Genomic DNA, 112,585 nt, shown 5'->3' on the forward strand with positions numbered 1-112,585 from the left:
TATTATTATTGTTGTTGTTGTTTTGTTGTTGTTGTTACAGATAAGGGTTCAGTGTAGAACCCTTTTTAGTTTCTTCTTTTTGTGCAGATAGTTTCTTCAATTAACTTTGCGGACTGGAAGAAGAAATTATGTGCACAGTTCTGATGTTTAGCTTTTGATCTTTCCAATAACCTGCCGAATGTGGAAAAGTGTATTACTACCGATGGGATATTAGATACGCGTTATGGCACTCAGCTTGAATCCAAGGACGGTTTTTGCGAGCCGTTGTAAAATATTCTTTTCTAATACACAAGTGTCCCTGACAAGAAACATTGTGGATGTTGGTTAAACGCCATTTAAAGTATTTGATATTTGTTCGCCATACACCGAACACAGTCAACGTGCGATTTCCATACAAGCTGGCAACCTACGCTCTACTGATGACAGATACGCGTGTGCTGTCACTACGGTATTAAGCAGTGCGGCATGCTAAGAGTGCTTTTACTCAGTTTCAGTTAAGTAATTTTTTAAAATGACAAGATTTAAAAAAAACATTGATGCTATTACCAATTCCTTGTACCTGGAATTATAAATAGTACCGAACACGTAAACTACTTTTTTCACTTGTGTGAACAAGTTTTTTTTTTTTTTTTTTTTGTAAAGATATACAGTAAACTGTCCCACACAGGATATACTGTACAGAACCGACCATCAGCCACAGTCCGTTGCGCCGAGCTCGTTCGCTGCAGGAGGAAGAGCTCCATAAAAGTCTAAATCATTTACGAGCTTACGCTCATGGCTCCGTTCCCGATGCGTTTAAAACTGGAACGGTAACGCATCGCCGAATACCGTTTCTATTTTATAATCCTATGCTACGGGCTGGGAAACAGTCATATACATTAGGGAGACAAATGCGAAAGTCTTTTCATCATTTTACGAAGAAAAACAGCAGAATCTCAATACTGTACTGCGATGTTTGGTTAAGTTACACATGCTGTAAGAGCACGGCATTCCTCGAAGCCTGCCTTATGAGTCATACATAGAGGTAATTGGTTGAACAACTGTCCTTGAGAAGGATCAGAGCAATTCTTCTTGGAAAGCAGATACAGGGTTATTTATGAGTGATCCCAATGAGAAATAAACTATTCATCTAAACTGTTTATTCACTGAAAAAACTATTCAAACTCTTTATTTGCTTGATGTAACACATCCATTGTCATGTAATAAGCATTATTTAATAAAACATACAATACTAGCAAACACTAGAAAGCTGGTTTGTTGTGTTGTTGGTGTCCCCAGAAAATATTAGCATCAGTAGCTAGCTGGACATCCACCACTGGGCACAACTAGATTAATATCCAGAGCGTTTCAGGTTCAAATCCCAGCTGGGACAATGCTATAGTCTCCTTAAAATGAAAATTTAATACGATTATCATTAGGTAAATGTTCAGTGCAACAGGTTTGGATACTCTCATGAATGAGGCATTATTTATTGATTTAGAAGATGCTTTTATCTGTGGGGACTTACAAGGCATTATTAATGACTGGAGAATTCTAATATGAAATACACAAGTATAATATGACCTATAGCACAAACCTAGAAAACAGGCAATATAAAACCATCTCATCCAATTTAAACATCTCCCTATATATCTCCATTGAGGTGAACTCGTTAGAACTGCGTTATGTGTAATGTAGCAAGAGGTAATGAAGCTGTTGCTGCCTGGTGATCCCTTTTATCTTATCATAGATTTTGTCCTAAGGGGGGACTGGACAGTGGCCTTCTTTCAGTCATGGGAATCAGAGACAGGACAGACCCTCCAAATCCACTACTCCAGCTCTCAGAATGCTACTGAACTGAACAGCAGTAGCTGAGATTCCTTTGAAGGTTTTTGGCTTAAGATACAGCCCACATGGAATGTGTATGGCCATCATGATTTTGGCCCAGTGTTTCAAACTTGAGCTGAATGTTCCCAATGTTATGGTACAGCTGGTAAAAGACGTGAACAGAGTAGCATCTCTGTTACACCACTCTCAACCTCAGCAAGGAGGAGGTGGCCACTTCAACAGTAGACGTGGCTGAGTATTACATGGCAAATTCCCTTTCCCCTTTTTACTGTTTCAGAATATCATCAGCTTCATACAGCATGTTTGACTGTGACAGTCATTTTATTCTTCTCCCTGGGACTGTGATTGGAATCTGTGCAAATAGTTATAATCACCTCTTTACCAGAAATAACTCTCCTAATTGGATAACAGTGAATATCCTGGAGAGCTCCATTTATCCTACTGCACCACCCAGTTGATAAGTCCAAATGTGTTTTTCTGTTTACCCCAAGCCAAAGCAATGCTTATACTGTGGGACTTAGACTGCATAAAGTATAACTTTGCATATAGTTTATTCATGTATGGAAAAAGGCTGTGTAGCTAGACAGGGTAAGTGCTCACCAAAAGGGTACGTTGCACTCTCTATATCCCCACCACTTCACACACACATGAGACTTGAACTAAACATCCTCTGTTTATAACTTAATCTCCAAAACCATTCTGAACTAGAATCTTTTCAGTTGTGTGAGATTTCCCCACCTAACCTTGCTTGTCTGTATGAACTACACAGGCCAAATCCCACAGGCCACAAACTATGAACTCATGAACTGTAGAGCAGTTTTATGCTTTTTAATTTGCCATTTCTAACAATACAGTCATTAAACTTGAAATAGTGCATGTTTGGTAATAATCTCACTGGTAATAATCTCACAGTGCACAGCTCACATTTGATGCACTGCATGATACTGTCAGATAAAATCTTAAATATAATTAAGAAGCATTGTTATTATTATTATTATTTCTTACACAGGGATTCTGTGGTGAGACATTTATATCTGTTAAGAACTGATCCTCATCCATCATCACTATTCATTTGATTGCTTTGCCCAGGGCACTTCATATTTTAGGAAGGTGTGATTTAAAATTAATTCCCAGTAGATGGTAGAGCAGGTGTTTGGAAACAGGAGCATATCCAATGCCCTTTTCAGTTTAAAATGATGAATAAATGAATAGTGATGGTAAAAAACGATGTTCTAAATTAATGCATATTCATTATAGGCAATTTGATGTTCACACAATCAGACATGTTATGATATAATTCCAAAAAAAAAGATTTGAAACCAGAAAGTCAGAAATGCCATCCACACCCTTTGATACAATAAAAACACCAAGTAATCTTGAGAGAAAGCTAATATTCAGTAATAAAAAGCAAAGCTTCTAAGATTTGTCCTGCACTATATCAGAATGATATTGTTATATAGTGCTGGAGGAGCGTTTTTTTAATTTTTTTTTTTAATTGAATAGCACTTTCCCTTGAACTAATTTAAGCAGATCCATCAGGGAAAGACCATACTGAAAGTGATGATATAAAGTAAAAATATAACCCTTAAATCTGTTTTTGTGAATGTTAAGAAGAAAATGAAAAGAAGCAGGCTTCAGTATTAGCCACAGATTCACAATTTTTTTCTTCTAAATTTCCATAGTGCATCATGTCAAAATCATGTCAAAGAGTTGTGACTGAGTTGGAAAACACATTGTCAAGATATGTATCAATCAGTTTGCCTCGTGATTATCTTTTAGTGCTGGCCAGGATTTGCATCACTGTTGCAGAGCTCTTTTTCTCAACTGTTGATTATTGCCCACAAAGTTACACTTGGGAACTATGGAAGATACCCACAGTCTGTTGCTCTCCCAATAAAATGAATCAAACCCTGAGGTTGAGGTCTTAAAATGATAGTTACACAACCCTTTGTGGCATTCTCAGACAGGAGAGTATAGGTTAAATGGTTCTGCTAATGCACACATTAATTAAATCCAGTGTCTTCTGTAAAAGGAACAGTCCAGACAGCAGCAGAAATTAATGTCAGTTTTTATGATTATAGCTGGTAGAATGCTTAATTGAACTCATCTACTCACTACAAACACAAGGCTTACAGAAAAAGACATTTAGCACATTATTCCTAAGGGTCCAGTTCTCTGGAATCTTGGCTCAAGAAAGAATATGATGAGCTCCTGCACAAATAGTAAATAGAACTTGCAACAGCAAATATCAGAGGTTTTATATTTGCTATTTGGTTGCTGAGGGAAAGGTGTGGCCAGAGGAGAACTTCCATCAGAGCTGAGATTTGTGCCCTTAGGCATTTCTGTACTTGTGATAAATGAGGGAGAGAAGGTGCTGGCTGCCATCTCCTGCCCCTGCTGCCTCCCTTTGAGTTTGACATGCTACAGCCTGCTTCTTGCTAGAGAATTTCTTTTCTTAGCAGCTTAACCCCTGCATTCTATGGCAGGAAAGGTGACGGAGGGAAGGGCAGAAAGACAGAGATGCAGATCCTTGAAGTTCTTTCCACATGGAGTGAAGTAACAGAGTGGAGACAGGCGTGGACTGCCACAGAAAATAATTCAGACTGTTCACAAGAGTCCCATGATTACAAATTTCCAAAATAATTGCTTGTATCTGTATTTTCTCATTTCAAATATGATTTCATTGATTTATGTTGCCAGTTATGTCAGCTCAGAGACACAAACCCAAAATAAGTAAATAAACTATGTGACAAAAGGAAAGAAAAAATGTTACTTATTTCAAAGGCTAGATTTCTTTAGATGTTCACAGGTATTTAAATAGAGATAAACATAGAATGCAACATCAATTACAGCCAACACCAATGGCTTTTGATAGATATATTTGTTAATGGATCACCATGAAATTTTATATACTATACACATACAGTGAATTTGCTAAGGATTTGAGTTGAGTTGTTCACAGGATGACATAATCAAGTACACTTATTCCCCTTTTCAATAACTCATACAATCCCTGCTATCTGTGGTAGACAGGATTTTCCTTTTTCCTGGGTAATTCTAAAGAAATCCATGCAAATGGATCCATATGTGGGTAGCTGTCTGGTATTTTCCCCCTGTAAGGAAATCCAGTTGGTCAGCAGCATATTCTAAATGCGATAACCAGTGGCGTGGTTAGGTCTGATCATTAGGATTATAACCCTGAATATTTTAAGCCTAGCCCCAAATATTTTCGTCCTCAAAAGGAGATGTTTTTAGCAAAACACCAGACAGACTGTGTAACAGAGCGGAACTTGACTTGCAGCGTCCGAAGGTGTGATAATATTTATTTATTATAAAGGTAGATATAACCTCCCCAACCTACCGATGCCGATCTCCCTAGACTAGCCCCAGGCAAACTTGACTTAGCCCTGGATCTTTTCAATAGCTAGAAACACCCCTGGCAATAAATAAATTTTTGCTGCTGCCAGGAATGACAGTGTGTGTGTGTGTGTGTGTGTGTGTGTGTGTTTATGTACAGTAAATTTCCCTTGCACAATTGAAACTACATCAGGTGACAAAGGGTGCATATCAGTGCACAGACAGAACAGCAGGGTCAAATAGCAAAATGAACATTTTTTTTTTGGGGGGGGGGGGGGGGGGGGTGCACTTTTTGCACTATTTCACCCAGAAGAAAGGGGTATTAGAGGGTGAATATGCCCACTCTTCAGTCCTTTCCCTGCAGAGCCAGTGAAATGAGGTACACAATGAAATCCCTCATGACTATTTCACTGATACAAACTTAATACATGATATTCTTGGTTTTATCTAACATGCTGTATCCATTATTCAATCACCTTATAGTATTTAGCAGGGGCACCAAGCCCACGTTATTAACCTGTCAAGACTGACTGGTGCAGCCATTTAATAAGGTGATGACAGCAAGATCAAGATTTCCTTTATGTAGTGTAAAACCCTAGGAAGGTTGAAATGGACAGATTTGTGTCTTTCAGAATTATGTAGGTTAGAACTCAGCTCAGTACAGTGCTGCTGTTTTGGTTGGAGTCAACATTTGAATTTACTGGCAGTACTGTATGTGTTGTTGAAATATTGTGGCAACACTGTTCAGTGAATAACAGGGAACTTCGAAAAAAAGAGATACAGAATACTGCCAAATATGCTGCAATAGCTGTTTTCAAAATATGTAGTGAACTCAATCCTTTATGCAGGACATTCTGCCCCTATTCTATATTTCCATCTGTCTTTAATTCAATAATATCGACCATACCATAAAATAACTTACAGTATGTACTATATATGAAAGATAATTGCTGTAGTCTAATATAGCAATGTAGACATGACATATTAAGAGTATAACAGTACTGAAACATATAAAAAGCTGGAACTGTATAAATGGGTTCTGTAAATATGAGGTTTGGGATACTGGAATCAACTGGTTCACAGTTAGTGTGGGGCAAAAATCAGATATTTTTTTCACATGGATGGCTAACTTACATTTCCGGACCAGACAAATAATTGTTTTTTCTAAGTTATAAAGAAAGGCACATTTCTCAAGTTTCCTGAACAGCCCTTGAGCTGTCAAAAAGCAGACAGTGAGACCTTTTTCATATTCAGGCTCACCACCATGACTGTTTTCTTCAGTGTTTGAGAAAGATGTTGAAATCTTCTCAAAGAGGGCCTTGAACCATCTGTGCTTTGTAGATAACCATTCACATTCATTGTAAAATTGTTCAAATCCCCTCTGAAAATGATCAAGTGGACAGGCCAGTTTCCTGTAGAATTGTGCAGGATGGCAGATTGGCTTGTTTATTCCTTAGTTAGCAGGGTTTCCGCTAGGATTTTTTCTTGCCAACACAAATATAATGTAATCTAGGTTGATGGAAGAATGACAACGACCTCAAATCAGTTTGACTATTTAATGAACAGTAAAGATTAACCCTTTCGCACATAATTTATTTTTTATGCTATGTAGTGCACCTGTTACATTACATTATTCATTATGTTTTCATTAGCATTATTAAGCCTCTCATAGTTTTCAGTTAGCATTTGCTATTTTTTTAACTTTAAATCACTGTTTCCTCAAAGCTAAAATTAGCTAGAATTTTAGCTAGTGTTCTAATCGCACCAGTTTTAGCATATGCGCTAAACAGCTAATCACACTGGTGCGACCGTACACACGAAAGGGTTAAGCAAAACAAACAGTAACAATTGAGCATAACCTCAACATTAGCAGCTAAAACATAGGCTATTACAAAACATCTGTAACCTGTAACATCTGTAGTCTGTGTAAAAAAGGGCTAGGCGTACATGACGTCAAATGTAGCCTATAGGCTACCAGGTAACATTTTATTTCCTTCTTTTTTTCATTATGGCAAAGTCCTCTGCTGCCGACTTGAAATCAAACATGTCCAATGTGTCTTTGCAGCTTGCAATGTGCATAAGCCACATTACTCTCTCCTCCTCCAGACATTGCTTCAAAGTTGAATAGTAGTGGACCTAGTAGCAAGTATCACGCAATAAAAGAGCGACCCCTTTAGGGAAAAAAGGGATAGGGATAGGGATAGGCCTTTAGGGATAGCCCTCATTATAGCTATGTTTTGTATGAGCATTATTACCGAACATTTTGACCGGCAAGTTTTTAATTTATCAGTTTTTTATAAATTTTACCAGGCAAAAACCGGTAATTACCAGATAACAGAAGTTGGTATAGTAGATGGAGTCTAGTAGGTCTACAGTTTCATGACCCCCATGGGCAAGCCACAACACGTACGTCAAAATTTCATAAAATGTTTTATTGCATTAGACTAATAAAAGTCTAATTATTAGACTAATAAAAAATAAAACAAACATAGTAAAATATGTGCTAAACATAACAGCAAAAGCACTTCAATTTATGAGCATTATTTGCTGTTAAGCTGAAAAAGACTATAAATCCAAAATTATTTATTCCCGTTTGCATCGATGTGAATGGAGTCACTTTATCTAAAGGGCCTCTGTGAGCCCAAGCTATTTGGTTGGCAGAGGTAAATGTGAGCTAGTTTGCTCTGAAATGCAAATTAACTAATGTCAACTAACTAGCTAGCTTTAACTTGCTAGTTCTGAAGTGGACAAAAATAGGTAAGTGGCTCATGTAAAGCATAAGGCTACCACTTCTTTGGGTATTAAGTAGCTATTTTCTTTTCAGTTTCAAATCAACGGCCATCATTTGGATAACTTTTTACCACGACCGTTGTGTATTTCCTCTGTGGCACAATATTATCTAACACAAATGAAACCTGCCCATTAACAATGGCACTGAGCATTTGTGTATAAGTAAGATTGCTGTTTTTTTTTTCCATTGCAATGAATATGTTGGAGAGAGTGTCATAAAAGAAAATTGCAACAGGGCCTTGGCAAAGCCAAGCAGTCAACGTTAACGTTAACGTTAATCCCATGCCCAGCCCGTCTTACTGCGCTTTCCCTGGACAGGGTTTATTACCAGTGCCAAGTTTGTCACCACTTTGTCATAAAACACAGCATTATGGGATCCTTACAGGACTGTTGGTAACCACCATGGGAAAGAAAATATAACTCTGCTCCTCATCACTTATACTCCCAGCTACTATAACATACCAGGGTGTCTTCTATGTCCTATATAAATACCCCCTCATCTTTTGACAGCCATCAGAAAAGTTAATGAAATCCTAATCACTTGATAACTGAAAAGTTCTGAACATTTACTTTCACATTTCACTTAATTGCTGAATTTATGATAATAATGAAAATTTGTCTATGCCTTTAAACAAAAGACATTTAAAGATTAGTTTTGCATTAAAGTTACAATGATGTTACCCCAAATGACAAAATAAGTTTAAATTGTTTTGAAGTGTGAAAATAGGGTTCCATCCTCTAAGGGGTGCTAGTTGTTTCAAAGCTATGATGAGGTCATAAGTCTTCTTTAATTAAGGCTCCTGGGTCTTGGAGAACTGGTCTGACTAACACACTGTATGTTCATCATATCTGGGGGTTTTTTTCCTGCGGTGAAGGGGGAACTGAAATTAATGTCATTTTGCCAACCTCTTCCATATAATTTACAAATAAAACAGAAAAAATGAGTTTGTGATACAATCAATACAATGTCAATTTCTTGCTTGAGATCAGCTAGAGAAGAGATTGTTGCCATGGTCAGACACATAATTAGTACATGGATGAGAAGCAAAAAACATCATGTCTGAAACAGCTATGACAAGAGTGCGTTATTGGCAAGCCAGATTACTCAGCCTGTCTGCAATGCATTATTTCTACTCACTGGGATCAATCATTTTATGGGTGGTTCAGCAAAGCACAGCTGTGTGATTCTGATACATCAGCTAGCTGTGAGAGAAATTTAGAAATATTTTAATTTCAGTTTTTATTTATCAAACAGGTAAACGTGTTAAAATATTGCAAAATATTCTCTAAAAATTAAACATTTCCCTGGTTGATTCTTTTCTAGGTGAATCCCCCCAGGGGGAGGAATACTTAATTGCCTGTGAGAAGTCTTGTGTTTTTTTGTCTAACAACAAACCTGTTTTGTTTTTTTGTTTGATTTTTTTTGCAAGGGTCTTTTTGTGGGCATCACATAATTGGGCTCCTAGCCCTGTGAGTGTTGATACCCTTGGCCCAGATGATGATGGTTGTTCTTCACACTAGATGTTATCACTGCAAACGTTGTCAGAAGTAAAAACAGATTTAAATATGCCATTGTGAACGTGACTATGTCAGAGCCTCAATATCGGATCATCAATAATTAATGGATTTTGTGTTCTGGAGCTGCGTAATCAACTAGAGGAATGCAAACATGTTAATGCTGAACAACGTTGCCAGTTTTCATGATAAATAAGTGTTTACAACTCACGTCTGCAGCTCTGCCTCTGTAGATATACACAGTTCTCCTCTTGGAAGGACTGCTTCTCTGAGCTATCTCTGAACTTCAGTTCACCTCAGATGAATCAGAGGCTTTGAACTGTTCGGATGTCTGTTTCCTTACATGGAACTAAAGCGCACAGAAGAAAGTGTCACTATTGTTAAACATACGTTGACAGACACATACATCGCATCATACATAGCAACACACACCAACATCAACAGAAATGTGAGAATGAAATAATTTGTTACAATCTGAAACCCCACCACGACTATTATACATTGCTTTTATACTGAGAGAAAATATGAAGGCACTGTTCTTTCCTTAGTTACACAAATGAAGTGTGTGTTTTAGCCAATTATTCCCATGAGCACCACATTTCAGTATTGAAACCCAGTCAAAACATGGTATCATATGCCTTGCTTCATTTCATTGTAAAGATATGGTATTCGTTAGATAGGAAACATCTTAGAATGGAAGTCCCAAGCAGAATGTTTACATTTATGGTGGCCCAAATTCTTTTTTTTAGTTTTGGTAACAGTAAATTGTATGGTTATAGTATTCCTCAAATTCCTTCAAATTAAATTATTTGTGAGGAAATGAAAGCAAAGCCACTTGTTATAGAAAATCTAACCTTCCCTTCAACCTTCCCTTTTAACTTCAAATCAAGTTTTACATCAATGTGTGACCAGAACTTACATCAGAAGTGTGTGGGACATGAGGCATACCAGAGGTTATTCAGCCACACTCCACTGGGGCAAGGTCCAACCAAAGGATATTGATAAAAACACTGCATTTAGTGTGCCTATGTGTGAGTGTGGAATGCCCTCTCAATGGGTTAAAGAATAGAAAACACCAGAAAATAAGAATATGGTTAGGCTGAATCATGGTTTTTTCATTATATGGTCCATAAAGCCTTCCTGTAATTCACACACCACCAGCTGAAAATAAAGAGAATTTCTGGTGTATAGCATTAGGCCCTCGGAAGTCATTGGGCTTGTATTAAAGTGTCTGCACTGGCACGCACTGAGTATACAGTTACCTCCTATCACTCGCACAGAGGGATTCACATCTTGCAGAGGCTTGTCATTCCTCATTCAGATTTGACTTTCCTCCATTTAACAGGGCAAGAGGGACACAAGGCTTGTCTCCCCTCTTTCAAAGTCTCTCCTGTCATTCAGTGGGCCTCTCCTTGTGGCAAAAAGAGTGAGAAATTGATAAATGGGTGATTTCTTTAGACGGCATGTAATTATCTGTGCAATATATCGCACTTCCATGCCATTGCTCTCCTAGCAGAACTCCACTGGGAAAACATGACTAGTCTTGTATTTGTGAACAAATTCTTCCTTTTTTCCAAGCATGAACTTTATATTCAAATTAGCAAAAGCCCCCTAGGCTACTGAGGGAAACAAACCAGAAAAATCCAGCTGTCAAATTCTGATTTATTGGAGACAGGCCACTAATGTCAGGTTATACTCTGGAGTTGATAAGCTGAAAGTAGGGGGTATGGTGATTTTTGGCCAAAAAGGTTTTGGCATTGACAACACCATTTATCAGTTTAACTATCCTGATTATCCAAATAATTTATTATTATTTATTTATTATTATTATTATTATTATTGGTCGCAACATTGTAAGACTAATGCAATTGTGACAGAGTCAAAGGATTGGATGACTTTTAAACTACTTTTCACTCCTGTCCACCTTAATTGATGTGTAGTGAGCATTCTGGTTCTTTATGGTTGTGCTGAATCACCCAGCTGGGCATGTGAAAATTTACTGGTGGATGAGGTGAGGTTTCGTCTTTTGGAAATCTGTCAAAAACAAAGCAAAATTACAAGACCTACATTGCACAATTTCAGAATTTGTCTCTTGTCATACTTTGCAAGGGTTTCATAAACAGCGAAAAATCAAAACATACTCATCACATAACAAAAAGTCCCAAGCTTTCATGTTGCTAATGTCCAAGGTAATTCTCAAAGTGAAGAAAGTGAAAGCTGAACAATAACTAAACTTATTGGTTTGTTTAAATTTTTTTCATGAGGATTACCACCCAAAATACCTTCTTCATCATTAATTAGCAATGTAAGCAAGATATTCAACTAAAGTCAGTCAGCTTCAGCAGAGTTTTATAACAAGGTTTTAATATGATAGAAAGACACTTGAGAATGTCAGACATCTCTCTTTCTGTCTCGCTCACACACAGAAACACACACACACACATCAGATAATATAGTTGTGAGGGTAACTGGACATGGAATACAGGAGTCCTTCACCACAGTGATGAGGTGAAGATCATGAGTGAGTGCCTTAGCTTGAAGGAGGCCTCAGTCAAAGCCTAGCTGAGGTGGAATAACCAATATACTCACTGACTGTACCATCTCCATGGCAACAGGCCAGCTGATTGATAGGGTGAGACTGGACCATAGGCATCCTGTCCATTCACTACAGGCCAGGTCATTCCAGTCCTACTGTAGAGTGCAGCAGTCTACTGATGTTGCATGCCAAATGGGCATTTAAGAGTCTCTCCTTTGATGTTCCAGCTGTGTTACTGAGTTAAGGGGACCTGGAGATGAGAGAGGAGGTGATGGAGAAGTTTGTGAATCCATAAGTCATTGATGGCACATAATAGAATAGTCTCACATCTGTTTTGAGGTTCATGAAGCTTCCTTCACTCTAACCCCTGTAATGTAACATTGGCAGGACTGCTATTAATGATGAAATCAGAATGGCGTGAACTATTGGCATGTCAGAAAATGTTCACCATATGTCCTTCAGGACCCCATTTCAGATCAGTAGATATGGGATTACAAAGCCACAGCCACAAAATTATGTTAAAAGCTTAAAAAACTACACAGAGGTATTGTATATATATATTTTTTTTTTTTTTTGGCTTTTTGATTTTGTTTTGCAGTACCTCAGTCATTGTTTTGAAAATGATCTAATTTTGCTCACCCTATATGTTCAGCCTTTCTGTAGGCAAACACCTGACGAGCTGTGGAACCATGGCTTAATGCTTTTTTTCAGAAAAGTATCCAAAACCCAGGTTTGTATTATGAAGTGGTATCATTCCAATATTAAGTAAAAAATATTATCAGAGCCATAAGGGAAACAAACTGGGAAAACTGCTATTCAGCATGTCTCAGATATGTTGCAAAATGGTGTAAACCAAAGAAAAAAGGGTAAGGAATTACTGATATTGGGAACTGTAGTACCTACTATAGTACCTAATATGATTTGAACAAATCCCTTGATTATGGTTTACAGTATGTAGATTTGTTTTATGTTCTTTTAGGAAGGCTTCTTAGCTAACTAAATAAATGAAAAAAATAAACTAGATAATAAGGGAAAAAAACACATGAAATTGAATGTTCTCATTTATCCATTTTCTCACTGACATACCTGCAGTTTCCTATAGCTTTGGGCCACCTTTAGATTAGGATACAGTGCGACATTATATTTCTGCAGCGGACATAAACTATGGCAGAATGCAAAGGGGAGGTGAGTAGAAAGGTTAGGACCTATGGCCATGAAGGTGATCCAAGACTGTCACACCCCACCAAATAGGTACACTTCCAACTGGAAATGAGGTGACAGCAAAGACAAATTCATAGCACCTAAAGATTTCTGGAACCACCAGCTTTTCCCCCACCTCAGTATCCAAATGAATATAAGACTTGCTGGTAGGTAAGTTTTTGGACTAGTTTTAAAAATTGAGATTGTGCCCAATTCCCAAACATAATTAGGCAGGCTATTTGACAACAGTGGAACACTGTGTGAAAAAGTATGGGAAAATATAGGAACTTTTTGGTTCTTGTTAGGATTCTGGTGGCAGCATTTTGAACGAGCTGAAAGAGGAGCTCAAGCATCCAGAAAAAAAGAATAATTCAGTAGTCTAAATGAGAGGTGATAAATGTGTGAACTAGCTTTTCTCTATCTCTCATGGACAGAAAAGGTCTAATTCTGGCAATATTTCATGGTGGGGAAAAAGCCATTCTTGAAAGAATGCTTTCTGCTCATAAGAATGTTAGGTAAGAGCATTCACTTGCTCAGGGATTCCAGTATGAGAGACTTGGTGCATTGGGCTTGTTAGCAGTGGATTACTACCTTCTTTCATTCACAGGCTGCCAGAAGACCTCCAGGGTCACCAGGTGAGAAAGGGGAAATGGTAACAAATCAATCAATCAGTAAATTAAAATTGCTCAAAGCCCTGTTATGGTGGCAGTCATGTGTGGCAGAGTAGGGGTTAAAAATGAGAAGCATGACCTTTCAAGCTTTGTCAAGGGGTCACTACTGGCACGATGTTCCTGACATTCTTATGTACATAAATGATGGTGTGATTAGGGGAAAAGGGGGCCATCTCCCCATTTAAGGGAAGGGGAGTATCTTTAAATGTGATGTAGGTTTTGTTTGACAGAGCCCTTGAAAGGAATCTCCTGATTGATTTGGTGTGTAAACATGAGAACTCTCCCTTTTCTCCTTCCCTTTAAAAGATAAACTTAGTTCTCTGGAGGTTTTGATAGGAAACAGTGGGGTAACACTAGTCACCCACATCGGTGACAAGGACTTTAATGTTAGGGGAAGAGTTCATTAAATACCTACAAAGACTACAGTCTTTTAATGTTGTTCCATAGCACAGAATTTTACCAAAGAGAATACCCACAGCAGTGGCTGTGAACAGTAATGGACTGTGATATTTTTCCAGAAATAATGTTAATGTCATATACAACTATCAGTGAGTACATGTTAGAACAGTTGACAATTACCAGGTAAAAAATTACCAATCTATAAAAGGAACACTGTCTCAAGGGTATTGCACCAGAAATTACCGTATAGACAACAAAAGTACATAAATAGTGCCACCCATTTAGCCAGTTGGACAATGTTGTGGTTATTCTGATAAATATTGGGGACAAAATCCATGGAACACATGAATTTGTAGTGAGCAAAAGGTCTTCAGTTACAAACCATGGTTCAGTATTTGACCTGCGATATATTGCATAGATAGTGTCATGGTAGTTTATATGGCACGTTGAACAATATTGTAGCTATACTATGTATAGTATGATGTAAGTCCTAATGTTTGTTTGTATCTTAGCACTCACCTTAGTCTACATCCTCCCAAAATAGTCACCATTTTCCCCAAGTATGGTACAAAGAAATCTGACTTGAAAAAGCCACCCACGGTGAAAGTGTATCTAAATTAGTCCAAACCATATAATATACAGGTGGTGTGGGGAATTGCAAATCGTTCACTGAAAGTATAGTGGGTGCACCATAAAACATGATCTAAGGTGCATTTGACTTTTACAACCAGACAGATGTGCCTTCAGTTGTCAGTTATGTATTTACAAGGCAAACTTCATCCAGGCGGGGATTCATTTTCTCTTCCTGATCCAAGAACCAGATTCAGTTTGGAATGATTATTGTCACATTACTGTGCTGTGAGGCTTTTTGTAACTGCACACATGTATTTGGCTAGTGATGTGCAATATAATGAAATGAAAGCTTAATAGCATGCTTTGTACAGCCAACTTAGGAATGTGTGTGCTCAAGACATGTTCAGTTCTGCTAATTCTTAATTTGTATTCATTTAATTTGTTGCTTCTCCGGATGTTGTGCAGATTGCTCAAGCAGGTGGTTGATATGCCCTTTCTAGGCATTACTTTTGTCTTTGATCACTAAAAAGACTGGGGGCTCATTCCCTTTGCGCAGTTTCTTTCATTAAGCTTCAGCTCACAATGTTTGCACACATCAAGTGTGATGCTTAAAGCATGTTGGCAGTATAAATGAAGCTGCCGGTATTTGCTCTCCAATTACACAAATTGAAGTGCCAGCGTGTTGACAGCGCCAAGACATGTCTTTGGCATAGAAGGATGCTCTTCTTCAGGCACTGTGTTGCACAGTGTGAGGTGCTGGACCCTGCTTAAGTACAGTGCAGAAAGTGAAAGGCCACATGTATACATATAACATGAGCTCAGCTAGTGTTTCTGTGTAATTCAAATATGGATTAATATTGAGAAGAAATTAGTCAGCACCTTTTTAAGAGCAAAGAGAACCAAACTCATTTTAACATAAATAGATATTACCTTTGAGAAGTTCATTTTTGCTATTTGTTTTCATCTCACACACAGAAATCTGATGGCGATTTCTCCAACTGCTGAGCACAGGCAGCCCCATCATACACAAACAGGCATACACACACTCATTCACACAAAAAGCGTTGTTATTCAAAGGTAAAGAGAAAGGACTTTTACATGAGCAATACATGCTAAACAAAATCAAGCAAATTTACTTACATCCCAGTTTTCAATTTCCAGGGTAATGTATAAAATAAAATATTCCTCTACAAAATAAGAATCATTGAAGCTGGGAACAAGCTTGTTTTGGAATTTTTTTATCCATGTATGACTGTGCGAGTATGGTGTGAATATGTTTGTGCAGGTTTCACTTGTATTTGTCCATGGTGTGTATCTTTGTGTTGGTGTTTTTATGCATTTTTGTGTGCATGTAAATAACTTTCAATGGTTTGTACTCAGCACATGATCATCGCCTCTTCATTTTATGAGTCAGACTGTTCTTTGTGTCTGGCTCTTTGGTTCTGACATTTTATTTGCACTCTGGCTGTGAGGAAAGCCTGAAGGCCCAACAATAAGTATTTCTCTTTTAGGGTTACGGCTTGTTGAGACTAATGAATCCAAGCAGCCTACATTCTGTGAGTTGTGAATGTGTCCTCCAGATGTCGTCCCTTTGCTATTTAGAGAATCTGGGTCCTGGTTGAGTAAATGAACCCACTGAGAGCCCTGGAGGAAATGTTGTTTGTACTTCTTTTACAGTGCTCAACTTTTATATGTCTAATAAAACTAAAGTACTGTGATGTAAAGTCTTACTAAATCTACAAGTTCCTACCTTAAAAAATGAACCAAAAGTTCAATCAGGTTGCTGAATGGAGGCTCCACAGGATACTCCTCAGGTTTATGATAGTCTAATTCTTCTCATCAAAACTCTAGATGAGCTATCAATAATATTAGGATCTGAGAGCAGTTCTGCAGGAATAAATGAAAAAAAAAGAAAAATGGTGTAAACCAAAGAAAGAATTTTCTATTTTCAGGGAAGACCAGAAAGGCAAGGATTTGCAGGGAAATCTGGCAGCATGGGACCTGAGATAAGCAATAGTGCATTAAAATGGTAGTACTACCACATGATCTTCCATTAAAGAATCATAAAATGAAAGGCTGACATACTGTTGCCATATATGAAAAAAACCTTTTGTAATAGAGGCCAGAGTCTTAAATATCAAGGATAAATTTTTACTTCAGATTGCTTTCCTTAATTCTTCTTATCAGTCCTTGTTTTTAGAAGACATTTCCTCATTGTGAATTTCAGTCTATCATCCATGCGCTATTGTCCATACTGTTCCAGTGCTTTCTGATCATTTTTATTGTTAATATTATTCACACTGTCAGTATTTAATAACAAAGTGGTTCAAAAGTTTACATAAAATCCAACCTTGCTGCTAACAGCAGGGATGTGAACACTAACAGTCTTGGGTTGAGTATCAGACCCTCCAGTGACTTCGTCAGACATCTGAAGGTCAGACATCTGTGTGTGACTCATGGTGTTAATCAGTCAAGTTCAAGAGATCCCATCTTCCTGTGTGGGATCCTGTTTCGTGGTGAAGAGGGGTGGCTGGGTGGAGGGTAAAGTCATCCACAGCATTCGTTGAGACACATAGGAGTGTGTTGATTATGTGATTCACATACTGTAATAAACACCCTGGGCTCTTCTTTGACAGTATACATGTAGTCTACCTTTCAGGTTATATCAATCAACTGCTGTCTGCTATGTGTGCTTCATCAACTTCCACTAATTCCAGGGTTACCGGAAGTTTTCTCCAGAGTTTCACTGGAGATAAGGTAGGGACATATGTTGTATACAAATGCATAGAGCTGTAGTGTGAGACAATAAAATGACATAAAGGAAAGCTTTTGAGCTGCTTCTAGCTAATGCCTTGTGAAGGCTGATTTTTAGTAATAGGTTTTCTTTGAGTATATTCATTTAATCTAATATTGTTGTATTATTTTTTCCTCCAGTGGGATCACAGAGGAGAGCAAAACAATAATAATAATTCATTCATTCCTTTACCATAAACTATTTGTTCATGTTTGTGTAATGATGATGACATTTAAGACATGCATTTTCCATTGATGTATTACCTTATTTTTAATGACAGGGTGAAAAAGGACATGATGGCATGCAGGGGAAAGATGGTCCAATGATACAATATCTCTCCCTGGCAAAGCAGCATATGGTGCAATCAGAAGGCCTTTGACTACTTGTTTAACAAGGGCCTCAGCAGTCAAACAGTCAAAAATACAGCCTTCACAATTAAAACATATTCATGTGTCTCTCCCCCCCCAAGCCTGTATGTAGATTATGGGGTATGAATGGCGGTGGATGTGAGGCAGTCATGTACTCCACATTTTAGACTAAATTAGTGTTGCCTCTTAGTGGAAATTAGCAAGGTGGAGATAAGTGTAAAATATGATTAATATGAAACAGTGTTTCCAGTCGCAGTGTGTTTCTTTCTTTGCCTCTCTATGACTTGTTTTCCTCTCCCTTCCTCCTGACCTCACTCAGTCTTGTTCTTCTCTTTGTCTCCCTCTCTGTCTTCCACTCTTTTTTCCTTGCTCTTCTTTCTCTCCCTCTCTATCCCCCCTTTGCCTCTTTCTGTATCTCTCTTACTCTGTTCTCTCATTCTCTCTCTGTCTGTGTAGGGGGAACCTGAGTCTGTTGTTCTTCCAGGGTGTAAAGGAGACAATGGGCCAGGGGTAAGGGAAAAGAGGGCTTTGGTATAATCCACTTCACCCCAATCCCCCCATTCCTGTTCCCTCTCCAGAGGTCCCTCATGCACGCTACATGAGACGCTTCTCTGGAAATGTGCTGCTTTCATGGCCAAATTCTATTTGGCAGTAGAAGTGCGCAGACACTTGACTGGGAAAACTAAACAGAGACTGTGTGATACAGTCTGAGACCAATTTTAACCATGAGGAAACCATATTATCCGTTTAAATGATTACATATTAATGACATTAAATATTATCCAGTGTTATTTACAATATTTTGTCAGAAAAGCAAAGCAGATTAAAACACTTGGAGGAATGGAGGCATATCCCATGATTTTCTTGTATTTTTTGAGAGCATGGAAATTCTCGCTGAAGCACTGCATTGGCCATATCCCTTCTAAACTGAGTGAAGTTCCACATTCCTCTTATTATTATTTTCACACTGGCAACGCTAAAACCTACCAACTGATGGCTGTTTTCTCTACATTAACCAAGCATAAAGGCACCAAAATGTGCATGCCATCAGCAGGTCAACGCTCTGTGCGAACATAATTAAAGAAGTGAGCTCTCTCAGAGTTGAATGTGAAACACGACATTTTCCAAAATTTGCATCCAGGAGCTCAGACAGTCTGCCTGAGTCAGAACATGTCGAGGCAATAAAGTATTTACATTGTTTTCTAAATTAAAATTTTAATTTTCTAATTAATTTTACTGAACAAACCCATGGCATTTTTTATCCTCATACAACACAACCTGCTACGGTGCAGTGGTTCCTCTGAAATACCATGTAAATTTAAGTACTACTGATGAATTTACTCCAATGTAAATTCACAGATTGGTTATTTTGTCGGTTACTGTACTTTGCCCTCTTTGACGCTGAATGACAGGTGATCTAACTGTGGACCTCTGGTGGTCAGCCAGCACAAAGCAGCCACAACAGTACTAAGAGAAGGCTGTACATTTACGGCATAACTCCATACGCTGAATTCTACACATGTGTAGACTAAACACCGACATTGAATGCAAACAAAAATCCAATATACTGTGTGAGGTGGCATGTAAACATGCATTGACAGCATTGCATTAAGCATTTTTGTGTGCATATGTGGCCAATTTAGCCATTAACACAAACTGTCATGCACATCTAAAGGACAAACAGCCTCGGTCCACTTTCTCCACTAGAAGTCCCTTTGGAATGTCTCTAATGTACCCTTTGGCTCACAAAATTGAAAACACTGTGGCAAAGAAATATGAGGTTTTTTTGTACCGGTCTAGTTTGGCCTAGGGGCAAAAGATATCAATGATGAACCAGTAAATAGCATACTTTGGCTAAGTGAAGATCTTGGTGTTCATAAATCAGTTAAAAACAGAATCACTCACTCTGTGGTCATAAAGTTTAAATCTTTCAATTCTGGCACAGAAAAACGGGATGTTCATGTATATGCTGTCCCTTTGCTTGAGGTTTAGCACTAACATGTTATCAGCACTGACATAAGTCTGATATTGTCAATGAAAGTGTTAAACTAAACTCATACTGTTCTGTTGTCCACATGCTGGCTAGAAATAAGAGAAAATGTCTTCTCTGTGATTTTTTCTGAAAACTGCTCTTGTGATTGTTTCTGAGAGGGACTTTGGCAGGACTAGGGCTCCTAGCACAACAGTATGTAACTTTTGGTCAACATCACAAACTGGGAATAGTGGTATTTTGACTAGTAACCAGGGGTCAGGGTTTATCTAGAGACTGAGGTCCAAGAAAAGGTAGTTCGGTGTCTTGATGAAGGGGAAATCAGAGGCCACAGAGGCAGTCATTAATGAAGGCTCTTTACCGTAACTTTTGACTCAGGAGCTATGCAGTGCTGTGACGCATTCATGAGAAGATTCAGTTGTAAACAAACTGATAATGACACGGTTAAGACTGAAGAAGGCAAGGCGTTTTTTTTTTTTTCTTTTTCCCTTCAGCTATCTCAGGTGCCTGTAAGGCAACTGCAGTTAAACTCACTCAGATTTACACCACCTCCCTCCCACACATTCTTAATGATTGCGAGCTACAACAAGGCTGCAGTAACCAAGAATTACATCCGATTCTGACTGGAGGGGTGTCAGAGGAGTTCTAGAGACCTTTTCTCATCTCCCTGCTATGGCAATAAGCCAGAAGGGAGCCAAAGCAAGAGTTCTAACTTTCTCCCACACTGTAAGCCTGCTCCCTTCCCTTCCTCCCCCAGGGTAACCCAGGGCCCACTGGAGTATCGGGGCAGGAAGATCCATATGTCGCTCAGTAAGATTAGCAGTGAGTACCACTGGACAGTGGCGTGCATTGAGCTGTAGTGGTGCTTAGACAACAAAGTTCACAATTACATATGTGAGCACCAGATATGTGTGGAGTATTTGTGTGCAATGATACCCTTGCTGTATCTGAATGGCTTCTTCAGGGTCTCACTAGTGCTAAGCAATACAAAAATGATCAAGAGTTATGAGGGATCATTGAATAAGTCAGTGTTTCGAGTATTGCAGGGCAATAAAATGTGTTGGTTGAGGTGCTTGGTTTTTATGTGGAGATCTTTACATAGCTGGTTTATTTAACAGCTTTTGGGAAATATTTCCACCTCAATAAGTTACGTTAAGATGACAACATTCACTCTCATGATCTGTTTTCTTAGGAAATCACCCCACCCCCCTCTCCCACCCCATCTGCACCCCATCCCACTCTCCCCAGGTCTGTGTTTTTGCTGTATGCAGCTCTCAGATGTAAACACGTGGAGCTGATTCACATGGCGATGTCTGCCAAGTCAGCACGGAGTCTGGCCCTGCTAGGCAAAGAGCTGTAATGTGGCTGATTATGGTATGAAATCCTGTATGTTGTGGTGTTTTTAGGTGGCTTGGTCAGTAATTCCCTCTGTTGTTTGCAGTGGTTGAGAGGTCACCCGGGTCCCCCTGGAGAAGCAGACCCCGCGGGTGAGAGGGTGAGTGACCCTAATTGGACGTTTCAGTAGAAGGATGTCCTGCTTTCAGCTCTGTGCCATCAGCAGTGAGGTGGGATGAGGAGAGGCCAGTGGGGATGAAAGAGATAAAAAGCCTAGGGGAATTAATTATGACAGTCTAGCCTTTTAAGAGACATTTTGGAATCTTGTAAAAGTTTAAAAGAGAGCCCTGCTAAAGACATAATGGTGCAACAGTGACTACTGCATGCCTGAGACTAATTTGGCACAGTTTCCAGCTTTCCTCTCTAAAAACAAAGCCCTGTTCCCTTTGATTCCTCTCTCGCTCTGCTTTTATTCTGAATTTTGAAATGTGCAACTCTGAAACTAGCAATGCAAGAATCAACAATTGCACCACCACACCAATAGGTACATAATGTTTCATATGGTATCGTTGGCTAATTGTGTGGCATACAGATAGTCTGTATGGTTCTTCCTCAGGGAGGTAATGGAGTGCAAGGACAAGGACAGCCTGGATGCCCTGGCCTTCATGTTTGCATTTTCACCAATCAGCAGCCATATTTTCATCACATGATTCACATTATTGTCACTATCAGAGTTAAAACAGCAGCCTACATTCTAAACCTCTGCCTCACTCCTGCCTCCCTTCAATGTTACTCAACTCAGCAAGTTAACCCTTCTCAGCACTTCAGATGCAAGTAAATATATTGGGGATCAGATTTGCTAAACTGCTGATTTGCTTATTCAGCCGCTGGTGTAAATCAGCAGAAAGACATGGAGCTGGACATAAATAAAATTCACTTACTGGCCACTAATGATGACAAATTAGATACTTACTTTGGCCTGTGTTATGTAGAGTGAGGTTCTCTGAACTGGGGCCAGTTGTAAGTGAACAGGTCAATCTCTGGGACTAAGAAATTCCTCAGTATCGTTAGTACTGGGAAAATATGGCAACACTTTGGACAAAAGTACCTAACCTTAATCTTGAAACTGAAAGTCTGTAAAACAAAACAGCTGTGTCTTTGGTCTACATAAGAAAAGGAGCTATAAGAACAGACTGAGGTGGACATTTCCAGCATACAGTCCAGCACTGAGCATCTTTGGCTGCTCCGTATTTAGACACTTGTAATCTCATGATAAAACTGGACCCCTTGACTTATTTCAGGAGATTCTATGAATGGCCAATTAACACAACTCCCTTAATAACTGCATTATAAATAATGATTAGAGCTGGTTATGTGTAATGTAGTGTTAGGTGATGAGGGTGTTGCTGTCTGACTATCCCTTTGACCTGCTCGTAGACTGTGAATACCCCTTTCCAGCTCTAAGAATGCTACCAAACTGAACAGCATTAACTGAGCTTCCGTGGCAGGTTTTTGGCTCAGGATACAGCCCATGCGTAATAATCTTTGCTCTGAACAATGTCCAGAATATGTTTGACCATCCTGATTTTGGCCCAGTGCTTCAAACTGCAGTTGAATGTTCAAAATGATGGCACAGCTGGTGAAAGACTTGTGAACAGAGCAGTATCTCTGTCACGACAGATCTCAGCCTCAGCCACAGCAAAGAAGAGGTGGCCACTTCAACAGTAGACATGGCTGAGTATTACAGTTCCCTTTCCCCTTTTTTACTATTTCAAAATATGATCAGCTTCATACAGCATGTTTGACTGTGACAGACATTTCATTCTTCTTCCTGGGACTGTGATTGGAAATCAATTTGAATAGTTATAATCACCACTTTACTAGAAATAACTCTCCTAACTGGATAACAGTGAATATCCTATAGAGCTGTTTACCCTGCTGCCACAAGTAGATGAGAAGCCTAGATTTTTTCCTGTGTATCCCAAGCCAGAGCAATTATGTGAATTCAGTGAGAGTGCATAAAGTATGGTTAATTATTTATGGAGTAAAGCTGAGCATTTTCTTGAGTTATTCATGGTAGGTACTCAGCTCAAGGACACACTCATCATATCCCCACCACCCCAAACACACCTGAGACTAGACAACCATCTTCTGTTTAAGTCAAGCTTGTAAAACCATTCTGAACTACTCTCTTCTCAGCTGTTACATTGCTGGACTTGCTTTGTCTATATGAAATACACCATAACCCACAGGCCACAAACTGTGAACTTTTGAATCATAGAGCACAAAACAGTTTTATGCATTTTAAATTGCCATCTCTGAAAATACAGTCATTAAACCTAAAAAATGTATGCTTAGCAATAATCTCACACATTTAATTTGATTGCCTTGCCAAGAACACTTTATATTTTATGCAGTATGATGTATTAAAAAGCTATGAGGAAAAGAAGCAAGTTACTTAACCTATTTAGACTAAGTGAGAGGAGGCTTAGAGGTGATTTAATTGAGGTTTTTAAATTTATAAAAGGACTCAATAAGGTTAGCTATAATAGATTTTTTAGGGTGAGTTCAGTCTCTAAAACAAGAGGACATAAATAAAAACTAGCTAAGAGTAAGTTCCACACTGATATAAGGAAATATTATTTTACACAAAGAGTTATCAATACATGGAATAGGTTGCCAGGTCATGTAGTTGAGGCAGAGACCCTTGCTGTGTTCAAGTCTAGACTTGATGTAGTTTTGGATACTCTTTAATTAAGAAATGGCGAGCTTAGTTGGGCCGAATGGCCTGTTCTCATCATAATATGTTCTTATGTTCTTATTATTTCCCAGTGCACAGTAGGGGAGATGTTTGGAACCCTGACATTATGGGGCATGGACTCTAAAGCACAACACACTGTTCTGTTCTCAATTTTTTTGTCAAAGTTAAGAAGAAAATGCGAGGACGCAGGCTTGAACAACAGCCACAGATTCAGTTTGTTTCCTCTGAATTTCCACAGTACTCTGTAAAAATTGTGCCAGAGAGTCATGTCTGGGATGAAAACACATCTGCAATATGTGGAGCATTAAGTTTGCATTGGTTTTAGCTTTAGTTTGATGTCTTCAGTTTTAAGCAATTCATCAACAGCTATTAAAAAAACATTAAGTGAATGACCCATAGTTTAGTACTGATTATCACATTTCTTCAGCTGTGTGTTTAGGATTGGCATAGAAATATACTTTTATGTACATGTTTCTTCAGTCTTGGTTAGGACTGGAATGGAGTTTTCTAGGCTAAATGGTTTCCTCTTGGTGTTCAGGATTTGCATTAGTGGGACAGACATAGTTTTGCTCAAGGCCAGGAATTGGCAATTATCCTCCACAAAGCTGCATTTGGGGACAGCGGAATATACCCACAGCCTGTTGTCCTCCCAGTGGCATTAATCAAACCTGACACTGAGGCCTGAAGATGATAGTTTATGGCAACACTGCACTCTCTTGGGTCTCACAACTTAGCTCAGCCAGCAAGTAATGCGTACCATTGGTTATGAAGTTTCATTAGCATCAGGCAGTTAAATAATACACTCTGTGATCAGTGCATAGAATTTTTCTTGCTCTTGCTATCTGGTTGCTCATGGAAAGGTGTGGTAAAAGGAGAACTTCCATGAGAACTGAATTTGTCCCCTTAGGGCCTCAGAGCTGAGATTTGTGCCCTTAGGCATTTCTGTACTTGTGATAAATGAGGGAGAGAAGGTGCTGGCTGCCATCTCCTGCCCCTGCTGCCTCCCTTTGAGTTTGACATGTTACAGCCTGCTTCTTGCTAGAGAATTTCTTTTCTTAGTAGCTTAACCCCTGCATTCCATGGCAGAAAAGGTGACGGAGGGAAGGGCAGAAAGACAGAGATGCAGATCCTTAAAGTTCTTTCCACATGGAGTGAAGTAACAGAGTGGAGACAGGCGTGGACTGCCACAGGAGATTTCAGACTGTAATCACAAGGTCAATCAGAGTCTCTTTATTTCAGGGTTTCTCTAATCTGAAAACTGGATTTTATTGATTTATGCTACCAGTCATCACTGGTTTAGCTGTTGACAAGCTTTCTCTATAAAAAACAATCACTTCTCTTTCCCATAAATCGTACAATCTTTAGTATACAGACCTAAATGCCTTTTCCTTCATGAACCCAGGGGAAATCTAAAATAAATAATGAATTCTAAATGTGACCCCTATCAGTCTGTTTTCGATGTTTATTTTGTCTTATTAAATTTGTCTTCTTATTTTTCATGTTGTCTGGCACCAGTCCTGAGAAGTTTTGTGGATAAGGTTCCCTTGGCCCTAGAATGTGTATGTTTTGTATTACTGTTATTTATTTGGTTTTGCAAATGAGTTTTACAAGATCATTTTTACAGCTCAGTGTTTACTTAACTAAAGTTTTAGTGTCTTGGTCAAGAAGAAAGGGTTATCAGTATTTATTGAGGCTGTTCAATACTTTGCACAAGTATACAACAGCAATATCTTACCTAGGATTTCAACCTGTTACACTTTGGTCAGAGATTTGATGCACTGACCACCACATTATACCATCGCCCAGGTGTTATTTCAAGAGAAATGAACTGCAAAATGAAGGAGAAGAAAAGAACTGAAGGCTTTCCTTCAGCCAAGCTCCAATCTTTCCTTATCAATTGTGCCAAACCATTCAGTTTGTGCTGATATGTTTTCTAACACTCCTTTACATCTGTTAGGGCCTTATGAATACTGCTTTATTATTTTGTAATTTTACTCTGAGAATAAAAGAAAATCCCCTGATTTTGGATTTTATTTTTCAAAATATATGTACTGCAGCAGGAATAATAAGACTAGATGGAAAATATGACAAAATTCAATATTTTGGCATTATTTTACTCAAAGTGCTTTCAGAAGAAAGCTACAGTGTACAAAAGTAGCAACAAAAACAAATGATGATGAGCAATGATAAATAATATAGTTTTTTTTATAATTATGCTATTGTATAATGTTGTTAGTGGTTTTACTTATAATGAATTTAAAATGTTGTAATTAAACCTTAATGTATTTATTAGCGTTTTTATGTATGAATAATTTACATGAGAACTAAAAAATGCTTGCAGCACACTTTATATCACACTTTGGAAGAAGGTTCCAAAGTTTGTCTGCCTGCACTATTTGTCTACCCATGCTATTCTCCCCTGTAAGGGATTCCCTCAGTCAGCAGCATATTCCATACTCAGGAACTCTTATAAAGCAAAGAATATTTTCTGAAGTTTTAGCTGCTGCCACTAAAGTTTGTTTGGACATACTGGTGACTGCTAGGAGTAATGTCACTTAGCTAGCAAGAGCATGAGACAGTGAACATAAGGCTCGCATTATAAATTACATGACTTCAAATAGGATAGCATTTCAGAACCGTGCAGATTCACAGATCTTTATGTGTTGTATGTTAATGCATTAATTTTTATTTAAAAATGCATACGTGAGATCATGCATATAGCCTGGGAGCCAGGTAAATAAGGTGCACAATACATCCTTTATGGGTATTTCACTGATACTACATTAATACATGCTATTCTTGGTTTTATTTAACGTGCTGTGTGCATTATTCAATCAGCTATTGAAGCTATCTCTTAATTCAGAGAGTTAAACTGAGGGGAAGGGTTCAGTTAGGCAGGTGCACCATGCCTATTTTATTAACCTGTCAAGACTGACAGCTAGAGCCATTCAATGAGGTGATGACAGCAAGATCAAGATTTCCTTTATGGAGTGTAAAACCCTAGGAAGGTTGACATGGACAGATTTGTAGCTTTCAGAAGTGTGTAGGTTAGAACTCAGCTCAGTACAGTTCTGCTGTTTTGGTTGGAGTCATCATTTGAATTTACTGGCAGTGCTGTATCTATTGTTTAAATATCATCACGGCAAAGCTGTTCAGTGAATTCCAGGGAACTGAGAAGAAAGGTACAAAATACTGCCAAATGTGCTGTAACAGCTGTAGTCATTTAAGCAGGAAATTCAGCCCCTTCACTCAACCTGCATTTTACATATACTGTATACCTCACCTTTTAACATAAAATTATGTACAGCAAAATATATGAATGTAGCCATGGCTGATATTGTCTCTTATATAAGCAACACAGCTATGACATATTAAGAGTAGAATGGTATTCTAACATATAAAAAGCTGTAAAAAAAAAAAGAACCTTAGACACTGATTCTGTAAATATGAGGTTTTGATGTGAAAGCCAGAGCAGTAACAATTCACTGGATCTGTTCTTTTTTTGGATGAGAAGATGAGTGCGTGTACAGAACTCCTTCAGCCTTCATACTCCAGACACATTTGTTTCACCCTCCTGTGTTGGCGTACAGTTTTATTTTTAAGACAAATCCCTACATATACATACATGACTTTACATTTCTGGGCCAGCCAAGTAATTGTTTTTCTAAGTCATAAACAGAGCCATATATGTATCCCATATTCCCATATTTCCCCTTTTGTTCGAACAGTCCTTCAGCTGCCAAGAGATGCATATTTATTGGAAAATCATGACTGCTTTCTTCAGGGAAGAAGTCCAAATTTTGTCCAAAAGAATGCCTTGAGTTATCTGTGCTTTGAAAAAAAGCTATTCACACTCATGATTCTAAAGGTGTTATGAAGTCCCTTATGAAAATTATCGAAATGACAGATAAATATCTTGTAGGATCAAATAGGATGAGCGATTTGCTTACATATTTTCATTGTCTTTCAAGTAATTCTAGTATTCTACTGTTAGTGAGAGCTTCTCTTTTATAGCAAACAAACTGCAGCAATGTAAGGATGAAGACATTTTGTGGGAAAAAAAAAACTGTAATAACTGGAAAAATCACTGGGTCCTTTTGGCTCCCTTCCTGTCCTGCAGACAGGTGGTTTACCAATAGCTGAGAAGTAAGTGTGGACTGAGGAAGCACACTAGAGGTGAGACTGAAAGCGAGAGAGAGGGGGCAAGGGGAGGGGTGAGAACGTCTGCCCCGCCCTCACCTGCTGAGTAGAAACTGGAGAGGAGAGAGCAAACCTGGCTGGAGAGCACAATGGGAAGAGGGACCTTACATTACTTGTGATTTTTTTTTTTCCAAAAAAAATAAACGTAAGTAGTGTTTCACAGGTTTTATTTGGGGACATTTTAATGTTGTCATGATGGGTGGATCTTATTTTTCTCCTGACTGAGGGGAGGAGGGTACAAGTGTAAAATCGACAGGCAACATTTATAAAGCAGTGTGTTATGATTCCTCATTAAACATTCCATGACAGATCGACGTGTTAAGGTGTCCGGCCTGTCGTTTTCTGTACAATTGTACAATTTGTCATGTGGCCTTGTACCTCTGCTTTGCAACTTGATCTGTATGGCAGCGTCTTTAATGTACATGCAACAAAAAATTCCAAGAATGACTGTTTGGCACCCAGAGTATCCAATGTGTCATATGAAGGCCACATGTTTAATTTATGCCTGGGGTTACCTCGAAGAAACCAGTAACTCTTTAAAACAGGACTGAAAGAGGCAATGTCACCCAAATAATTATTTTTTCATGCTATCCAGGTTTTCAGTATGAATGGAAAAAAATCTATTGCTGTACTATATACAAATGTCAAAATAACTATAACTAATATACAGGACCAGTCAAACGTTGGGGCACACTTGATTAAGATAATGAGAAACATGCATTTGATCTTGAAGTAGATGCCTATGTATGAATTTCTTTCTACAAAATTTAATTTTAAAATTATTTTTTGGCTATTTTGAAGAATCTAAAATATAACATAGTTTTTATTTGTTTACAACACTTTTTGGTGACTGCATAATTCCATCGTAAAATCGTAAAAACAAAGAAAGAAAAGTGTGTCCAAACTTTAGACTGGCACTGCATTTCATATTCTTCTGATGTCATTGGGGCCTTAAAAATCATCAGATGCAGGGATATCACTTAAGATTGGAATTAGTATGTTGAAGTGAAATACCTTGATAATAGAATATTGCAAGTTTTATCAGATGCTTGCCAGAAAATGCTTACCACAGATTTTGTGCTTTGAAATAGGGTAATCTGCAATAAAGCTTCTCTCCACCCTGAAAAATTGCTTTCAACATGAACATCATCTGGGCAATAGCTCTGCTGTCTGTGATCCACTCTGCCTACTCCCTCAAGAAGAAGCATGTGGGAGAATATGGTAGGGGAGATATGTTTTTTAAGCATTTCACTACCTGCAGAATAGTAGCTGTCTGTTGAGGTAATTATCATTGCACTTATTAGGCTTTTCACCTTTAGAATGGAGTACATACAAGTTTGGAGTCTTACCCATTTGTGACCACACTTAGTTTGGTTTCTTGTCTTTAGCTTAAGAGGAGTGGTCTCTCTGGGGAGTGGAATGACCAGAAGAGACAGTGAGGTGTGATAGGGTTTCAAAAAAGACTGTTTTTAAAGCTTTCCATTGGTATTCTGTTGATGGATTTTTCTGATAAGCCTTTTGATAGGTGCATTTCTGTGTAGTCCCTGGAAACATACAGGTGTGTTATGCAGGTGTTGAGAATTCATCACTGATCAAATGAACAAAATGTAATTTCTAGCTAAAGTATTTATGTTGTATTACTACTGTTAGTTATGCTTGTTTTTACTCTATAGATAAGACAGTTAGACCTATATAATATACTAAAGCAGATATGTTTGCAATGTATCCAGTACTGTCATTTGGAAGGCCTATTATTTTTCATCTATAGTGTGAGACACCCTGTTGTGATTGGTTCTTCTTCATAATTGTCTTATTCTGCGCATTTATGTCTGTTAATTAAGAGTTATTAGGTAAAACAGTGATATAATCACTGCAACAAAGGAAATAACATGTACACTTGAATGGCTTCAAATGTTGGTACACATATTACAAACCTAATAGAAACTTTTAATAACCTTCTATGTCCTGGAGTCACTGTAGTTGCTTTATAACCTTACAGGGCAGGATCAATGACTAGATGGTATACAACTGTATAAGTTATTGAATATGAATTTCCATTGATTTTCATATAATTACAATTATTGTTAATATTTAACAGTTCAGTATGAAACTAGTTCTGTGTATGACATTAATCAGTTGGAGTTAATCAGATACTAGTACTAAAAGTACTACAACTATAAGGCTGTATAGTGCTGTTATAGGCATGACACAACACTGGTCATAACCATTAATGACAGATTTTGACATATACTATAATGCTGCCATGACATACCAGTGTAAATATTTTATCATGGCTGGTAAGAATGTATATAAAAATAATTTATCAAAAATAATTTATCAAAAATAATTTGGAAAGTGACATAAACTGCTGAGTCATTCTCGTTTTTATCATGGCAGTGACAGTATTGTGGCAGTGCCACAGTGTTGTATCAATGCACACATCAATGTGTTTGACCCCCGTAAATACTGCTTACATCTGGATGTTTTATTTTTATGTATTTTTGTTGGTACCACAGAGGTTTTCACTTTAAAACAGAATTTTCTGGTCTAAAAAATGCAATGACTGTCAAATTTTTCCAGTTTTGTCTTCCTTTGTACAATTTTCCAAACGATACAATGTGTGCGCAAAACTGAACACTGATTAGATAGTTAATAGTAGTACGGTCAACTATAAAACCACTGTTGGGGGAGGATTTCTGGAGAACTAAGGCAACTGAACAAAATGAACCTCAATTACCCTCAGCAACTTTCCATAAACAATTCCTTAGACATCCTTCAAGACCAAGCAGTCTAGCAGTCAACTTTAATTCTATGCCCAGCCTGTTTTACTGCGCTTTCCCTGGCCATGCATTATTACCAGTAACAGGCCAGGTTTGTCACCTCTTTGTTGTAAAAACACAGATTTATGGGATCCTTACAGGACTGTTGGTAACCACCATGGGAAAGAAAATATAATTCTGCTGCTCCTCACCTATTGTCCCTCCTGCCCACTACTATAAAATACCAGGGTGTCTTCTATATGTAAATACCCCTTCAGCTTTTGACAGCAATTAGAAAACTTCAGAAAATCCTAATTGCTTGATAACTGAAAAGTTGAACATTTACTTTCAAAACATATCATTTGCTGATGTTATGAGACTGAATTTGTCTGTGTGCTGTTAAAACAGAGAACATTGAAAAGGTTAGTTTTGCATTAAAGTTATGGTGATGTGCCACCAGGTGACAGACAAGTGTTCTGATTTTTCAGGGTGGTGGGAAAAGAAGACTTCATATAGAGTTTTTATTTTTTTATTCTGTATTATTATTATGTTGGTTTTTATTATTTTGACCAATGGAAAATTCCCAACCCCTGTATGTGTACCCTGGCAGAAAGTGCCTTCATTTCCTGACTCTGGTAACCGCTTTCCTTGGAAGAGCCCAGGCAGTCCCATGATTTTTCCAGAGTGCAATAACCAGTTCCTTTGAATTCCTCCAAAGCAGATGTTAAGTATGAGACAAACAAAATATGTTATTTGGCTTGATTTCTGTCCTTTCCAGCACAATAGCATAACTGATGGTGCTAATTGTGTCCTCCCTTAGATTGCCCAGTAGATGTTTACATTGTCCTGGACACCTCTGAGAGTGTGGCCCTCAGAGCCAAACCGTATGGCTCTCTTGTCGACCAGATCAAAAGTTTTGCACTGGACTTCGTGGACCAGCTCAACAACAGGTTTGTAATGCATCTTTCATCCCTCTGATCTCAATAGCTGGAAAAACAATGCTCAAACCTACCATGAGATAACACTCCAAGCGGGATTCAATCGACATGTATCCTTAACTTGATTCATGATAAATTGCAAATGCCACATTTATTACTGATGAACAGCTTGTTCTGTTTTATTGAAAAAGTTACATTTGCATTTATTTGTGGAAGTTACAGAGAAATATTTATTGAATGCCGCAGTATTATAATAATTCTGATTGTGATGCAAATGTTTCTGTCAGTTGTGACAGTTTTTATGATCAAAGTTACTGTTTCTGACTGGATAAAAGCCCTACTTTAATCAAGGCTACTGGTGCTGGAGAACTACTCTTTCAACCTGTACACTGTATGTTCATGCAATCAGATCTGAAACCATTGTCAGTTCATTTTGCCAACAGCTTCCATATCATTTACACACAAAACTTGTCATAACATTAAGAATTAACATTAAGAAATGTCAATTTTTCCTTGAGATTTGCTTGAGAAGACATCATTGCCATATTTAGTGCAAGAATGAGATGCAGAACCAGGTGCAGAGCCAAAAAAAATTGTTGGTGGATTTTAGAGCTGCTTAATTACTGAGACAGGTAAAAGCAATGATGAACAGCGTTGCCAGTTTTCATGATAATAAGTGTTTGCACCTCATGTCTGTGGCTCTGCCTCTGTGTATATATTTGTAACTGTCCTCGTGGAAGGACTAGTGCTGGGAACCATCTCTGAACTTTAGTTCACCCCACATGAATTGGAACCCTTGAACTATTAGGACGTCTGCTTCCTTACATGGAGCTAAAGCATACTGAAGCAAATTAAACATATTAACACACTCACACACAATAATTTAACAATAATTTAACAATTCACTCCAACATCAGTAGAAATACAGGAATAAAAAATTCAATGCTGTTTGAAACCCCACCACAACATATTATACATGGCTTTTGTGCTGAAAGAAAAAACACTGTAAAGCACCGTGCTCTGTGTAGTATCAAAAACATGAGTTGTGTTTGTCTTAGCAAATCATAGTGAAGCACAGGGAATTCCTTTGAACACAGTGGCTTCAGTATTGCAATCCAGTCAAAAAAATGTCCAGTCGAAATGATTTCATACACATTGTTTTAATGCATTATAAAGATATGGTATTGGTTAGATAGTAAAAGGACGTTTGAAGCAGAGCATTTGCATTTATGGTGATCCAAATCCTTGTTTTTAGTAGAGTAAGCAAGCTTATCATTGCATCATTATAGTATTCCCCAATTTGCTTTAAGTTCAAATATTTGCTAGGCGATTACAGTAAAGCTACTTGTTGAAAAAATGCTAATCGACTTTCCTCCAACAGTGCAAGAGGGACATAAGGCGTATCTCCCCTCTTTCATAGACCTTCCTGCCATTCAGTGGTCCTCTCCTTGTAGCACAAGAGTGAGAAATTGATAAATGTGGTAGGGTGATTTCTTTAGATTGCATGTTTATCTGTGTAATATATCACACTTCACAATGCCATTGCTCTCCTAGCAGAACTCCACTGGGAAAACATGACTAGTCTTGCATTTGTGAGCAAGTTCTTCCTTTTTTTCAAACATGCACTTCACATTAAGATTAGCAAAAGCCCCCTTTAGGCTACTGAGGGAGACAAACCAGAAAAATCCAGCTGTCAAATTCTGATTTATTGGAGACAGGCCACTAATTGCAGGTCACTTCTGGGGAGCTGATTACACCATTTATCAGTGTAATTATTCTGATTATGTTCTCCCAACAATTAATTATAGTTTATTAAGGTAACATTGTAAGACTAATGTAAATTTCAGAGTCAAAGGATTGTGTGACTTTTAAACTACTTTTTAATCTTATTTAGTATGTGATGAACATTGTGGTTTTTTATGGTTGCCCTAAATCACCCAGATGGGGATGTGAAAATTTATGGGTGTGAATGAGGTGAGGTTTCCTCTTTTGTAGATCTGATAAAAACAAGGCAAAATTCCATGACCTATATTACATAATTTCAGAATCAATCTCCTGTCATACTTTGTAAGGGTTTCATGAACAACACAAAAACAATATAAGCAAAATCAAAACATGCTCATCTAAAAATCTCAAAATTTCTTTAAGGTAAGAAAGTAAGGTAATTCCCAACATGAAAAAAGCAGAAGGTACTGTATGTTTATTTTTTTAAAATACTTCTCCGTGAATTGTCATGCCAGCCTTGCCTCAGCATACATGGTGGGATTACAGCTCACGACACTGTCTTAATCATTTAATTAAAGACCTGCCCCTGTAAGCAATATATTCAGCTCTAGCAAAATGTATTTGCACACCCAATGACTGACACTTGAGGATGTCGAACACTCTCTCTCTCTCTCTCTCTCTCTCTCTCTCTCTCTCTCTCTCTATCTCTCACACACAAACACACACACACAACATGCAGGTACTACCGTTGTGACCGTAACCTGACATGGAATGTAGGAGTCCTTCACTACAGTGATGAGGTGAAGATCATGAGTGAGCTCCTCAGCTTGAAAGAGGCCTCAGGAAAAACCCAGCTGAGAAAAGCTATCCAAGACATCCACTACATCGGGAAGGGGACCCACACCGACTGTGCCATCTCCGTGGCAACAGGCCAGCTGATGATGGGGTGAGTATGGACCACAGAAAATTATAAGCTTCTAGGTTTGCTACATCATTGAAGTATGTTTCTCAGATGCTTTGATGTCTAATTTTGACTCCCAGCTGAAATGTTACCCAACGCTCTGAATGTTATGGTCCGGGAGCGCATATTTTGAATTATATGGTAATATGGTCAACAGATTCCATAGTTTTGGTCCTTAACTGAAATTCAAGCAAAAGTTTTGTTTATCAGAATGTAGTTAAAATAAGAAAATATTCTGTTGTCATTTCAGTTGGCGGCAATTAAGGTGACTACAAAATGAGGGTGTAATGCCTGATGACTCTCAGTTAAGGACATCTAAGCTATACTGTGGTTAGGCCAATCATGACTCAGATTTGTTCTAACCCTTTCTCTCAGATATGATCTTGAGTTGTACTTAGAAAGACCACCATGTCTTTTTCTGTGAGGATAAGCAACTGTCACTTGCCTGTAAAACATAGCAAGATATTAGTGTTGTGTATGGGGAGATCCTGTGAAATGTGTAATGGTTTTATGTGTGTTATGATCTTTGGTCATCTTGGTAGTCAAACAGGCAGGTTTCTGTCATTATGATTTCCCCCTTGATTGAAGAAAGGGACACACAACCCTTTGAGCGGAGCTATTACAGGCATGAAATCACAAAGATGGTGTCCATATGGAGCTGCTCCACCAGACTGGCAGCTAACATCTCAATAGCTGTAGAACCATGGCTTAACTCTTTTTGGAAAAGGCTCCAAAACCCAGGATTCGGTTATGAAGAGGTATCATTCCAATGTTAAGGAAAATACTATCAGAGGGATAAGGAAAATAAACTGGCAATACTGCTCTTCACAATGTGTCAGATGTACTATGAGATGATGAAAATCAATGTTATTACAGGTCACACCAGAAAAAAAGGGAAAATAATCACTAGTATTGGGAACTATAGTACCTACTTCAATGATGAATTAATCAAATCTCTTGATTGTGGTTTACATTAAATACATTTGTTTTTTCATTCTTTTACATAGCCCTCTTAGCTAACTAAATAAATGTATAAATAAACAGCTAAGTCAGCTCTCAGAACTTGAAGTTGAACATTGTCATTTAGCCAGCCTCGCACTGACATACCTGCAGTTTCCCACAGCTTTGGACCACCTTTAGATCAGGATATATTCTAGGACAATCTGGTAAAAGGTGCTAAAACCCCATCTGCTCTAATCCTGGCTTTTGATACCCTCTTGCAGAACCTCCCCATTCCATGGAAACAAATACATGGTGGTTGTGACGGACGGCCACCCATTTGATGGCTACAAGGAGCCATGTGGTGGTATCAGCTACGCTGTGTCCGAAGCCCGAGGAATGGACATCAAAATTTTCGCCATCGCCATCACGCCCGATCATCTGGTAAGCTGAGATGGCACAGCATTACTGTGTTGCCATTCCATTCCATTAAATTTCAGTTGGAGAAAACCTTTGATGTGGTATGAACAAGATGTTTTCCATTAGCTTTTGGTTGTTGCGTTTCATAAAAATTGCATGATGAGACCAGCCAAGTCATGGACAGTAATGAAAGTAACCTTTGCTGCCATTCACATAAGGAACTGTTTTATGGTCAGTCAGGCAGGCAGATGCTGCGTGCTTGGTTGCTGTTTTGGCATCTGTTTCCGATTCACCTCAGGACAACAGACTGGGTGCCATTGCGTCGGATGTCCGCTACAGCTATAACCTTTCAGCAACCAGTGAGAACCTAGCAGTGGTCAGAAACACCATCCAAACCATCCTGTCCACCATTGTGAGTGATACAAGTCTCAGCCAAACAGCAATCTGGTGACTATTGCTACTTCAGGTTTCACAGGGAACAGCTGTTACTTTTGATTGAGGTCATTGGTGTAAAACAGGCACTGCATAGAATCTTTATTTTACAGTAGATGAACTGATGCCCATGAACAAGCATTTCATTTCATGTCATTGACAGTGACAGATAAAACTTTTTTTTATTTATCCATCTTTCTCATCCCCTCCATCTGCCTCCCAACAGTACAAGGATTCAGAGGATTTGGTGAGTAGTAGCTTTGTATGAGACAGCATAATGGTTTGCATTGCCTCAGCATTACTTTATATCATTCTTGTATTACACTGTAGAGTGATTGTGTTCTTTGTAACTGTGATTATTTTCTTTGTTGTTTTTTTTCAGTGCTGCTCATACGAATGCAAGGTAAGAGCAAGGACGTCAGTATGAGGGAATTGGTGCTTTTGGCTTATTGACAGTGGATTGCCTCCTTCTTATCACCCTTTTTTATTCACAGGCTCTCAGAGGACCTCCAGGGTCACCTGGCGAGAAAGGGGAAACGGTAACAACTGTTCAGTAAATCAATCAATCAAACAATCAAACAAAATTGCTGAAAAGCCTGTTGTGGTAGCAGTCGTGTGAGGCATATTAAGGGTTAAAATTGAGCTATGTGAGCTTTCAAGGTGATTAGGATGGGTCACTACTGGCAGGATATTCCTGACATTCTTATGTACATAAATGATGATGTGATTAGGGGAAAAAGGAGGTCATCTCCCCATTTAAGGGAAGGGGAGTGTCTTTAAATGTGATGGAGGTTTTGTTTGGTAGAGTCCTTGAAAGGAATCGCCTGTTTGATTTGGTGTATAAACATGAGAAGTCTTCCCTTTCTCCTTCCCTGTGAAAGATGAGCTTTGCTCTCTGGAGGTTTTGAGAGGAAACAGTGGGGTAACACTAGTCACCCACATTAGTGACAGGGGCTATAGTGTTAGCAGGGAGATTTCACTAAATACTCACAAAGACAACAGTCTTTCAGTGTTGTTCCACAGCATAGCATCCATAGAGTTTTACCAGACAGAATAACCACAGCAGTGGCTGTGAACAGTATTGCCCTGTGATATTTTTCCAGAAATAATTTTAATTAAGCTTTTTAATGTCATATGCAACTATTACCAAGTAAAAAATTACCAGTCCATAAAAGGAACACTCTCTCAAGGGTATTGCACCAGAAATTACCGCATAGACAACAAAAGTGCATAAATAGTGTCCTCGCAGTTTACATGTACCCCCCCTCCCCCCCAATTTAGCCAGTTGAACAATGTTGTGGTTATTGTGTTAAAAATGAAAAAAAAATCCATTGAACACATGAATTTGTAGTGAGCAAAAGGTCTTCAGTTACAAAACATGTCTCAGTATATGATCTGCAAAAAATGCCCTGATGTTTGTATCTTGGCAGTCTCCCAAACTCTTTCTTTTATAGCTGTCATGTGGAACTGCATGTGGTTCACCTTTGAAGTATAGCGAGTCCATAAACCATGTTCTAAGGTGCATTTGACTTTTGCTGTCAGAGGGATATGCCTTTAACATTACAGTTGTCAGTTTCAGATTTACAAGGCAAACATGATCCAAGGAGGGATTTGTTTTCTCTTCCTGATCTGAGAACAAGATATCAATGTGAAATGTTTATTATCATCATTACGGTGCTGTGTTGTTTTCTGTAAGTCCACACATGTATTAGGCAAGGGATGTACAATATCATGAAATGAAAGCTTTGCAGTGTGCTTTATACAGTAAACCTAGGCATGTGTATGTTCAAGGCATGTTTAAATCTGTAAATCTTTACAATGTTATTATTTTTTCTTTGCTAGCTCTGATGTTGTGGGGGTTGATTGTGCAGATGGTAGATGTGTTCTTGCCAAGAACAAGGCAATACTTTGACCACCTGAGTTTCATGTAAAAAGACTGGGGGCTCATTCCCTTTGCGCAGTTTCTTTCATTAAGCTTCAGCTCACAATGTTTGCACACCTCAAGTGTGATGCTTAAAGCATGTTGGCAGTATAAATGAAGCTGCCGGTATTTGCTCTCCAATTACACAAATTGAAGTGCCAGCGTGTTGACAGCGCCAAGACATGTCTTTGGCATAGAAGGATGCTCTTCTTCAGGCACTGTGTTGCACAGTGTGAGGTGCTGGACCCTGCTTAAGTACAGTGCAGAAAGTGAAAGGCCACATGTATACATATAACATGAGCTTATACATGTCTAATATGCCTTTCATGTTTGCCATGAAGGCTCGCCTAGATGTTATAAGCTGCATGTTACATCAACCAACCACTTTTAACCAGTATTCTTGTGTAATTCAAATAGGTTAACAGTGGAGAAAATTGCAAATTTACTCTTTACCTTTTAAGAGCAAAACATTTGGAACCAAACTCATTTAAATAGCAAACAAAAATTTTTGCTAATTGTATTTGCTTTATATAAGAAACGTGATGGTGATTTCTGCAACTGCTGAGCACTTAAGGCTCCACCAATGCACACACAGGGACACACACACACACACTCATACACACAAAAATGCTTTGTTATTTGAAGATATAGATAAAGCAGTTTTATGTGAGTAATGAGTGCCAAAAATGCATTTTTCATGCACTTTTATCTGTACCTGCTAGTTTGTACCTTGTCCGGTCAGCTGTTGAAACTTGGTCATGCTGCACTTTAGTTTTCAATTTTTCAATGTTCAGTTTGTGTCTGTGTTTGTTTGCATTTTTGTGTGCATGTAAATAATTTTCAATGGTTGGTACTCATCACATGATCATCGCTTTTCATTTTATAACTCACACTGTTCTTTGTGTCTGGCTCTCTGGCCCTGACATCTTATTTGCACTTTGTCTATAATGAAGGCCTGAAGATTGAACAATAAGCATTTCTCTTTTAAGGTTGCAGCCTGCTGGGACTAATCAATCCAAGCATGCTGTATGCTGTGTGCTGTGAATGTGCCTCCAGATTTCATAATTCTGTTATTTAGAGAATTAGGGTTGTGGTTGAGTAAATGAACCCACTGAGAGCTCTGGAGGAAAGTTGTATTTCTTCTACAGTCCTGGATCTCTAGTAATTCTAAAATAATGTAATTTAAAGTCTAAATCTCAAGTCCCTACCTTAAAAAGTGAACCAAAAAGAACCAAAGAACCATATGATCATTTAATTGTATTCATCAAAATTGTACATGAGTTGTCAATGACAACAGGAAAGATATGAGATCACTTCCCCAGGAATAAATTTTAAAAATATTCTACCTTCAGGGAACACGAGGAAGACAAGGGGTTGCTGGGAAACCTGGCAACTTGGGACCAAAGGTGAGCTTCATTAATGTAGCAGTGCTACCGCATGATCTTCCATTAAAGAATCATGAAATGAAAGAATGACATATTGTTGCCATTTAGAAAAAAAACTTAGTTCAGGCCACAGTCATCAAAAGCAAGAATTAATTTTCAGTTAAGATTCTTCACCTTAATCGCTTCATTTATTGTCAGTCTTTGCTTTTAGAAGACATTTCCTCATTGTGAATTTCAGTGTAACATCCACACATTATTGTCCATATTGTCTCAGTGCTTTTATGATCATTGTTAATATTATTCATGTTGTCAGTATTTAATAGCAAAGTGGTTCAGGAGTTTATGTAAACTCTAACCTTGTGCTAACAGCAGGGATCTGAAAACTAACAGTCCTGGGTTGGGTATGAGACCAGACTCCAGTGACTCTTTCTCATCTGAAGGTCAGACATCTGTGTGTGTGACTCATGGAGTTTATCAGTCAAGTTCAAGAGATCCCATCTTCCTGTGTGGGATCCTGTCTCATGGCTGGGCTACTACCCTGGATATAAAAATAAGATTTAACATACATAGTCATTGATTACATTTGAATTTGTTCCTGTCACAGGGTGTTGCCGGCGACCAAGGACCCCCAGGTCACAGAGGAGAAAAGGTTTTTTATTTCTCATTTATTTATCAGCATCAAGTCATATTCTCTCAACAACACTGTGGCATGGGCACATTTTCGCATTGTCTGTTTTATTGCATCGTTGTGAGGGTTACATTGATGCGGGGAAGAAGGCTGTCTGTTAGCTTGTGCGTCGCCATGTCATTTTATCACAGAATCCGTCACCATACATCTAACAAACACAGGGATTCACAGCATTCATTGAGAGACATTCATTAAGAGACATCTTTCAGCTTACTTCAGTCACCTGCTATTTGATATCTATACATGATCAACTTCCTCTGATTGCAGGGTGACCGGGGTTCCACTGGAGATAAGGTAGGGATATTTCTGATGTCTGAATACATAGGGCTATACAATGAGACAAAAAATAACACAAAGGACAGCTTTCAACTTTGGATTGTACTGTGATGGTTAATGTTTGAGGAATGACACCAATTTGATTACATCGATTTAATCTCATTTTTGACATTGTTAGGGTCCCAGAGGCCCCTCCGGACAAAAGGTTGGTGAATTGATTATTCATTCATTTGGTCATGCATTTTTAATTTCATAAATAATTCAGTCATACTATAAAATAATTAAGATATTATTAGCATGCATTTTGCATCTGATGTATTCCCTTCTTTTTAATGACAGGGCGAAAAAGGACACGATGGGGTGGATGGAAAAGATGGTCCAATGGTTCGATATTTCGCTCTCTGGCAAAGCAACACATGGTGCAATCAGCAGACCTTTGACTGCGTATTTAATGTGTGGTTCAGCAGTCAAACAACTAGCACACAATAGATTAAAATACAGCCTTCACAATTAAAACAGAATTCATGACTACCACCCCCCATCTCCCAACACACAAATGAAAATAGCACTATAACTTTATGCAACTCGTGTGGTTACATCATAAACCACATAGAAACAAAAAAGAACAATCATGGGAGACTCAGTAATCACATGCAGGCCTTGTGTCCCCTCAGCTGAAGGCATTTGTAAGAACTTTTCTTAGATTTCATATTGAACCCACACACTTAGAATCAGAGCAGAGCAGGTCTTTATTAGCGAATGCAGTGAAGCAGTGGGTGTATATGCCACAGGAGGCTAGTGTGGATGGTGGGACAGTGTGCTAATGCAGGTTGAGCTTTTCCTCTGCACTACGATTATTTTTCCTTCATTTGGACAGTTTCCCTAATAATTTTGTGTTACTGATTTACACACATTTTGCAGCATAATCAGCTGCTTGGATTCTATCACAGATAATCACCACTATTTTCAGACATGTAAAAACCCATCCTCTTTTGGTCCTTTGTGGAGTAGGGGACTTTACCCCGGATGAACGCCCATAGATGACGGCAGATGATGAGTCAGCCCTGAATTAAAGTCACCACCATGTATCTGCATGAAGGTCAAGACTCAGACAACAGAATGGTGGCTAAATCAGTTTTTTAGACAGAAGCTCTATTGACCCCTAGCAGATGCTGAAAGCTATTTCTGTTAATATCACCACAAAATTGTTTTGTGATTCAAGCTTTCTCTTCATTTAAGAATCACTTGCTTAGATGTTAACCTGTAAAACAAAGAATTAATTCAATCAGACGAAACCAGTCATACCAGGGACCAAGGTGTCTCCCTTTAAAACACCAAACATGAACAAACTACCGTGATTTTAATTTATACTCAATATACCAGGTTCACCATTCATGAATGTGAACATGACAAGCATTTTGGAATTGAGCAGTTTGTTCTTATCTGAAATCTGTTCCAATAAACAAACAAATTTCATGACTGGGGCCACTCATGCCAAATGTGCGAACGTACAGATTGGAGCAAGATGTTCTAAAACCCTGATTGATGCAACCGCGGGCAGACACCGCACGAAGCTGAATGAAACCGCATATACACGCTCGCTTGGTGATGGAGCACACTATCGATGAGCTAAAAGGCTGGTGGATGTGTAAGTGGAACAGTAAGTGGACTTTGGTCCGCTGTGTCCACTGTGTCCTGCCCATGAAAGATGGCATTCGTTCACTATCAGATTAATGGGAACGTGGGGAACCTCTGCCTGTAACACTCCAGAGAGCAGGGCTACAATTCAGATCTGAATATAATTCATGAGCATCTTTGAGCCAAGGTTTGAATACTTTGAATACTTTCTTGCATCCACTTCTGTCAGAATTGTTTACATCTCTGAATCAGAAAAAATATCTTTCTTTCCCTCTTGGCAGCATCAGCTATACCTGCAACTTGGAAGTCAGAATGTCTTTTAATGGAGTTGTTGGGGCATTTACTTATGCATATTAGTGATACCATGCACAAGCATCTAATGTAAGAGTAGGTGAGATTCATCATCATACGAACAAGGGTAAGAACGAAATTGGGTGTTTCCACACATTTCATGAATCTGGTGTGACTTTTTCACAGCAACCGTTCCTAAAAACAAAATACACACATTTCAACAAACATTTTGAGTAGCGTCCAGTTGTCATTTTGAGTAGTATCCCGTGTTTCGTTTTCTTCCTTAATTTCTCTGACTGGCTCTCCTTTGCCTTCCTCTTACCCTCACTCTTTCCCATTCTTGTTCTTCTCTTTCTCTCCCTCTCTGTCCTTCCTTTGCCTCTTTCTGTCTCTCACTCTCTCATTCTCTTTTTCTCTGTGCAGGGGGAGCCTGGATCTGTTGGCCTTCCAGGGTGTAAAGGAGATGATGGGCCAGAGGTAAGGGAGAAGAGGATTCAGTATAATCCGCCCCCACCCTGAGCCCCCCATTTCTGTTCCCTGTTCAGAGGTTCCTCCTGCTCACTGCAGGACACTTCTCTGGAAGCATACCTCTTTCATGGCCAAGTGCTGTTTGGCACTGAAGTCCAGTAGGAGTGCCAGACACCCTTGACTAGAAACACACTCAGCTGTTTGCTACAGTGTTCCCGTGAGGACACCATATTATCCATGATCCCATATTAATGCCAAGCAATACTATCCGTTGTTATTTACAAATATGTTGTCAGCAAAGTTTTTTTAATTGAATTGAATTGAGCTAAACAGATGAAAAGACTTGGAATGGAGGCGTATCCCGTGGTTTTCTTGTATTTTTTTGAGAGAATAGAAATTCTCAATCAAACGTTTCATTTGCCATATCCCTTCTAAATAAGTCCCACATTCCTCCCCTCTGCCAGCCAACTGAAGTAGTCTCTGCTACGTCTGTGTTACATGTAATGTGTCTTCAGGTCAGTCCAAGGGAAAGAGACAGAGGTAAAATGCATGACCTTGCTGATGATGTGTAACAGTGTATTTTCCTACAAAAGGGGGAACCAGGTCCTCCTGGACAGAAAGGGGACCCAGGCTCATTTGGAGCATTAGGACAAAAGGTAGACATTCACAGTGCCAGACTCCTTCTGTTAATAATGTGTTGTGTATGTCTGTGCTGCCTGCATTACCTATTGAGCAGTATTATTATTAGTAGTAGCACCAAATACTTGTCGTAGCAGAAGTAATTTCCTTGATACAGGTAGATGACCTCATCCAGAGTGACTTCAGCTTGAATGGATATTTACTAAACAGATTTAGGTTTGGTACCTTGCACAAGGCTACTGTAATTTGTAACAATTCCTAGAAACCAGAGGTCAAACTTAAAACTGTTTGCTTACATTCAGTTTCCAAAACATTCCTACAACTGCCATATTGGGTTAGTGGAACTGATTTGACTTCCTAGACCACACAATGGGGTTGCTTTCATTTTGTGTTCTATTTATTGATTTAGTGAGGCTGGCGGTCATCTTTATCTCATGGATGGTTATTGTTAATTAGTGTTGGCTTTACTTCCTGGATGGAGCAATTGTTGAATCGGTAAGATCAGTCTAACTTGCTGTAATATTTTTCACTTCCAGGGTGAAAGGGGACCACCTGGGGTAGAAGGGGCATCTGGGGTATCAGGTGCAGCTGGAGCTAAGGTAACCAATCAGTCAATTAACATAAATCAATAAATAAACAGAAAACCATACAGTGCCAGAGAAGCAAGATGCAAACAGGGGGTGACACAGGTCATATGTGCTGACCAGTCTTATTAATACCATCAGAAACTCTGGCTTCAATGATTGCATGTTACTGCCACTGTGAAATCCCAGTCTTGTGACTGCACCACACACCTATCATTCTTTCAACCACACCCTCCTCCTTTTGCGACCAATCAGCTTGAGCATGTTCTCCTGTGTGTACAACCACGGGATCACATAACTTCTGTCTTGAAGAAAGCTCTGTGACATAGCTCTGTGATGCAGGATCAGTGGGATAGGACAAAATAGGCTGGGTTTCCACTTCCACTCTGGAGCCTCTCTTGTCTCTGTGCAGGGAGACACTGGGCCGGTAGGAGCAAAGGGTAACAAGGGGGATCGAGGCGATGATGTGAGTACCTTACATGTATTACCCTACGTTATGGTATCCCCTGTTGTGATCAGCGGAGTGAGGCCTCATGAGCTACCATGTTCTGCCAGTTGCTTGATGTGTACAAGCCAATCAAAAGACTTCTCTCTGCCCAGCAAAACACTGATTTGTTCACACATGACTTGTGACAGGTATGCTCGTTTTGGGGTGCACAAAGCTTAACTCTCGCTACCCTCTCATAGTCAGATGCAATGACACAGCCACCATCCAGGAGCCCAGAAAATCAGCTCTAGTTAGAGAATGCAAAGGTAATAAAAGGTTTACACTGACTTTAATTTAAATTTTTGTAATTGTGAACATAACTGAATTAAACATACACAGATATTTACTTACAGAATTACTGAGAGTTACATATCCTCATTCATCATGACCCACTATGATGAATTGGTTTACCATGTATATTTAAGTATTACTGATGAGTGTAATCAGTAATGTAAAGTAAAAGTATGCAGATTGGTGATTTTGTCAGTCACTGTGCTGTGTCATCTTTGATCCTGAGTCTTGTGTGATCTGACTGTGGGCCTCTGGTGGTCAGCCAGCACAAATCAGAGAGAAGAACACTAAAAGCAGACTGTGCATTTACTGTATAACTCCATATGCAGGATTCTACACATGTGTAGACTAAACACACTCACTGAGAGCGCAAACAGTGTGCAAACCAATGTACTGTATGAGACAACACATAAACATTCATCCACAGCACTTCATCAAGGAGCCATTTTTGTATGCATCTGTGACAAATTTAGCCATTAAAATGAACAGGCATGCACATCTAAAGGACAAACAGCCTCGGTCCACTTCCTCCACCGGTAAAACCTCTGGAATGTCACTAATGTACCATCTGGCTCACAGAACTGACAACATTGTGGCAAACAAAGATGAGTGTCTCCATAGTTGCCTGGTTTTGACCAGGGGGCGAAGATGTCTATGGTGAACAAGTAAATGTGGTCAAAAAGTTTAATCCTTTCAAGTCTGTTACAGAAAAACAGGGGATGTTCATGTATATTCTGTCCCTTTGCTTGAGGTTTAGCACTAGCGTGTTATAAGTCTGTTATTGTCTCTGAATGTTTAAACTGAGCACATACTGTTCTGTTGTTCACATGCTAGTTAGAAATGTCTTATCTGTGATTTTTGCTGAAAATTGCTCTTGTGATTGTTTCCCAGGGGGACTTTGGCAGGACTGGGGCTTCTGGTGCAACAGTATGTAACTTTTGATCAACATCACAAACTGGGAATAGAGGTATTCTGACTGGTAACCAGAGGTCATTGTTTTATCAAGAGACTGACTTCCAAGCCAAAGGTTTTATCTTGATTGATGATCTGTATTAAACACACTTCTCCACCTTCAAAATGCTGTGCTCCTGCCCTGATCTTGTTTTAGTGTAAAACAAGTTAAATGAACTGCCTGTGAGATGTAAATTGAAAAGCAACACTGAATGACTTCCGCTGCTGCATGGCTGGTTTCTCCTGTCTTGAGTCACATGTGGTAATGGTTTGCCTATTTCACCCCCTCAGGGCGAGAAAGGGGAAAAGGGAATGAGGGGACCCCCCGGAGTCAGAGGGGTCCAGGGGGACAAGGTAAAGCTCCTCCAAATGTTCACCGACACAGAGATCCAAGGCTGAGTCTGGGCTGGTCCTAGAAGCCACAAAGACACATTTCTCCAAGCCAGTCAACTTTGTACAGTAAATAGCTTGAGCAGATGGCTGTTTGGGTTTATTCAGGCTGTTAGTGAATAAAGATGTGTAAAAGTCACTGTAATTAGATGTCTGGATGAAGGAGAAATCAAAGGCCACAGAGGCAGTCATTAATAAAGGCTCTTTACTTAACTTTTGTCCCAGTGGATATCCAGTGCTGTGATGCATGTCTGAGATAGCTTGATTGTAAACAAACTGATGATGGGAAAGTAAAGATATATATTTTTCCACACTTTTTCCTTCAGTTATCCCATGTGCCTGTACGGCAAATGCAGTTAAACTAATTCAGAGGAGCACCAGCTCCCTCCTACATATTGTTATTGGTTGAGTGCCACAATCAAGTCCCCAGTCTCCAAGCATTGTATTACCGTTCTGACTGGGAATGTCTCAGAGGAGTTCTAGAGACCTTTGCTCATATCCCTCCCATGGCTGTAAGGCACCACAAGGGAGCCAAAGAGAGAGTAATCTGTAATCCTTCCTCCAACTTCTTCTTTTTTCTCCCCTAGGGTGACCCAGGGCCTGTTGGTGCTCAAGGACATGAGGGTCCATCTGGAGCTATTGGATCAGCAGTGAGTATTGGATGGTGATGGTGCTGCTTTGAATGTGCTTAGACAACAAAGTTCACAATTACATCTGTGAAATGGGTATGGAGTGTGGAATATTACTAGGGTGAGATGTCTGGACTAGAGACCGTTAGGGTAATTTCCCCAGCCCGCCTCCCCTCCCTGAACCCCAAGATGAGCACCAGAGATCCCCCTTGAATAACTTTGATATGAATTATATAAACATATTATATTTGTATTAAGTATTTGTGTACAATGATTTCCTCTGTGTCTCTGAATGGCTTTGTCAGGGTCTCAGTGGTGTTCCTGGTCTGAAGGGTTACAAAGGGGAGCCAGGCCCACTAGGAGCTGCAGTAAGTACATCAGGAAGTTATTCTGCTCATTTCATATGCAGTGCTTAAGGAACTGGACTTGTAACCAGAAGGTCAGGGTAGGGCACTGCCATTGTACCCTTGTGCAAGATATGTAACCTGAACTGCCTCAGTAAATACTGTACTGTATACAATAAAATGGCTCCTGAGTGGCTCAGGCAGAAAAAGCACTTGTTTCAGCACAGGCTAAGTCCGGGTCTGGGTTTGATACCAGCCATGTCATTTGCTGACATGAAAGGGAACCCATACTGGCAGAACAATGGTTTCATTCCACCAGGGGTGGGGATGTTTAGGTTCAAGGGTCCCCTTGTCATTTTGCTCTCAGCGCTCTGGGACTCCTTTAGGTGCCTATTAGTTGCTCAGATGGCATCAAGAGGATACACTTACCCTACAATGACGTTTGAGTCCTGGTGAACTGGGATTCAGGCTGATGTTACACAAAGCAAGCAGTAACACCCTCTGTTGTTTTCTCCCATGATGCAGGGGGTGAAGGGTGCCAGGGGCCAGCCGGGTCCTCCTGGAGAAGCAGGCCCTGTGGGTGAGAGGGTGAGCAGCCCTAACTGGGCATTTCGGTAATAGGATGTCCTGCTTTCAGTCCTGTGCCATCAGCAGTGAGGTGGGATGACAAGAGGGCAGCAGGGGTGAAAGTGTTAAAAAGCCTAGTGGATTACTCTCTCTCTGCTATTATTTTAAATTCAGAAATTGTACCAATGCCAGAATCAACAGTTCTGAGGTATCATTGAACAGGATGTTAAAGACCAAATCCCTAAATAGTGTCGTGTTTTCACATTTATTGAAGAATCATAAAACACATGCTGACCATTTATAAGGACATAAAACAACTGTTAAACAATGCATAATGTTTACAACAGAAACACTTATTCAACAGAATTCCACACAACTCATGGGAAATTTTGTAAGCACACACTTACACACACCTGGAAAAGTGCACAGTGATGCCACACTGCCCCCACCAGGCACATGCTGAAATTTCCTATTTCTCCCACTGCACTGCATCGGTGGGAGTTGGGTAGGCATAAGATGAATGCCGGTGACAGTGAGCCAGTTACAGGGCTGTTGGTACAGTCCAAGGGTTAGACATTGCGGGCCTATGGAGCAGAGCCATTCACCTTCTCAGCCCCATCCCAGGGCTTGTTGGGGGCCAGATGATCTTGACTGGTTACCACCTTCCATCCCCGAGTCCAGAGATTGACCCAATAAACCACCTCCATATATTGTTCCCAAAAGAGCATAGTCCAAATCACTGGAACGTTTTGGAATTAGACCTTTCCTGTGACTTATGCAGCATACCCAAACCATTTCCCCTGCATGGAATTAGTTCCCTCAGCATCCTGAGTCATGTAGCCACTTCTGTTTGCTCCCTGCACCCACAAAATTATGGTGGGCAAGGTCATGAGCTGCTTTAAGCCGGTCACAGAGCTTGCCAATTTGGGGAGCTCCACCTCTGGTGGATGTCTGTATACAAGGTCAACAGGAGTCTGCAGCTCCAGGCCAAACACTAGGTCAACTCAGTGTCTCAATCCCATTGAGAGGAACCGGTCAGGAACTGGCAAGTTCAGTAGCCAAGGCCTTATTAAAGTGTGCCGTGGTATGGTGTGGCTCTTGTGTGCCCCAAGAAGCTGGCCGACTTCACTAAAGAGCATGCTTCAATTTCTCCCTTGATCACTATGGAGCACCTCCATGGCCCCGCACTGGCAGACAGCTTCCATCACTAGCTTCTCTGCCGCTGTAGTGGTGTTCTGATCAGAGATGGCAAAGGCCTCAGGCAACTGCATAAAATAATCCACAAAGGCAAACCCCAAGGCACTCAAAGGGGGCCCTCACCTGGTAGCTCTGTATGGGATCACCTGTCCACCTTGATCCAAGCTAGTAAAAGTGAAGCTTCACTTGTCAGTTTTGGCCATATCAAAGTGGCTCACACCCACTAGCCCGTGGACCATATAGAGTGTTTCTTTCCCTGAGGGCCAAGGATTCCCACTGAGAAAGAGAACTTTTCACAACTCTGTCTGGAGCTGCTTTCTGTCCCCTTACCTTGGTGGCTTCTGCCCAGCTACCACCCAGCCATGAACCTCTGCCAGAACAGGAGCCTTCTCCTGTGCTTATTTTCTCAGCTGAACAGCTAGGGGCCTTTCTCTAGGGCTGTTACTGCTCCCATCATGAAGCACACCTTCCTTTTGTTCCTCCATATAGTCTTGCTTGAAACAATGGCAGCAATCCACCCTTTTGCATGGATGGTGAGACAGGGCATCTTCATTTCCATGGGGATGTCCTGGCCATTGTTGAATGTCAAAGGTAAATGATTGGAGAACTATTTCTGTTAGCTGTTCAAATTTACTGTGCATTTACTGCTTGGAGGGACTAGCCTAAGACATGAGCTTGAGTCTGAGCAGGTTGTCAATCCTTTCATCAATACAGACAACAAAGATGGCACAATATGATATGGGTGGGGCCTGGGGGGGAGGGTTGATAGTGTACATCAAATACAATTTATATTAAATGTGTGTTATTAAACGGAATAAGTGTTTCATTCATTTCCATGTCTTTAAAGTGAAAGGTGAATTAGGAAAACTTAGGTAAATTTAATTAAAAGAAGAAATGGGCTGAAATGGGAATTGATTTTTGGGCCAGTATCACTTATGGGTGTACCTTTTTTCATTACCAAGTGCCAAGATCCTAATTTCTCCTCTCAATGGTCATTCCTCAGGGAGATGACGGAGTGCAAGGGCAAGGACAACCTGGATACCCTGGATTCCAGGTATGCATTTTCACTAGTCAGCAGCCATATTTTCATCACATGACTCACATTATTGTCACTGTCAGAGTTAAAAAAGCAGGCTACCTTCTAAACCTCTGCCTCACTCCCACCTCACTTCAATGTTACTCACCTCTGACCTGTGCTCAGCAAGTCAGTCCTTCTCAGGACTTTAGGTGCAAATATACAAACATGCAAACAGACTGGGTATCAGATGTGCCGAAGTGTTCAGGGAGCAGGGGATTTCAACCGCCAACATAAACAGCAGTAGACATGACCGCTTATGATGACAAATTCAAAACTTGCTTTAGCCTGTTTATGTTTAAGTGAGGTTCTTTGAACTGGGGTCAAGTTGCAATTGAATGAGTCAGTCTCTTCGGCTGGGACTGAGAAATTTCTTGGTATAGTTAAAGAGCTGGGAAAATTTTGCAACAGTTTGGACAAAACCACCCAATGAGAGCTCCGCTTCTATTAAGAACGGCTTTGTAGCGTACTGCTCCACCCTCAGTTGTCTATCACATCATAAAACACCTCCACGACTCATTTACAGAGATTCCATGAATAACAGACTGTAACCACTTATCCCATTGTTTTGTTTCATGTCACATAACTGCTGATTTGCTAGTGTAATCTCATTTTGAACCGAGAACAGTTGATGGATAGTGATTTTGTTTCATATTTGTTTCTTTGTGTGGTTTGCTTATCACACAAAATGATCTGCAGGTGTGAATGTCTGCTTCTTCCTTTTTTTCCTTCTCTACAGGGTTTTCCTGGTGTGAGAGGTCCTGCAGGAATTAAGGTATGAATTGTAATCCTTTAACAATTACCATTAATGACTAATTTCAGCAAGGACATCATTAGCCATCTTATTTGAATGTATGGTGGGGCGTTGGAAGCACTTTTTTGCTGAAGAAGGATGTGCACACTCTAAGTCCCTTGCACTGTGTTCACAGAGGACCTCCAGGAACACAGCTGAAGACTGGCTCTGCTGTAGTTCAGCAATGTTACAAACAGGAAGGACATACTCACACAAAAAATGTAGTGTACCAGAAGGCCATAAATTTCCATCCTATTTCAAAAAACATCAAGTCAGGAATACAAAGCATTGAACATTCACAATTGCAGCCTCTGGCCTTCGTTCCAGTGGTTGTAGAGGGGTGGAAATCCACATTTTATTAGATCCATCTCTGTGCATCTGTAGGAAAATTCTTAATTCATTTACGCAATGGATCGTATGCCAGCCTGTAGGTCATTCTGCCTGTCTCCTCACGCACTGAAGTGCCTGACTGTCAAAGACTGTCTTTGATTGGTCTTCATGTCTCACCTTAGGCATTTATACCAATCACAGAGGAATGTGCTTTATCTTTAAAAAGTAACATGCACACTGCCGATGCTCTTTATATGGCAAAAGCCCAAAAACCTTGACAATCAAACTGAGCACTTAACAATTTTAGTCATGTTTAAAATGTCAAGAATTATGCACTGCTCCTGGCCTCCAGAGTTTCTCATACTTTCCCAATATATGTTTTAAAACACCATTTCCCCAGTTTCCCACATATCAGATGGAGAGGAAACTTGAAGTCATAATGGGCAAAACAAGTGGTAAAATGTATTCTATAAACAGTGTTTAATGTTTCTCAGATGTTCCCTTAAGTAATAATTATCTAAACAATGTAAGGTCATAATCTATGGCAAAGTCCCAGATGTTGAAATAACTTTTAAATCCTCAGTCAAGGTTGTTATTCTCCATACTTTAGCTGTATGTTCTTGTGTGAGACTACTATTTTCGTGTTTATTTATTTATGGGTTTTTGGCAGGGGGTTAATTTCTGATCAATGGGGTATTGAACGCACACACATTTAAACATTTACATGGATGTGAAACCTACGTGCTGCTTACATTCAGTAAGGCCCATCCATTCTCACTGTGTTGAAACAGACACTGAGAGAGGTAAATGAAGGATTAGGACTAATGACTTAATAGTGAATGATTACCTCTGCTTGAAAACTGATAGGGCCGTTCTGTTATGTTCTGTCTGTGCTTTGACGTGGGAATTACTTACTCAAACATGTCAGTGCTGAATGGTTTAAATCTTTAAAAAAGATTTAATAATCAGTTCGAACCCAAGAGGAGTTGCTACCCCAAATGGTCTTACTTCATCTAGTTTTACAATGTTCTTGGACACGTCGCTGCTATTGTGAACTTAAATGGAGCTATTCCTGTTGAAGCACAGGCATCACTAGCTACATGTCTCTGTCCTGCTCTGTGGTCCACTGCTAAGGAGTGCAGTGCTTGTCCCGGCCACTCTGACACATAGTGATCCCCAGGGCCTGCTTTCCTTCCTTCTCTGACAGGGTGTCAGGGGTTTCCCTGGACTGAAGGGAGACGTGGGGCTGCCCGGTGACAGAGGCGATGACGTGAGAGCTCTTATTTACTTTCAGAATCTTGAGCGTAGGAAACAGAACTGTTGTGACAGTTGCCATGGAGATCACTACCTTGATAACAAGTGGAACTCTGCTGATGGGCTTGCAATTTTATGGGCTCTTCTCTTGCTGAACTTCATCTCACTTCACCGCTGGTTGTTGTCAGCTTTTTTTTTTTCTTGCTTTTCAGAATGATCTGCCTGGCAAAGAGGGAACCAGAGGACTCAAGGGATACCCTGGACTACCAGGGGAAAATGTGGGTGCTTCACATGGACATGAACTGGAACCCTGATCAACAACAGTTTCAGCACCCATTGCGAGCAAGCACACTGCTGCTACCTTGTTTGATATTACATTACTCCTACCCTAATGCTATTCGGGCTAAGTACCATGCTCAAGGGTACTACAGCAGTGCCCCGCTTAGGGTCAAACCTGCAGCTGTTGGGTCACAAGTTCTGTCCCTGAAGAGCAGTACCCAAATCACTCAATGTCTACAAAAAGGAACTGGGAGTAATTGAGAGGGGTTTACTGCAATATCAGCTGATTGTTAACACCAGTAGCATATACATTCCACAGATCCTTTGGGATGCACCTGGAGTAGGAATGATCTGATCTCCTCTTTCACCAGGGTTCACCAGGACTAGCAGGACACCCAGGAGTGGACGTGAGTATTGCTGGAGAATGGGAGGTGGGGTATGGGAGGACTTTCAATGGTGACACGGTTCCGCTATTGTCCGATACTCCAATGCCCAAGACCGATTTGTTCCCCACACACAAATCTTTCAAACATTGTCTAGTGAAAGGCAGGGCCCTTTGTGGAGATAGTTTAGATTCTCTCAGATTTATTTTTTCCATTTACTATAAACTATTTGACAGTTAGCATTAAGACTAATAATAAAGACTCACTTTTCAGAGAATGGTCGGTTAAAATGTATCATGACTTAAAATTACTTTTATGTAGTGTGCATCTGAAAAGGATTATCTTTTTAAACGATTCATTGTCTTACAGGAATGTGAAATACTAGAAGTCATACAGAAGCTCTGCTGTAAGTAGTCTACATTGTCTACGGAGTGACTTATATTAGCAGCATTAAGAAATATACACACATTATATCAAGGTTTACATTTCAACTATTCATATTTCAAGAAGTTTCACTGCACCAGTGAATAGAGAAAGTCAATTAACAAAAGCTGATTGGGTGTATTTATTCTAATCATACTTTAATTGCAGCTGTGTTTCCAATAGGGCCACATGTTCATTTGTGAAATGAAATGTTTATGCCAATGTTCTTTCCTTAGATGATTTCTCTTTCACTCAACTGGGTGTATGCTGTCTGTTTTTGGTTATCTGCTCATCAACAGACACATCGTCCAGTTCATAGTTTTTGGCTGTATAAACAACACTCAGCAGACCATTCTGAGCGAAGGGCCATATTCAGAAAGAAAATTTCAAAATCGGTCTTTAAAGAATGCACATGCTCCTGCAGGCAAATGTAGCAATAAACCTATATGAAGTCACCCAGTTTAAATATTTTTTACAACTTCAGAGCCTGTAGCAGCTTACTTGTCAGCTCTAAACGTAGCCAGTCAGGCTATTTTATAGAACAATGGAGTTGATTATGGTGCTTATATAGTATATTGACTTTTTGCAAATATTTCTGCTTGCCTACGCTGCGAACATTTGACCAAAGGCTCTGTTTTAATTTTCTTTCCAGCATGCTGTGGTAAGTATGTGAACTGTTCAGACAAGGCTCACCAAACAAATTCACGCAAACTTTTCCATCCGTGGCTCTTGGGGTGTCAAACTCATTGCAACACCTGCTGTCTCAGAGTGTGAGTGTGGGCCTGTGAAGCTGCTGTTTGTGCTGGACAGCTCAGAGAGCGTGGGTCTGCAGAGTTTCACCCTGAAGAAGGAGTTCATCATTCGCATTATCAATAAGATCACCAAGTTCAGCAAGAACAAGGTGGGTCACTAAAAAAATATCACATAGTTTAGCAGGAATTATGCTGGTCACTTACAAAAAAAAAATGTACTGAAAACAAGGATGGCTCATTTTTAACAATTATGTGTCCACTAGATGGCAGCACTGTAGCAGTGAACTTAGGCTTCTCTGCATTGCAGTGTTACAGTACATGTGGTGAATTGATCCACCTGCGCATTAAATTCAGCTGAACTGGTTTTATCTGTGTTCAGAATGAACCCGGTTCTCGAGTGGGTGTGGTGCAGTACAGCCACGAAGGAACACAGGAACTGGTGTCTATGGATGACCCCAAAATCACGACACTGTCGCAGCTTAAAAGGTCAGGGTCCTTCGCTGCACCCACACTGCAGGCTTTCATTTTTTATGTTTGAAACTGAAATTGAAAATTTTTAAACACCAAATCAGGCAATTGGTGTAGCAATTCATGGCCTAACCATAATTATTTGCATGCAAATCACTAACCTGGGATGTCTCAAAATGCACATTTTGTATTTATCCATTGACCCAGCCAGATATTTATTGAGGAAATTAGGCTAAGCACCTTGTTAAAGGGCATAGAGTCCATGTGCATGTATTGTTTGACTCCCAACAACAGTTGACACTGTGTGAAACACTGTCCTCTCTCTGCAGGGCAGTGAAGAACATGCGCTGGATTGCAGGTGGTACATTCACAGGGGAAGCACTGGACTTTGCCCGCCGAGCTTTTGGCAGCTCCCAGCTCTCCAGCAAGGTGGCCATTGTGCTAACCGATGGCAGGTCGGACACTCGGGACTCCAAGCCCCTGTCCTCTCTCTGCAACGTACCCAACATCAGGGTAAGAGTGGACAGGCAAGGGGCGCGGCAGACAAAATGGGACACATTTTACCACCATGAGACCAAGTAATGGAGCTGCCATCAATTCACATTCCTATTTTGCTTTTTTTGCAATTTTTTTTGTTTCCTTCAAATGAAATTTTATTATACCACATCACTGCCTTTATTTCCTTTTTTTCTTTTTGCTCCAGTGATAGTTTTTGTCACCAGTGAATTAATTTGTTAAAAGTGTTTCAGCAACAACTGATAAACTCTGTCCCAGCATTCCATCTGCATTGGCTGACTCTGAAGCTAATATTGGAGATACTATACATGACATTGTGTTGTCTCTTTCATGTCTCTATTGATAGAGCAATTTGATTACAACAGGATTATCCATCATTTGAGTATTTGTGTCCAACTACAGTGGAGTGTGTAAAATGTTCATGCTTGTCAAACTGATTATCTGATAAATCATTACCAAATGCTTTATCTATTGAAAATTGGGACGGAAATCAGGATAAACTTTGGCAGAATAAGATTTCCAATCTTGAACACTGCTCCAGTCATTCCAAAGCAAATCTAAGGAATAAGGTTGTAATTCAGAATATAAAAAAGACACAGGGCACACACCCACCTGCGTATCCACCCTTGTCTCCTGCAGGTCGTGGGTATTGGCATTGGAGATATCTTCCGCAGAGCCCCTTACACCACCATGCTACAGGAGATAGTTTGCATGGGAATGTCCCAGCCTGGGCTCTACCTGAAGATCACTGACCACTCTCAGCTCCTAGAGGAATCCTTCTTTAACAACGTAACCGGCTACATATGCCAAGGTATTATCACCACTACCACAGGCAACAGCAAATCATTTAGAACAGTCTGTGCCTATGTGTGTGTGTTGGGATAGCGGCTAAGGAATTGGAATTCTAACTATGGTAAGTAGAAGGTTGTGGGATGATCTTTATCCTTTGTAGGACATGTAGAACACTGCTGATTAACATCTGTGTAAAGTACTTAACCTGAATAAGTAAGCAAATAAGTAAGAGCACCAATAGTAATCTGTCCTTTTGTCCCCATTCATAAAGCCATTTAACCCTTAATAAGGACTATGGAGGCACAAAAGCTCAAAATGACAAATTTCATTGAATATACCAAGATAATAAAGTTAAGCATATGGAAAATTTAGTTAAATGTCCATTAAGCTATATGAGCTGTCCATGAAGGCAACCTTCAGTCACTGTATGAAAGAGCTTAGTGTATGTGTACAGCTCCCTATTTTCTCCTAACTCATTCATTGGCTCTCTGTTTTCAGATAAGAAGTGTCCTGATTATTCCTGTCATGGTGAGTCTCTTCTTCGTGTAATCCTGCCAGTAATATTTACCAATGTTTCCATGCTGGAGAACCGCTTTCCTCACAGTGCATCTGATTTTGGAGTATAAGAGGAGCCCATTTAAAGTATACAGAGCGCAGTGAGACCTTCAGTAAAGGTGTGAAATGAATTTCTTCTATAAAAGAAACATATTCAGGTTTTGCACTGCAATTACATGCTCTCTCAATCTGCCTCTTATCTGTGCCTCTTTGTTGGTTTGTATCCCTGTCTGTTTTCCACTGAATTAATGCAAATCTGAAAAGCATGGGATAATTTATTCAGTCTCATAGTCAGTTTAGTCACAGTGTACAAAAAGTAATGAAAATCATCTGAAGAAAAGGAGTGTTTATTATTTACACTCATCCAGAACTGTTAGCTCATGTCCTGGCTCACTTTGGATGATTCATTTATTTGTTTCCAATCAGTGCCCTTGAGAGGATTATTTTCTTTTTTTATTTTCAACTTGGTCTGCTTAGTTCAATGCTGATGATGGCAATGATTAACAGAGCTGGTTCTACAGAAAAAGATTTTTCAGAGCCCTCAATATAACCTTCTCTGAATCAGTAGATTGAATGTACTTCAGTGCACCCACTAATCAAGGAACTTAGGTTTTCCTTTTTTCTGTTGGTCTTTGTAAAAAAAAAAACAGCTACTAATGTACTAATTAATGAGAAAAGCTGTTAATAGCTTACAGTTGTGTGGTATAGTTATGATAAGTGAGCAAGTAAAAGAAAGTTTCATTTTTCAATCCAGCCTTTGTGTGTTAATCAGAATGTGTGAGCTGCTCTTGGTCTCTTTGAAACACTGCATTAATTCAGTGTGTTTGTCATGTTACCCTTGTTGTGTTTGTTTCTATCAGCTACATTTGCGGAGCCCACAGATATCGTCTTTATGCTGGACGGGTCCTCCAGTGTGGGCAAGGCAAACTTCATTAAGACCAGAGACTTCGTGGAAAATGTGGCAGCCAGGCTGCTCTCCCACAGCCAGGCCAGGGTGCCTCGTGTTTCTGTGTTGCAGTACAGTGACTCCAGACAGCAGCAGGTGGAGCTTTCCTTCACCAGCAGGGCAAGCGACTTGCAGGCTCGTCTCCAGGGCGTTAGCTACATGGATGGGGCCACCGACCTGCCGGCGGCCCTGGACTTCCTGGCCAGCGGCGTTCAGTGGGATGGACGTGCTGGTGTCCGCAGGAGGGTGGTCGTTTTCACAGATGGGCGTTCCAAAGCTGCCTCCCGGGGCCAGATCCCCCGGGCAGCGGCTGCAGCGCTGGGGCAGAAAATGGCGCTGCTAGCGTTCACTGTGGGTGACAGTTTCGATGAGACGGGGGTGTGCCAGCTGGTGACTGGGCAAGCCAGCAACTTCAACTACACCGTGGTGGACAGACTTGTCCACAGGGTGGCACACTACGATGATCTGGCCAGAACAGTGGTTATGCAGAGCCTCACCAGAAAGCTGTCAAAGGTCTGAGGCACTTCATGTACCACACAGTAGAACACTGCACAGTAGAGCACTTGCAGGAACAGTGATTTTATTTTTTCATCACAATTAATATTAATTCTTCAGGGTAATTTTTTTTGTTCTCTCATGGTCAGCTTGTTCCAGCCTATGTACGGTGCTTTTCTGTTTGCTGGTGCTGTTGCTCTGTCGATGTTCAATGTGCCATGGTGAGCAATACTGCTGATTGTCTGTTTTTAAGCCAGGAAAGCACAAGACCTTCAGTGTGGGGGGGGAACCTTTTGTATGAAACACAACATATGGCTGTTGCTATTCTACCGTAATCTTCCTACCATCTAAAATAAAGCTGAATTCACTACAACAACCTCATTTAGCCTAATGTAAAAAATGATTTGTTTGTGCTGCAAACTCATTAAGAAATAGGCCTAAAGCATCCCCAACAAAAGACATAGGAAACACACTGGCTAAAATTATGCTTGCAAAACGATTTAATTTACAAAAACCAAATTCCATTTAACATTTCAGCTGCCAATGCTATGCCGTAATGTTAAAATTAGCCTACTGTATTCTCTGCTGTGATGAAACCTCGATAGGCAGCGCAACCGAAGGCAGTGCTACACAAACGTTGCCTAGTCTTACCTAAACTTGAGGCCCTCACGAGTTAAGGTAACAATAACTAAAGTTAGTGATAAAGGTAATAATAATGTTGAACATCCACAGTAGCTCAAACATGTGAAACAAGGCCAATACAAGGAACAGGCCTGCCCACCGGTAAACACTAGCCTACTGTCTCCTCCTCGTGCCCATCATCACCATCATCATACACCACCAGTTCATTATTGGCAAGCTCTTCCTCATCTTCATCGCACTGGCTCATCACCGTTGCAATTCCATTTTGCTGCCTAGCTTGCATGAGTAGCGCTCTCCCAGATGCGCAGGGTTCTCCCTCCTTGAAGCAGTGGATGAGGTGGTCCTCGGTTCCATCAGCAGCAACAGTCAGGGCACAAACCTTGAAAGACTTTTTCACCAGCTCCACATCCAGCTTAGCCCAAGCTTTGACTACCCAGTCCACAAACAGACGGCGAGCAGGGGCTCGCAGGTTTCCCCCAGCCGTGTACTCTTTGTCTCTGTTACCTGCCATCCAGTTGTCGTATGATTTGTGGAGGCTTGCTTTGAATGGTTTATTCCATACAACATCGGGGGCCTGGATGTACTTTGTGCACCCACGAGGGATGACTGCCATGGTCATTTTGTAGCCACTTCTGAGTTCCGCTGTGGTGGCAGCACTGATATGGCATCGGTAAGAGTCCCATACCAAAAGACGGGGACTGAAGCTGAATTTCCCCACGACTCTCTGTAGCCAATCTGCGGTAAGGCTGTCGTTCATCCATCCATTTGAAGATGAGTTTACAATGACTCCATTGATGTCCTGCATTGCTTTAACATCTCTAACAGCCCCTCGAAACACAATGTAGGGCTTCAGCTTCGTTCCATCTGCTTTTGCAGCCAAAACCACAGTTAGGTGACTTTTCTCATGGCCAGTAGTTTTTAGAGGGACACTCCGTACGCCTCGCTTATCCGCAGTTGTTGGTCCGGCCATATCGAACCAAACGGCCATCTCATCCATGGCTATGATGTTTTCCTCCGAAATTTTTTCATTAGCCACTGTCTTGTTCACAAAGTCCACATAAGAAACGAGTTTCTCTACGAAGTGCCTGGCATCTTTCTGGGCCACAGTGGTGTGCCTCCGCACAGCAAATCCATTGCGACACAAAAATTTGTCAAGCCATCCACGACTAGCTGCAAATCTGTCAGCTCCATTAATAGACATGTATATTTCTTTAGCTTTCAGTCGGATCATTTTCCTCGACACACGCAGTTGGTTTGCCCGTGTACTCAAGATCCACTCAACCAGCTTGGCCTCCATCTCCTCACTTAATTTCTTTCTCCCTCCACCATCAAGCCTAGCTCTCTTTTGGTCTGAAGACAGAAGAAGCTCTTTTTGCTGTTTCCATTCTCGAATTCTTCTCGGATCAACTCCAAAATGCCGTGCTGCCGCTTCTCCTGAATTCTGTGCTGCATATTTAATTACTTCAAGCTTAAACTTGATGTCATATTTTCTTTTTGTAGCCATGTTGAGACTAAAGCTGTTTATTTTCAGGAGATGAAAAATACTCTAGTTAGGAAAAGTGAACAGCCTAAACAAACAGTGAATAAACTAAACATTGTTTTGTTTTGTTATTTTAACCCATGTGTGTTCCTTTTCATAGCCTGGAAAACCAATAGGACTAAATTTTCAAAACCAGTATTATTTCATTTTTTAGCCACAAAAAATAAATAGGACTACTGTAAGCACTTACACTGCTCTTTCGTTTTATAGTCACGAAAAATAAATATAATTTTCCCCGGTGTTAATTTGAGTGACGCTTTCACTGAAAGGGTCGCGCATACCGGCGATTATAAGAGGCCTGCGTTTATTGGAGACTCGGCTTTTATTGGAAGTTTTACGGTATATGTATTTTACTTTCCCAATCATAGAGAACGTTGCAAACACAGCACTGTGCTACATACAACTGTCATGCAGTATCATTTCAGACTATAACACCTATTATAAAGCATACCCTATGAGTAAAAATGTTTATTAAAAAAATGCAGCAAAAAATATTTGTGTACATTATATTACATTACAGTATTATCACCTGGCAGACACTCTTACAGAGAGTGACTTACACAGCGCATCTGATAAAGTGGACATAATGATCATTATGTGTCCAGTCAAGTCAAAGCATGAAAAGCAGCAAGATATGACTGAAGAAAGGTTGGAGAACTTACTTTAATATTGGAATAATAGAAAATCTTTCACTAAGGACCGGACCAGAATTGTACATATTGCAATCCTCTAGTTCCCTCTAGTGAGACAGTATTTCACACAGCTGCATTAGGAAATACTAGGACCATAAGATTTTCCATATGCATCCTTATTCTCATTTATCACTGAGATTGTGAACGGCTGTACTTACAGACAAACAAAACAAAGGGTAAACTGCGATTTCACCTCAGGCTGTCGTTCTCCGTTGAGACTGGAGACGTCGAGGTGGCGAAGCAGTTTTAGCAAAAAAAAAAAAAAAAAAAAAGACAGCTGAAGTATGCTACACTGATTCCAGACAATTCATTAGCAATGGCTACAGATTCTCTCTATTATAGTTTCGGGAACAGACGGAATCTGTTTCCTGCATTACACACGCAACCCTAGCATGTCAGAACTGTGCGAAATGTAAAGGCTGGATTAAGCACCACGCAGCGCCTCGTATTACCAGCGGCAGCTACCATAAGGAAGTACGAAAGCAGCGCACCTACTGCTGTACTGTACCCCTAAACTCCGCCTCTGCCTGAACCCGGAAGCACACCGACGGAGAATGTTGTGATTAAAGTTTCGGTTTCCAAGAGGGAAAATATGGGTAATCTGAGGCGTAGATGACTGATATTCAACATTTAATACATCCTCATCATATATTTACCCGAGCAGACCCTGTTATTTTTTCTCTCATATATGTAAACTAATTACGTGATTTATGACCAACCTTATGGTCTTGTCATCGTCGACGAGATGGAAGATTTCGGATTCAGAATGGAGGAGTCGCCTGTGTAGACTGACTGAAATGGCATGAATGATTGGGCCAAACACTAACCGTGTTCGTTACTATCGTGAATAAATATTACAGAAAAATAAGGAGAGTGTAAACATGGATTGTGCGGCGCTGGAACAGGATGCCATAAAATTCGCGAAATCGGCTGTCTTAAATGACCAAAAGGGAAAATATAATGAAGCAGTGTTTTATTACAAGGTAAGATTTTGTTCGTAATTAGCTAACTGGATAACATTTTTAATGTGTTCATATACTATCTTGAAGCCAGCTAAATACTCGAGACGCTGGCTGGTTTCTGTCATTTGTCAATGATCGGAATTTTATGTTTACTAACGTTCCTAATCGGTATCCAAAGTGGTTCGGTGAGAATGTTTGGTGGGAATTCACTAGCTACTTAAACTGTTGTTCAAAGTAGTTTAAGTACAGTTATGGACGGCACGGTTGAAACGGGATGTCGAACTCAATATCTATTTAGGGAAAATGCAGCTAGACAGTCTACTTACCAAACAATTTATGGGAAATTCCCAGAGAAAACTCAAAGTGATAACAGTAGTTGAATTTAGGCGTTGTCAGCCCCTGCTTAGCCCATCAGCTTGAATTTAAGTCCGAAACATACCCATACTTCTTTCCTTATTCAACAAAGATGTCAGTTTGTTTTTATCAGCTTTACAAGCGAGCTGTAGATATTGGAGAAAGCTGACAGATCCAGAGCTCCCTTTTAGATTAAAACCATGTAATAACACGGCGGCGTCGGATGTCAAGCGGCGCAAGTTTCAAGTGGAAGAGGTTGTGACTAAATGCACACGATTCTATCATGTGCACTGCGGAATACTCTTTTTCATCACAGTTGTACTGAATGTATTGTTCATGGAGCCACGTACAGTATAAGACAATTTAGACTTACAGTGCTCTGTATATATACATATACCCCCAAGTATGATCGTAAACATGAAATAAAAGAAAATTATATTTTCGGCTCTATTTTTAAATTTTATACTTTAATTTTAATAGTATTTACACACAGAGCGAAGTCGTATTTTTCGACTTTTGTGTTTTATTCGAGAAAACACAAAGGACACATTTATTCATACACTTGTAAATAGTCTTTTTAAAATCATCTTGCAGGGATTGCACTAGCAAGGCAGTTCCTGTAGTGTTGATACTGGATCATTCCTGCTGACAGAGTTGCTCTAGGTCATTCATATCTGCTAGTTGGTACTCTGGTAATCTTGAGATTTCTTTGACTGGATTGAGGTTGAGAGATTGAGGTGATAAATTGAGAATATTTATATTATGCTTAGATAATCATTTCGACATATGTTTGAATGACTACATGGGGTCATGCTGGAATATCCATTTTCATTCCAGCTGGAGCTACATCTTATCAAGGGCTCTAGATGCAAAACTACCTCAAATACATAATCAACCCTGTCATATTTCACGGTGGACATGGATTGTTTATGAACATAAACATCATCTGCTAAATATAAAATTGATGAGAACGTCCAGAAGCTCAATTTTCGTTTCATTTAACAATTAAATATTTTATTATTCAGATGTACTGTATTCGGAAAGTTTATGTTGCCGCTTTTTGCGGCTTCCTTCAAAAGAGGCCTCTTCTTTGCAACCCCGCCATGACTGCAATATTCACACGTGCAACTTTTGAATGGTTCTTTTTCACACTTTGTGGCCTGAAGATGACAGTTTTCCAAGATGCCAGATTTCCAGCTGCTGCCTTTGGATTTACAGTTTGCTTCTGAACCACTTGTTTCACAGCCCATGGGGACAAGAGACATGTATTCTCTTCCTGGTAGGGCTCTGTTTTATAGCATATTTTGTTCTTAGTTAAGAGTTTTTCTAACTTTAGGAGGGTTTTTGGGTGTCAGTTGCTGGCTTTTGGTTGGGCAATGCAAAGATTATGCATGTGTCCTGTAGGGTTATTATTGATAGAATTATCGATAGAATGTTAAAGGAAGAACAATCTTTTAAATCTGACTTGTGAAAAGGTTGTTTAACTCTGGAGTGTATATTATCTGTTCAATGAAAAGTGTCTGTGAAAGTGGGTGTTGATCAGTAAGTTAAACTCTTAATACGTACATTCAGGAAAAGAAGGGAAATTAAATGGTGATGTCGGTGCCATGGAAAAATGGGAGGTAGGGTGGAGTGCTGCAGTCTAGTTTCTGGGAAAACATCATCCTGGATGACATAATATCTACCGTGTTTCCTTCCGCAGGAGGCGGCCCAGGCGCTGATATACGCGGGAATGGCTGGGTCCAAGCTGGAGAACCTCCAGGACAAAGTCAACGAGTATCTGGACCGGGTTGAGGCTCTGCACAACGCAGGTCAGTCTAGTACTTCCTGGTGTAGCCTAATGTGTGTTTAACATTGGGGCTTTGAACCATTGCTAACATAGAAATCCTCTCTGAGTCTGAAAAGATCCAGTAGGACAGGAGTCTGTGGCATAACTGAGCTGTTCTCCACGTCTGTAGTCATTTGTTCCATGACTTCATGGGCGGCCTCCATTTTTCACACAAAAGCAATACACTGTTTGCACATGGGTGGGAAGCCAGGATGCAGTATTAGGTTAGAATCTGGGCTAAGTTGTATTTAGTCATCCAGTCTATTTTTGAATATTTTTTTCCATTTAAGTTATAAGCTCCTGCCTTTGGGCTTTTGCCACATTGATGATTTTACACAGATGGCTCATACGCACTTTTCCACACAAGAATACGCCCAACCAATCGGTGACGTCTGTACAGTGTTCCTGGGCCGGATCTAAGTTGTTTGGCTTTCAGTTTGAGTACGTCTAAGAGTGGAAGCAGTAAGAGTGGAAGCAGTAGTGCTGCATTCCCAAAGCGCAGGGCCGACAAGTGCCTGGAGTTTCCACAGAGCACTGGAATTTACTGTGTGGCCAGGTTTCACTTTCAGACCATGTAACATTATGCCCATGTGCTCATCTGGTACAGCAGTGCTGGAACAAAAAGCTTTGCTGGTGCAGCCATGGGTGGGACTGTAAAGTTTCCATGTACGTAATGTGAGATGCTTCAGTAAATTTCCAGCTCTATAAGTATAAATATAAGATAAAATATAAAATGTATGTTAACATGAGTAAGGGTGTCTGTCTAGCAGATAAATAATTATGGTCATATTAATCATAAGGATCACAATCATTTTGCTAATGGATGGAGACAGTTTTTATACAGATGAAAAAGTAGTGCTCTCTAAAATAGACATGCCCGTAATTATACGTGTTTTTATACGTTGAGAGCTCTGCCACATCTCTCCTTTTTTTCGTCAGAGACACTGGTGAGGTGCTCTGGTCCACTTAATCCAGTAACCATTGGTGGCAGTGTTCGTGGTTGCCTCAGATCACTCTTTCTGGATGTTCTGTCTATAGTCTGCAGTTGTAGTATTGGGGACTAACTGGTTGTCATCCTTGTCATTGGGTTTTTGGGTCCAGTGCAGGCACAGAGCAGCGACCCCCTCAAATCCAAGCACCAGCTGGACCTGGAGCGGGCCTATTTCCTGGTGACCCAGGCCTTCGAGGAGGATGAGAAGGGCAACAGCGACGAGGCCATTGAGCTTTACACGCAAGCGGTGGAGCTGTGCATACAGGCAGTGAGTGAGAAGACTCATTCTGGGGGCCTACAGATTTTAAGTGTGGCACTGCTGATTAGCACTTGGACAATATGCATCACCTGAATGGCTATGCCAGGGTAGGTGATAGGAGAGCACTGTTGTCTGGGCACTGTACAGATTGTAGCGTGGACTCCAGTGTGGATTGCAGCGCATGTATGCACTGTATACTACAGGCATCATATGTCCAAAGGTCATTTTCTCAACTGAGAAGGTTGACATTTGAAGAGTGTCTTGGAATAATAGTATAGGCCTACAGTATATGGTGCTTGTTTTCTAATTACAACATCAGACTTCATTGTGTCATCATTGTTGCTTCTGACAGCAGATTATCAAATCTTCATAATAATTTAATAATTATATAATAATTATTCTTATTTAATAATTTATATAATAATTTGGTGCTTCACAGTTCTACTGTTATGAAAAATATTAAAAATTTCTCCTAACTGTAAAGCATAAGGCAATTTATTACAAGCATGGTTATGTTCCTAAGGTTGTGTTGTACTATGCAGGTGCAGGTAAAGTCTCACTTTGGTTGCTTATTATTGCTGGTTTCAAGATAATGTTCACCTTAACCTTGTATGGTCTTGAAAGTGACCGGCAAGACTTAAAGTACAGTTGTTATGTGTGTCCTGGTTCCAGACAGGGTCCAGGTCCAGGCGCGGGATCTGTTTGCATTCGTTCCTGAAGTCAGCAAGGCCACATTCAGGGGCCACCGCCTGGCCCTGACCCTCTCTGTGATACTCAATCCGGGGGGGGGGGGGTCTCTTCTGTGACCGAGCCCCCCTACTGCTGTGGCCTGCATTCCCCTAGATCGACGGGTTTACTGCCACAGTAATAGGAGATTAGCCGTTCTGTCACCAAAACCTGACGTACTCACTCCTGTTTCTCTTGCAGTCCAATGAGACGTCAGACCAAGGCCTGCAGGGGAAGCTGAAGCAGCTGGCGCGCCAGGCTCTCGACCGGTACACCGCGTCTCTCTGGCCTTTGCCTGTTATGGTTCTCAGCAGACACCATAGTGAGGGCTAAACAGTGAGCGTTTATGGCCCTGTGCTGTGGACGTCCTCACTTCTGCTTCCACAGCTACGGAGAAAGATCATTCTCACAGTACCTCCATGGAAACTAGCGGACACTACCTGTGCACTACTTTCCAGCAAAAACACACATGCAGAAAGTTTTATTTGATGTAATAGACGTGTTTCTACGTGACTCATTCTTCACTGTTCTGAATTATTTCTGTGTTGTGTGAGAAAATAAATATTTCGCATATATATTAAGTGTGATGATATATGATTAATATAATGAAATAATGAAATGATACATAATTGCAACAGGCCTTTAAGCTAATCTTGAATCATTATGTAATTATTACATCATTATAATAATAGTTAGAAATTATTTACATGGTGTCTCTCGTGCAAATAAATGCCTTTGTTTGACCTCTGACCTCTTGTCTTAGAGCGGAGGCGCTGAAGGACTCCATGTCCAAAGGCGCCCCACGGGACAAGCCAGGCCCCTCCGGACCCAAGCCCAGTAACCAGGTGAGGCAGTATCTGCCCCTGGGCCCGGACTTCTCCCTGCAGGACCGGCCGCAGCCCGTGAGGCCTGTCCAGTCCAGCGAGCCACAGGGCCAGCGCTACACAGCCGAGGAGATCGAAGTGCTCAGGTGACTGGAACACTCTTGCCTATATGGATGGCAGGATGGTAATGGGTGTGTCATCGTCCAGCTTTCTAGTATTTTGACTTGTAGAGTTCATGTGGAACCTGGTATGAATCTGTCTGAGTGATGAATCAGCATAAAAAATGGTTTGAGAAATGAATACATAAAAAATTGCAAGTTTGAACAGTTGACTCCACGGACAAAAACATTTGTTAAGTGTGACACTTTTTTGCAGATAAAAAGTAAAACGGTAAAGCAAAGACAGAGAATCAGGTTCTCCCTCCTCTAGAGCAGATTGTCTTTTTGGTAGTTTTATGTATAGTGTCTACTACTCAGCCAGAATAACTATTTCAGACTTCTGTTTAATATTTCCCATACTTTCGGTTCGCTTTAAAATATGCGTTTATTCTTTTGGAGTGTTCAGAATAAACGTATTTTCCTCTTATTTTTAATTTTGCAGGAGCACTTCCAAGATCAACGGGATAGAATATGTGCCCTTCATGAGTGTGGACCTCAAGGAGCGTTTTGCCTTCCCAGTTCCATTCTCGTAAGCTCGGTCTGTTTTCTCACTGTGGCTGGTAGGAATTAAACTCCACAGGCTTTATTTACAGAGTTATGGATTGGTTTGACACATTCTGACCATTACTTCCATTATAGTGTGGCACTCATAATAGATAAAATTACTTCACATCATGTTGTAAAGATGAGACAGTGGCTTCTTGCATTGTCCAGCAGCATTTCACTATTTGATTCTGAAGTGCAGAATTTCATATTGTTGGAACTGTTGATGATTTTGGTTATCTGGTTCCTCTTGCTGGTTTTCCCAGAGACAAGTGTGGCAAGCTGGCCCTGTCTCCTAAGCAGAAAGCCATTTTCTCCCGCTGGGTTCGACCTGATGATATCTGCAACAACCCAACTATGATCTACACTGTGTCCAGCTTCAGCATCAAACAGGTGAGGTATACACAGCAAGTACAAAATTTGGGTGAAAAAAGGGTAACAATCCCAAAAAGAAGAAGAAATAATGACCTGGGAAGTGGAAGGGGTGGGACTGATGCCAGCTAAGGAGCAGAGCGGTTTATGCTGCATTCATGTCAAATCAGAGTAATGTTAAATGCAAATTCCCTACTTGAAAAAAACATTCACATCAGCAATGAAGTTGTAAATACAAGTTGGAACTTGGGAATCATTGCTGAAACCTGACTTCTCCCACTTCCTGACCTTTGACGTAATCTACCTTGGAAATGCAACGAAATGGCAAGAACAGGTGTCATGGCTAAGATTAAAAGTATAATTTTATGATAACACTATATATACTTATTTGGCACTAAAATTTAGGACATATTTGCTCATAATCATGCCACTGTTACTGTGTAGTTTATGGGGCTGTTAGAATAACTAAATTGAATTATTCAAACGCTAACAGGCTAATTGTAGCACACAAAATAATATTACTAAATAGTCAGACTAAAACTGGTCTTTTTCATTTTTGTCTTTCAGAATGAAGTAATATCTGTTAATTGTGAAAAATTTGATTTGAGTTGTGAAGTCATTTCTCCGATTTTTGGAGAGAGGGAGCAGTTTTGATTCACCGAGAGACAGAGAGGATAGAAGGGAGGGAGAGGAGGCAGGGTGTGTGTCTGTGCTACACAAACAGTTGCTGCAGTGTTGTAAAGCTGAGTCATGAATCACTTTCCCCTAGACAATGCAGGTAGGGAGGGACAGTTGGAAATTTGCATGTCTGAAAACAGCCACTAGGTGGAGCTTTGAGCAGCTGAATTCCTTATGTGGGCAGGGATTGGGTTGGTACTGGTCAGGTGTGTGTCCACACACAGCTGAACTGGAAATGCTAAAGAGAAATTCACTCCTATTATATATAGAATTTATCAGAGAGATGCATTATAGATTATTGATAGAATAGAAATGATTTCTGTCCCTGTGAAAGAAAATAAGCCTTCAATTTTTTGACATTGACTTTAGTTTTCAGCAGTCTGTTGATCATAGAATGTTTTTGTCCTTTGTTGTTTTTTTTTAACCAGACCGTTGTGTCAGACTGCTCCTTCGTGGCTTCTTTAGCCATCAGTGCAGCATACGAGAGACGGTACAACAAGAAATTAATCACAAGGTAAACATCCTTCATCCCCTCATCTAACGCCAATTAGAGGAGACCAACATTAAAAGTCATCGGGAGCATCCATACATCTCTGGAACTCTTTTCTGACATTAATTTATTATTTATTAGCTCAATGGACACCTCAGAGACACATCAGAGTGACATGTAATTCAATTGGGCCTGCCAGGATTTGGTTAGATCTTTTTTTGCAAATTCAACACTTAGTATTAGTTCTTATTTTCTTTTTCATATTTCTACCATCATCAACATTTATTTACACAGTGTTGGTGTTGAATGACAATTATTTGAATAAAAAGGCTGGTGGGGTACCTGTTTTATACCTGGAGAAAACTGGATTTTTCAGGGCTAATCCAGGGGAGGGTGTCTGACACACTGCATCTTTGTGACTCTGTCCTTTCAGCATCATCTACCCCCAGAACAGGAAAGGTGAGCCGGAGTACAACCCCTGTGGGAAATACATGGTCAAACTGCACATCAACGGTGTCCCCAGGAAGGTACAGGAGCCATCTGACTGCAGAGCATTATGGGAGTTTCCTTTAATTCCACTGTTTGTGCCCATCCATATTTCTTGTTGCTGTTCTAGGTCTGGTGATCTTGCTTAAGAATCAAGCATGAGAATGTCTACTAGAACTGGGTTAGAACTGCCCTGAGAGACATGAAACCGGGGGAATGCGTTTGGCTAGATGTTCACCGCATTTATCAGTCATTGCCAACCAAGTTCAAATCAAACACATTCACTGGGTCTCATCTGCACCTGCATGTTGATACAGTGATCATCCAGGACTAGAGTTGTGGCTTCTATGTGCTGGGCAAATGACACAAGCTCAAATTTCTCTGCCATCAGGTGATCATTGATGATTACTTACCTGTGGACCACAACGGAGAGCTGTTGTGCTCATACTCCAGCAACCGCAATGAGCTGTGGGTCTCGCTCATTGAGAAGGCTTACATGAAGGTCATGGGGGGGTACGATTTCCCCGGCTCCAACTCGGTGAGTGTTCCTCTTGCTTCCCCTTCCTCTGAGTGGGCATGGAGTGGATGAAGAGTGGAAACTAGATATGTCTCCAGTTAATCTTTGTGTGGTTTTACACCTTAGTGTTTGTTTGAGGAAGCAGAATCTAGGGAGATTTCTTGTGTGGACAGTAATGATTTGTAAATCATACGTATTGATCCCTTTTATGTTCAGGCTTGGTACAACCAAAGAATTTTTCTTGAATTTTTTTTCAAAAACGTGTTTCAAGATCTGAGTAGGTATAAGTGTTAAATATATATATGTTAAATGATAGTTAAAAGTAATCAACTCTTGTAGTGAAGAGCCCAATGTGCCATATAAAAATGTGTGGCTGATATAGAGCACCACAATGCTTATTTTGAATTTAGTTATGAAGTGGTGTCTTAGTTCTGTTTATTCACTCATAGAGTGTTAGTAAGGAGGTGTACCACTGGCATGAACCCTTAAAACCTGATGAAAATAAAAAGAAAAGAATTTCATAAAGCTCAGTTGTGACTAGACTCACAGGAGGTCACTTTTTGAGAAATGGCTCTGTGTCGGTGAGACTGATACTTTAAATAGCCAAGTTAAATAGCCACAGGTTTTAGTTCTACTGCAGGTCTCAGGTTACAGAATTGGAATTACAGTCATTTTGATCCAGGTCAATTAGTCAATTAGTGTTTGAATGGCAGATCTGAAACCCTCAGAAGGTAGCTATGCAACCCCAGGAGTGGTGGAGTGACTGGGATTAATCTGGCGTCTTTCTCCGGCTCGATAGAACATTGATCTACACGCACTCACTGGCTGGATCCCAGAGCGCATTGCCATGCACTCAGACAATCAGACCTTCAGCAAGGACGACACCTTCCGCATGCTCTACCAGAGGTACGGCGCTGTCCCAGCCACAGAACTGTACCAAAAACACAAAACACTCCTCCCAAAGGAACCCACCACATACAACAACCAGCTGAAAACGCATTACTACAATGAATTACGCGAGACTTTTTAACCTGTAATATCATTTCCCCACTTCAGAAATTACAAATCACAATGTATTCCACATTTAAAGTGCTATGTGAGTATGTCTCTGAAAGCTGTTAACTGACCAGAGTGCTGTCTCTACACCTCAGGTTTCACAAAGGCCATGTCCTTATCACCACAGCAACAGGGGTGATGACAGAGGAGGAGGGCGAGAAGTGGGGCCTGGTGCCTACTCACGCCTACGCTGTTCTGGACATCAGGGAGTACAAGGTGAGGGGATGTGCATGGCACACAGTCTTCTACCCCTTAGTTATGACATGATATAGCCTTAACCAAAATGCCTGTTTGTCTCTTTCAGTATCTCTCTCTCAATTGGCCTCTTTTTCAGTCTCTGCATTGCTTTCTATGCCTCCCATTCTCCCTCCTCTAAATGCTCTATAAACAGTACGAGTAATGAATGTCAGGTGTGACTGCACATGCTAAGTTGTTATTGCTCGCTCTGTCTCTCTCGTGTTCTCTCTCTCTCTCGTGTTCTCTCTCTCTCTCTCTCTCTCTCTCTCTCTCTCTCTCTCTCTCTCTCTCTCTCTCTCTCTCTCTCACACGTTAATGCACTGAGCAGAGCCTGTGCACACCGCCTCCTCTTACAGGAATGTGTCTGAGCTCCAGGATTTTAGCACAGTCTTTCAAACAGATGAGGTGTCATTGAGAAGGGCCTTGTGTGGGGAAATCCTGATACTGAGTCCTGATACAGAATGAGCTGCTAGCATTTATCTCCAGCAGTCTGGCCATTTATAAGTCCAACAAAAAGAAATTTCCAGGCAAGGGGCTGGAGTTTTTTTAAGAGATGTCACTTACTGGAATAGTATACATCATCCTGTAGAGTTCAGAAAAGAGAAGTGGGTATGAGGCGGAGGGTTTGGGGAGAGATGGACAGGAGGGATTGTGGAAAGCTAGGGATAGAGGGGAGGAGGGACGCTGGAAAGAGCTGACAGGGGAGTGCAGGTACATGAAATACTCACCTAGAGCAGTCTGATTTTGGTACATGCATTGGGACTGTCTGAAAACGTGTCTCCTGAGCCTTCATTTAATACCCTTAATTAAAGTCCCTCTGGTCAGACTCTCTGTGGCGTCTGTTGCGGCTCACCACTCTGCTTGGTTTGGCTGCAGGGGAAGCGCTTCCTCCAGCTGAAGAACCCTTGGAGCCACCTGAGGTGGAAGGGCCGCTTCAGCGAGCGAGACGAGAAGAGCTGGACCCCAGAGCTGCTCAAGTACCTCAACTTTGACCCCAAAACTGCGCAGAAGTTTGACAACGGTAAGACGGCGCCATAAGCTCTCTGAGTATTCTGAGAGACAGACCACATCACAGCTGAGCACAGCTTGCGTTCCTCAAGGAAATGGAGAGAGAGCTCACTGGCATACAGGCAGTGGCTGGTGAATGATGGCAGTGCCCTTGAAGAATGGCCTCCTGTTTGTAAGTGTGTGTGTGTATATGTGTCTTGTCTAACTGTGCGTGTGGGTTTGCATGTGTGTGTATGTGGGTTTTGGTTTGCATGTTTTGGATTCATTTGCATGTATATGTGTTGAACATGTGTGTTGTCTGATTGGTTGAGTGTGTAAAGGGTATTTGGAATCACATGACCTAACACCCAGGCTGTGATTGGCTCTGTGTTCCAGGTGTGTTCTGGATTACCTGGGAGGACTTGTGCCAGTATTATGATGTCATCTACCTGAGCTGGAGCCCTGCCCTGTTCAAGGAATCCTCCTGCATCCACAGGTTTGTCACAGGCTTATGACGTCATTCTAGTGTGTTTCGCCCTCCCAGGTAAAAGAGATCAATAGAACTGGCATGTATGTGTGGATTACATTCACCAGAGATGCACCAGTATTTTATACTGAAGCCCTTAGTGGGTCTTGGTCATTAATGTGCACGCAAGATTAAATGCGGCCTCTGCTCTTGTTGTGCACTGCAGCAGCTGGGATGCGAAGCAGGGCCCTGTGAAGGATGCTTACAGTCTGGCCAATAACCCTCAGTACAAGCTAGAAGTGCAGTGTCCACAAGGGGGCGCTGCAGTCTGGGTGCTGCTTACCAGACACATCACTGACAAGGTACAGTATTGACTTCTGCCAATCACTGACATTCACAGTACAGTACTGACTACATCCACTCAGTGACAAAGTCCTGCCCTGCCTACTGCCAGTTATATTTGCTCCCAGCCACAGTTACTTCTAGGGTTATTGTATGAGTTTGTCACACAGTAAATCACTAATATATCTAAACATTTTCTGCATTCATTGTAAAGGATGACTTTGCTCAAAACCGGGAGTTCATCACCTTAGTTGTGTACAAGACGGATGGGAAGAAAGTCTACTATCCCAGTGAGTAACCCTGAGATACACAGATGATGCATGTAGCATAAACTCCATCAGTTAAAATTCCAGATTCTTAATTTACCTACAGTGTGTTTGGTGTCTAAACCCTGTGTGTTTGCATGTGTGTTTATATGTGTTTGTGCGTGTGTGTGTGTTTGTGTGTGTGTGTGTTTTTGTGTGTGTATGTGCGCCTCACAGCTGATCCTCCACCCTACATCGATGGGATTCGGATTAACAGCCCACATTACCTGACCAAAATGAAGCTGACCAGCGCTGGTACCCACACCTTCACCCTGGTGGTGTCCCAGTATGAGAAACAGAACACCATCAACTACACGCTGAGGGTGAGGGCCACCCTTCCCCGTCAGCTTTTATGTGTGTTTGTGTGTGTGTGAGTGTGTTCACTTATGTGTATGAGTGTATTGAGTGTGTTTAATTGAAAGAGTGTGTATGTGAATCACGATATGTTTGTGTGGCTGAGTGTATTCAGTCCGTTGTTGAGTGTATTTAGTAGGGCTGGAACGATATGCTTTTGTCACAATATGATATTATCACGATACTTTGGTGCCGTTTCGATTCGTATTGCGATTCCAATATATTGTGATTCTACAAGTAATGCGATTCGATAGTATTGATTATTGCGATTTTTCTGGCACTATTTTTATTTGTGTCACAGTATTCAGCAGCCGAAGTGTTTAGAAGCACCCTCTATAGGCCTGGTGGAATTCTCGGCCACTCTTGGCTCACATTTGTCAGTGAAAGCAATACAGCAGTGCAGCGCCACTATTACGCATATGACATCACAGAAAGTATCGATTCTGGGAAGAAGTATCGATATTTAGTATCGTGCTATAAAAAATCGCGATATATCATGAATCGATTTTTTTCCCCACCCCTAGTATTTAGTGTCTGATTAAAAGTGTGTGGTTGAATGTTGAGCATGTGTGAGTGTGTGCGTGATGGAATGTATAGTGTGAGAGAGAGAGAACGGGAGCCAGACATAGGATAAATATGACTGCTAGATGGAGAGACCCATGGTGCAGTAATTAGCATAGTCTCCAGCACAGAGAATGCTGTCTCACTGGAAGGAGAGATAGGGGGATGGAGGGAGGAGAGGAGTGAAAAGGAGATTGGGGGAGTGAAGAGAAGGAGAGAGAGTGCGGGAGGGAGACGGTGAGGGAGTGAAATGTGCAGGAGAGAGAGTCTGCAGGAGGGAGAGGCACAGAGATGGAGAGAGAATACCAGGCTGTCATTCCCCTGCAGGTAATGAGATGGAGAAGATGCATTGTTATGAAAATGAATTTTACACATTTTCAAACAAGAAGAAAAATGTTATTTTGCTGCATAATAAAAAAAGGGAACATGAAACAGCAGGGACGATGTTTTCCACCAAAGCTTGTACATTATTCTTTGTGCTCTGCTAAGTTTCTTCAAAGTTTGCATTGGGCCTAGAAAACAAGATTATGCATACAACTAGCAGGATTTGCTGCCATACTAGACACACTAGAGAATGTGAATGTCTTGTGTGTGAAGCCCTCTTGCCTACAAAACGCAAGTGTTAGTCAATTGTAACCAACAGAGAGTGAGTATGAGCGTGTGACTACATTTGCGAGTGAGAGCATGTGAATTTGAGTGCATGCTTATAAACGTGTGTGTGTGTGTGTGTGTGAAAGAGGGGGAATCTCTCAATTCATTCATAAATAATAATCTAATCTTCCCTGAAGCTGAAGAGTTGTGGTGGCCCTGCTGTTTTCTAGAGTGCCTCAGAAAAAGCATCATTACCCACATTTGCAGAGAAGGAGACCCAAAGGCCTTTTACAAGCGCTGCTGGAAGGCGGGCTTGTAATTCCCATTCTGGCAGAATCCAACATCTTTACAGAGTATTACCATCTAATGTGAGAGTTAAAGTTTGCAGTGTTAGATCAGGACTGAGTGCAGTGTCTCCAGGCTCAGTCTTGGTTTCAGATGCTCACGACTCAACCAAAACTTGTAGGGGTGCTGGCTGTTTTGCATACTTAAATAAAATGAATTTCATTTTCAACAGGTATATTCTGGATGTAAGTTTACTTTCTCGAAGATCCCAACACCCTTCACCCATACCAAGAGGGTAGGTCTAAGTGTATTCTTAGAAATGTGTGTTTTTCGTTTATGTAATAATCCACAACATTTGATTAGTGCCATAAAACAAGGAACTTTTATGTCATTAAAAAAAAAAAAAAGCTGAAGCTGCCTGTCTCCATATAGATAAATGGGCAGTGGAAGGGTGCCAGTGCCGGGGGCTGTGGGAACTACAAAGACTCCTACAAAAACAACCCCATCTACCAGTTCAACCTGGAGAAGACAGGGCCTCTGCTGATTGAGCTGAGAGGCTCCAGGTAAGGCAAGGCGCAGTGCCACCACACACCACCAGAGGGCCACCACCCCCCAAGTAACCTTGAAAAGCTGCTTCTGCTCCCTCTCTGCAGTCTGCGCACTCCCATCCATATGGCAGCTTCTCTCCTCCAGCTGCCTGTTATTGATCGATTAGGTGGCGCGACATAGATGCTGAGGGGGACAGAGGCCCTTTGATCCCCGCACACACACGGCATCTCTGAGTGCGGGGGCGTCCTCTGACCTTCTCGCAGCCAGAACTCATGCGACCCGAGTGCACTTCAGAGAGTGAGCGAGGTGGGGGATTGGTTCAGCCTGATTTCCAGTCATCCTTTGGGAATTGGATGCGCAGGACAGCTGTATCGATATATTGCGCATTGTATATTGTCCTCAATGTAAAATTGAACAAGGAAAGGGAGTTGAACCTTTAGTTTAGTGCATTCACATAAGATTTTTTAATAGCTATTGTGAGTTTAGCACAGTATTTCAGCATATGCACGTTGTAATCATATCCAGACTTAACACCTAAGGTGGTGTAGTGTGGTAGGTGCCTACAATCAGATACAATTGGCATCTTGACAGCTGTGTCTATCGGGTCCTCTAGAGGGTGCTGTTGCTGTGAACAGGGGTGGATGTTGGAAAGGGGGCAGCAGATGACGTAATTGGTCGTTTATCTGTCTCTTGAGTTGGAGCCTGGTGGAGCTGGCCAGATTCTCCTCCATAGATGCCTCTGAGACGCAGAGGGTGACAGCATTACTCAACTCCTACACATTGCTTGTATTTTTCACTGTCCAGCTGAAGTAAATAGTCTCGCAGTAGATTTCATCTGGAATTTTCAGATCAATCAATGCCTTTTTACCACAACTAACATCAGGCATCAGAATTACCTTTGCTCACATTGTTGTGCAAGTAGGCAGCATTTTTGCATGATGGGTTGTGTTCCTAGTTACCCTGGATCAAAATACTTCATCTAGTGCGAATACACAATTGATGCCATTTAGCTGTTCTGCTCCTCAGTGTCATACAGTTACTACTTTTACAGAACATTCCAGCTGTAATCGAAGTTCTGGTTCCTTCACCAGCAACTGCAAGTCATGGCAGCAGTTTGGCTGAGTTTGAGGTGGAAATGACTTTATTCAGGGTCTTGTCACTGACGACTAATCTCCATTTCCATTTTCACTCCACCTGTCTGGTGGGAAGAGCTTCTCTGCTTTTATTAAACAGAAAAATAGTTGCTGATGAGTGAGTCAGCGGCTCTGACCAGAATCCCTCCCTCGTTTCCTGGGTTGTAATTACTGTGGTGCATGCCCACGCTTCCCTCAGTGCGGCCTACCCACACACAGGCAGGGATCTATCAGAAGAAAGCCCTGGTTAGGCAGCAGGAAGCACGGTTTTTTACTGTTGTCTGCTTCTCATTCATTATTTACTTGTGTTCTTACGTTGTTTAACAGTAGGAGGTCATTTGCTTTTGTCATTGTACATCATTGCTAGATGCTTTGTTGTGTGGGGGTATTAATTGTGTTTGTGTTCTTGGCATGGATGTTTGTATGGATTAAAGTGAATGTTTGTTCCAGTGAATATGCATGTAAAGTGTCCTGTTGTTGATTGGTATGTGCTTATGTTGCAGACAGTGAACAGACGTGCTGGTAGTGATGATTATGTTGACATATATGTCTGTGTTGTAGATTCTTTGATTATGTACATTTTTGTGTTCACAGTAATGGAACTGTGGTGTGATGATGTGTGTGTCGATAATGATGATGATGGTAGTGCTGGTTCTTTAGCTGTGCTATGTGTTTTAGGGTTGCTTAGAGGCCAATCATGTGTTTGTTGACAGTATTGTGTGTTGATGATGATGTGTTTGATTTCCCTCAGGCAATACAGCGTGGGGTTTGAGGTCCTGACGGTGTCCACCATGGGGGACCCAGGACCTGCTGGCTTCCAGAAGAAGAGCAGTGGAGATTACCGGTAAATCTCTCACAGGAGAGGTCAAATAGCAGGGGAGGTGGGGGGAGACAGTTGTGCCCCAGTCCCAAGTTCTCTGTCTGCCAGCATCATGGTGAGAACATGGAAACTTGTTGGTCAGGGATTCAGTCCAACCTGGCAGCTCAAATACAGCAGGGGTCAGGCACACACAGACCACTGGTATATTTGGTGAGTCATTGGTTAATGTATCCAACCTCTGGTGAATGGTATGAAAAATAAAATTCTGATGGACATTACCAAGGTCCTATTCTGAGGTCACTTGGTGGATATAAAATCTGTTTATTCAGAAGGTTGTTTGTCATTCATGGCTGATTATCACTATTTCACGCTAGTCTCACAAGACAGGATGTGTCGTGACAAGCTTAATTAAATAAATATCATATTGAACCAAAATGTTGAGTGGTCTTAGACAAAGAAAAATCACACTAATTAGAAATACTATTTCACGCGTTTTGCTTTCATTTATTATTCAATGACATTAATTATACATTTTAGGGTGGGGCAAAGATCTTCTTCCTGTCTCTGGTTCTCAGGTATCCTCTGACCTTTTAAAGGTTCCTCCTAATGAAAAAACCTCAAATCAGTTAGCAGAGTAATAAGATCATTAGCAGAATGTTTAAGTCTTAGCTTGTCCATGCCTGCCTGCCTTTCCTCATTAGGAGTATAATGAACCTGACCCTCAGGACCCTAGGACCTTTAGATGCCCAAGGGGTTGCCTGCTCTGATTCAGTACCTTTTAATCAAAAATGTTGTATGCAGAATGCCATAGAAGACTAACAAGCTGCTCTTGTGACCAGCATTGCCTAATGAAACTTACATAAATATTTTATTTTTATGTTTATCATTGGAATTACGCAATCACATTCTTAAAATGTCAGCTCTGATGGGATCAATGTACACAGATACAGTAATATACACAGACACCATAGACGTGACTCGGAGAATGGGAACTTTGTACTGGCAGAAAAGAGTCTACGTGATCATAATCATTTCCTTTTCCAATGCTGGGATAAGGTGTCATTTTTGTTTAGACGTTGGAAAGTAATTACCAAATTTCTATGTCCATTTTTTCTGTCATGTAAATCTCCATTCTGCTAAATGTCATGCAAACAAACGGATAACAATTAGCTGTGTGATATGTAAACTGGACATGTGATTACCCCAGAATAGTTCCCCTTGAGAAATGGGTGTAAATTGCAAAGGAAATGTCCTACTTTGAAAACATTATTCAGATACAGTGCTGTTACGCCTTCCACAGAAGGGCAACATCCGGTTTTGTCTTTGGTTGTTTTTGTTAAGCAGAATGTGCATTTTGATCTTACACTTTCTCATTATTTTTTCCTGCATAAGGGAACCATATTGGCCTTTACATTTGAAGCAGCTACCATTTTGCCATCTCACATGACTATCCTTTCTGGAAACCATGGCGCCCAGCTAACAGGGTGGTGAAGTGGTATGGGTATTAGATAAGCAGGATCATGGGATTGATTCTTGGATTGAACACACTGGTGTTGTTCCCCACAGCAGGACATTTAAAAATAAACATTTGATGTGTTCAAAAAGTTCTTTGCACTGTGGATATTGACCACAATAATATATCACACATGTTTTATGAGTGTCTGGCTGCAGTTCCCAGCCAGTGGATGTAGAATGTTGCTTGCACTTTACTGCTTGGGATAAGCGGTAATAATATGAAAAAATGTGGCAGTCACCTAAAACTTAAATCAGTGCACAGTAATATACTGATGAAATTAAGTGGCATCAGGGCTACAAAGTGCTACACAAACCTATTTAGAAGACACATCTGGGGCCTTGGAATAACTTACAAGGTATTTAATCTGCTTATCTATTCATATATTGGTGTTGAACTCAAAGGTTACTTTAAGTGTTATTAGTGTAATTATTCTATAGTCGTCAAGGAGCAGACACTGAAGTTTTAGAAAGAACAGCGTCACCAAGTAAGCCTTGTGGGTACAATTGCAATAGTAATTTTCATAATTGAGTGAGCTGGTCTTCCTTGCTGTCTGGCACAGGTGTGGTTTCTGCTACATGGAGGCTGACCACGTCCCTGCTGGCATCTACAATGTCATCCCCACCACCTTCCTGCCCAAGCAGGAGGGCCCTTTCTTCCTGGATTTCAGCAGCGCCATGCCCCTCCGGGTGTCCCAGCTCCAGTGAGGGATGCCCCACAGACCGAGGATCCCCTGCTTCACCACGGTGAGGTGGTGCTTGACACCCCCCCAAAGTCAAATCTAATGGATGAGTGGACTGTAGGTGGCGCTCTTGGTACCTCATGGGATAGAGCTGTGGACATGTTCTTAAACCAAAAACAATAAATCTATCAAAGGGACTCTTGGGTGAGAGGTTACCCCTGCCAAATATGGTGTAGTTTCATCACCGTTCACCGTTAGATTCCCCTGGGTACACCAGCTTGTCAATCATGTTCTCTGGCCTCATCCACAGCCAAACAGCAGATGATGTACTCACACCTATTCATGATTAGTCTGCAGTATGTGAATCTTGACCTTACCGACAGCCACCGCAGTCCCAAGGTAAATCGTTTCCACGGTAATAAATGAAGCAATGCCTAGGCAAGCATTCAAAACTGCCATTGCTAACTTTTCTCAGGAGACTGAAACAAGCACAGGGAGTCCTGTGTGTTTTTTTTTTTTTTAAGATGATGTCCTCTTTGCTCAGCGGCTTAATTGATGCACTTGAAGATTTTTTTTTTCTCCTCAGATGTATAAATATAAGTACATGTTATTTCTCAGATACAGAATGATAAGTACATGTTATACTTCAGCGTGGCCTGCTTTTCAAAGGGCTTTCTGAGTCACTTTAACGTTCTGCAGAAGCGGTTGGTATGACTTCTGATGCATGTTAGCTCATTACCGCAGTGCAGTCTGCAGACTCAGCCCGCTTACTGAGGCATTGTGGGATCTGTGGACCGACTCTTGCCAAAAGGGTGAAACAAATGTACGGGTCTCTTCTCTTTCACTGTAGGCACTCAGTTGCTTGAGGTCCTACATCTTTTTTTTAATTGTTTAGTTCATAAACCTCGCAACAAATGATGCGAGTCCTTGACACAGAATTCTCTGACGCGAAGTGTATTGATGCATGAATATGTTCATAAGGGAAGGTTAGAAATGATTTATTTTCTGATAGTTGTGCACAGATGCTCCAAAAAAAAGTATTTGTTATCCACTTAAGGGACTGACTGCTCTCAATCAGATAAACATCTATAGATAAACAGATTAATATACGGTACTGCCGAGCTCTGCATTAGACTTGCAGCGGTGCACTGTTTTCCCCAGGGCCCTTTTCCTCTTATTATTTCTCCTTGTGGGCTTCCATCTTTTCTAAGGGCAGCTTTACCCATTTCATAAAACATCAAATGTCACTTTCCGATTAGGATCCAATTTTAATTTATTGTACTGGGTTTCTTCCATTCTGAGACGAGACTTCGTGGGAATGTGAAAGGTGGGTGTATTTAAGCAGAATGCAGCATGGCTGTTTTGCTTCTGCAGTTGTATAGTGCATAGCAATCTGAAGGTGGATCAGCTTTCACTAAAAATGTATTATGTTTAACGCTGTGCTAGAAGGAAAAGTGAATTTTTAAATCAGGACTCCACTATTTAAAAGGACACATTTTTTAAAATGGATAATACACTATATTGGGACACTTAACGCAACAGCAGCCCTTGGAAAGCCAAATCGGTCATTGTTTCTGCTGTGTTGACTTGCCCTAGTTTGGCTGCTAGAGAATGGCTGGAATCAGCAGGACGTTACAGCCGTAATGAAAGTCACAGGATGAAGTAAAAACAGCTTCTGTAAGCACCAGAAAAAGCAAAACGTTTTTATGGTGGGGGATTTCTAAATGAAGCCACCGCTCAGTCCACAGATTGGCATCCTTCTGCCTGTTTGACAGGGATGCAGGAAGCCCACATGGACCAGAGCCTGACCCTGATTGGTCCTGGCCAGATGGGTGGGTGGGACTTGAGTCCGTAGTGAAGACAGCTGACGGCTTTGTGCTCCAGTCCGCAGGGCATTTGCAGCATCAGAGATTAATGCGCTGTTGTTGGGTGGAGACTCGCAGGGAGGAAGCAGGGAACGAACCGGCTGTTCTGCACAGGCATGGATCTTCCACTGGCCAGGGGAATTCAGACTCAATACAGAAGGTCAGACCTGGGTGACCTGTTCAACAGTGTACAGGCCCCAGTGAGAACCTTGAGAATTACAGAGCTGCTTCGATCAGTGAAGTTAAAGGGCTCGTGTGACCTACTTCATTGATCACGTCGCTCTCTTAATGGCCGCAACGCCTCCAGTGGAAGAGCCCAGACCCAAACAGCATGTTTATTCTCACTGTATCACAGCAGCAGCTGGGACTTTTATTCATCCCTCTAATTGATCAAGAGCAAGAAACTGTAGAGCTTTCAGATTGCTCAGAGGTTAATGCCTTTTGCCCTGAATGCAAGCTGAGCTCAACAGCCTGGGTTTGATCCCAAACATGGCATCAGCTAACAATGACTGGGAGCCGACAGTGGCAAAACAAAATCACTTTATTCAGCCAAGGACAGGGAGTATGTCAGCGGGGGCTGCTCATCTCACCATTCGTAGACTCGCTCCTTTTTATCAGGCTCCTACTGTCAACTGGATGATGTCAACAGAGTCGCACTTACGCTCCAATGAGTTCCCGCTCTGCTCGAGTGTGTTGTGCGGCCAGCAGTGCCAGACATTGCCGGTAGTTACATGCAAGCGTGTCAGAGGTTTGCATTTGTCTCACCTAATAGTTCCTGCAAGAATGTAGTGGCTGTTGTGGTGACATGAGCCTACAACTGTATACAATTCACAATTCCAAAACTGAGTAGCACAAAGGGGGGGAAAGTGTAACAAAGAAAATGTATGTATTGGATCATTTTTTCTTGAATAAAATGTATTAATGGGAGCAGTATAACTATGCTTAATGATGTTAATGAATTAATTATGTTAATATTGAAGTACAATATAACATTTTTTACATTTTAAGCAGGAAAAAACTATCCAATGTGTACATTTTTTGTCATATTTTAGTTATTTAATCAATTTGGAGTGTACCATTTGCAAGTTTTAGGTTGAGGATTTAAATCCTATATGTGCTTACAAACATAACATTGGAATGGAAAACATGCAGTGAAATGAATGGCTAGTAATATGGATGATAAAAAGAGTTTGGTCATGTGAGTGTGAAGTCTGGAAAAAAAGCAAGTGCAGTGCACGCATACAAGCGGACGAGTAAGTACCACAACCTCAACACTTCTCTTCACTCGGAGAGTCTGATGATTCTTGTTCTAGTGCAGTGAACTGAACACCCTCTTGCTGTGGTTAATCGCAAACCCAGTGACACTTCACATTCCACCTGGTCAGCAGTGAACTCACAGAGATTGCCCAAAGGGCATCCTTTACCCTATAAAACCACACAGCCAATCGTAACCTTTCAACTTTGTTTCCAAGCAGGCTTCTTTGCAATACGCGTTAACAAGTAGTTGCCATCAGATTTTCCTGTTTTTTTTTTTTTTTTAAGAAAACAAAGATTAAAAAGCAAGGTCCTGTGAAAAATGAATGTTTTGCCTCATGTTCTTTAATGCATGTAATTTTAGTTTCACTTCAGTCAGGTTTGAGATTGCACTGCATTGGTGTCAAAATGTATACTTGTGTTTACAAGATGGCTCTTTGCAATCTTTTTTTTTGACAACTGGGGAAATTTGAATGTATTTGTCCTATTTTATGTCTTTTTTTAGATGGTTAAATTTGAAAATGTGGGCACCAATGAGTGTGAATTATTAGCATCAAGCAAACAGGGTATTGTGGTAGGGATGAATTAATAAACCAACAAAGAGAAAAGGCATTTTGCAAGTGTGGAGAATTTGAAATCGGTCTGTCAGAGTTTTTATTCTTCCGTTTTATGCTGGTCGTGTCTCCCTTGCTCCTAAGCTATGCACGTCTCAAAAAAAAAAAAAAAAAACACTAACGGAGACACCCTTTCACACATTATTCATAACTATTTAAAAGTGTAACAAATATACAGCTGCCTCCTCTTTCATCCAAATGCCTGAATTTATTTTCACTGTAGTTTTTATGGCATGTGTGAAACTTTATCTGTCGTTTCATCAGTTCTGAATGAAGATGAGGGAAATCTGTTCATTCTAATGAAAAGAGCCGTATCTCCCACTCACGCTGGAGTCCAATAGGGCCTGTTTGTTGTTCCTCAGTGAGGTCCACGCCCTCCCATCTGACTCCACAAAGCCTAGCCAGGAGGCTGCTTTTGGTATCTCTAAAGTCAGTGGTGTTTCTGCCAGTCCTTTTGATAATGCATTGAAATAAATGAAAGGTTGCAGCACAGCAGTGAGTAGTCATTTATTTACTCTGAAAACAGGTACACAGGTTGTGGCAAGAAACTGGTAAGACACCATAACAAGACACTGGAAAAATACTGGTGTGAGAGAGATCTTTTTTTTTCCTCTCATTTTCTCTTTTGATTACACACAAAGTAGCACAGCGAGAGATACAGATTGATTTAACTCTATAGTATGATACCACGGTCAAAAAACGACACTACAGATCAGAGAGCGTGGACAGACTACGGACACAGCCATCCAGATGATGGGACAATCAGCTCAACGCGAGGACCTCGAGAAGCGGGCGGAACGTATGACGGCGTTTAACCACAGCGTTAACAGCATGGAGGAAGCCAAAGGTGGACGTTTCCCCACTTCTCCCACTTCCTTCTGAGCCATTTCAGTACCATCATGGCCGTCTTGCTGCTTCCCAGTCTGTCAGTCGATTGCCCAAGCGTTCCTAACTATGAGTCCAAAGTTCTGCATCCACCCAGTGAAGCTGCCGAGAGGGGTTTCAGCGTATTGCCGAGGTCGCAATCACTCCCGTGATTTTCGTGGAAAGTAAAAATTCTCTCCTTGACTATTGCTTTTAAATTTCTGAAAAGCTGGAGGGGGGTCCCTTTGCACAATGCCAGGAACGACGGTGACAGGGAGACTGATGAGGGTACCGACGCACCGTCTGGCAGGGTCTGGAAGCTCATTTATTCTGCATGCCCTGGCAGTGACGGAGTGACAGAGCGGACTGTCTGGGAGGGGGAGAGGGGAGACGGAAGGGGTGGGGGGACTGAATCACCCAGAGGTCTGTCACAGAGAGCGCCTTCTTTAATTAAGAACCAGTCTGGACTGGGTGATGTCCACTTTTAATACTCTGATCCCCATTGCATCACACCTACTTGTTTTTTTCCCCAAGTTCCATTGAGGTCATTTTGGACAACAAAGTTGTCCATGGCTGTGGGGTGGGGGTGGGGGCGATCATGCTAAGTCCCGACTTGGTGGTTACTCGTGGTCACACCAGAGAGTGCAGTGTGGCCACTGCAGCTGCATGCATGATTCTTCAGCCCATGAAGCTCAAGTCCTGCTGAGGTCTATACTGCAGTGCAACAAAGCTAAGCCAAGCCTGCAGACTGATAGCGAGGACCAGACTGTTTTAATACAGTTGGTTCCAGATGAACGCGTACATGTCCGAGGGCAATAGGAGCCTATGGGCAGTTACATCCCAGATGATATTAAGGATCATGATGTTTTCATAGTTTAAGCTTTGTAACTCCATGAGTCTTGAACCCCCAGAGTTGAGAGATGTCAAAGACAAAGCGTCACTACGTCACAATAGCAATGACCCTGTACAGTGGACAGGGGCATTATGGGTAGTCTGAGAGGATGAAAAGGAGGACTGGAGAACAGTTATGATGTATAAGGGAGTCTAGTCAGTAACAGTCAACATTACAGCACTTCAGTGACCCAGGCGCTGTCTATACTGTCGAAGCGTACAATCCCCCAAGAGGGCAGAGGTGACTGGCACTTGGCTTTGTCCTCTAAGAGGCAGGACTTCTCTCATCTCTTACCAACACCTTCAGGAGGAAAGGTTATTTACAGTAACTGTTCAGTGTGTGGTCTCTCGGATGATCGTGAATGACCGTCAGGTTGAGCTTTTTTGTGGGGGAGAGGGTAGTCATTGGCACGGGTGGTATGTGGAGGTGGGGACAGGATGTTGGGGGGTGTGGAGATGAACACCCCGTCCTCACACCCCGTTGATGAGCAGCGTGGTCGGCGAGGAGAGCCGGGCCAGGCTGAAACGGTCGCGCTCAGCATTCTTGACGTTGTCCGTCTTGGCGCGCTTGAGGGCCAGGCGTGCGAAACAGCTCTCCAGGCCAGCACTCTTCTTGTGGTTGGTGGTGTTGTTGTTGAGGACATTGTCCAGTTCACTCTCAGCCCCTTCTGCCCGGTCACCTGCAAGCAGACAGAGGTTGACAAGCAGTGAGCAGCCAGTCAGAGCTCCAGACACCAGACACATCAGCACAAAGGAGGTCAGGTCATCGTCTTAGAGAAAGAGCGCTATCCTTCCCATAGAAAAGTTGCAGAATGACAATCACAGCTAGAAACATTTTGGCAAGATGGGGAAACAGGAACAGGGTCAGGTGTCCTGGACTCACCCATCATGAGCAAAGTTGGAATGAAATGAATCCCGTTTCCTAAACCTTGGTAGATGAATGTTTCCTAAACTTTGGTAGATCAATGTTTTAAAATATTGTTCACTGCCACTGATTTCAGCAGACTAGTTATGTGCTGTATGTGTCTGCTCAATAGTTTGGTTCTTTGACATTATTTAGATCTTTTATAAGTAATGTCATAGTATGATGGTGTCATAAGTCTAGGTAGGCAAAGTTTCTACCCATTCTGGAAACTATGAACAATATGTAAATTAATATAAAACAAAATTACATAAAACTATTCAATAAAATATTCCATCTGTGTAGCAGATTTGAACTACAATAACCTACTTGAGTAACTTTGCAGAGACACAGGAACACAGTAACTTTGTGCAGGGACACAGATCAGAAATGATGGATTTCACTGCAGTTTTGCTAGCCTGTTATTTCTTTTTCAGTGAAAGTGCACAACAGCTCCCAGTCACAATGACAAATAGGCTTCCCAGCAGGTGCCGGTGTCAGCCAATCAGGGACCAGCTGAAGATACTGCGATTTGTCACGATGAGCAAGGATACACACATGCACAAAACACACACACAGAATCGCTGAGTCATACGCATTCTTAGACACACACACTCTCTCACCTCGCTCCAGGTCACACTCGGGCGAGGACGCCCCGCTGCACTCGCTCCGCGGGCCCAGGACGGGCGAGATGAGCCCGAAATCAGACAGGGAGATGGGACTGGGCAGGTCCAGGCTGCTGGGACGAGAGGTGGGCGAAGGGGAGGGTGAGGAGGAGGAGGAGGGTGAGGGAGAGGAAGAGGCGAAGGGGCAAGCCAGGTCCACAGGGGTGGTGTTCCCGGAGCTCAGGCTGCAGGTGGACTGGGTCTCTGAGTCCTCCTCCGACATGGCACTGCCACAGTTCTCATCCTCAAAGGACTCCGACGCCACTGCAATGATCAGGGAAACCCCTGCATTCACACTGGCTAAGAGACAGTTTACCAGTTTACTTAATCAGGCAAAAAATAATGCATCAAGGCAACAAGTAGTCTTAGCTGGTAGATTTTTAAATATATTAAGTGATCACACACTTTACCACTCCAGTACTGTTGCATTAGTTTAGAGATCTAGAGAACTGATAAAAAATGAAACTTCTGCATGTAACAGATGTTTCATGGCTTCCTGCATAAGAAAAAAGAAAACAAAGCCTACTAGTTATTGACAAATAAAAATAAAAATTTGATAATGGAATTAAAATAGCTCTACATCTCTTGTAACTCCTTAACAGAAGTAACACTGCAAACCATGCATTTAAATACAATATGCAAGCCACTATTTTTTCCATCATGGTACTGCAATCCAAAGGCATTTATTTCGGACCTTTTTCTCTCAACCAACAATTCAATGCTTTGACTGATGAGCAATCATCTCCCCTCAGTAAAAGAAACAAAATATAAACAACAATTTTCCTACAAATGGAATGGAACAACATCTCATTTTATAAAGAAAATCTCCAAGTAACATTATGGCCTGAGTGCAGCATGCAGCATTTCTGATGCCTTGGCCTGCAGAAATACCTGAGCTCTCTTTCCAGGAGTCCTGCTATGAAAGTGGGGCACTGTCCTCTCAGATAGCACAGCTCCACTGTAAATCAGAAATGCCTATTGTATCTTATCTCTATTCCATGGTTAATTAATCTTGTAGCCCTAAAGAGAGACTTCTTCCAATGTGTGTAACCCTAAAGACAGACTTCCTTTTGTCTCAACTGAGAGATGTGATTGGTTCCTAGTTGTTGTTCTGAACCCCCAGAAGGGCTGATTTTTACATTCAGATTATCAATCCAGCATGGCTGCTCAACTAATGTCCAACATCCTCATAATGTAGCAGTGTTGTCATGGGAAGGTGGTAATATTTCTGGAGCATTACTGCTGCTTGGCAACATCACATAGAGGCTAGATCTAGAGGACCTAATTATCCACAGCTGACTGAATTATATAATAATGTAATAAATCAGACTTCTTCCTTGTGACCCAATAAAAGGTAGTAGGGAAGGCTTACAGGATAAAACCCAGGGACTGGGATAAAACCCACTGTTGGACACACTAATCACTTATTCTCTTCAAAGCAACTGATCTACTGTGACCATGAGGCACTTTTTGATCTTTTTGAAACACTCTCGACTATAATGGATTCATCTGCTGTGTAGCTGACAGGGTTTTGCAGCCCAGGTGGCAGGGTGCCCATGGCCTCCCAACATCTCAGTACATCAGTGACACCGGGCAGCAGGGGGTGGTCCGGCCAACAGCAGCAGCCGCGCTGTGCCATGTCGTGCCACACCACCTTCACAGCCTAGAAACAGGCACTTTGCAGTCCACAGTCCCTGACAGCCTCTCCAGCCACTTTCGCTGACGCTAATCTGACGTCTTGACATTTTACAAATAACCACGGAGAGTGAAGTACATTAGCAAATGCTGTCTCTCCCATCTGCAAAAATAGCTGTATAAATAGGGATATGAATTCTGTGGACAGTGGAAAAACCTCTCAGGTCAGCCAACTGGTTTAGTGACAGTGACAACCCTTGCAACAGTGGAACTGGATTACAGTGACAGTAAAAGCCAGGCTGCATAACACCCTTTATTTTCTTTTTTGTGGCCTGTCATTATTCTGTCTCGCTTAGTCACTTTGAATTGGTTCAAGTCTTGAGTCAGTTTCATGGTGTCAGAGGCAAGATTCCCATCAAGCAGCAAGACCCACACACACGCACACACACACGCACCCTGGTGTGACGGATGAGGTGTGCACCTACCACAAATATTTTAAGAGTAAGCATTTGCCCAGAATCAAATCACTGCACTGACAATTAATGCACTATTATGTTTAGTATATTTAATTTGATCAGGTGGGCTGAAATGAGGGTTCCAGAACATAGGCAACAAAGCACCAGGATAAAATCTCTGAATTCATCCTTTAAAAAAAAAAACATACAACATTAGTTTATTTCATCTTTTTTTGGTCTGTTCTGCTTCTCTGACCTAATGCAACAGTGAGAATACTCCATCAGATCCAAAGGCACAATCATTCAATCATCCGAGCTAAATGGCCTGAGGTTTGAACGCTTTGTCACTTCACACTCACTAGATATGCCGTCAGACTCCATCTTGAAGCTGGCGATGTCGTCCCCGGGGCCGCCGTCGCCCTCGGCACCCACGCCCCGCCCCCGGGGCCCCATGGCCGAGGAGCGGCGACGCTCGTGGATCTCGTCAGAGATCATCTCCAGGTTGCGCAGTGCCGTCTTGTACTCGCCCTTGGCCAGGGTCAGCTTGGCCTGCAGGTCGTCCACGTTCTTCTTCAGTTGCTGCAGAGACAAAGGCAGTGAAGAGCACTGGTCAGAGGAGATGCGGGGGGGCAAGACTGACCTCCTTTTCTAGATGAAGGACGCTTTCTCAGCGTGTCCCCATAATGAATGCAGCGTGTGCCGACACAGAAAAGCGCACAAGACAATGCACTTCGTTAGAAACCATGAGGCTGGAAGTTCAAATCCACTATCGTTACACCAATAAGCAATTACATTACTGATGAAATGCCCGAGTAAAAAATTCCTACTGTACAAAAGGCACATATGTAAAATGTGAGCAAAGTGGGCTATATTCAAAATTGGGAAAAAGGTCTCTATTCAGCAAATAAATAACATAATGCAATCTGAACTTCATGGTGCTAACTGATTTAACTGACTCGACTCTCAAACACGCACTGGGGCCATTACCCTTTCCTTCATTTCACTGATGTCAAATGAAGTTTGACAGAAACACATCAATAACAACCACCAAAAACAACACAGAAATGCCCATACCTCCAACTGTAGGTAGTATTTTGCCTTCAGTTCAAAATAGGGCCTGAGAGAGAGAGAGAGAGAGAGAGAGAGAGAGAGAGAGAGATTCAGCAATAAAAGTCTGCATATCACTGTCCAAATCACCATGGCAACCGGAGGCCTAAGGAAAAACTCCATCACGATGAGCTGTTAAATTCCGTGAGCTCCCTGAGGAGGGTAAGGTTTGGCCTGCAAAAACAGAGCGTGTCATCGTCCTCTCATTTACACGCCACCAAGGCACTACCGTGCAGCTGGCAAGCACCGCGGCCCACCGAGCACCTGCCGGAAAAATAAACAGCCAACCCCAAAAACCGGGCCCTCACAGACCTCACAGAAGGGGAGCCCCTGTCCAGATCAGGATCTCACCTCTCTGCCCTTAAACCGACATGACCATTCAGTCCAAGCACAGCAGCTGAAGCAATGAGGCAGCGCCTCATTGTGTCAGCGCAGCAGGTTTCTCTTTCTGGTTATCGTCAGCGGCAGGGTTTCATACACGTGGAGGTGTCTGAGGGATGACTGAAGATGGCTAAGTCACGGTGGTGGTCATCTCTGCAGTTCACTGGTTTCACAGAATTCGTAACACAGAGGCGCAGTTCACTAATGGAACTGCCGGGAGAAGCCCTGAGGCAAGGTAGCGCAAAGAGTGCACTGTGCCCTGCAGTCCAAACTGTGCATACCACCACTGCATGTCTCACACACACACACATTACAGATTGCTGAGTGATGTTCACATTTAGCAAAGTGCATTAAAGTCTGCACAGTGCCTCTACCACTCAGCGGTCATTGTCTGGTCAGTGCCCCTCGAGCGGTCAGCTTAGGCGGTCAGTGCCCACTCACTTAGATTTGTTGATGGTGCGTTTCAGCTTCTTCTCCAGCTGCTTCATGCGGCTCATGGCTGCGTTGTACTTCGCTGCCGTCTCCTTGTGCACCAGCTCACTGCGTGTCTTAGTCTGCTCCGCCTCCATCACCTGCAACAGTCAAAGAGGAAGCATGCTCAGCCTACCTGTGCTTCCAAACCATGTTTGATCAGTTCATTGGGTTCTTGTTTATCCTCAGCAGCTAATTCATCCTTTTTCTTTTCTTCATTTGATCGTCTCCTAAAGCACTGTCACATGCTCTTACGTCATGTGTTTATTTGTTACAGCAATCTGCGCTTTCTTGAGACAATGTTACATAACGTCTTCCATGAACCCAGTATCCTAATGAAATCAAGGGTGGCCCACATTGTTGACACATCTCTTAGGACATGACCTCCATGTGATAATAGCAGCAGTGCCCAACAGCAAACACTTGCATGGGTGTGGAGTTTAAAGCAGTGTATGATGACACTTATGCTGAAATGATGCAGGGCCGCTGAACCCCACTCACCCTCTGGGTGGCGTGGTTGAGCATCTCCTGCCAGGCTGAGTCGAACTGCCGCTTGTCCTCCTCCAGCAGCCTCTGTTCAGCCAGTGCGATGGTCTCCTTGGCAGCACGCAGCACCTCTGTGGCCCTCTGGAAGTCCTGCGTGGCTCTCTGGGCCTCCAGCTGGGCCTGAGGACACAGGGAGAGACACAGGGCACATCAAGAATACAACAGCAGAGATACAGCACGTCAATAACATAACATCAGAGATACAGCATGTCAAGAATATATCAGAGATACAGCACGTCAAGAACATAACATCAGAGATACAGCATGTCAAGAATATAACATAACATCAGAGATACAGCACGTCAAGAATACATCAGAGATACACCACATCTAGAATATAACATAACATCAGAGATATAGCAAGTCAAGAATATAACATCAGAGATACAGCACGTCAAGAATATAACAAGTAGATATGAACTTCCATACAATCAAAGCATGGGGGTCACATGTTTGATCTGGTAGCAGTGCTTTATTTTGCTTGGAGTCCGACAAAGGGATCACCCCCCCTCATGTGGACATCATAAACAGGGAAAAGAAAGAGGAAGATCAGGCGGAGAAGGGACGCCAAAAACTGCTGATGTGGAAAGAAAATGATAACTGTGATTTTTATAGTCACAGACGGGACCAGGTTGTCTATGTTTGGTTCAATGCATAGGGACTGTCTGTAAATTTGCTTCTTGACTGTTTATTTGAAACCTCAAATGACATCAGAGATACAGCATGTCAAGAATATAACATAAAATCAGGGATACAGCATGTCAAGAATATAACACAACATCAGAGATACAGCCCGTCAGGTCAGGGACACAGTGAATCAAAGATATGGCACATCAGTTATACAGTATGTCAGGGATACATAACGTCAGGTATGAGGCATGGATAGCCAGGCCTTATGTCGCCATCAAATATTTACCAGTCTGTCTGGCAGCCATATCAGCCGTGATAAACTCCCACAACATCCCAACCCCCACCCAACTGCACTCGGGCATCCTTCTCTCCCTGCTCAGCCTACACTTCACAATCACTGTGACTCATTCTTCGTGACGTACCTCACCAACTGACACTCTGGACCACTTTCAAGACAGCGCCCACATTTCACTACAATTTAGTATTGTTTGAGCCAGTTTTATGGCATCATCGAGAGGGATTTTACAGAATGTCCACAGAGAGCTGTGAGTGCAGTATCCCTCCCAATCCTCTCTGCTCACCCTAACTGGCAACCCCAATCTAAAAAGCCATCTGTTGTGTTTGACTCAGCCAAATAAAAACTGTCACTCAAAACCTGCACTAACATGCATATGCACACACAAACACGTGTGCAACCAGAACATACACACATATGCACATGCACACACACATACGCAGGCAAGTATACACACACAAATACAGAGTTTCAAATATATTCACACATTCCCATTTTGGTGAATTCTGTAAACAAACTTCTCTCTGTGTTCAAAAAAACAGTATTGTGAATATTGGATACACAGTGACTGATACAGACAGAAACACATGTTTTGAAACTTTATAGCTCACATCACAGTTCACCGTTATATTTTGCTGGATATAAAAACAGATAAAAGGAATAAAAGAAATAACTATATATGTGTAATAGCAAATACAATGAAACAGCAAGGCTGACCCCCCACGAAACCCAAACAGTATAAGGTGCTTTTGCCATTTGATGACAAGATCTGTAAGATACTGTTTGACGTTATTTGTTTTTCCCTTGACACAGTGCGGTCTATACAGCATATCTGGCTGCAGGCAGAAGATGAAGTTTACACCATGTCTAATGTCTTATGCCACAGGCTGTCATGTAAGTTTGTTGTAAACTTTTGTCAACTGTGTTCAGACCGGACTAAGATCATATTTGGAAGGAAGATTTTTTTTATTTGAAGAAGAAATTCATTACAGGTTAGGTTTAGGGACAATGTTAAGGATAGGACTAAGGCCCAAGGATCTTGATCTACTTGAAACACAATGACTACTTTTACAAAAAGAGTGTAAAAGCTCCAGCCATGGGATAGAGTTCCACCCTGCAGCCACACCATTCTCAGCCTACAGCTAATCAACAGGCAAACTGAGCAGCACCCATCCCTTCCTCACTCAGCTAATAAAGTGATTCCAGAGTAGGTAGAAGGAACATCAGAACTGCTCCAGTGCTATAATCCTTCCCCATTTCTAACTCCACACAGTCTAATCTTTTACTCACTTACGAATGGAAAATGTCTTTTCTGACTTTAATACAGTAAGCCGTTTATTTACCCTTTGGGATCTAGTGAAGTTGCTTAGCGATCAGAGACACACCAATTGCACACAGAGGCATAATTTTGAAAGATTTTTGGCCATGTGGTTTTAAACAGCTCACTGTCTGGCTAACTTTAAACCCTGCTAAACAGATAAGCAGGCATGGATTGGGATTTTATTTTTGCTGAAGTTCAAGAAGTTGGTTCTTGCTGAGAGAATGCTTTTCCCAATATCTTGATGACTTTCTTCTATAGAGATTTGTTAAAGTGAAATTACCATTTGCTCAAAAGGCATGTTAAGATTGACTCAAAGAGGAAGATAGGCAGTAATCTGAAACATGGGCAAAATAGGGGCCTTCAGTGCATTCTATCAAGCATTTCACAAGTCTGTTATTCAAATCTGAACTGCACACTTTAGAGACAAGAGTTGGTTCATTAAATCTGAAAATGCAAATTTTCAATGTCTAAATTGATATGAAAAACATAAATAATAAAAATTTTCACTTTCCCTGGTTCAAAGAATTAAACTTCACATTTATGTTGACAAATAACAAGGCAGATGTGGACACAGAAGAAGAATCCACATTGACCCAATTCTGCGTCTCAGTTGGAAAATCTCCTTTGATTTGGTCAATCAAAACACTTTCCCTGGGTTTATTTTTAGTGAGGAATGCCTCTGTGCACTTTAAGTACCTAGCCCAAAGAAACAATGATGTCTCAACCGGAACCCACAACCTTCCAACTATAGTCCACAGCTCTAACCACAATTCCAAACTGGTTCCAATTGCTTTCCATGACAGGACACTTGTACATGTGCAAGGAAATTCACACGCACTACAGAAAAAAAACAACACAAGCCTCTCTGTGTCCTATACTGCTATGGACCCTCCTCCACCCCCACTCAAAACCCAAGGATCATCAATGCCAGACATTGCGTCTTTGAGAACCCCCTAAATTTGATTATCCGCTCTCCTCCCTGAACCATACAGCTTGACCCTCATTCTGATCACATGGTGGATGGTTTAGACACGCCTGATGTCTGAAAAGGGTAGGACATCACCCTGTTTGTCAAGTCTCATGTGGAAACGTGACTCGTTTGGAAACGTGCTGTGATATGTATCTTGCACACCATACATCCCTGATCCACAACAAACAAACCTCCACTCTCGTTCCCTGGTGGAGTTTTCTGCAGCTGTTCTGTATCTTCGATGAACATGTTGGGGTAAGATGTCCTGACGCTCTGGTGCTCTACATGATGCTGCTGTGTTATGGCATACTCTACTGAAAAGTAACTCAGCAAGAATACCCCCAGAGAATCACGGTCCTATTGCTTCATCTCAAAAGATGAACAGAAACTGGCAGCTGAAATGAAGCAAACAGACGCTTGGTACACAATATAATTGGAGAGCGCAGTCCCAGGCCTGACAGTAAATGATGAGGTGGTCTATGGGGCTGGACGTACGTAATGCTATAGCGTACTCCTATGCATATTTAAATGCCCACTCTGACTCCAATGTGCAGTATACCTGGAGGGATGTCTGAAAGGGGTTTGCTTGCTCCATAGCTGCAGCTTGCTGGCCAGAAATTCAGTGAACATCCATGCATGTCTCCCAACACACTGAGGCCAGGGCTAATGTCAATTGGCTAATGCCAGGGCTCTGTTCTAGGTTTCCTTTCTTCTGAAGGGCTGCAAAGAGGAAAAAAAATAATTCTCGCCTAACCTGCCTGACTGAACCTTCTTGGGGGGGAGGGGGGGGGGTTGCTTTCTGAATTAAGTGGAAGTGATTGGAAAGCAGATTCAGGAGCATGTGTGTGGAGGGGGGATGGTATTGTGTGCATGCTGCACTTTGGTGACTGAGCGGATGTCCTTCTCAAAGCAGATAAACTGTCCTCTGTGATATACAGCCCCTTACCAGCAGATCCGATCCATCTCTCACAGAAAGACACACGGACTTTCAATTTCATTCTCCCCCTTTAGATGCTCTTGTTTCTTCCTCAGAATCACACAGCTCTGTTCAATACAGATGACATCACTCTCTCTTGCTCTCTTTCACTGTCTCTCTCTTCTGCCTTCTCTCTCTCTCCCTCCTTTATCCACACCTGTTATTTTTAGCTCTAACTTCAAAGACACAGGGAAGAGGTGAGTGAAAACATAGCTGATCTGGGATCAGTGGCCCTTTTGTAAATTTCCAGTGCTGGAGAGAACAGACAGGATAATCAGGGCAGAGCGAGGGGGACATAAAGCTGCAGTCAGTCAAGCAGTTGGAGCCCAGGGAAAAAGAAAGCGGAATTCTGGGTATTCTCACTCTACTGCCTGAAAGCTGGAGAGACATGAAAAGGCCAGTACTGCGCAGCTACTCCTCCTCCTCCTCCTCCTCCTCCACTCCACTGGCTCCAGTTCCATCTCATCTCCACTGTCAGAAGGAGATTATACAAACTGAGGAGCTGCACGCCAATGGCAGCTACCCAGGTCACTACAAGTGGCCTCCCAGACTCCCTAGGACCCCTCCTCCCCCACCACATACACACACACAAACACACACACACACACACACACGCACACACACACACACACACACACACACACATCAAGCTAGGGAGTCCAGTAGAAAAGTCTGGAACATAAATATTGAGTCTTTCCTCCATGAGTTACAGTGCAACCAGCAGTGTTTCTTCCCCAATTCCTTAACTTGCAAATCAGTAATATGACATCAACGTACAGATACCATAACACCAATATGATACGACATCAGTGTATGGTGGCAACTGTAACCATGTAACCAATCTATGTCAATGAGAGAGGAACTCCTCAATGTGGAAAATTCACTGAAACAATCACAAGGATGCCATTACATTACATTATTGGCATTTAGCAGACGCTCTTATCCAGAGCGACTTACAATATTATCCATTTATACAGCTGGATATTTTACTGAGGCAATTCGGGGTTAAGTACTTTGCCCAAGGGTACAGCAGCAGTGCCCCAGTGGGGAATCAAACCAGCAATCTTTCAGTCACGAGTCCTGCTCCTTAACCACTATGCTACACTTTCTCTCTCTCAGCATGTATCCGTAAGGTTGCAAAACAATACAAATACTGTGCGCACACACACATGCTCACACACGCTCACACGCTCACACACACACACACACACACACAACCTTGTATTCTCTATGAACTTCTCTGAAAAATACAGTGTAGGCTGCACAGCATAGTTTATAGATTTTGACTTCAGTTTCTCATTTATACTAATTTCATATTCTGTTTATTCATTTTCCTTCTATCCCGATATTAAGCCAATTTTGCATTTCTGTGCTGCATCACACTCTTCTACCACTGCATCCTACATCAAAGCCTCATCTGCTCCCAATGTGAAACACATCAGCTGCAACAGAGATACAGCACACGCAGCAGAAGATGCCTACAGTTTATGAATAGCATCACCCAATACCCTTGCCATGGTGTTTCTTTGTGAATAAAGAATGCTGATCTCGCACAGCACCCTTTCAATTATTTACCGCTCATGTTCGGCACGGCCTAAGAGAATTCATTAAGTTAACGGGCACGTGTTGAAACAAACTGCCCCTTAAACTCATCTGCTTCTCTTCCATGGCAACATGTTCAAGATTCTTTGAACTGAAACAGTTATAACCCAGGTCAGAAATGTGGCAATGTTTGCAAAAAAAAAAACCTACTGTGACTAGCCCTGCTGTCACCACAGGTAAAGAGAGTCATTTTCGACGCTTTTGGTCCATATCATGAGCCTTTGAAGAAAAGAAATATACCACCTTCTACCTTCTACTTACATTGAAAAGGAAACAAATGAACTTGTTTTGTTCTCTGGTTTTGATCCATTAAAAATCATCAACTCAGAGGCCAATTTTAACTGGAGGCAATTAGCTCACAGGGACCACATCAGCACATGTTAAAACAGACAGCCAGCAATTCCATTTCATCTGAGTGGCAATGAGTCTTAACCGGTTCATCTCTCCACGGTCATGCTCCGCCAAACAGCAACCATGACCTTCCTTTGTTTTCCCTCCCCTGCCCCACATATCTGTCCAAAGACCAGAGTAGCAATGCCTGTGTGTAGGAGCCACTGAGGTCAGGCTGGCATGTTTCAGTGGCTGTGCCAAGTGGAAATCTTCTGTAACGCAGGTTTTAGAACTCAACTGCACTATCACACTCCGTCATAAAATCTGTTATGCAACATAATAGGGCTATATTGCAGAAATACTGTATGTTAAACATGGGAGTTTCCTCCCCTAGAAATCTGGTTACATAACCTCACTAACCAACACATGTTGGTTAGTGCACCTGAGACCAGGTGAGAACACCATAGGCCAGACTGGCTAAAAGAAGGTCTCCCCATCCCTGTCGCAGTCCACTCAGCGGAGCTTATGGAATTGCACCAATTTCATTACTGATTTTTACAGCTCTTGGCTCAGGGACAATGCATTGTGCAATTATTGTTTTACAAGCCAGATGTATTCAGTTTGCGCATATCCAGCACAATTTCGCTGCCTTCACTTTCAGAACACTGCGAGTCATACATCCAACAAAAGAGAGGTCCACAGACCACAGCTACCAATGTCAATTGGTCGTAACACAATGTCCCAATTTTTTAATTATTACATGAATTATTTGAACAATTACATTGCTCTTCTTTAGCCATAGCTCTTTTTAGATCTACCTTAGGAGGGCACCTGTATAGGGTGCTAGGCCAACAGTGTGGGGTATGGGGGAAAGTGATTTCATGGTGTAGGGAAATGTGTCACAAATCAAATTCATCTCTAGGTACCCAGGGATCTGAGCCCCCAGTCCTCCACCGAGGGCCCCACCACACACACACACACACACACACACACACACAGTCTATACCCCTCACCCCCACCCAAGGTAGGTAGCGCGTAACAGTGAGCTCGGCTCTTTAAAGGTCTGAGACGACCTTGCTGCTCCACTCCAGCAGAGTAGTAATTACCGACGATAATGAGCTGAGCAGGGGAGCGGGACGCAGGCTGGGCCCCAGCCCCCGCCACAGCGCATCACCATCAGACACGGCCCAGTCTGGATCTCATCTCGCCCAGGAGAGGGGCAGCCATCCTAACAGCATGAAAACGCAGACGGCTGTGGGTCGGCCCAGTCCCGGTTAGCAAAACAAGCCACCCTAAGGCAAGGTCAGTAACCACAGACTCCCCTCTGCCGACCCCTGTGGACATCTTCCTACAGGAAGTCCAGATGACGCAATGCTGTCCGGCACACACTGCGACCACACTATCTGACAGGTTTCAGGTTGGCATGGAGACAGCCAGTGCTGTGGGCTTTGGTGCTTGCCTAGAGCCCTCATAACATTAAGTCCACACAGCTAAAGCTGCCTACAAAAGAAAGCTGTATGTTTAGTCAAAATCAGACTGAAACTAATCTTAAAATTCTGAGAACACAGCTCAGTGGTATCCCTGTAGCTATTGGGAAAAAGAGTTAGACAGCTCTTGCCTCCAGTTTTCCTGGGTGATGCTGTGTTATAGTCTGTGTACCCTGAACATGACGCTAAAAAATCTCAACAGTCAAGGTTTCTGACAATGAAATGTGAATTTGTGACATCACTTGTTCATTACTTGTTCTCCATCAGTCATATTCTTTATGCTTTTATGTTGTATGGAGCCACTTTAGCAACACTGCCTTAAGAGTCACCTAGAAAAAAATGACGTTTGACTTCAAACTGTTTTTTTTTTTTTTTAAGATTTTCGCCCACCACAGAAGACAGCCATGTAATCTGTGGAGCATGTCAAATTCTGATCGACTTACTTACGTTGAACAACTTGTGCTTTCACTGAGCAGAGAGAAAGTGGAGGGATGTATATTTCATGAGGGAGAAAAACATTCTAGTCATTAAACTTCCCAAAACCAAACCCAGCACTTAGAAAGTTGAGCTGCAAAAAACTCAGTCTGACCTACTTTTGATTCTCTGGTCCACACTAACACGGGAGATGAAATATCGCACACACAGCAAGAAAGTCCTCTTCAAACCATTCCACCTTCCATATTGTACTCACTGCTATACATTTTAAGACTTACAGTTTATGAAATGAAAATGATTTCACTTTTATTGTAACTGCTTAAAAAAGTCCTTGCCAAAAACAACTAATATCTGATCACCTATTTTATAATCTATCATCTATTTCACCAATTCTGTGTTAATTCACACATGCTTTTTGCAAGACATATTTCATTTCATGAAGCAAACTATATAACTTTATAATCCAGCCTTTCAAAAACACATCAAAGTAATTTATGCAACCACCACAGAAATGACAAATACTGCTAACATAATCTCCATCACTGCTGCAATCTAGCAAATTATACCATTCTGAGGAAAATTAGAAACAGGGGGGATGTAGAGTAGCTTCTACTATTTTCGATAGTGGCTTTTAGATTTCCAATATTTTAATTAACCAGGTTTCCAGGCTTCAGATTCACAGGAATACCACAAAAGAGAAGAGACATTTCAACTATAGTAGCATTTATTTCAAAGCAGCTGATTACAATTTAAAAGACACCTGGCAAACACAAGTCAAGTAGACTTGAAGCTGAGAAGCAGTCAAGACAAACTTAGCAAAGAAATCATGATAGCATAATATCTTATACTACAAGAGTATTCAACATTTTTGAAAGAAGATGATCACTGGTGACTTCACTTACACATCACAATGGTAAGACAAACTCTCAGTTGGGTAGATTGCACAACTGACACAATAGAATAATTGCTCCGTATAAAGGTCAAATTCAGGTACATTTTGACAGATTCAGGTACATCTGAAAAGCATGCATTTGGTTGATCTTGGTAAATTTCCAATATGGCAGGTGAAAAGTAAACAAAACAAGGCTAAACTCAGACAAAACCTTGGTTGCAGATATGAATAAATACACAGTATGTTCCTCACACCGGGGCTGCCCTCAGTCACAATGTAAACAACAGATTGCTAGAACATCTGTGCTCAGGAGTAGGATATATCAGTTAGCCACAGTTAGCCACAAAGGAATTTTACAAGACATTTTTAGGCCCCAAAGCCTTAGATCAACATAGTGCATACAGACACACATTCTGTTCCTCTCTCAACACTCCGCACTGCTCCCCAGAGGAAAGAGCCTCTCTCGTTACATTATTAATCACCAACCGCCTTTTTAAACCCCTGACAATCCACAGACCAATTAATTCCAGCCAGCGTTACAGAACTGGCTATTAGACACTCACCCTGCCTGAAGTCTGACCAATAGGCTAATCTGAAACCTACTCCATTTTGAGATTTATGATTTTAATCGAGCCACATATTGTCCATCCCTGATTTCCATGGCCACACATAACCAGTACCTTGTTCTGATAACATTTACTTCTCTACACACTAAAGGGTCACCTTTTACACAACAGTCCATCTACAAAAACATGTATAAATGATGTTTCATTTCATTGCATTTGATAAACTGTATATATTAGGACAACCTCTATGTGACGTGTGTGCCAAACAACAAGCCTTAGAAGCATGATATACAAATCTGTCTATCTTTGTTTAGAATATAGTAAGGTGAGGCCTACGATGGATACAACCTATACTTGGTAACACCTATGGTTATTAATACGTGGTACAACAAGAGCAATACTAATACCAGTAATATCACTAGCACTGATGTTAATATTAATACAAAAATAACATGCCTTTACTGCATGGTAATGTGAATCAGCCTGAAGCAGAGAGAGCTAGATAAGGAAGTGTGTGGTTTAATAATGCAAAGACTGCAGGAAGGGGTTCCCTGACAAACCCCACAACAGCCCTGTACAGATTACAAAATTAGATTTGAGTAAAAATAATGGGGAGAGAGAGAGAGAGAGAGAGAGTGTGTGTGTGTGTGTGTGTGTGTGTGTGTGTGTGTGTGGGGGGGGGGGGGGGGGGGGGGGGTTATATCATTTTCTTTAGAGGATGTGAGATCCCTTCCTCTAATTAAGGAATACATCTATGTATTATGTATATGCTATATGCCTCATGTCAGAATATATTCAATTCTATTTACACAGACATGTAATTGGCAGTGTATTTCAAAGCCACATCATCCCAATGATGGCTTCTCACTTAATGAATTACTACATGCAAAGACAGGATATTCTTTAATATTCACAAAAATGTGCTGCACTATGACTCTAAAAATGATGAGCAGCTCCTGAGTGGCTCAGCTGGTTAAGGCACTCGTTCTGAGTGTAGGCTGAGTGTTCAAGCCAGCATCTCTCACGCTTCAACACTCCTGTGTGAATACAGAGTGTATCAGATTGAGGCAAGCTTTATGCAAAATTGGCAATGCAAGCATGTAAAAGGCAGGATAATCAGTGCAGTCTGTACGTGAGTTCATTTGAAAGTGGGCCATTACATCTCACTTGTGTACACCCACCTCCCCCATGTGCCTCGTACAGGTGTGCGATTCAAGGACAGGGCTGACGGAGCACGCCAGCGGGAGCTGCCTTTCCAAAGCCTCCCCTTGATTTGATCTATCAACCAATCGAGCAGTGAGGTCACCTGACGGGCCAGCAGCTGGACAGGCCGCACGTGCCCTGCGCACGAGCATGCCACCAGCAAACGCGGCAACAGTGTCCGTGCATGACTGGCATCTATAAAACTAAGACCTCCTAATCCCTCTGCCTTTGTTGTTTTCACTGCAGGGAACAGGGTTACAGATCATATTTATTCCATTCCTGCTGTGAACCGAGGATGTGCGCTCTTCCACTCACAGTACATTGGATAGTGACCGCAGTTCCACTCTACCCAAAGTTCCCTGCTTATCATTTTTTTTGTGCACCACTCAAACAGTCCATTTCCCAGCTGTCATTATCATAATTTCTGCACTGAGAGAGGGTGGCAGCCTCACAAAGAGCAGCCGCCTCTCCAAGAATGGTGACGATGAATAACTCTGGCTGTGTGTAGAGCCCGAAAAAGAACACACAAATGATCACAACAGTCTAATGAAAAGCTAGAAAAACACATTAACTAACAGCGCCTCAGCTTTGAGGAAAGGCCAAGCAAATTTCACTGGTGATCCTCAGACAGCTGAATAGTGGCACTTTATCAAACCACTTTACGGCCGCACAGTTTGACTGGGAAAGGAGTAATACTCTATTGATTTTCCAAAATGATTAAATGAGGATAAAACCTTCACCCCTCACCACCCCTCCCCACCATATCCAAGACATCACCCTCACTGACCTCTCTTTGAGGGAGCTTAACATCGACATAAACATTTCCCTTCTCAGCTAGACACAACAGCCACATCAACGTCAATAGAGGACAAATGAAGGCCTTGTCTCATTTATAAAGGCCATGCGACTTCCTCCTTCAGACAGTAGCAGTCGTTTCAGTCTGTGGATATTGACGTGTGCTGCCTGTTAAATGTCATTCATGACTGTTAATTAATTATAAAGCCAACTAAACAGTCTGCACTTATTTGATATTTGTCCAAACCCATGGCTTAGGTTAAATAGATTACTTCACTTCATTGTACTTGAACAAAAAAATACAATGAAGTACAGAAGCACAGAGAAGATAAGATATATGTGACTCAACAGTCAATAGGACAACATCAGCATCCAACCACAAGCATTTTCAAAAACAAGCCCTTTCATTTTTCACTCAGAATGTTTGCTGTATAAAGTCTATAATAACACTGGGATAAAATTCTGACTGAAGCACACTTTTTTTGCAAGCAGTGCTATATATGACCCAACAACAATTTTTCAAAACAGTGGCACAGGTGGTGCTCCAAATCAAAAGCCATATTACAGGCTACACATCAGAAAGCCTGTATTGTAAGTATTGCACCCATTGCTACAAAACTACTGCTAGTACCACTTCTACTGCCAATACCACTCAGTAAAACTGACTGAGCTGATACTGAACTGATACCTTTTTCCATATTTGGCTCCAACATGCACTGTAGGGCATGTAACATAACAGGCAGGGGTTAAATAAAGAAACAACATCACATGATATGGCACTAACCAGCTCCAAATCCAGAGTGGCTGAAGGATATAACTGCCCACTGCCGTGCCAAATGGAAAAATGTGGGGAAGAGTCTACTATTGCTCATGATAAAAAAAAATTAACATCTTCCCCAGGCAAAGAGAATAATTATTCACCCAAATGTCATACCCCTCCCTGCCTTTGAGCCAAGAAAAAGAAGAGGTTTTGGTTTGGATACAGACTACTTGCTACCAAGCATCAGCAGCCTTACAGAGAGGTGACGTGTGCTCAGCTAATTAGCCTCAGCTGAGTTCCACTAATAACAACCTCACAGGTATGCCTGCAGCCCAAGCCAGTGAAATGCAACTTTGTTTGGGAAACGCCTTTTTACTTTGGTCCCTGAGGGAGACAAGGCAAGGCAATGCCTTTGGAAAAAAGACAAGGGGCCATCTTTGTCTTCCTTGGGGGGTAGTTAGTACCCTTGGGATCATCAGCTCAATTTACCAACAGACTTGAAAAGGGAAATCCCCTTTAGAAACCATGCAGAAACATGAAAATTGAATAAGACTCCTTCTTGCCTTGAGTGAGTTTCTGTGCTTGGGAGTTCAGGGGAATGCTAGGGAGTGTCTGGGTCTCTCATAGTTAAGTGCTTGCTTTATCTCAGAGAGATAGAAAAGAGAGTGAAATATTGAGGATAGAGCTTATTCAAATTTCATCCCAGTTCCCCCTTAGGTACCTCGAAACAGCCTGTAAACCTCCCTCTCCCTTCTGCCTCCCCACAGAGGCGAGTGCCAAAAACTTGTCTGCTCAGCAAAAGAACCAGGCCAGCAAATCTCTGTGTTTCATGCTGCAGCAGCCAGCAACAGGCAGAGGAGACATTTGAATTCAGCATACTGCAGCTCATCCCATTTTCTTCATGCTGAGGAAGATGCCCATTTCTTTGTCAGCAGTGTGGACCCATGGTGTTGGAAACACCAGACACAATGCTCATTCAAAAATGTCCAGGTTCTTCCACTTCTGTGTGCATTTCTCCTACTCTCATCTGACCAAAGCCAGCAGCATATGTAGAGTTTATGAGTAACATGATTTGTCAAATGAGCAAGTGAAAAATATCCGTTAAGAGTGCACGCTTGCATTGGCACTCAACTGGATTACTGAATGACAACATTCACCAGGAACCAAACAGTCAAAGGCCGAATCCCCTCACCTGACGAGCCACCCGCCGGGCCTCCCAGTATGGTTTGGAATCCTCCACCGCCTTTCCAATCTTCTTAACCAGCTCATCCAGCTTCACCGTGGCCTCCACCAGCACCGAGCGAAACTTCTGCCGTGCATCCTGCATACAAGGGAGACATACAGGTGAGCTGTCAGGTATTGTCAATCACATCCTGTGGTTAAGCATCAAACCAAACCTCTCTCTGCAAAACTTTTATCCCCCTTCATGACCCTTGTCCTAACCAATAAGCAACACCAGAAAACACAACAAAGACATCATAAAGGGTTTGCTTCTAGCTTCTCTTTTTTTCGACTTTTGCTCTTTGTTTAGAAATCTAGGTCCCACGCAATATCTGGCCAAAAGGAAATTAAGATAAACAACTTCTAGGAATTTAAAGAAGTGAAATTTAAGTAGAGACAATAATCAGGCTTTCTGCGTCTGTGAAAAGAGCCGTGTCTACAAATTCAATTTAGACAGATCAAGTTACAGGGCAGTTACGCCAAAACAGGCTTCAGAGACAGACAAACAAGAGACCAGCACAAAACTTCATAACAAGCGCAACATTACTTCTTTCACACTGAAGCCCAAACCATGTCAGCAAAGCATTTTATGCAATATGTGCAAGCTTACACCAACCTCCACGCATTCTACACAGGGGAGCACATTGTCCCAGGAGATTAAACTGGAGCTGGGACCTGTCACTATGACCACATAAATTTCATGTCAGTCAGAGGTGGTTAACACTTGGCAGGCCTCTGGCAACAGACCCTGATGCTAATCATGAACCAAGAGCTATGAGGGTGCTATTTTGCCACACAAAGATCTAGTAGAATTAACAATTGGCAAGAGGGAGAAAGAGACACCGCTTTCTGAGATATCATAAATTTTAAACATTTTTTATATAACATAGCTTTTCCTTTCAAGTACTTGACCACCCATTTCAATGAATTATCCTTGTAATTTGGTCAGTGTGTGAATGTCACTTTCCACATTTTGACAATGGTTTAAAGAGAGCTAGTTAAATAGAGTGTGACCTAGTCAACCAGGAGTTTTCTTTCTTTCTGAGTTTCTTAACCATGCTGCAGAGTGAATCCCTGGAGGTAACATGAGGGAAGCAATACTCCTGCCTCTGTTAAACAATGGAATCCAATACTGTGGTGTGTCAAAATAGGTACCCAGTGGTCAAACTCATTTTGGGAAAAGTGAAGCAAACCCAAAATTCTCCCATACAAATATGGGAGTGTTTACAATTTCATGTTTCTTCTCTCACAGCAGACCTTAAAAACCAGCTGAAGGAAACTATACCATCAGAAATCTGCTTTTTCTAAACAACACAGTGACATCAGGGGGGATTTCAGAAGCCACTGCCTCACAGAGGCCTGTAATCACCAAAAACACCCTGTCATTGTGCCAGGTTAGCGGGGCACAGCTGCACTGAAATCTGTCCTCTGACAATGAATATATATGGAGATACAGTAATCAGCAGGGGTTGATTGGGCACGGCCCCCAACCCACTCAGCACCACACATTCACACACATGGGCGTGCGCACACACACACACACACACACACATGCACACACACACACACACACACACACACAAATGCAGACACGCACACATACCACCTCTTCTAAATTTTGAGCTCAGCAAGACATATTTACAGTGTCACAAATGCACCACCTGGCATGGCAGATAAGGACAGGGAATTGTCCTGATTTCTCCCCACCTCCTACAGCTGAGGGGCTGAGACACAAAGGGTGAGACCCTGTAGAGCTGTGGCACTGCTGCCTGGCCCAGTCTCAACACCTCCAGCCCTGGATCAGTCTCCTCAGCCTGAACATAAGCAGGGGCAAAGCACAAAAATTTATAATGGAGACACAAATGGGTCAGAAGAGGCTGCACCTGTCCTGGGTTGGAAATATACCCGCAGGGCTTGTGAAACACCTGAGCCTCTTCCCTAACATTACCTGTCAGCATTAATGCTTGCTCCATGCTTACGCATTTAATCGTGTTTGACACCAGCGCGTGAACTGCATGTGCAGCCACAACACGCTAGAGGTTGAGCTGGAAACGGGGACGTGCTCCGTTGGACAGGCGACGACGCGGCACTAACCACCAGACGAGTCTGCATTTAGGACGTGGCAAAAAGGGTGCGCTGCACCGCGGCTGTTTAATGCAGCATTACTGTGTCCGTTCACGAGACCAAACAAGAATTCAGCACAAGCAGAGTCAAATCAGACTGCGTTCCAAATTACATGGTGCAAACACACGACCGTGGAGGGCTACCAGCCCATCATGCTGTCTTCTCCTCGCTCTCACCTCTCCTCTCCTCTCTCCTTCACTGCCTCCCTGTCTCACTCTCGCTCTCCCCTCCTATATGGATGACGTAAGGCTGCGGTGCTAGCACTCTGTCCCCCACACCTCGGGGTACAGAGCAGATCCACACTGGAACTCAGACACACCTTGGCTCCCCAAAATTGTATCCTTGGCATTCTGCACCTTCAGCTAAACAGTGGATTATTCTGATCCCTCTACATGCTACTCTGACCACGAGAAAAAAAGTTGCAAACCTTGCGTGTATGGTGCAAAATACCGGTTCTGTGAAAAAGTAATATAGTCCTGGAATTATAACTGAATCAATCAGGCGTTAACATGATAATGTCTACTTACACTGGGGCCAAGACGCACGTTTGCAAACATGATTCAATTGCACCCATGCACTATGCACTGTCAACAAACAGAAGCCGGCCGACCAAATCTTTTTATCCCATTGGAGTTTTCCCAATTAAAGGGCTGATCAGAGACAGCATGTCATGGGTTGAGGCAGGGGAATAAAGGAGGGGGTCTCCACAGAACTCTGTTTGTGTTCAGGGAGTTCAGGAAGTTCAGGAAGTTCAACTTTCTTCAGATATGACAATAACTACAGCCCTATCTATCTGCATTCATAGAGTGGATAACAATGAAACAGCATTACGACAAATGTAACTTCAAGCTGATGGAATAAGAGGAGCAATTACAAAATGACAACCGAGAACAAATTATCTATACTGGTCGTATAAAAATAACATGTTTCAGGTAAGTTTGTGAACTAAGAAATATCTTGATGCAACACCTTGTAATTAAATTTGGTAAGCTTTCACACATAATAACAATCTGTTCCATGTCGTAATATCACTATTTTGCCAAAAATACTGTATATATGGTACAGGGAAGGTGTGCTCGAATAATGTTTTACTTCAGAAAACAGTAATGGAAAAATGGGCTATTTTCGATTTACAGTGTACATGCTGATGTTCCAGTATACTCTGATTTGACCTTTTTATTTGGATAAATATCTCTGAGGCAAGCGCTTCTTGTTTTTCCTCCAACTGGCAGTTAAAATTGATTGAAATTCTCTCATTGTAATGCCGATTTAGCCTATATAATTTATTTTATTTTTTCCTTTTCTTCTTATGTTTTCTACTTTTTCTAGTTTTTCACTTTTCTACTTTTTTATTTTATTCTTTTTCTTCTTCTTTTATACTTTCTTATTTTCTTCCCATTACTGCATTGCATTTCTAGAAGAAGAAATGCTATTGTCAATACATAAAAACAACTTTGGACAATGAAATTCATGTGTGTGGCACAATTACCATTCAAAGGAGTAAAATAAGAAAGCAATAAGAAAGGCATTAAGAGTACACATTTCCATAGCACACAGCTAATTGCCCACTTCCTGCCTGTGGCATTTACTAAAACATTCGTCATTAAAATCATATCCCTAATTGTGGGTGAATTAAGCAATCAAGGAAACCAACGATATCAGAAACATCTGCAGCAAACAAATGTTGAGCAGTAGGTCCAAATAGGCTGTGTTCATTCTCTCACCCAATAAGGGAGGAAAGAGGACCACCACAGGTGGAGACTCAGAGAGGCGTGTACAGCCTCTAACAGTCATGCTGTGTCTCAGGCTGTTGCGGTCAAACCCAATGTGGACACTGATGGCTTCCCTTCTGCCAGGTCTGGATTGGGAAGTCCTGAATATTTTCCAGCCTCCCAGCCCCACATGTACTTAACCCACAAAGCAATGTGCGTCACTTAACAATCAGTTTACAGCAGCCAAAGATCAATGGCACAATTACACAAGTGTGGTCATGCTAGCAGCCAACTTCCATAAAGCCTCAAGATCGGTTTTTAAAGAGGACATTAACATACATATTTTTCAGTATTGCTACAGAAAATATATTACAATGGGGTGATTAGCTCAGATGATTATTTCAGAACTTTTTAAAAGGGTCAAAGGGTTATACAAAGATGCACCTTAAAAAACTCACAAGAAATAGTCAAAATAATTACAAAGTAAAATTGCCTAATGCACACATATTTACCTCAAGGACTGCATATGAAGTCATGATACTAAGACATGATAACTACTACTCTCTAACATACAGACACAAAAGCCCAAGCAGTCACATACCGATACATACACACACAGTAAACACCATCACTTGCAATGAAACATTTCTCTACACTTTCAACATCAGCAATAATTCACACCACATATACTTAAACAGACAGTTTTGGGGACACATTATTATGGTTTCCTTGGGATCAGAGGTTGTTTTCTACCTGGAGTTTTTGAAGTAACTCAACCACGTGAAAAGAGGACAACAGCGCAGCAAATAGCATGTTTGAACAGTATTGCAATAGGCATACCTCCAGTTCTGTCTCACATCGATTGATATCGTCTGTGGATTGGTTCAGTTTCTCTAACTCCCCCTGTTTGGAGAACAGAAGAAACAGAGATTGAGTGAGAGGGGGAGGGGAGAGCAAGAGAGAGAGAGGAATGTTAAATCTGAAAAGGAAGTGAACAACATCTGGAGTATGTTAAGCCTTGAACAGAAAGTGGACGTTTTTGCAGAGAGGCAGTGCAAGATTCTGGACAAAAACAAGGGTCATTTTCACAGTCTGCAGGCTTGTAGGGGCTGCAGGGGCTGAATTATCATTTACAATCTACCCATGCATGTTGTTTAGCAAAACAAATGTGAACATCAGTAATCATCACACATCAATCATATTGTTTCAGTGCTGAGCTGAGGAGTAATGATGCAATATAGCCATCAGTAGGCTTTCATGCTATTTTAGCTCCTATTTTTGCTGCAGCTGCCAGATGAAGATTTTGGTGGACCAAAACGTCTGGTTACTGTTTTACAAAAAGACACTGAAGAGTAAACACAGTGTACAAGCCCTAATCAGAAATGATTCCCAATGTCGTTAGATTTCTCAGAAGTGCCAAAAATATCAAATGACGCACAAGTTCCATGAAATGAATGCAGAGATTTAAGATACAGTAAAATCAGACCATGGATGGGATTCGAGCATGGTTTAAAAATGTGATATGTAGCCCAGTTAACACCTGGCTCCAACATTAAGTTATGAAAAAACACAGCAACGTATTAACTAAATTACAAATTTTGGGGTGGGTTCAGCAGATTGCAACCAAAACACGTCTGGAAGTTTGACGTAAGATAGGTGTACTTGTCTTAGAAACCTACCGACAAAGCAACATAGCCTACAAAAAACGCGAATATTGGAACCGCAAAGCAGTGTGAGTCACGGCAGAGGACACGTTGGGAGGGTAACAAGGACGTTGTTGTGCCAACAAGTCAGCAAGGTGCAATGCTGGGCTGGCTGTCACGAGGATATGCTTTTTCAGTACCAAGACAATCGATTTTATCGCCTCTCTAGTTAAATTGATCCGGAGATCATGTGGGCTTAACCAGACTGCCAAAATAACAAGCAATTACATAGAAGACATCATATTTCATCATATTTGTCCTAGTTTATCATTAGCTGGATGCATTATTGAAGATATGTCATTTCGGCGCACCGACTGAAGCATGTTACTACATGTTACCTTACTTCTGATGGGCACATTTTATCCTTCTACCTAAAATTAAGTTTGCTCGAGCTGCAATATGCTACTGGCCGGCCAAATAAATCTGCAGCTGACGGTCCGCAGGTCTATCTGGGTATCACCTTAGTACGTCGCTCAAGCGAACACAACCTTACTTGCGGCAACTTTGACCAACCGCGCGACCTGTCGTTAAATACCATACAGAAATTGCTAGCTGTTTTAAAAACGGTTTGCAACACATTAAAATAGAGAATAATCAACCCCGAAATAGACCGAAGAGGTATACAGCCACAGCAATCCAAATTTGTGGCTTTCGGGCTTCTGATTTCATTGATTGATCTATTGTATTGTTTTCTTTTTATGGTTTCTTTTACCTGGATTCTGGGATCCACTTCTTCATCCTCTGGTGATTCTAAATCTTCGTCTGGTCTATTTCCCTTCTCTAAATTGTCCATTTTAGACAATTTGTGTCAATTTTTGTCGTCTGCTTGGAACAATGCAAATCCTGCGCTATAGCTACGCCGAGTTAGACTGATTGCTTTGGTTCTACAAGCACGTTGTTCCTCTCCGTTAGCAGTCAAATGCGACGTCTTCAAGAACATGCATTGCAAAGTCAATAAACGAATACAAAAAGACACTGAAAAGGTCTACGGTATATCCATCGAAACAACGGAGCGCCAGCGATGTCCTTTACCCACAGTGCAAAGGACTGGATTGAGACTCAAACGCTCTTTTCCTCACCCGCCCCCTTCTGCGTTTCACGGTTCAGTGTTCACCCTGGCATATACACAGAAATAATTTATTTATATATGCTAATCATTTATTTATTGTTGATTATGATAATCAGCCTTAATACTCGGTATAGTCTTAACGTCGTCATTACTTCCACCATTTTATTTTATTTTTTATTTTGCTTATTTTTGCAACACTTTCATCTCTGGTTATCTCTTGGGGCTCACCAGAGCGGACTGCTTAATTTGACATCATTACGCATAGCTGTTGTGAGGTAGCTCAGAAGCCACCTTCCCACCGACACAGGGAAACTGTAATTTAAGAACTTATATTAGCCAATGTGGTTTGCCTCTGAAGTGTAGGCTACGTCAGGTAAAACCAAGATCCAAGCAGAAAATAGAAAAAAATGTACAGTGTTTCTTACATGTCAAAATTATGCACATGACTAAATCACAGGATTCCTGTAATCTGTTGTACCGGATTTTGAATAAACAAAAACGTGGAAGAAGATGACCTGGTTGTGTGTAGGAAAACACTGCAAACGTATGGATGCGCAACTAGGCCCATTTTCTACACGAGTCTGTCGCAGAGAATGTGTTAGCAG

General features: G+C 41.4%; 3 protein-coding genes across 3 annotated transcripts; 2 read left to right on the forward strand and 1 right to left on the reverse strand.

Annotated features, from left to right (window-relative positions):
- Positions 1 to 29,455: 29,455 nt before the first annotated feature.
- Positions 29,456 to 58,324, forward strand: LOC118784859 (collagen alpha-1(VI) chain-like). Its single transcript, XM_036539309.1, has 35 exons — positions 29,456 to 29,537; positions 31,896 to 32,025; positions 34,478 to 34,684; positions 35,923 to 36,082; positions 36,357 to 36,470; positions 36,717 to 36,737; positions 36,873 to 36,893; positions 36,985 to 37,029; positions 39,764 to 39,817; positions 40,401 to 40,445; positions 40,752 to 40,778; positions 40,939 to 40,965; positions 41,100 to 41,144; positions 43,113 to 43,166; positions 43,751 to 43,813; positions 44,333 to 44,395; positions 44,793 to 44,846; positions 46,050 to 46,085; positions 46,401 to 46,463; positions 47,087 to 47,149; positions 47,434 to 47,496; positions 47,998 to 48,060; positions 50,240 to 50,290; positions 51,051 to 51,086; positions 52,642 to 52,704; positions 52,901 to 52,966; positions 53,339 to 53,374; positions 53,720 to 53,756; positions 54,426 to 54,434; positions 54,541 to 54,674; positions 54,905 to 55,011; positions 55,323 to 55,506; positions 56,149 to 56,320; positions 56,800 to 56,829; positions 57,717 to 58,324. Exons 1-35 carry the CDS (start codon positions 29,456 to 29,458, stop codon positions 58,319 to 58,321), a joined length of 3,030 nt encoding a protein of 1,009 aa, XP_036395202.1. The 3' UTR covers positions 58,322 to 58,324.
- Positions 58,325 to 61,722: 3,398 nt separating this feature from the next.
- capn7 (calpain 7) lies at positions 61,723 to 83,027 on the forward strand. Its single transcript, XM_036539113.1, has 21 exons — positions 61,723 to 62,154; positions 64,190 to 64,298; positions 65,417 to 65,574; positions 66,493 to 66,560; positions 67,055 to 67,261; positions 67,716 to 67,802; positions 68,083 to 68,209; positions 69,295 to 69,380; positions 69,790 to 69,883; positions 70,234 to 70,380; positions 71,159 to 71,265; positions 71,511 to 71,631; positions 72,529 to 72,673; positions 73,036 to 73,135; positions 73,332 to 73,467; positions 73,662 to 73,737; positions 73,930 to 74,075; positions 75,776 to 75,838; positions 75,976 to 76,106; positions 77,977 to 78,069; positions 80,121 to 83,027. Exons 1-21 carry the CDS (start codon positions 62,053 to 62,055, stop codon positions 80,263 to 80,265), a joined length of 2,448 nt encoding a protein of 815 aa, XP_036395006.1. The 5' UTR covers positions 61,723 to 62,052; the 3' UTR covers positions 80,266 to 83,027.
- A 1,440-nt stretch (positions 83,028 to 84,467) lies between these two features.
- Positions 84,468 to 111,987, reverse strand: sh3bp5b (SH3-domain binding protein 5b (BTK-associated)). Its single transcript, XM_036539098.1, has 9 exons — positions 111,624 to 111,987; positions 110,049 to 110,111; positions 105,344 to 105,472; positions 91,845 to 92,009; positions 91,314 to 91,444; positions 90,459 to 90,501; positions 89,744 to 89,963; positions 87,253 to 87,558; positions 84,468 to 86,408 (listed from the first exon to the last, which is right to left on the reverse strand). The coding sequence occupies exons 1-9, from the start codon at positions 111,702 to 111,704 to the stop codon at positions 86,200 to 86,202; spliced, it is 1,347 nt and encodes a 448-aa protein (XP_036394991.1). The 5' UTR covers positions 111,705 to 111,987; the 3' UTR covers positions 84,468 to 86,199.
- Positions 111,988 to 112,585: the final 598 nt, after the last annotated feature.

This window comes from Megalops cyprinoides, chromosome 10, assembly GCF_013368585.1.
Source record: "Megalops cyprinoides isolate fMegCyp1 chromosome 10, fMegCyp1.pri, whole genome shotgun sequence".
Classification (NCBI taxonomy): Eukaryota; Metazoa; Chordata; class Actinopteri; order Elopiformes; family Megalopidae; genus Megalops; species Megalops cyprinoides.

Bases quoted from the DNA above. Each gene is read 5' to 3' on its own strand.
- LOC118784859 (XM_036539309.1), top strand. From the start codon at position 29,456: ATGAACATCATCTGGGCAATAGCTCTGCTGTCTGTGATCCACTCTGCC. The intron at 40,779-40,938 runs GTAGGGATATTT...TGACATTGTTAG, and splicing joins GGGGTTCCACTGGAGATAAG to GGTCCCAGAGGCCCCTCCGG. The intron at 53,375-53,719 runs GTGAGTATTGCT...ATTGTCTTACAG, and splicing joins CAGGACACCCAGGAGTGGAC to GAATGTGAAATACTAGAAGT.
- capn7 (XM_036539113.1), top strand. From the start codon at position 62,053: ATGGATTGTGCGGCGCTGGAACAGGATGCCATAAAATTCGCGAAATCG. The intron at 66,561-67,054 runs GTACACCGCGTC...CTCTTGTCTTAG, and splicing joins GCGCGCCAGGCTCTCGACCG to AGCGGAGGCGCTGAAGGACT. The intron at 67,262-67,715 runs GTGACTGGAACA...TTAATTTTGCAG, and splicing joins GAGGAGATCGAAGTGCTCAG to GAGCACTTCCAAGATCAACG.
- sh3bp5b (XM_036539098.1), bottom strand. From the start codon at position 111,704: ATGGACAATTTAGAGAAGGGAAATAGACCAGACGAAGATTTAGAATCA. The intron at 91,445-91,844 runs GTGAGTGGGGTT...TGACTGTTGCAG, and splicing joins TCAACCACGCCACCCAGAGG to GTGATGGAGGCGGAGCAGAC. The intron at 86,409-87,252 runs GTGAGAGAGTGT...GTCTGCTTGCAG, and splicing joins CGAGTGTGACCTGGAGCGAG to GTGACCGGGCAGAAGGGGCT.